We start from the raw sequence: 140,267 nt of genomic DNA on the forward strand, positions 1-140,267 counted from the left end.
GCAACGGGTAATTCTTTTATTTCACAAATTACGGTCCTGGCGTCCTAAATACAGAGTGGAGAATTTTAAAATGTTAAGAGCAGCTAATAATTATCCCGGAGTGGTTTTTAAAAAATCATATTCGCTCTGTTACCCAGTCATGCTTAACATAGCAAAGGGAGGCACCCTCCTGTATCCAGGCTTTGTTCGAGTTTTATTAAGGGTGGATGTTCTCTACTCAGGAGAACAGCTCTTGGAATCAAAAGGTTCATTCCTACGCAAGTAAGTGTTTCTCCACGTGATACATAAACAGCCCGCAAGCTGTCAGCCATCAAGCCTGGATCATTAAGATCGTGGATTTTAGTTTTTCTTTTGATGCATGCTTAAAACCCTCTCCAAATCTCTGGGCGTAAACAAGCCCCAGGGTATGTAGCTCCTGCATTTTACGCTGCCATCACAACAAAAGTATCTGACATGCACTAGCTCTGTGCAATAGCCTCCCTCTCTCTGTTCGCTTGAGCTGGCTGCCATTCCCAGCAGGATCCTTAATTATAACCAATTTGTTGCTAGAATCTAGTGAGAAAAGCAGAAACCAATTTGAGTGTTTGGGAGGGCATTTAATAGGGAGTCCATTGCGTAAGTGATGGGAGAGTGTAGAACCAGAGATCAGCAACACCGGCAGCTCTTGAGTCTGGAAGGCAAAGGGAGCGCGGGGCAGCGCAGCCCAGGGCGTGGCATCGCCTGGCAGACGCCCGTACCAGAGGAGTGGTGTCGTTCGTTCCCGGAGACATAGTCCAAGGCAGAGAGAGAGGGAGAAAAGGACCAGGGCGTCTCCCTTTCTCACTCCAATCTTCCAGTCACTTCCTTTGGGCCTTCAAGCCAGAGGGCCAGGAATGGGACAAGTGAGGGTCCCTGGAGTAGCAGGCAGCAGCGGGCGACAGGCAGGGAATGGGTCTGACAGCAGAAGGGAGCGCAATCCACGCCCCAGAGCCCCTGGGCCCCAAGATGCAGCTCGGCCACTGCAGGTGCCGGCACGTCTCCCCCAGGGCTAGTCGCAGATCCCACGGTGGGTCCATCCATAACAAGCCCTCTCTTCTCCGTGGGGGCTGGTGATTGGGAGGAAACACCAACCTAATTAATTTCTCCTTTGTTTTTCTAATTGTGTTTTAAAATAATTTTCAAAGGGAGAAATACGTACCCATGTATTATGATCATGTCCAGTATTTACATTTCAAGTGGTTGTCAAGAGGTTCTCTCCAATTAATAAATGTCTTTTTTATCAACATTTAATATTCAAATACCTGCTCATAAAAATGTAACTCAGTCCTATTTTTGTCACTTTTATTCCCTAGGGGTTTTTTTTCAGTTTCCTTCTATGCTTAGCAGAACTTTTAAGCAGCATGTTGGGAGCTTTAGGCAAATTTAAATAATCTCTTTTAATTAGAAGGAAACTCAGTGTGTTGTAGGATTCCTGCTAGGCAGAGCCCCAGTCACCTGAAAGTCATTGGACCAAAACATTTAGCATGTACTCCTGGGAAATCTGAACCATGTAGTGCAATAGGAATCTGCTTAAAAAACACCTACAATAAGGAAAAGCAACATTAAAAAACCATGTTTCTATTCACAATTAAACAGTCCTATTAAAACAGCATATTAACTTTTGGAAACTATAATCTTTAGAAACTCTTATTTATGTTAAAACCACAATATACAACCCTTTTACTATTTTACATCACATTTTTATTATAAAAGTAACAAATGTTTATTATAGAATATTTGGAAAGCAATGGAAAGCATGATAATTAAAATTTTTGATAAAATGTAACTACAACATTCAAAGTATCCCCTGTTAATATTTCGCTTGTGTGTGTGTGTGTGTGTGTGTGTGTGTGTGTGTGTGTGTGAAACAACCTTGTGGACATACCACACAGTTTTATACCCTGATTTTTATCATTTACTATTTTATTCCAAGGGTTTCCCTACACTGTAATTTTACCCATTAAAAAATTATTTTAATTGACTCAACCTGTTGTGTGACTGCGTTGTAATTCATTAAATTATTTGTTAGATATTTAGGAACCACATTGCTATTGACAAGCCAATATGCAAAGACTGGTTTTCAGTCTATAAAAAGGATGCAACCTCTCCTGGAAGAAGCTGGCATCTCCTCTCCAGCCTCTAGTTACTTCTCAGCCTCGCTGGTTTCACATGAACTGCAGTTGAAGGTGTCTCCTTTTGTTATACTGAAGCGTAGGAGTGAGAAAAGAGGCCAAGATTCCTAGACAAACTTGACCAAAGACGTGACAATGGATAATTGTTAAAGTGATGACTTGGAAGAAGGTAAGCCTGTTCTTATTCTTTATAAATTGTGAGTCACTGCTGACATAGTTTTTAAGAGTGCATACATTATTATTTTTAGAAAAATTTTGAGTACTTTTACAAATTAATTTTATTGGGGTAACATTGATTAATAACATTATGTAGGTTTCAGGTGTACAATCCTGTAATACATCATCTGATTATTGCATTGTGTGTTTATCACCCAAAATCAGCTCTTCTTCCATCACATCACCATATATTTGACCCCCTTTATTCTTTATTATTCCCCTGACCCCCTTCCCTCTGGTAACTATTATACTATTGTCTGTGTCTGTGGGTTTTTGTTTGTATTTTTAGATGCTTAGAAATCCCTGTTAGTGAGAGATGAATTTTGAATGCCAGAGAAGGGTATAGTTAAGTGCCTGATTTGAATTACTTCTTGGTTCTTCTTGTTCCTTTTTGTATTTTTCTAGTAGGCATCAATGATTTGGAGTGACATTGGCCCAGAGCAGTCTTTATAGCTCTAAAAGCTGTCTTATGGTGGCCAGAGAGGAGGGGGTTTGGGGTACTAGGTGAAAAATGTCAAGGGATTATGAAGTACAGACTATTACCAAATAGTCACAGGTGTAAAGTACAGCATAGTGAATGTAATCAGTAATATTGTAGTAACTATGTATACTGCCAGGTGGATGCTGGAAGTATTGGGGGAACACTTTGTAAGGCATATGATTATCTAACCACTGTGGTGTACACTTGAAACTAATACAAAATAATATTAAATGTAAACTGTATTGAAAAATAAAATTACTAAATAAATAATAAAAGGTGTCTTATTAAATACTTTTAAATATTGCTATATTTATACTATGCCACATACACAATAAGGAAATAATGATTAGAGGACTAAATGAGATTATGCATTTGTAGAAAATACAGGATTGTTGGGGGGAGGGGTAGGAAAGGAAATAAACAATAGCCCCATCCCTAGACCATGTCTCGACTGAGGACTTCAGCCCTAATGACCTTCCTGGCTGGCCTGTGCTCAGACTCGGCCTTCTTGTCTCGCTCGACCTTGAATCTTCCCGGGCTCTTGACTGTGTGGTGCACCTGCCTCTGACTCACTGCTGCTCCGGTCTTAGATGTGCAGACACTGAGGCCTCGAATCTCTTCTGGCCAAATGCCCCTAGCGCCTCTGCCTGGGATAAGGAGGTGCCACTGGCCACCCCTGGACAAACAGCCAGACAGATTCCCAAGAAAGGAGATAGCATGGCTATTCTACATGGAGAGGGAACCACATTCACAGTCTTCAAGTAATCAAATCAAAGGGAAAATTTGTCCACAAATGTTCTCTTTTTCTCTGTATGTTTGGACTGATTCTTTTTTACTTATTCATTTTTTTATTTTCTAAAAATTGGTGCCAAATGGAGAAATTCACTTAAATGTGTCATAAACAATAGACTGTAATGCTTTTGAATACTCTTTACCAAAATGTTGGTAACTGAATCAGCTTAAAAGAAATTGATCCATCAGCTCTACCAAGAGTCAAAAAATCTACGGGTCATGATACAAACTGTGACCAAAATAAACCTGCTGTGTAATTTATGTGCATGTTGGGGCTGTGCTACTCACCATAGCCTGAAATAAATCATATGTTCTTTGTAAATGTGATTTATTAAAACTGTATATATATCTTTTATATGTTAATTAAGTAATGAAGGAAATTTCATTTTCTGCTAAAAATTAGAAACTCTACTTCCTAGAATTCCAAGTAAACAGAAAACAGGACGATAGTTGGCTCTGCAATAGAAATGCGCTGCGACACTGGCCGTGAACGCGGGGGTGGGGAGGGGCGGGGGGGGGGGTGGCAGCAGAGCTGCCTTGTCCTTGTTGACAGGTTCTGCAGGCACCGTGTTTGGGTTCTTGGGTTCGTGCTTATCTGAAATCATGTCGACACAGACATGAATGTTCTGAATTTTTAAAGGATGTGTGTGTCTGTTATTTCTGTGCTTGCTGATGCACATTTCTCTTCATTAAAAGCTTTTGAGAAGCTAAAAAAATTGGGCAACACATAGATGATTGATAAAAAAGCATATTTCCTCCAGAAAACTGGAGACTGGGAGCAGTTGATGCTGTTTGTATACAAGTTTTGTACCAAACCCTTGGGGCTGGGGAATACGGAGAGTTTCTACGAAGACAGTTTTCTAGGGTCTCAGGGAAGACCAGGGCGTGGACATGCACTGTAATGTGATTATAACTGAGTTTCTATAAAGCCAAAGCTTCAGTCTCACTCTACTTCACATCTTAATCGCTCCAAATTGCGAATACTGACATAATTAATGAACCGATTTCTTCCGAACACTCACCTAGAAAGAATGTTTCTTTTCCAGAGTCCAAATAAGACACAAAATGATGAATCTAGCAGTCTCTCCTACATCAAAGGTTCTTCAAGTACTCACTCAGATGTCTGTTGATTGATCATTATGCAAAAAGCAGATCAAAGACAAATATTAAAAATGAATTATGAAGTTCAGGCCAACCCTAAGCACATGGAGTTTCACTCATTGAAAGCAAGTGTGCTTCTGCTTAAAATTCTTTGGGTATGTTTAGAAAATATGTTGTCAACTTGTTTTTGGATAATGAACACACTTTGGTCCTAAGAAACAAATTATAAATATACTGTTAATTTTATTTACCACAAAATATGTGAATAGCTTTGAATACAATGTTCCAGTCACTGGTCTGTGACACAGCCGGGGATGGACCTGTCTCCTAGGTTGGCTGTGGGAAGTGGGTCAACAGGCTGAGCCAGATGCAGCCTCTCTGGGCCAGGCTGGGAAACATTCTCTAAGAGTGTTGTGTGCGGCCATCCAGCGGCACTGACACAGCCAGCAGGTCACTCTGCATCCCAGCATCAGAGTCTTCCCACTCCTGACAGAATCGAGCACAACATTGCAAGTATGCTCCCCAAAACAATGTCTGTTAACTCCTTTAGCTTAGAAAACAAAAGCCTCAAATAGACAGCTGGTTATATCACACAGGCTGTTTCAAGCATCTTCCTTCAGCAGCTTGTCCAGGAGTGAAATAAGAACAAAGACAGCCAGGAGTTTATGCTCACCCTGGTGTTATTTTTTTTCAGTGTTCCCGAATTCTCAGACCTCAGAACAGAACACCTGTAGCAGAGGAGTGCCAGTTTCACTCACAACCACTTCAGCAGCAAATGAGGGGTTTTCTCCACACCAACCAGTTCTCCAACTCCCCGACCTGGACGAGGTGCCCTGAAACTGGATTCCGTCCTGACACCCGCTCTGCAGACCTAGTGCAGATCTCGAAGGTTTATGGGCTCAGCCCCTCAAGATGCCCCCCCCCCCCGTTCAGATGCCAACGCAAGCCCCAGGGTGTCACTGGGACTTTGATCAACTGGCTATAAATTGGGGGTTATCACAACCCCTTCCTCAGATTTGATGACTCACTAGAGCAGGTCACAGAACTCAGGGAAACACCTTACTTATAATTCCAGCTTATTATAAAGGATTCCACTCCGGAAGAGCTTAATCGGAGAGATGCATGGGGCAGGGTATGGGGAGGGCACAGAGCTTCATTGCCCTCTCTGAGCAGCCCAGCACCATGAGGTGCTCACCAACCCAGCAGCTCTTCAAAAACCCTTTTTTTTAGGGTTTTTTATGGAGGTTTCATTACATAGGCAGGATTGAGTAAGTCATTGGCTATTGGCAATTGAGCTCAATCTCCAGCTCACCCTCCCAGGAGGTCCAACACTCCAATGTGGCTTGACCTTTCTGGACACCAATCCCATCCTGCAAGGGCCACCTCATCAGAGCAAAAGAGGCTTCCCTCACCCCAAATCCCAAGGGATTGAGGAGCTCTGTGTCAGGAACTGGTGACAAAGACCAAATACATATTTCTTCGTGTAATCACACCAGGTTTGTCACCTTTGTTGATTGAGTGTGGGGAGGGGCTCATAACTTGCGTTGTGCTGGGTTTGGTTTGGTTTCAGTGCCCTGATCCCACCTAAGAAGCTTGCTGCAGGTGGCAGCCTCACAGCCACTAGAGAGGATTCTGTTTTGAGAACATGGCTTTCCAGCAGCTCCTTCAGCTTCAGCTCCCGCGTGGCTCTCCTGAGCCATTGTCTGTCGACCTGCTTTCAGCCCTTCTCCCAGGAAGCACCCTGGGGTGTGTCTCAGGAGAATCACAGCACATGTGTCTGCACAACACCGGGGTGGGGGGCAGTCACACTGGTTTCACCCACAGGTCAAAGATGGGTACCAAAAATGAAGGCAGAGGTTCAGGCTCATCCACACCCCAAGCACACGGAGTTTCACTTGCAATCAAGGCTGCCTTCTCACTGAAGCTGGTTTTCCCATGGGTCACCAGCTCCCCAGGAGGTCAAGCCAGCAAACTGCTGGGCCTCTGGCCATGGAAATGCGGAGTTCTGCCTCTGATGGGCCCAGCAAAGTTGGGGGGACAGACCTAAGAAATAGGAGAAGATTCCCCTACCCTTACATTGTTTCCATACAAATTCTAAAGTCTCTGCCATTCCTGCTCTTCCCCTCTCCCACCCCTGCACTCCCCAAAATGCCTTATGGAGTCTAACCTAAAAGGGATTGTTTTTGACTTTTATGTAACGGTAACTTCTAGAGACCATGGTCATATACTTACACCTACATTTTTGGGATGCCTTTTTCTCAGCATCTTTGAAATACTTTCAACTGTCAGAGAAGTTGGTTCTTCTAAGTTCATAACACAGTCTGAGTTCCAAGCTTAGTCATTGGTTCCCACCTGAGGTGTCAGTAAGAGCTGGTGGGAGGAATCAGAAGCTAGGGCTCCGGTGCGAACGTGGGCTGTGAACCACAGCAGGGGCGGGAAACATCCCAGGAACAGATGTCCCAGTCCTTCCCCACAAGACCTCCAGAAAGCCACTGTGGGACATAAAGGAACTGTGCAGCCAGGGCCAGGCCTCCACAGCTCCAGGGGGCACCCTTGACCGAAAATGTGTGACTGCCCCCAGGTGTGTGCAGGTACAGGCCTCTGAGCACAAGAACGCTTCTTGGTGCTGTTGATTCTCTGGGGACACACCCCCCAGGGCGCTTCCTGGGAGAAGGGCTGTCACTGCCCTGGGCCCAAAAGCACATGCAACGCCAGGACTTGGAGAGGATGTGGCTGCCCCTGAATATGACTGAGCTCTTCATTGCCCACCAGAGCCTCCGGAGGCCTCCCCTGGCCTTTGGAATGAGAGAGTCTGAAGACTGGTTCTGCTGCTCGAGGGCTGGGTGGCTTTGGGTAGGTGATACACCCTCTCTCTGTCTTGGGTCTGACACCTGCAAAGTGAATGAACTGTATATGATACTCAGAGTTCTCCACCCAGCGGGACAACTCCTCCTCTCCTCACAGATTCTGGGCCTTCCTGTGGCGGGTAAGGGAGGGACCTGAGAAGGGCCAAGGTAGGCTGATTGACTTACACGGGAAGAACAAGGTGCTGCAGGAAGGAGGAAACATCCATTGAAAAAAATGAGAAAAGGATCAGAGAGAAGGCCAGAGTTGGCCAGGCTGGGGGACCTTGGGGTGTGGAGGAGAAAGACTCACGGGGCAGCAGGAGAGCATGGGAGCCATATTTAGAGAGAGTTGGGGACTTTGCACAGTTATTAAATTGCCCTTTAACATTTTTAGAGATAATTCAGTTAAATAAGCAAATAGTTTTATGAAAAAGGTCATTGGAAACCATTTCTTTCATCGGCTTCTCTAAGAGTGAAATAAGAACAGATACAAGGGAAGCCCATGAAGTAAATGTCCCTTCTGGTTCCGTATTCACCCCCAGTTCCAGCCTCTGGAGGGGCTCCAGACTCTAACGCACCTCCTAGTCCTGGCCCCTCCTGGGCGGAGCTGCAGGCACGGGAGGACAATCCGATGCATCACTGAATTCACTGTTTTCTGTGGCACTTCCAGGTTCCAGCCTGAAGAAGGCTGAGAGAGAATTATAACCTTTCTGACTTCATTCACGGTCATGGGCCCATGAGGTGGGATGGAGCTGACCACTCCCTGAGAACCTCTGAGATGAGTCATAAACTTTCTAGAAGCATCTATGTAGAGCTCATTTATGTTGTTCAAAGCTTCCTAAATCCAAAAGAAACCACTCACACATTTTAAGACATTGCCTAATCTTTTGATAATAGCAATAATGGAGTGGAAAAAATACCAGGGAGTCGAAAGAAATGTTTTCTTTAGACTATGGGCGGGCGGGATTCTACACTGTGGGCAGACAGGTTTTAATATTTGGTGCAAGCATCTGAACACGCAGTTTCACAATTTTCCCTTTTTTTCTGTCCTATAATATTCACTTTAGTGGTCCCCAAAGTGAAATGGGGTGGTTTTATGTAGGAATTATTTTTGGAAATAGAGTCTGAGGAATTCATGACAGCTGAACCACAGGTTTATGTTTTTTCATTTTAGAGACTATTCCTATCAGATGCCTCTGTGCATTCCCAGAAAATGGAGAGCTAAACGAAGGGAAGATAAGGTAACTGTGTTTCCCTCTTAGGACCCAACTTCTCACAGCCACCCCGTTGTAGCTTTGCTGCAGAATATTGTGGACCCCTAACCTCCACCCTCACGTGCCGTGCACAGGACCACTGTGCCCTCCTTTTATTTCTGGTTGGAGGAAATAAGACAAATCAAGCAGGGCATTTGCCCAGGAAACGGAAATGGTCCTGATGGGGTAGGAGTGGCATTTAGATGAACGGAGCCCTCCACTCCTAGACCTTCCTGTATGATGAGCACAGAAGGACAGGAGACCTAAGGTACATGCACCAGCTCCATGGAACGCAAGCACCTATTCCCACAGCCTGAAAGACTTACTGCAGGACGAGCTACAAGTACAAACAGTCACCAAGATTCCTCCCCCCGATTCTCAGGAGGGAGTGGGCTGTTGTAAACGTGTGCCGTGGCCTGGGATGTTTTCTGAGGAAACAGTCAGAACTGGCCTTCCCATCTATCTTTCAGGGGCAACTTCCACACTACTGAAAAGAAATAATGGTATTTTTTCCTGAATAGAAAAGAATGTAACTTAGTGTAGAAAGTTTGAAAATATAAAAAGAGATGAAAAACATAAAATCCAGAATCCTAAAATTTTTGGTGTAAATTTTTCTAGTCTTCTATGAACATTTATGTTTATGAAATATATATATATATATATATATATATATATATATATATATATATATATATAAAATGAAGAATTAAATTAGTCTACATTGCTGTGTAAACTAACTTTATAAAATATTAACTGCCCAGCCAGCATGGCTCAGTGGTTGAGCATTGACCTATAAACCAAGAGTTCACATTTCAATTCCCAGTTGGGGCACATGCTGGAGTTTTGGGCTCGATCTCACTAGGGTGCATGCAGGAGGCAGCCGATCAATGATTCTCTCCATCATTGATGTTTCTGTCTCTTTCTCCCTCTCCCTTCCTCTCTGAAATTAATAGAAATGTAAAAAAAATTAACTATATAACATAAATATGTTCCCACTTCATTAAATATTTCATATCAGCATTTGAAATAGGTATATCATTAAGAGTAGTGCTATGATTTACTTAACCAAGTCTCAATTACTGGACATTAACCCAATTGCTCATATAAAAACCTGTCCTGCCCCGACCCCACTCCCTACGGAGTTACAGCAGGAAGTGGCGGCCTACAGAAATGGGGATGCTACTGCTATTAAAGCCAGTATTTCATGGGGCATCCTTGTGTACAGATCCTGGCAAATCTCAGCAATAAATTCTTTGGCACAGATTGGGGATGTTGAAATGCTGGGTCACAGAGCATGCCCATGTTGAAGGCTTTGACATGCACCTTTAAACATCAATTTCGGTCTCCTTAGTCTCACCAGCATTGCATATTGTCTTAACAAAACTACTTTGTCAAATTTTTAAAATATATTTTTATTGATTTCTGAGAAGAAGGTAGAGGGAGAGATAGAAACATCAATGATGAGAATCATTGATCGGTTGCCTCCTGCATGCCCCCTACTGGGGATCGAGCCCCCAACTCGGGCCTGTGCCCTTGGCTGGAATCGAACCTGGGACCCCTCAGTCCACAGGCCAACGCTCTATCCACTGAGCAGAACCAGCCAGGGCTACTTTGCCAGTTTGATAAAAGAAAAATGTTCTTTCAGTGCGGTTTTACTAAGGATTTCTTTGATTGCTAATGAGGCTGAAGGGTTATTTGAATCTGCCCTGGACGGAGGCCTGGGCATTCAATATTCAGAGAGTCGGGGGAGGGCCGGTGGGCAGAGGAGCCTGGAGCAAGCGCCATTTCTGTAGGCCGCCACTTCCTGCTGTAACTCCGTAGGGAGTGGGGTCGGGGCAGGACAGGTTTTTACATGAGCATCGATTTCAAGCCTCCCCAAGTAGGCACTGCCCGGGTGCTCAACTGGGTACAGCTCCTTGGGCCCACACGATGACCGAATAGTCAGGACCCCTCAGTCCCGCAGGGAACACAGGGTGGGGTGGGGAAGGTGTGGGAACAGCCCCCCTCTGTGGGGCAGGGGTTGCCCCAGTCCAGTGGAATCCATGCTTTTAGAAACTATTTGTCCCTTCTTCAAGAGCTAGAGAATTTTCTAATTTACTCAACTAAACACACACACACACACACACACACACACACACACACACACACACACCAAGAAACAAAAAACTTAATATCCAAATAGTAGCATCTGGATTTAGGTTTAACTTGATTTCAGTTGCCTTACATCTTGGAGAATTTCCTAAACTAAGAGAGTCCAAAGGTGACTGTTTTCAGCTCCAGGAAACTAAATTGCCAGATGTCCCCTAAATGGCAAACCCCAGGCGATCATCCAAAAGACCCCACTACCTACAGTAGTTAATAAACACGCCTGAGTTGGAGCTGAAAGTTGTGTAGTTACACAGCTGTGGTTCTGACCCCCAGAGCTACCAAGGAGGCACATGTTGTTCCATTGCTGGTGTTTTTGCTCGTGAAAACGCATCACACCCTGCAATGCTTACGTAGCCATTTGGACCACTCTGTGGTTTTATGCATTTTGTACGTTGTATGCAAGGAGACCTGACCTGGAGCAGGCAGCAAGAGGTGTGTCATTAGAAACACTTCCCAAGGAAATGAGGTGGAATGAAGGCTTGAGGGTTTCCGCAGGAGCAGGAGCCGGAGCTGCAGAGTCAGTGCAGGTGCTTGGGACAGCTGCCCGCTGACAAGGCGTCTAATTGCTGTGCAGCCGGGGGCAGCATGCGGCAACCCAGAGCAGCAGTGTGTCTGTGCGATGCAACGCTCCACTTTTAACCTTTCATTGCACCTAAAAAGAAATTGCTGAGGTTTCTCCCCCCCTTTTCCTCCTACCAATTTCAGAGTTTGTGCCAGCTGGGAATTCCCTCCAGGTCTAACCGCTCCTGGTGGCTAGTGATCAGCTGGGCTCAGTGCCTTTGCCTTTTCCTCCAGTGCTAGCAACTCCAGCTGGTCATTAATTACTGCTCCAGGAAGCCGTTTCCAATCAAATCAGCGTTTAATCAAAACAAAGAAATGAACTCTTACTGCTGTCAGCAATGACCAACTCTCCCGGTGAGTCTAAGTGGGACGTGGAGGTTGTGCTCTTAAGGAGAAGTGTCCCTTGGGGGTCCACTGAGTAGGGCTTTCTCTGGAAACAGCAAAGTTGCTCAGAATGCCCTTGAGTTTTCCGGGTACCAGGGCCGGAAACAGTCCTCCCCAGGGACCCCAGGACTGTACGCTGTGGAGTGGGGAGGAGACTGCCCGGCAGGCAGGAGACCCAGGAAGTCACACATGCACCACCCTGGCCCAGTCCTTCTTCTCCGTCAGTGTCCTCCTAACCTGCCCGTGAAGCCCACATACTTCTATGGGAGAGTCTGGGAGGAAAGACGGTGCTGGTGAGCAGTGTCATGACCCCAGTGACCATGCCTCCTGAGTGCTGTGCCAGGGTTCACACACGTGGTCTCCATGAACCCCACACCTCCCCTTTGAGAAGAGTGCAATCATTGTCTCTGTTTCACAGAGGGGGAAACTGAGGCACAGAGGGGCTCATGTGGCCACGAGCAGAGCCTGCCGTGATCACTGGTCACTCTCTAATGGCAACACCAGCTCAAACCGGTCCTGTCCCTTTTCTAACAAGACCTGGAAGCCAAGTTTAACCATGGGCACTCCACTCGCATGTAACATGTTTGAATCTTTAATTGCTCCCTCCATAGAAGCAAGGACGGGAACATTTCAGAGGGCAGGTCCATTGTCCAGGAAGATCCGGTGCTGGGACCTCTGAAATCTTGCCCCCAACCCTGGATCTGGGAGAGAGACAGATTTGAGCCTCGCTTCCTGTCTCCTTGCTAGTTGGCATCACAATAAAAGCTTTTTTGCTTTTCTCAAAAGCTATCAGCCCTGGCTGGTGTGGGTCAGTTGGTTGAGCATGTCCCATGCACAAAGGGTCTCCAGTTCAATTCCCGGTCAGGGCACATGCCCAGGTTGCAGCCTCGATCCCCAGTAGGGGGTGTGCAGGAGGCAGCCAATCAGTGTTTCTCTCTCCCTTCCACACTCTCTAAAATCAGTAAAAAACATTTATTTTTTTAAAGCTGGTACTATTGGTACTATAGTATTGGCTTTTACAGGCACCAGGCAGCGAGCCCTTGCTTGGTAACAATTCCATCAGAGCCTTTGCTTTTTGTTTATTTTCTAAATTTTATTTGTGGTGGAATACAAATAACATAAAATTTACCTATGCCGTCATTTTAAAGTGTACAGTTCAGTGGCATTAAGTACACTTACGTTGCTGTGCAGCCGCCACCACCATCCATCTCTAGAACTCCTTTAATCTTGCAAGAATGAAAACTCCGTATCCATTAAACAACTCCCTGTTCCCTTCCCATCCCCTGTGCCAGCCAGCAGCCCCAGGCAACCACCGCTCCATTTTCCGTCTCTGAATCTGATGACTACTGCAGTTGGTGGGATCACACAGTATTTGTCTGTTTGTAACTGGCCTATTTCACTTAACATATCTTCAGCATGTCACAACTGTCCCTTCTAAGACTGACTAATATTCCATTATATATATATATACACACCACATTTTGTTTGTGCATTCACCTCTGGATGGACAGGCACTTGGGTTGCCTCCACCTTTTAGCTATCTATATATATAAAAGGCTAATATGCTAAGTGTCCAATTGTCTGACCAGTTGCTATGACACGCACTGATCACCAGGGGGGAGACGGTCAACACAGGAGCTGCCGTGACATGCACAGAGACATGGCACCGCGGACCTGGCACCCACAAAGCAACACTTGGCTTCCCCCAAGTGGGATGCAGGCCCTGTGACCACCCCAGAGCGACAGCCCACCAAATCGCAGCCAACACTGCCAAGATCCCATGGTGCAAAATGCAGCCCACAGCCCAGCCCAGCCTGGAAATGCTCATTGTGGGCGCTGGGTAATGATGTCACATAGCAACGCCCGGCTTCCCCTCCCTAGCGACGACTAGCTTCCTTGCAGTTTCTTCAGCCCAGGAACATGACTTGCTTTATAGCCAGGTGCAAACATTTGACACTTCAGCCAAATGTCTGTGAAGCGTTTTCCCATGCCTCATCTCATTTGATCCTCACAGAAGTCCCGGAATAGGTAGATAGGAGACTCAATGGAATCCTATTTTCTCTTCATTAGCCGTAAAACAGAGATTTAGAAAGCTTAGAAACTTGACCCGACTGAAAAGAAGTAAGAAATGGTGGACCTTGAAAATTACTTCAGGTTTTCTCAGCAGAATATAACACATCTGCAGTTAAATATTTTACCCTTTGTTCTCCCTGCGTGATCTACAATAATAATCTGCTCTGTGTTGATATTTACTGCTGTGTTGCTGACAATTACCTGAAAGAGAAGTTGGGGTGCTTCACTGGGCTGGAAAAAGTTTAGCTAAATCAGAAAGAAGGTCTAATTAAGAAAGTTTATTCTATATCTATAAAAGGCTAAGTTGACTCACGCATGCACGATAAAGCTCTCACTGACGCCAATCGCACGCGCATGTTTCTATCTGTCATAGTTGATCATGAATTTGGTTGACACTTCTATTATAAAGGGTGAGTAGTGATATTAAACTATTTCTTCTAATTAATTTCCTTTCAATGTGCATGAATCCGTGCACCAGGCCACTAGTTGTAAATAATGCTGCTATGTTTTCTCTTAACCATGAAGATACATTGAGTCTTAGAGGAGTGGTGCGAAGGAGGACACCCAGCCCACAGGTTGCGTGACACACCCCAGATGCCTGATCAGCGGAGTACCACGTGCCCATCAGCCCATTCAAGAAGGCTCCACCTTCCTGGCCGGGAAGACAGGTACTTGCAGCCAAAACCTCAGGTGGTCCAGTGGGAGTGCCACAGATCTGCTCTGGCACACCTGATGAGGAACAGGCTGTAATTCCAGTCTGTTTCCCTAAGGCTTGAGTTCCAGGGTAAACAAGGTCCTTCAAATCCAAACAGCTCCGTCTGGACTTGCCTGGGATTCCCCAGCTCGACCAGGGCCTGCCCTCGGGCTGGCTCCACGGGCTCAGCACCAGCCCCGGCAGCTTTCTCCAGCGGTGGTTCCGGGGCGGGGAGGAGTAGCATCCCCTCCTGCAGTCACCACCCCGGGGCTTTGTGGACATGTCAGGGGCATTTCTGTTCTCATAATGACCCGGTTGGGGGTGCTGCTCATGGTTAACATGTGGAGCCAGGACCCCTGCCTACGATGTGAGGCAGTTGCCCACAACAGAATCGTCAGGCATCCTGAATCACTTTCAAACATCTCATTAAACTGTATCTCGTAAGCAAAGAGTCTCATTGTCATTATCTGAGCCTAAGACCTAATTATGTTTTACAAACGTACACAAAGTAATTTTGTATGGTTTTGTATGCACCAGATTTTCCAGGAATGCAACTATGAAGTACATTGAGAGACTGCATTTCTAAATATTTGGAACTTTACTAGAGTTGTTCATCATTTTGTAAAATCACAGCAATGTCACTTCTAGTATTTGAGTTGCAAAAAAGTATATACAACTTTATCAGTTGCATTTGAATTGCCACATTCAGGAGAGTCTACCTTTTAGGGGCAAGTATCCAATTCATTTCTTAAGTCTTCCTGCCCCAGCATTTACATATTGAAATATACCTTATATTCTTATAAACAGCTATTCTTTCATATTTCATTATTTTACACTCAGGGCATTATAGTACTTTTATTTTTAAACATTATGTATGTTGGTCAATTATATTAGACCACAACTCATCATCCAAATATCATGGGGGCCAAATGTGTTTCAGAATTCAGAGTTTCCCAGATTTTATAAAAGTACATGGTACACTGTGGAGAGCAGCTACAGCATTTGGACAGGTCCAAGCCTCAGACTGATGAAAGGGCACGGTCCTCTTGTAGCAGAGCCAAGTACAAGTCCCAGCTTGGAGGGCAAAGCCCTCCCAGCACAATTATAGCCAAAGGCTATGGTTGTTAAGCTTGACCTTATAGTCTGACCCTGTAGTCCTAGGCAGCTGAGGGATGTGGGCTGCAGGTGGTGCAGCAAGTGCTGCCAAAACAAAGCTTTATAGAGTTCTCAGGTGCATGGAATTAAGTGTATTTGAAACTTGCAAGAACATTGTAAACAGCTTGACCACTCCCTTGTTTTGCCTCGTGGGATCTGACTATAAAATAAAGACTCAGCTTACAGGATGGGTCACTGTTTCCTCATCCAGGCGCAGTGATCCACCTGGCCCCAACTATATTCTCCTGTCTGTTTTCTTTAATCCTTCACCGCCCTCCTCAGGTTCACCACTGGCCATGCTGGACGCGGTTCAGTACACACAATACATTATATAACGCCTTAGTGGGGTCTAAACCAACATCCTATACACAAGCACATGAGTATTTCTTCAGCAAAACAGATGGACACACAGAGTGGGACAGACAGTCTTTGCAGTTTCAGGTCCACTCAGGGCAGGTTTTGCTGGCAAATGGGTGTTGCTCCTAAACTTAAAAAAAAAAAACACACAAAACATTTGGATTATCCAAACTGTTTGGATTCTGGATAGGGGTCTTGGCCCTCTGTTGCCTGTGGCTCTCACTGGACAATAATGAAGGGCCTGTGTAAGAAGGTGGCGATGGATTGATAGGCTGAGAGCACAGCTCCGCCCACCAGCTCCTAGTCCGTCTGTTTCCCCCCCCCCACACCGCCCCCCTCCCCCCCCCCCTCCGCCACACACACACACGGCGTCCCCAAGGTCTCCCTTCCCAAAGCCCATCTAGGTTCAGGTGGATGTGACCTGGTTATTTTCTTTCCTGCCTGCCGACGCATGGACCTTCACAAATTAACTTGTCAGGAGACCACGATCACGCCCGATGCCCCATGCAATTGCTGCTCCCAGCTGGGCAGGTATCTGCTGTGAGCTGGCACCGGGGCCTCCCAGGCACCTCCCTTCGTTCCCCTGCCCGCAAATCAGTGGTTTTCTCCCCTTGAAATGCCACTCGTCTCTTCCTTATCCTCTCCCCGAAGAGTTCCTCCTTCAAGCCCCAGGTTAAATGTCACCTACTACGGACTCTCCCAATGCTTCTGAGCAGCATTTGTTTCTCTCTCAGGTGAGATCCCGCAACTCTTGGTGTGTTCATTCCAGAAAAATACATAGATATTTTGTTGTTGTTGAGTTCCTGCTATGAGCCAGGCACTGGTCCAGGCTAAAGAACATGGATTTCATGGGATAATACCTCCAAAGCCCCATTTAGGGTGTAGGTCACTCATCAACCTTCTGATCTTCCCAGGAGCCGGGCCCCCCAGCTCCGCTCCCAGGAACAGTTGTTCCCAAAGAGACAGGAACTCATGTTTGTAGGGCAACTACTACATGTGCCAAACACTCCACGTTCTGTTCTCTTCCAAACGGGGATACTGGCTATGCCCAAAGACAAAGGCCCAGGATGAATGTGTTGCATCTTTCTAGAATGTTAATTTCAATCTAGAGTTGGGATGGAAAGTTAATTAGTGTAAGATAATTTAAAACATTATTTTTACATTAAATCAATATATTATGGAGCAGAATGCTAAATTAACACACATTTTTCTTAATTTAATTTATTATTTGAAGATGTAATACATATTACTGGGGGGAAAAAATCATTCTATATAATCAAACCCTAAAATGCTGTATCGGACCGTTCGCTATGATGTGCACTGACCACCAGTGGGCAGACACTCTGACCAGTAGGTTAGCTTGCTGCTGGGGTCCGGCCGATCGGGACTGGGCGAGATGGGCCAGACACTCCCTGGAGCCCTCCCACGGTCCCTCCCCGCTGGCCCCCATTGACCCTAATCAGCCCTAATGGGGACTGAGACAGGCCAGACATGCCCTGGAGCCCTCCTGTGGTCCCTCCTGGGCCCCGATCGTGGGCCGTTATATACAACTACCTGTTATATAATGTATTGTGTATACTGAACCACGTCCAGCACGGCCAGGAGACAACTCTCCCAGGTTCTTAGGGATCATCCCAGAGACCATCTATGTGCAGCACAATAAATAGCTATGCCTGTGAGTTGCTTTTTTTTTTTTTTTAAGTAAAAATGATAGCATAAAATACAACCGCTTTTCAGCTTGCTTTTTTCCAGATAAACACTACATCTTGGAGGTCTTTTCATAACACATTCATAGAATTATTTCATTCTTTTAACAACTGCACAATATTTCATGGTATGGATGTGCCAGAATTTGTTCACTGGCCCAATGACTGCTACTCCCAACATTTTCCTATTACAAACAACACTAAGTAACTATAACCCTAAATTTTCCTCATTGTACACGGGGTAGTGTACCTGTAGCAAAATTGCTCGAAGTGGGCCACAGGGTATACTGTAGGTCCAATCTCTTGATCACTATGTCAGAGTTTCTTGCCTCACCCCTTAGCCAACACACAGTCATGTGTTTCAAACTCTCCGACCTTGGCCAATCTGATGAGTGAAAACTTGTATCTCATTAGAGTTCTTATTTGCTTTTCTTAAATATGAAGGAGGTTGAGTATGTTTTTTTTTCAATGTTCAAGACCCATTTGTATTTCTTCTTCTAGGAACTGTTTCTTCATATCATTTTCCTATTTGATTGTGGGCTTTTTCCTAAACAGTTGGGATTTCTTTGGATGTTAAGGAAAAGTACCATTTTTATATGAATTGCACACATTGCCCTCTGGTATGTTTGTCTTTTGATTTAGTTCCTCCTCCTGGCCATATCGTCATTCGTAAATTCTTTTGGCGCCGAATTTACCTTGCTTTCACAGCTCCTGGGTTCTGTGCCACATTAGGAAGGATGCTCCCCTATCTGAAGTGATTAAAAACGTTCCTTTATGAATTCATTTCACTGGACATTTACTGTGCTCCAGCTCTGTGCCCGGCACTGAACAAAACCACCGTGAGTCCATGTTCTGAGTTCTCTTGCTCAGGTTTCTAGCACTTTCCTAAGTACTTTCATGGTTTCATTTTTTTTTTTTTTTACACTTAAATGACTTACACCTTAATTCCATCAGGAATTTAATCTGGTGTAAATGGTGAGGTATTTGCCTTTTTTCCCCCCAAAGTGACAACCCAGTTGTCTCAACATCATTGACTGAATATAACATCTCTTTTCCTTACTGACTTGATATGTCAATTTTATCATATGCTAAATTCCCATAGATCAAACAAAAAACATTTTTTAATCCTCACCTGAGGATGTTTTTTACTGATCTGAGAGAGAGAGAAACATCAATGTGAAAGAGAAACATCGATCGTTTGCTTCCCTTAGGGTCCGGGACCAGAGATCAAACCTGCAACCTAACCCGAAACCTTTTGGTGTATAGGATGACGTTCCTACAGACTGAGCCAGAGCCATAGATCATACATTTTTAAGCTAAAAAGAAACCTCAAAGGGATGTTTTGCTTGAAGCGCCATCAACAGCCCCCTCAGGCTGTGAGTCCACTCTCTCTGGTCTTTAGGAGCCCTTGGTGGGAAGACTGGGCATCAAATCTTTTAACCTGTTTTCATCTTCACAACAATAAATTCCAAGGCAGATCGTGTATCTCCATTTTCTTTTAAACTAGAGGCCCGGGGCACGGATTTGTGCACCGCTGGGGTCCCTTAGCCTGGCCTGCAGGGATTGGGCCAAAACTGGCTGACATCCTCCGAGGGGTCCTGGATTGCGAGAGAGTGCAGGCCAGGCCGAGGGACCCCACTGGTGCACAATCGGGACCAGGGAGGGACCGAAGGAGGGCTCCAGGGAGTATCCGGCCTGTCTCGCCCAGTCCCGATCAGGGCCGATAGGGGCCGGCTGGCCAGAGAGGGACCATGGAAGGTTGTCCAGCTGGGGAAGGACCGTGGGAGGGCTCCAGAGCGTGTCCGGACTATCTCACCCAATCCCGATTGGCCAGACCCCAGCAGCAATCTAACCTACCAATCAGAGCTTCTGCCCCCTGGTGGTCAGTGTGCATCATAGCAACTGGTCAAACGGTCGGACACTTAGCATATTAGGCTTTTATTATACAGGATATGTTCTTATTGATTTTAGAGAATGAGGAAGGTAGAAGGGGAGAAAGAGAGAAACAGCGATTGGCTGCCTCCCGCTGAGCCCTAACTGGAGATCGAGCCTGCAACCTGGGCACATGCCCCGACCAGAAATTGAACCAGTGACCTTTTGGTGCACGGGATGACGTTCAACCAATTGATCCACACCAGGTACGGCTCTCCATTTTCCAAGTAAGGACAATAGGCCTCGTTAAGAACTGCCCCACCAGGGTCAACCCTCTATTGTCTTATCTGCCCAGCACTTCCTTTCTTCTGGGAATTGCCCATTCCACACACCCCACCCACCTGCTTCCAGACGTGAACGTGTTAGCTGAGACCCCTCCAAACTGACTGGTCCAGGACCTGCTCCGCACAAGCTTTGCCAATCATGGTCTTTGCTAATTTGAAATAGAAACCTAGAGGGGCCAGTCTCTGTCTGAGGCACATTTCTTGCCTCATGTACCAGAGAAGCAGAGGAACCTACCCTCAGAGGGAGACGATGGAGCATGGCCTGGGCACCGGAGAAGGTTAGCGGACAAGAAAGGGGGTCCCCAAGGTTCACGGCCACCGTTCTCTGTGAGCTGCTGGGCGTCGGCTGCATTCCTGAAGCTGTGTTGGTTGAGACCCTCCTGTATCCTCAGAGTACATTCTCCTTGCGCTGCTTTGATTGGATGTCTACTTGCCATCAAAGAGGTCCTCGAAAGGTTGGGATAAGCCTGGCCCCGGCATGGTTTGCTTCCGAAGCCTTCTCTCGTGACTTCACGACAGGGGGCCAGGATGCTCTTTCCCTCTGAATTGTGTCTCAGAGGGCAAATGGACTGTGTGTGTGGCCAGCTCAGGGTGCTCCCGAGTCCCTGTCCTCGGCCACTGCAGCTGTGCGCCCTGTGTGGTGACCACAATGGAGGGTTGTGCCATGGCAGACTCGGAGCCTTCTTCTCTTCTAGGCACAAGGATGAGGGAGGTTGTGGTTTAGAAAAATGAGATCTTAGCCTTTGCACTGGGCCACTGCCTGGTGGTACAGGAACTCATGCCAAAATCCAGCCAGCATTTTACCCTTCCTCTGTGCTCCCTGCCCTAGGGTACGGTTGGTTCTTTCAGAAGTTACAGCTGCCCCCCTACCCCCCGCCCAGGTTGGAAATCTGGAAACCAGTTTCTCCTCAATGTCTCTCGCACTTGACCCTTCTTTTCCATTTTCACTGCCAATTCCAAGTTTCATTGCCTCAGGCCTGAACTATTGTAATCGAGTCCTAATGCTGTTGCCTGGGCTGAGATGCCCGATCTCACATGTGAACTTGAGTCCAAATTCAAATATCACCTTCTCTGAGGGGGCCTCTCAGACCCTGGGAGTAGGCCTTTCCCTGCTGGCCCAGACCTCCACCCTCAGGTGCCACAGAAAGAACGACCTAGGGGTAGCACGGGACCAGGGCATGTCACTATGCTTACATTAAGCCTCTGTCTCTTTACCTGTCAGATAGGATAAACAGCAAGACTGTGGTGAGAATTCAAAGGATGTAGGTAGAAAAGCCATTGCAGGGCTCCCAATAAAAAGGAAACCCATTATTTCCATGCATTTAAAACTATTCTTTAAATTGCTGATTTTAAGCAATTTCTAAAATGCTTAAATTTAAGCAATTTCCAAAATGACCACACACTTATCTCTACTTAGATAAGCAAAAAGAAGTAGAAATCACCATAATCCTTCTGATCTAGTTTCTGTTCTATATGGTTAGCATTGTTCCAAAAACCATTTTTCATGTCCTTAAGAAAGGTTGGTAAAGATAATTTTTTAAAAATAGAAGCTCATTATCCAACTGACTAAGCCATGATTTACTTATTTTTCCATTGTTCCACATTTAGGATTTCTTTTTTTCAAATTTTATTTTAAACAATGAATATTTTTGTGCATCAGTCTTTGGCCATGTTTCTCAATAGCCCTTTAGGATCATTACAGCAACTACATTCTTGAATGCTTTCAAGCACTTACTGCACTGAATCCTCCTAACAATGCTATAAGGTAGGTATTTTCACTCCCATTTCACAGATGACAAAACTGAAGCACAAATAAGTAACATGCTCACCAACACACCCAAAGCCATGATGGTGGGGCCAAAATGTCACCTGGCCAGCCTGACTCCCAAGCTCATACTCTCAGTCATGAACTTTTTAGGGTTCCTGGTATTTTGCCAAATGACTTCCCATAAAGGTTGTTTCAGCCTCCACTCCACCAGCAGCTTAAGAGTGTCCCTCACTCTTATTTCTCCTCCCTTCAAGCAATTGCCAGGCACAAGCATTTCCCTTCCTGTGAGCTGTCTCTGCTATGGACCACCAGTTAGTCCAGCTGAACTTCCCAGTGGTGGGCAAAATGGTGATGTGCCCCAAAATGTGGCCACATCCACCCCATTCTGATGTGAGAATGGCCTGAACAAACACAAACCCTATAAAACAATGCTTTTTATACTGAAGACCCAGCCCTCTAGGCCAGCCTGTTTCTGAAGCCCATGCATGCAGCGGGGGCCAACATGGGGCCCCCAGAGCTCACACCACAGTGTCGTTTTCCACTGACAGATGGCTTCTGTTAGGAGTGACAGCCACTGTCACACCTCAACTAATGTCAGTCTTCACAGTCCGCTAGGGTTAAGAGTCAGCCATTACTTGCAGGTTCTTTTTCTTTCTTTCTTTTTGAAATTAACCCTTGTATATGTCCATCAAAACAGCTCATGCATGCAAAAAAAGTCTTCAGAATGGGTGCTTGATAAGGGTCAATATGAAAGTAATTGGAAATAAAAACCTTGGCTGATCAAAAGGAATTACATTTTAAGGTCTAGTCTCCTAGGCCTGCAATCCAGGAGGAATTTGTAGAATTTCCTCTCCCAGAAGTGGGCCCTCCTTCCCTTTTTTATTGCCCAGGTCAGCTCTTCCCCTCAGGCCTTACCTCCAAGAAAGAGCTCCTTTTTTCACATTTTGATAACATTTATAGTCCCACTTAGATTGCTCACTTAATCTGAGTCAGCCTTGCATTTTTATTTAAATGTGACGAGCTTCTGTTTTCCACCATTTTCACTGTCCAGGGCACCAGGGCTAAAGGCCGCTCTTTTTATCCCTTTTGTGGCAAGGTGGCGCTGTGCCATGGAAGTTGCCCAGAGTTGATCAGTAACTAGGTGAAAAATAAGTAAATTTGGAATAATTCATAAAGTAAGTAGATTAGGATGGTTTAAATAACAAAAGACATTTTTAAAAAAGTACTTTAAGGCTTTTAAATGCTTCTCATTCAGTCTCATTTGTACCTCAGAATAACCCACAGAGGAAACTGGTGTGGAGAGGTTAAGAGATTTTTTTGACACCCAAATCCTCTTGCTCTAATGCTTCTATTATTTCCATTATAGTTGATGCTGAAATCTATATATATAAAAGGCTAGGCTAATACGCTAAGTGTCAGTCGGGTAATGACATCACATAGCAATGCTCGGCTTCCTCTCCCTAGTGACGACTAGCCTCCTTGGAGTTTCTTCAGCCCAGGAACACGGCTTGCTTTATAGCCAGGTAGAAACATTTCACACTGTAACCAAATGTCTGCGAAGCATTTTCCCGTGCCTCATCTCATTTGATCCTCACAGAAGTCCTGGAGTAGGTAGATAGGAGACTTGGTGGAATACTATTTTATTTTCATTAGCTGGAAAACGGAGATTTAGAAAGCTTAGAAACTTGACCTGACTGAAAAGAAGAAAGAAATGATGGACCTTGAAAATGACTTCAGGTTTTCTCACTGCACAGAATATAGTCAGACATTGCTGCAGTTAAATGTTTTACCCTTTGTTCTCCCTGCGTGATCTATAATAATAATCCATTTCATGTTGATATTTACTGCTGTGTTACTGACAATTACCTGAAAGAGAAGTTGGGGAGCTTCACTGGGCTGGAAAAAGTTTAGCTACATCAGAAAGCAGGTCTAGTTAAGCAAGTTTATTCTATATATAAAAGGCTAAGTTGACTCGCACATGCACGATAAAGCTCGCACTGACGCCAATCGCACGTGCATGTTTCTATCTGTCATTGTTGATCGTGAATTTGGTTGACACTTCTATTATAGAGAAAGGGCGAATAGCGATATTAAAATATTTCTTCTAATTTCCTTTCAATGTGCACAAATTCATGAACTGGGCCACTACTACAAATATAAGATTAAATCTGAGTTGGCTCCCTCCCATAAAACATCCTCACCAGCAGAGAGTGCTAGAACATGTTTGGGTCTTGCTGGCCCAACCACTTTAGAACTAGGTTACCTTGGGGAAATTATTTAATTTTTCTGAGCCTCATCTGCAAAATACTGATGTAAATGCACCCCATCTACAGGGTGGTCATGGGATTAGAAATATTCTATGGCTGGCACGCAGTAGGTGGACAGTAAATCATACCTGCCATATCCCTATAAGAGGCTCACATGAGCAGTGTGGAGGTAAAGTAGATATTGATTCTTGTTTGATGGTTTAATAAATATTTTAAATTAGTTTGCACATTTGGCATTTAAAATAGGCAGAGTTATATCAAATGAGCAAAGAAATGGATATTTCTGAAAAAAATTTTAATGCCCAATGCTGGCAAGAGGGTGGGAAATCAGATTGGAACTTTTCTAGGTGGAAAGCCTTCAACATGATGTGCGGCTTGCCCCAGAACCTATGTAACCTAAGAAACCAATACTGAGTGGCAGCAAGATTTAGAAAAACAAAGGACGTCATCAGCACCCTATATCAGCAAAAGTGGAAACAACCTGAATGTTCAATGTTAGCACAGGTTTAGTGATTTACTCTCTCTGTCCAATTGACCATCATGCAATCATTCGAATTATGCTGTAGAAGAATATTCTACGTGGAAAGATGATCACAACACAGCAAGCTAAAAATCACAAGACACAAACAGCCTGCTTTTGCTTCTGTTTAAAAAACAACACAGGACATGGGGTAGGGGTGGAGGTGGGCTAGAAGTGGCTAATGGGGAAAAGGGGGACATCTGTAATACTTTCAACAATAAAGATAAATTTTAAAAACCCCACACAAGACAAAAATCAAAAGTTTAACAGTTATTTTCATAGGAAATGAGATTGTTACTGATGCTTTTTTTCTACTTTGCTTATCTTATTCTCTAAATGTTCTGCAATGAACATATATCACTATTGTAATTTAAAAAATAGGTTTGCTTTTACATGTGCCCAGTTGGTGCCATTCATGAGCATTGCCTGCCAACCAGGCCAGTGGTCATGGAAAGTAAGTTAACTAATAAAGCAGCTTGGAAGTTTCTAGGTAGTTAGTTAAACAAAGTAATTAAAATCCTAATGAAATTTCATACAGCTGGTCCTTAAGCTTTGGCTTAGCTGCTGTAAGGCTACTATAAATAGACACCAGGCTTCCCTGTCCAAAAGGCCTAAAAATGGCCTAAAATATGAGCAATTGTTCATGTAAATGGCCATGTTTGTGCTGAGCAAATGTCACCTGAAACTCCCCCATATCTCTCCTCAGGTTGGCGGCACATCTCTGGACAGGGTGTATTTACTCTCCTTTACTCAGCTTACTCCCCTGAACTTGACATGGAGTGGAATTTCCATGTAGTTACCCATTAGCCCCGGGGCTAAACTTAAACCTTTAGTTAAATTAATCCGTTGAACTCAAATACATTGCTTCTCCCTCAGAAACGTGTAGAGAGGTTTCTTCGATGTCGCAGAGCTTAACTGAGTGTGACTTAGGGAGACCTGTTCCCCGCACACAGCTCTGCCCCCCTCCCCCTTGCCCGCCCCCCCCCCGCGTCCTCCCCGACCCCCGCCCCCGCGTTCTCACCCCCACCCCCCGCAGGGCTGGGGTACTGCGTTCAAGGGTTCTTCCCTGACCCAGAGCTGCAACTCTGGGCAGGAACCCATACCTAACAGAAGACAGGGTAGGTGCAAAACGGGTGTTATCAAATGAATGACAGAAAATACACACTGCTCCCAGTTTATATAAGAAGAGAGATCATAATCCTCAAAAGGGGGAAGGGGTGCGAGGCCATCCTCGTCCACCTCTGACTTCATAGAAAACGAAGCGCATTTCAGGACCAAAGTAAAAATTCATGTTGGCCTTTGCCAAGAGATGAAAAGTGACAGCCCCATCAAGCGGGGACGTGTCACCAGTCTGGCCGCAGGGAAGATGTCCACGCGCCGGGACTCAGCGCCTCAGGCGTGTGCTTGTCTCAGGGGCTGCATCCCCCCCGGAGAGTGAATGAGGCGCAACCTCAATGGTTTTCAGCTCCAGTTTCAAGGTGGGACCGTCCGCCTTGCAGTGTAAGGGGCTGCGGACCTACCCCTGTAACTAGTAATTGCGACTGATTTCTCCGGGTCCAAGGGCAGCGCAGGGTCTAGGTAAAAAGTTCAAGGGCCAAATCTAGAAGTTGCTCCCGAGAACTGTCCTGCAGACCCCCAACTCCCGGGACCACCTGCTCACGCCGAGACTGAGGGGTTCTGCTCGCACCCCTACTCCCCGGAATGCGCGCGCCCAGGAAGTGTCCTCGCCTCCTTCCCTGGTTCCCGCGAGTCCCGGGAACCACCAACTCTCCCCGGGAAGCGCGAACGTCCCAGACCTCCCGGCGGATCCCCCGCCCGCCACTCGCTCCACTTTCTCTTCCTTCTCCTCCTCCTCCCGCGGTCTCGCCGCCCGCCGCCAGGCTCTGCGGCCGCCGCCCGCGGCTTTGTTTTCCTCCAGGTTCCGTGCCCACACGTGACACTGTTATTGCAAAGAGCGCTCGGAGCGCGAGCGTGGGGCGCGCGCCCCTATAAATACGGACACCGGGCCCGCGGCCGGAGAGCGCCGGGGCAGGGAGCGGTGAGACCGACCGGCCGACCGGGCCCGCGGGCCGGCAGCCGGCAGCCAGGGAGACGAGTAGCCGCGCGTGGGCCGGGGCGGCGGCGTCCCCGCTCGGACGCCGAGGGGCTAGCATGGCCCGCCCGCGGGGGGGCCGGGCCGCCGCGCACGCCGCCCGCGCCCCGCGCCCTGCCCAGCCCGGGCCGCCGGCGCTCGCGCCCGCCGCTTAGCACTGGGCGCCGCGGAAATATCGCCGCATTTGGACACCATGGCGGCGGCCGCCACCCCCGGCCCCGCCGCCTGCAGCACCGACGCCTCGGGCACCAGCGGAGCGCAGCCGCCGCAGCCCCCGCCCCCGCCCGCAGCCGCCGCGCCGGCCCAGCTGCCGGAGCCCAGAAAGCCGCGCGTGGACCCGCGGCGCCGCCGGGCTGCCCTCTCCTTCCTCACCAGCATCTCGCTGGACGGGCGGCCGCCGCTGCAGGACGAGGAGGGCGGCGGCGGCGAGGACCGCGGCGCGAGGATCCGGCTCAGCCCGCTCGCCGCGGCGGGCACGGCGTTGCCGGAGGCCGGATCGGGGCCCTGCTTCCCCCAGCCTTCCCCACCGCCGCCCCCGGCCCCCGGCGGCCACGCCACGCTGCCGGGACTCGCCGCCTGCGCGCCGCCGCCCGACGGGCCGGAGGAACTGGAGGAGGACGACGCCTTCGCCGGCGCGCAGGGGCCCGTGGCTGCCTTTCTGGGCCCCGCGACCCCAGGGGGCGGCAGCGGCAGCCGGGGCCGCCTCAGCTCGTTCACTCCGGGGATCCTGCCCGTCGCCTTCGCCAGGCAGACCTCGCAGACCCTCTGCGCCCTGGAGGGCCCAGTCTGCGGCGCCGGCGCCCTGGAGCAGTTGCAGAAGTCCCGGTGAGTGTTCGGGGAGCGCGCACGCTCCCCGTGCCCCTCCCGCCGGCTCTGCGCTGCGGAACACGGTCCTTCCCCGCTTCCCGAGCCCGGCCGGTCCCTGGGCTTCTAGCCCTAATCCCAAACCACGGGGCACGCGAAGGTGGGAGAGTCCCCAGGCGTGAGTTCACACGAGTGTGGGCAGCCGCAGAGCAGAAGCCCCATGGCCACGCAGTGGGTGCAGAGTTAGGAGTTGCGGGAGCCCATTAAAAAGCGGCGCCAAACCCTCCCATCGCCAGGAGCAGACCTCCAACCTCCGGACCGGAGATGCGCTCCCTCCAGCCGGGGAGACTTGGCGGGGCACACAGTGGCGCAATGGGTCCGCTGGCAGCTCAGGGGCGCATGTGAGCCCCAACTTGTCGCAGACACGTGGTGAATCCCTCCTGAGAAATTCCTGCCTGCGCTCAAGTGTTCCCGTGTCTCAGGAAGACTTGGCGTTTTCCTTTTACTTTTCTCAAAAAAATGTGAAGTCCTTCTTACATTCCCTTGATCCAGGCCAGGGGTGAAGTAGGGCTTGGGTTTCTTTTTTCCATGCCAAGATGAATTTGCTAGAGTTAGTTAAAAGCATGTTTTACTTGCTAACTTGTTATCTGCAGGTATGGAGCACATGAAATGTTGAGCATTGGCTTATTGTTCAGGAAATAGCTGGAGTTGTCACCACGTGTTCAGGGGACAGTGGGGAGTTAGACTGTCAGGCAGTGGAGGAGGTTGGAAGAGGACCAAGGGGCTGGGAATGCTGGCCTGTTCCCGGGAGTGTCCAGCCTCCCTGGCCGCTAGTTACAGCACGGACTCCACCTTGGCTCGGTTAGTGTGACCTCCTGCGGCCTCCGGTTGCTCTCTGGGATGGGACCTAACCGTACATGGTGGCCTGAGGTGAAGGAGAACCGTTCTGTAATGCTGGGCTGGAAGCTCAGGCATATTCCGGCCCAGTAAGAAGGTGCCTGCGGGAGAACTCCACTTCCTCCCCCCCCCGGGAAAAATGGGGAAGAGCAAGCTGTCCTCCTCCAGAAGTTTGCTGAGTCTCCTTCTTCCCAGTGGGTGAGGTCCTGCCCACTCAGGGGAGCACAGCAGTGTGAGTGCCCAGGGCTGCAGGCAGGGGCCAGGAGCAGGGAAGCAGCCTGGGACTGTGCGGGTGAATTACCGAGTCTGGGCACAGGGGACGGGCTGGCCCTGGCATTTCTTGTCAGCACTCACCTCTCCCATTAGCGGGTGTGTGCGGGGAGGGAAATCCCTCCCGTTCTGGGCAGTGGTGCGCACTCAGCAGTTTCTCTCTGGGCAGCTGGATGTTACCGCCTGACATCACTCACTGGCTCATAATGTCTATAGTTTGAGCATAACCCCAGCTAGTCCAGAAGGTCAAGACAGGAATTGTAATAAACATCCATGGTATTCCAAGCCAGTGTGCAGGGCAGGCCCGTGTCTCCTGGTAGACAGATGTGTTCTTGTGTGAATAGCAGCCGGAGATCAGATTACCTCACACTTGGTCTTCGGGGGTGTCCTGTGAGGGCCTGTGGAGGCTCTTGTGTGTTGGTACTTCTGATCCAAAGAAGAGCTAGGATTTAATCTCTGATCCTTTCACTTCGAAGCCCTTGTCTGTGTGACCCCCCCCCCCACGCCCACACACACACACACACACACACACACACACACACACACACACACACACACACACACACACACACACACACTAAGATGGGTTAGTCAATATAAGGTCCCTCCTTTCCCAACAATCACATCCATCTTTCTACTTCGGGATTTTCTATAACTGACACCTTGGTGAGCATTCAAATAAATTACAGTTGTCCACAGAAACAGCATCAAATGTAAAGTACAGAGAGGAGGTAAATGGGCAAACCTTGACTTAGAAAGGCTGAGAGCTACCTGACCACAGCTGCTGGAGTGCAAATACCGTGTGGGAGGCCTGGTTCCCTGTGCTGTGCTGCTTCCAAGGATTCTTGCCAGAAGCAGGTTGCTTTTAGGATCCCTAAAGCGCCCTTGAACCTGCCCAGACACAATGATGTAGGTTGCAAATGCACTTGAAGAAAGAATGCCCTTTGCTTTCCTGCGTGCCTCCCTTTAAGAAACCCCGCGAGGCTGGCTGGTTCCTCGGGCGCCTTCATGGAGGGTCCCTGGCACCTCCATGGATTTTAAAATCTAATTATGCTCTCCTTGCATTTGTTCCTCGCTACGTAAACCTTGCTGCTCAAAAGTGTGGGCTCTTTGACCTTCACGGGAGCTCTTAGAAATGAGAACTCTCCGATCCCACTGCGATTACTTGAGACCAACTCTATGTTTTAACAAGATCCCCAGCTGGTTCTGTACAAAAGGAAATGGGGAGCTCATTGCCACAGTGTATCTGAAATCTGTCTCTCTATGAACCTGAGATTTCATGTACCGGGTTTGTTGTGGTATATAAGCTTCCAGAATTATCCCCTCTGAAATCTTGAAAGCCTTGCTTTTCTGGTACTTCCACCTGGACACGTGTAAAACCGATCCCAGTTATTGCTTGGGCTTCCAAACTTCGAAAGACAACACAGGAAATCTCCTGTGCCCAGGCCTGGCACTGATGTGTCAGTGGGACGATGACAGTCGCTTCGCCCTGGGCTGGAGGTGTGACATTGATCACATTTAATCCTCAGCCACCGTGTGTCTGTTCTTCCACAGGCCCCATGTGGCCTCTTCGTTCGGGCCCCCCTAGCTTCTCTGCTACTTGCCATTCTGCCTTGTAATTTCTAGGGGATCCAGAACCATGGCACCATGGCCAGACTCCAGCCTGGAAGCCTGCACAGGGAGGGGCTGGCTCTTAGGCCAGGTGGCGGAGGTGGAAGTCAAAAAGATGCCTCTTCCTTGATACTCTGTCGTGTTTCTCCGCTTGGGTTCCCCATGGGGGAGGTGTTAATGGGTGAAAGGGAGTGCAAGTTTATGAGGTGTGTTTTAAGGCTTCCTTTCTAAGGCAGCAGCTGGCAGCAGACAGCCACCCAGAAGCCCACAGTCTGAGCCCTTGACAGGAGAGGTGCATGGTGACGAGCGTATTCTTTCAAAATAACACGAGGATGTTGCTTCTTAGAACATCTGAGTGAGCGTGGTGCCTTGTGGGGAGTTAGGACTCCATTAGGACAGGGCCCTGGGGTACAGAAGAGCCCCAGGTCTGGGGTTGAATCCTGATGCCACTGTGTGACCTGGAGCAAGTTAATCAGTTTTTCTGGGTGTTTCCTCATAAGAGCCTTGGCCTGTGTCTTGGGCTCTTTTAAGTGCTAATTGCTCTTTAACATCCATGCTGAGAGCTGGCCAGTGGGATGTAATGACTGCACACACCTGAGCTTCTCAGGAGTAAATGTGTTTAGAGTCACAGGGGACCTCCCTGAAGGCAGGTTCAGGCCTGCAGGTCTGCACAGGACCAACATCCCTGTTTCTAACGAGTTGCCTGGGATGCAGCTGTGCTGCACGTTGAGAACAGGCTCCCTGTGCTGTGCTCCTGTCATGGGGCCGAGGGAGCCTGGGCTCAGAGATGCTGTCACTGCCCACGGACACTCAGCACTGGGACCGAGCCCAGGCTCCCTGCACACCTGCCGCTTTGCTTTGCAGACTCGAGCTCCGGACTCACTCCCTCTGGACTCCCTCCCTCTGGACTCCCTCCCTCTGCACTGCCCTGCTCGGGGCGAAACCTGGCCTCAGCTGTGACTGTCGCCTCACTGTGAGCTGACTAGGGGACCGACCCCCAGAGGAAGAGAGGGGATTGGACATGTTTCCCTGACTCTCCCACCTGGCTTTGTGACTTCAGGCAGCGTTACCACTCTGCTCAGCTGTAAGCCACTGACCCTCCGGGGCTCAGAGGTTGAGTTCAGAGGTCCGTGAAAGACTTTGAGCTCCTCTGCAGGAAGCCGACCCATGTTACTGTTGAGTCATTTTTTCAGCAACATGAACTGGAAGCAAAGCTGCCATCCCAGCCGGGCCCTGGTCAGGAGCTCACCCAAGGCTCGGGGAGGCCGTGCCCCGCAGGACCCAGGCAAGTGGCCCGGGTTCACCTGCCGCCCTCCTGGCACTCACCAAGTTCGAAATGCTGTGGGTGAGCTTGGAAGGGGAACTAAATCAGAAGCCTGCCTACTGCCGGCCAGTGCCCAGAGAGGGCAGCAGGCCCAAGGGTGACCTCTGCCCTCCAGGAAGGGCAGGGATAGCTGCAGCCTGGCTCGTGCTGTGCCCAAGCTGCCCAGGAAGCTCTGCCTGGCGGACTTCTTCCCGTAGGAAGGAGAGTTGTCAGGCAGGGAGAGGGCCAAGGGCAGGTGGCTTTAGTGCGCACTGGGGAGGAAGGCGGGTGAGGCCAGGGGGCTGGATGGGATCAGAGTGCCAGACCAGACGTGGCAGCCCTGGATTCTGGGCCTGGGCTGTTGGGGCTGGTAACCCTGGGCTGTCGCCTCACACACTACCCGTCCTCCCTCTCCCTGTGGGATTAGAGGGTTGGGATAGAGGGACACTGAGGCTCTCCGGGTCTCGGGCTTGAGCGCCGTAGTCCTGCGTCCTGCTACGGAGTCTTGTGTGTTTAGCTTGGGGGCGTTCGGATAACCTGACCTTAGAATCAGATGCAGACATGGTGTTAAGTTTGTTCCATGTGGCTCTGGTCACAGGACATGCACAAATGAGTGATGAATGGGTTTCTCTCGGTGTGAGGGAGGCCTTTAAAAACCACCTTTGGCAGAGCTCCACCTGGCAGCGAAGGTGTCACAACTGGACCGGCAACTTTAGGAGCCATCCAGGCTGGACGCACGGCCCTGGGAGGGGTCAGTCCTCGCCACCCCCTCATTCCCCCCACCTCTCCACCCCCCGCATCCCAGAGTGATCTGTAGGCGTCGCCTCTGTTGCAGGTTGTAGACATAGGTTTCAGGCCCTAACGACACAGAGGCTCAGGAATCAAGGTCACAGGGGCAGAGAGTGACTTGGGGCTCTGTTGCCCGTCAGGGATGCTGTGGAGGAAATCCTGGTATTGGAACTTAATGTCTTGTGTCATCCACTCAACACACACTGAACACAGTGACCTGGTCCTACGGACGGGCCACACAGTGACCTGGTCCTACGGACGAGCAGCATGGCCCATCTGTTGGGCGATGTAGGTAAATAGGCCGTTCGTTCCCGGGAGGGCTTGGCTGGAGCCCCCACCAGGCCTGGGACACTCCCCCTCCGGGGCGGGGCGGGGGGGGGGGGGGCGGCTGGCTCAGTGCCTTGACAGTATCTTTATCTAACACAGCATCTAATGGGGATTAAGTGAATTCCTATATGTAACAGCCCTCAGGTAGCACACCTTCATCGCCCCTACCTAGATAGGGCACAGAGAGGTTAAGTGACTTGCCCAGAGTCCCTCAGCCCACACATGGCATCTGGGCTCAGCCCCAGGCTCTGGCACCGGAGTCTGTGCCCTTCCTTCCCCAGCACACTCCCTGGGCTGTGGTTTGTGAGTCGGGCTCAGGAATGCTTGTCCAACTGGCTTTGGCTGACCGTTGGCATAAAAGGCCCTCCTCGCCCTGGGTTCCCTGAGTGTGGTTTCTGCCTTTCAGTCGTTCAGGAAGGACCCCTGTGTGTGAGGGCCCAGAGAGCAGTCCAGGGTGGACGGAGGCCTCAGTGACCAGGAACTCTGCCCAGCACCTGCCTGCTCCCCTCCCCCCACACCTACTCCCTGAGGCCTGGCCGCTGCTTAAGCATCTGGGCTTCTGGCTGTGTTCTTCCTGGTGGAGTAGGGTCAGGGCCCGGCACAGCAGGAGCTGTTTGTGGCTCTGGCTGTCCCGTACTTCATGACTGTTCCCATCTATGAAATGGGAATAACAATACCTCCTTCCTGTGAGTTTCCTTGGTTTGAACCCTCCGTGTCTTCTCAGCTTCACCCTTTCCCCTACAGCCCAGGGGTCTGCAGACTGCGCCTGCCATGGGCCCAGTGCGGCCACGGGCCGTGTAGAAATAAAATCTGCTGTGAACGGTCGGCTTGTTCATTCCTGTATTGTCTTTGGCTGCCCTTGTGCTCCAAGGACAGCACTGAGTAGTTGCGGCTGAGACCACGTGGGTGAAAAGTTTAACACTGTTCATTCTCTGGCTCCTTACAGGAAAAGTGTGTGACCCCTGTCCTAGTCCAGTGCTCTCTGCCCCGGAGGTGAGTGCTGGACCCTTCCAGCCACCCTCCCTGTCCTGGCCTTCTGGATGCTTCCGGCTTCTGTTTGGACCCACCAACACCTTCTCCCCCAGCTGAAACCCACATCTGCTCCGTTTTAAGTTCCTTGTATTTCGTGGGAGGCAGCATGGCCACCACCGCAGCCCCCTGCCCCCTTGGGGAGTATACCCATTTTAGAGCTATGGAGACTGAGGCTTGTTGCCAAACTTGCCCAAGACCTCGTAGCTCTGGAATCGAGAGCTAGAATTTGAAGCTGGCTTCTCCGGCTTCTAAGGGGGTTTTGTCTAGACCTTGTGGTGTGCTCTCTCTGGCTCCTGTGGATTGAGGAATCTGTGAGCTGGCTGGTGACCGGAGTGCATATTTACACACAAGAATGGGCCAGCTCTACCCGTCCGTCCGGGCTTTTTCTTTCCTCCCATTCTCCCCTTGTGGGGCTGGCATCATCAGACAGGGGGTGACGACCAGGCGCTTTTAGGAGGACCTGTTACTTCACAGAGTTTTGCGAATTCCCCTTTACCCATGTTCCACCTAAAAAATACCTGACCCACTCAAGTTTCATCTGACATGCAATTTTAAAACCTAACTTTTCGCAGACACTGTGGCGTTCAAAGAGACTGCATGTAGGAATCATAAAATCATCAGCCTTTACTCTTCCATAAAACTGTGTAACATACTTTTATTTTTGTTTGTATGTTCTTGGAGGCTTTCAAAACCAATCAGTCAGGGTTTCCTGTCCCCCTCCCCCCTTCTTCTTTGTTTGTGTTAGCATTTTGGATAGCTGCACACTAGTTTATATTTAACAGGGTTATCATTAATGTGGTCTGGGGTTTATTGCTGCATCTAGTCAGAAAGACAAAAGCTTCTAAAGCAGAACATGCAAGTGCTAGGAGTTTAGGACTTGGAATGTTATAATAACGTGTGTGTATGAAGGGCCCGGTCTTGTCCCAGCTTCTGAGGCCGGGAGCACTTAACTCTAAGGTAAATGTCATGATAAATAGATGACAGACGGTTCAAGGAGAGAAGAATCAAATCTCAAGATTCCTATGTGCCTTGCACATCAAGTCTTATTTTAAAGCATTTTATTCACTGACACACTGATACCTAAAGCACTGCCTGCTTTGATCCTCTCAGGAGGAGGGGGAATGGGAGGGGCTGGAGGAGAGGTGAGGTCTGCAGTGTTTTGCATAACAAGTGACAACAAAGCTTGGCCTGCTAGGGGATGAATGGATGATCCGGTGGTGAACGGTAGTCCTTGTGAAGCGTTACATTTTATTGATTTGAATAAAGTTTGCTTTGGGAGCGAGAACAGTGAAGAAGGAAGATGACATTACAAATGTCCAAGGTGATTGTGTGGGTAACTGAGGCTCCGGGTCATGCGTCACAAAACAAACGTCGGATCATGTACGGTCTATGTACTTGTTCGGGGCGTCATAAAAACTTGCACAGCACTGGCATGTATATTGTTTTATCAAGTCCTTTCAAAAAAGCAACGTGGCAGCTGTTTTACAGATTAGAGCGTGGAGACGTGAAGAACGGAGTGACTCATGGTGGTTAAGTCTCCACATGTGGCCCAGCTGGGATTTCGAAACCTACATTTTCTAACTCTAAGTGGAGAGGTTGTTTGTCTCTTTAAATTAAAATTGTATTGAGATAACATCAGTTAATAACATTATATAAATGTCAGGTGTACAATGTTCCAGTTTGATACCTGTACGCTCTGTTGCATGTTCACCCCCCCAAAGTCTGGTTTCCATCCATTACTGTGTATTTGACTCCCTTTACCTATTTCACCCTCCCCGTTCCCCCTTACCCTGTGGTCACCACTGTTCTATTGTCGTATCTATGAGTTTTTTGTTTTGTTTTTTTTAGTTCATTTGCCACTTTAAGTTGAGAGTTTGAAAACAAACAAAAACTCGACCACAGCAGTATCACTTAAGAGAAACAAAGAACTCTATTAGGTGCTGTAAAATTTTTTTCTCCATCTGGTCCAAATCTTCCACTTGTATGTTAACCTCAAGAGAACAACAGTGCTGGGCCCGCATCCATTTCAGACTATGGGCTAAGTCAATCAAGGTCAGTATGTTAAAATACAAAGAAATAGTGTCCTATAGTTTTGGCTAGCCAGCCTTCTCATCAAGCCGGATGCTGATTTCCGCATGATGACCCTGGGCCAGCCAGCAGAACCCTGGGCGAGATGTGGAAAATTTCCCCAGTAATGGCCTTTCTCCACATAATAGTTTTGGTGTCAAGTCCTCCTTCCTGCACCCTGCGGCTTGGCCTCCTCCTCAGGAAGTTGAGTGAACAGATTGAAGAGGAGAATGACCAGCGTTGGAGTCAGCTTCTGCCCCTGAGTGGTACCTTTGGAGAACTCGTGCAGTCCTCCGAGCCTCAGCATCCTCCTCTGTAAAATGGAAATGAGAATCCTGCCTTCGGGGCTATTGCATGCAGTGCCAGCAGAGGTTTGGGCCCTGCCTTACACTGTCTGTCTGTCAAGAAGCAGTTGAGCCCTGGCCAGATGGCTCGGCAGGAGTGTGGTTCCAAACACCACAGTTACGGGTTCAATCGATTCCTGTGCGGGGCACGTACCTGGGCTGCAGGTTCAAGCCCTAGTCGGGGCACATAGGAGAGGCACCCGATGAATGTTGTTTCTCTCTTTCTCCCTTCCTCTTTCTATTTCTTAAAAAAAAAAAAAGTATATACTGTTTTTTAAAAAAAGCAGTTGAGAAACTTGACTCAGGGGTCATGGGAGGGAGCTGTGCTGCGGTGGAGCAGGTAATTGGCGGCATTGTGTTAATTTTCAGTGAAGTACAATAAAATCAGAGAATAAAGCAAAACAATACCCCCTCCATTAGGCAGTGCATTTGGCCCTAGTAACAGGTCTTAACAATTTCTGTTGCCAAAATAAAGGCCTTGGGGACAGGGAGGGAGGACAAGGTGAATTCATAGGTTCAGGAGCCATGTGGCCGAGTTGGTCTGGTGACTAGGCCTCACATTTCCCATTGCTTCCCCTCCCTGTTCACAGGTCTCTCTGCACCTGACCCCACCCCCTCTGAGCCCTGGAGAGACTGAGTTGGACTGCCCAGGACCCCAGTGGAGCCAGCCTGCCTGGCCTCGGTCAGCCACACCCCCTGTGTGCCAGCGTCACACACCTCTGTACAGCAGCATGTGGTTGGGTTGTTCCGACATCTTGGGGGCCCCCACCCGACTCCCAGAAGAGAAGGAGAATTACAGCCCAGGCAGCTGGGCCCGGGCTGCGGGGGCAGTCAGGATCCTGTGCCTACCGTGGGAGCGGGCGGCCACCCGGATCCGGTCCTGAGCTGGGCCTGCGGGATGAACAAGGTCTGGGAGGACTGGCCAGACTGCAGAGTGGCCTGGGCCAACTTCCAGTGGGAAAGAGAGGGAGCCCTGGAGGGAGCAGACGGAGGGCCGTGTGCCTGCAGCTCGGAGAGGGAGGAGGGGAGAAGGGAAATAGGGCCACCTGAGGATTTTGATCAGCATCCTGACCATGGGGGGGCCCCAAGGGAGTCAGCCGGGCGGAGTCAGAATGAGGCTTGTTTTTAAAGTTGTGTGCCACTGCAGTGGGAGAACAGGTGCACAATGAAGCCAGAGCCCACTGCCACGGTCCCGGCAGGAGGCGGCCGCCCTCGGGAGAGGGTAGTGATGGGCGGGGCGGGGGGGGGGGCGGGCAGATCAAGAGGTCCAGGAGGCAGTGGAGGGACTTGGAGATGGACTGGCTGTGCAGGATGGGAGACGCGGTCAAGGGAGACGCCGTCATTGTGTGGCCTGGTTGGACGGCGGTGTCATCTCTGTGGTCGGAGGAGAGTGGGGCGCAGTCCGATGCTGTGCGTTTAAAAACCCCGCCTCGGGGAAAGTTGTAGAACCGAGGGTGGCCCTGTTTTCTTTCATTTCTTTATTTTTATTTTCCCCAACGTGTGCCTTGACTCTCCAGAGCTCCAGGTGGCGGAGCTGCGGGTTATAAATGACATGGTGGGTGGGGACGTTTTCCTCTTTCCAACGTGGGGTGCCGTTCATACTTAACAAGATCATCTCAAGTTTTATGCTCATTTCCAACTTTTTTGGCCTAAAAATTCTAATAATACCTGTTAAGGTAAATGTTGAGCGTATCCATTTCAAATAAATAACCCAAACCAATTTTATTCATTTAACTTCAGTTAAAGATATATCATTTATTTTTATTAAAGAAAAAAATGCCCTTCAGTGAGATCACAAGGTTTTTCAAACAGTCCCCAGTTCAGCGTGCACATGTCTGCAGCTGATTACCAGGTGCCGAAGCCTGAGAGACTTTGAATGTGGAGAGTAAAGGTTTGGTCTCGAAGAGAGAAGACAAAAGCCTTTGCCAAATGCGTTATGCTCTGCTGTGGGGACCCAGGTCCGCGTGGGTCCCAACTTCAGCATAAGGCCGGTGCAGCCTTTATAGTCCAGCAGCCATTGCATCTCTTCCTAGTTTTATCGGTGGTTTTTGTAATGCTCCCCCCTCTATCCTTGGGGATAACGATGCCCAGCACCTCCGGGTGCCTGGAGCCGGGAAGAGGACTGAGTTCTGTCTTCACTGTGTTTTCCTACATGGGGACACCTCAGATACAGTTTAATTTATAAGGTGAGCGCAGTAAGAGATGAACAGCAATAACTAGGAAGAGGTTCTGAGAAGCGGTCCCTCGTCTCAGGGCATCCTTGCCGAGGTGTGCTTGGAGGCCGTGCTTTCTGGCGCAGCACGCCGCCGTCGTTACAACCCGTGCTTTTCCTGTTCCTGTCCTCCAGGCACGGGTGTGAGGCCTTTCCCGTCTTAACTCAGCACTAACCATCAGGAAGCACTGATGGCTTCTGTTGGAGGTTGGGGTTGCCAGCATCACGCCTCCGGCACTTTGGGGCCTTTATGAAGTACCTAAGGGGTCGTCTAAGCCCAGTGTGGGATCCTGTGGCGCCGCCCGATCACCCAGATGGCACTGCTGAGTGACTAACGGGCGGGAAGAGTCTGTATGGCGGAGACGCAGGACAAAGGGGTGACTCCTGTCCTGGTGGGACAGAGTGAGACGGCAGTTTTAACGCTGCTCAACACGGCATGCCATTTAGGAATTGTTTATTTCTGAAACTTTCTAATTGATATGTCAGGACCCCTGCTGACCATGGGTAACCAAAACCCGGGTGAGGGGCTGCCACATGGTCTGCTGACTGAGCACTGACCTTAGGAGCTGTGGGGCCACGTGGGAATCGCTCCTCACGCATCCTGACCCCAGGCAGATGCTGGAACCTTCGTGAGCCTCAGTTCTCATCTGCAAGGGTTGGGGCGGGGGGGGGGGGGGGGGGGGGAGGGGGGGGCGGGGCGGCGCGGGAATTGCATAATCAGATGCCTCCTGGTGTGCCTGCCAGGCGTGGACCTCTGGTTTCTGGGCAGCACGGAGCACAGTGCCAGGCACATGGTTCTCAGTAAATACTCGAGGTGAGGATGGGGTCCCGGCTGCTCTGCAGGTTCTCCGCATGTTGTGTGGGGCTGACACCACACGGAAATGGGGGGCTTGACCCTCCGGGGTTAGCGCCCGTCCAGCCCTGGAGACCACGCTCCTGCCACTGTGCTTTCTTGCCTTTGACTCATAACATTGTATCCAAAACACATTCTGTGACCTTCCTGAGAAAACGGGTGTGGGTTAGGGCCCAGGAGGTGCTTCTTGACTCTCGCTCTGCTGGACACTTCACCGTCTAAGGCCATCAGATGCCCGTGTTGGTGCCCTGGACCCACCCAGCCCACGTGTGGCTGCAGATGCCATGGGAGCCGCTATGTGCACAGAGTGACTGAAGCAGCGTTTTTATTTGATCTTGTCTGCTCCAAGTGCAAGTGAAGAACGGAGGCCATGCAGTTTGGGAGAGGCGGGAACTCAGTGCACTCAGCCGATCTGTAGTTCACAGCGCTTGCGGAGTTTATTAGGAGGTACAGCGTTTATGTGTAACTCAGTTCTTTGAGAGCCAGGAAAGTAAGAGTCAAGACTGGAATATAAGGTATGTGCAGGCTGGTGACATCCTGATTTTTTAAAGACTAGAGGCCCGATGCACAAAATTCATACAAGGGGCTCGGCCCTCGCAGCCCCTCGCAGCCTCGGCCGGCCCTCACAGCCCTGGCTTCGTCTGGAAAGTCATCCGGACGGTCATCCGGAAGGTTGTCCGGTCGTTCTGCTGTTCAGTCTAATTAGCAAATTAGCTCTTTATTACAGAGGATATTTACACGGGAGTTCCACTTTGACTTTATATTGTCACAAGTTCATCCCAGATGCCTGCTGTTTCAGACTTCGGGCTGATCTGAGAGTGTGAGTTGGAAAACAAATCCCTTGGCCGTTTGGAATGCTGATGGACATTCTTTCTGTTTTCATGAGGGTCAGTGCTGCGTATTGCAGGCCTTGCAAGCAGGACCTTTATAAATGGCAATTAACAGAAGGTGCCGAGGGAGGAAGGCTCCAGCTTCTTTTTATGGCCCTGGCAAAGGGATTGGGGTGACACTTTATCAGCCTTGGGTCTCCTGTGAGCAAGGGAGTAGTTCGGCCTGTGCAGCCATGTCCCGAGCTGGTCGCTCGTCCCCAATGTCCTTCGCCTCAGGAAGGAGGAGAAACACGAGCTGCTCTGTCTGGGGCGTGACCTCATGGGCCTCCAGGTGCAGGACCCCAGGCTTGGGGGTGAGGGGGGTGCTCATTTCCCACTTTGGCTTAAAAAAGTGGCTTTTGATTGTGAGTCTGAGGTTTGGTCTCAACAGTGTTCCCTTATCCCACGGCCACCTTTCTCCCGGCACCTGGATGACTCGTACGGTGAGTTGGAATCGCCCGGCACTCCCTGTGCTCCTGCGTGCCTTCCAGCGGGCGCTGCAGTGGAGGAACACGCCGGCCGAGTCTCCCCTTGAGCAGCTGGGCGTCACCCAGGTAGCCGCGGCCCTGTCTGAGGTCTGGCTCTGCGCCCTGGAACGCTCACGGACTTGAGAAGGACACTCACTGCCAGACGTGGTGAGCGCCACCTGAGGGAGAAGAGGAGGAGCTGGTAGAGGGAGTGGAGCAGGTGAGGCTGCTCCTGGACTCCAGACCTGTCCTGTGTTTCCCACGGCGGCCAGGCCATCGGCGTTCGGCTGCTCCAGAAGGGCTCTCAGAGGCCCACAGAGGGGGCTGCCGTGCACAGCCCCGGGCGTGGAGGGTGAAGGACGGGAGCCCTCGCTCGACACACAGGGACCTCGCCACAGGCCATCAGCGCTGGACGGAGACGCGGAGAGAGCCCAGGCGGTGTGTCCAGGGCTTCTCCGTTTGCCCCCTAGAGCTTGGTGGCTGCACTTCACCCCCTGCAGCTGCTGTTGCCGCAGGGAGTGATTTGTGTTACCAAGTGTCCAGCTTGCGTAGCGTACTCAGGCACAGACTTATGTTCTGTACGTTGGGGTGGACCCGCCTTAGCTGCTGACACCGAATACGGAACCGTGGCTCCGAGTGGAAATTCGGGGTTCAGCTTGTGAGCCTCCGGTCACATTTTGGTCGTTCCATCGATTGACCTGTTCTCTGTGTGTTTCTGTTTAAAGGCACCTGACTTAACACGTGTGGTTGGCTCACTGGCATTGCGCTCACGGCGGCAGTAACGCAGGCCTGCAGGGGCCCCTCTCACGCCCGTGTGCTCCTTGGCCACGTTGCCCTTCACACTCAGCAGCACTGGACAGCACCTCAGTGCTTCGCCCGCGCCATTTTAGCAGCCCCTTAGGTGTTTCTCTGCTCTGCAGTGCACATGTCCACGGGTGACCCACAAGCATCCTAAATCCTGGTTTTGGAGTTGCAAATACATTTAAACAGGCAGGAGGATCCGCAGCCACGAAATCTTCAACTAGCGAGAACCCAGTGTGCAGCGGTCCCCCCTCCTCGTGGTTTTGCCTTCTTCAGTCTCAGTTACCCACAGTCCACTGCGGTCCCAAAGTATGAAATGGAAAATGCCAGAAATAAACAACTCACACATATAAAATTGCACACCGAGCTGAGTAGCACGCTGAAACCTCGCACCGTCCCGCGAGGGATAGGAATCGTCCCTTTGTCCAGCGCATCCACGCTGGAGACATTCCCAGCCCCCATCCCGGTCATCGGGTCGACGCGCTGTATCCCAGGGCCTGTGTTCAAGGCCCCTGTTTCCCCTAAGGACGTCCCACAGCACAAACTGTGATGCTCGCTGGTTCAGGTGTAACCAGGAGGGCTGTTGACTGAGGGGATGAGGGGTGTGCAGGGAAACCTTAGTGTGTGTAGGGTGTGGTACTACCCTCGGGCTCTGGCATCCACTGGGGGTCTTGGACCGAGTCCCCGCGAACGAGGGGGACGGCTGTGCTTCTCGCAGGTGTTCCTTAAGCCTGTGCGTGCGCTGGAGCTTCCCAGGACGGGGCTGTCTCGGAAGGAGCCAGTTTTCTGTTTGACAGAGGGGCCCATTGGTTCCCATTGTGTCCCGGAGAGCACCTTCGGGCAGGGCTGGCTTCTTGACGAGGAAACGAGAACAGAGCCGGTGTCGCTCGGGTCCCAGCGGGAAGTGACCTTCAGGCACCGAATGCGTGTTCCTCCCACCGAGCTGGGCCGGCAGACAGCAGACTGGTGCTTCAGACAGAAGGCCGACCTCATATGCTCGCTGTATTCAGAAGTGACCGTGGCTTCCTTCATTTGTGATTCACGTACACGAGGGCAGCATGGCCTTGTGCCTGAGCCACCCTCTGCCTGTGGGGCTGGGGCAGCTTAGAAATGACAGAAAACCTTCCTGACTCCTGGCTTACTTCTTTGTAAATAGAGACAGTATGAACACCCGGTGTGTGGGGTTGGTGAGAACCAGGTGAGTTGATTCGTGTTTAGTGCTGAGGTCTGCGCCTGGCACAGGGTGTGTGTGAGCCATGGTGCCCCTCCACGGATGGCTACTCAGGAAGCACGTGCCCCATCAGTCAGTGCTGGCTCTGGAAATTAGGGCAACGGTGAGGGACGGTTGCAATTGACAGCTCGGAGCCGAGAGGAGAGTTTGCAGCTTTCCAGTCCTTTGGGTCCGTTTGGGTCACAGAGTTGAGACCTGGAAAACCTGGTCAGAGCTTTATTTGTCCCGCTTGGCGGTCAGCAGTCAGCACATGAAACAGATGTCGTCAAGCCTGTCATTTCGGGTGAGCGGACAGCTAATCAATGAGCAAATATTAGTGGTCACCTGCTGGGTGCCGGGCCACCCGCCGAGCTTACTAGTTCCGTCTGTGAATATTCAAGTGATGGAAGAGCAGAATGCCAGAGGCGGACGCTGCAAAGCAGGGTGTCATTAAGGCATAAAAAGAGCAAATTTGTATGTCACCCCAAAACCTCAGTCTCTACAGCTGCTAAAGAGTATTTAAAGCTGCCAGGCTGTCCTTCCCTTCCTTCTGCTCAGCATCGGGGGGACATGTTAGCAGAAAGTGGCTGCGTGCCCCCCAAGGGTGGGAGAGCACCTCGTGTGGAGGGTCCCCAGCCTGAAGTCACCCCAGACCTCAGCCCTGTGCCCTCTGACCGGACCTCAGCAGCCCGTCCGTCTGCCTGGCACTGCCCTTTGTGTCACCAGCAGGAGGAGCTGCACAGGAGGCGGACGTGTTGCCATGTCTGTTCAGCTACAAGGCGGCTCATTTGGAAAACCAGTTCTTTATCTTCTCTCTGGAAGCCGCACTCTGGGCAATTCGGTTACTTTCTCCGTTTCTTCGTTCCACAGACCCAGGCTCACAGCTGAGTGGCACAAAATTAAACTTTTTGTGGGTTTAGTTGGGAGCAAGAACATAAGGCAGCACTGAGAGCAATGTAGGACATTCTCTGTGCTTTCTAGAAACGGAGTCTGGAACATTCCAGCCCTCGGGTGTGTGTGTGTGTGTGTGTGTGTGTGTGTGTGTTCACTGTTATTTGCTTGCAAAAAAACAGCAGACCTAAATTCACATTTGTTCTGTTATCTAATACTAGAGGCCCGATGCATGAAGATTCGTGTAAAAATAGACCTTCCTTCCCCTTCGTTCAGGCCCGGAGCCACCTTTCCGCCTCTCGCCTTGTGGTGTCAATTTGCATATTCCCTCCTTATTGGCTGTGGGTGCCACCATATTTGTCACAGAGTTACAGTCCATTTGCATATTCTGTCTTTATTAGATAGGATTAAGCTTTGCTTTGCCTGCCCTGGTTGTGTTCATAAACATAAGCTGGATGGAGCTTCTTGTTAGGAAACCTCTGTTTCCTTTAAGGGGAGAGGGCGCCTTTCCTATAAGCAAGTGTTTGGTGATGCGTGTTAAATAGACACGTTATCCTAGATGTCTTCTTCGGTGCACACTTTTATCAGTGAACACGTGACTCCTCTGTGTCTGTGTTTACGGAGCCCGAGGCAACCGTGGGAGACTCGCTGTTAAATAGATTCCAGTCAGGTGACCCTGGCTGCGTGCGCTCAGGAGAGACCTGCTGAGTTTAAGAAGATGATTGGGCACGTGCAGGGACAGAGGCGCGCCCGCCTGGTTGGAATTAGTCTGCCTCACACAGGCTCTCCATGCTCCTCTCAAAAGAATTCACAATTTTCAACATTTCGTCTAAAGATAAAACCTAGGTAGTTAAAAGACAGAGGCTTGAGTTATCTTTCACTCATAGTCCAGTTCTACAGTTACCACACCCGCCCCTGGCGCTGGGACCTCCACGTCTCTGGAGAATTGCAAGGTCGTTCTTGTCTGTGGCGGCTCGGAAATTGCCCAAATAAGGTCAAGTGAGGACTTTCGAAAAGATGTTGATTTTCAGGTAACTGTGTTGATGGCGGATGGACTACCAGAGCTGTAGTGGGAGACGGGGAGGACGTAAGCACGTCATCCTCCAGCTCCCACGTCATTCTCCAGCTTGCTGCTGTGAGCCCCCTGCCCAGTGCATGCCCCCTGCGCCCTGTGGCCCTGTGCTGCCTGCTGGCCTCCAGCCGGCCCTCCTGGGGGGACCAGGCACCGCTGTCGTCTGCAGTCATTACAGCAGAAGGCCCCGTGGGGGCGGAGTCCTGGGCATGCCTCCCAGAGGCTCCCAGAGGCACTTCGTTGGGCCGTGCACCCTGGCCTGTGAAGGCCCCGTCTAAATACAAACTGACCTGGGACTGGGATAACATCTTGCTTTGAAAAACGCACACCATTCCTTTATCTGTCATGTCTCACCTTCAGCCTTTCTCCTGAAATACTGTAGTCTTTTGTGTGGGCTGTGCATTCAAGGGGAGGTTGTTTTCTGTTGTATATTTTCTGAAACTGTTTTAATGTATTGATTTGAGAGAGAGAGGAAGGAAGAGAGAAACAGCGATTTGTTGTTCCACTTTTGCATTCATGGGTTGATTCTTACCTGTGTCCTGACGGGGGACTGGCCCGCACCTTGGTGTCTTGGGACGATGCTGCGCCCACCAGCTGAGCTGCCTGGCCAGGCCCTGTTGTGGTTTTGAGGCATGCACACCCATCACCTGTCGGTGGGCATTTGGGTGGTTCCGCCTCTGGCTGCCGAGGGTGGGTGTGCCTGGTACCAGCGTCTCCTCTCCCTCCCGTCGGGAAGCGGCTTCGTGTGGGCGGCTTTCAAGGGAAAGGGAAGGTTGTTTGAATGCACCGATTCCTCATCAGAATTGATGCCTGAAAATTCACATTTCAGGGAAATGAGTGATTTCCTGTCTTTTGGAAAGAAGCAATTCTAGGAATATTTTCAAATGTGTACAAGCAGCTAAGAAAGTACTTACTCATAAGGGGCTGTCTTATCAACCTTGTATTGTTGTGGGTTTTTTTGCCTTCCTCCCTATTTTCTTCAATTAATGGTGCCAGTTGAGTTTCAGATTCTACCTAGAATGCCCTCTCTACCTACAGGGTGGGCAAAGGTAGGCTCACAGGTGTAAGTGTGAGAGACAGCTTACTCTTCTAATATTTATTTATTATTACTATTTATCATGAGCAATTGTAACCCTAACTGTCCACCTATGTATGTACACATACGTATCTATGTCTCTGCATATAATACAAACTCGTCATTTAACAGAATTCCTGTCACGCCTCCCCTCACCCAGGGGCAGGCACGCGGCGGGGGGGTGGGGCGGTTGTGTCAGGTGTTTGTGTGCATATTATTTCGTCTCAATACGAGAGACCAGGCTGCATGTGTCCTTCTGGAAGATTCCCTCTTTCATTAGGCCGTGCATCCTGGCACTGCACATGTCCCTGGGACCGTCGGGGGCTGGTCGTGCGGCGACCGCATTGCCCTGGGAGGAGGAGCAGGGTGGCTCCTCCCTCATCAGGAGGAGAAGCAGCTCCCAGCTCCGCAGGCACCCTGCACGGCCTGACCGGATGGCTGCACAGGGACCAGGTCCCTCCCTGCCTGGTGCTCCTTCTCGCGGCAAAACTGCTCTCAAGATCACTATCAGCGGAAATCATTTTCCCTGACCTCCTGGGAGTGTGCTTTCATCATTTCATGTTTGCTTAATGGTTATTGCAATTCCATGTGTTTTTTTTTCTCTCAAAAAAAAATAGAGAAAAACTGCTCAGGCTTCTTTGGACGACTTCCTGAGTCTCCCCTCGCCCAGAGCTGGAAACGTTTGGGGCCACAAAGCTCTCAGAGCCCTGGACCCACCCTCAGAGAGTCCGGCTTTCCGGGGCCCCGTGCAGCCAGTTGTTTCAAAGGCTGGTTAGAAGCACAGGGTCTGTTTTATTTACCAGACTAGAGGCCCGATGCACGAAATTCGTGCAGGGTGGGGGTCCCCTCAGCCCAGCCTGCACCCTCCCCAATCCAGGACCCCTTAGAGGATGTCCAACTGCCCGTTTAGGCCTGATCCTGCCTAAACCAGCAGTCGGACATCCCTCTCACAATCCTGGACCGCTGGCTCCTAATCGCTCACCTGCCTGCCTGCCTGGTCACCCCTAACTGTCCCCCGCTGCCAGCCTGATCGCCCCTCACTGCCTCTGTGTGCTGGCCTGATCACCCCTAACTGCCCCCGCCCTGCCAGCCAGGTTGACCCCAACTGCCCCATCCCTGCCAGCCTGACCCCTTACTGCCCCCGCTGCTGGCCTGGTCACCCCCAACTGCCCCTCCACTGCCTAGTCGCCCCTCACTGCCCCTCCTGCCAGTCTAATCGCTCCCAACTGCCCCCCCCGCCAGCCTGGTCCCCCCCAACTGCACCCCCCTCCACCAGCCTGGTTGCCCCTAACTTCCCCCTGCTGCTGGCCTGGTCCCCCCCAACTGCCCCTCCCCTCCCCTCCCCCCCCCCCCCCCCCCCCGCTGGCCTGGTCGCCTCCCCCTGCCGGCCTGGTTGCCCCACGCAGCCTGCTGTTCAGTCATTTGGTCGTCCCTCACTAACCCCCCTGCTGACCTGGTTGTAGGCAGCCATCTTTGTGAGGGTGTGAGGGTCAATTTGCATATTACCTCTTTATTATATAGGATGCCTCCTTTTTTGCAGTTTTATTACCTCATTCAAAATACGCTGTAAAGTTGCACAGGTGTCACCCTGTGGAATCATTGCTTACATCTGTCCGCTATAGTCGGTGTACTGTTCATTGTTTGGAGGGTTTGGGGTGCTGATTATTTTGGTTTGTTCAGTCATTCCACAGGTATTCATTGTGCACCCAACAGGAGGTATAGCTCTGGATGGAGGGAGCCCTGAGCACGGAGGGGAGCCAGACGAGAACACGCAGGACAGTGCAGGGCTGTGGTGGCAGAGCTCTGCTCAGGATGCCGTGGGAGCAAGGAGGGACCCAGCGTGCGGAGAGGGGTGTGAGGGAGGATGGGCGGGGCCACCCCCAGCAGGGCCCTGCTGCTCAAGATGTGCTCGGGGGGAGCTCAGCAGGTCGCTTTGCTTCATTGGAGGGAAGGGGGTGTGGGGCATGGAAGGAGACTGGGTGTTCAAGGGCTTGTGCCCTTTCTCCGTTCCCACACTTAAGAGCAACGGGCAGGTTCCGTGAGCACTGAGAGCTGAGCTGGCAGGTCCTGGGGTGATACCCGGCTAAGGGGCAGGATGGAGCCAGGCAGTTCCTGGGGCCACCTCCCACCCTGAGGCCCCTCCGGGCAGCCCTGGGGCATCTGGTGAACGGATGTCAGGTTCCCCCAGAGTGTAAACGGCAGGTGTGGCACATCAGCAGCCCTTTGCCCCTGTGCTCATGGCAGCCGAAAGGTGGAAGCAGCCGTGTCGTCAGCGGAGGAATGTCTGCACACGGTGTGGCATCGACTACAGTTCAGCCTGAACAAGGAAAGGGGGCTCTTGCCCCCTCCCCACGTGGGGGTCTGTACTCAGTAAATGTCCACTTTGCTCTGTAATAAAAAAGGCAAGAAATTCTGACATGTGCGTAGAAGGGATGAACCTTGAGGACGTCATGCTCAGTGAAGTGAGCCAGTCACAAAAGGGAAATGAGACTCTGCTTGTAAGAGTCACCTGCGCCGTCATGTTTATAGAACTTCATGGACAGGACAGCGGTGGTTGCCAAGGGGGCGTGGGGGGCGCAGTTTCAGTCCGGGACGACGAAGAATTTCACAGGTGGATGGCAGTGCTCACCGCACAACAATGTAAATGTGCTAATGCCACTGAATCGTACACGTAAACATGGTTGGAATGGTAATGCCAGGTTATGTGTTTATTTTACCACCATCAAAACATTATTTTTAATGGAAAAAAAGAAAAAATGGGGCACAGAGCAAAGCTGTGCCCAGCCTAGGGCTGACTGTTGAGCCATCAGGAGATGCCCCCCTCCACCTCCCTCTGCCGAGGCCTCCCCCATCCTGAGGAGAAAGAGGGGTCCGTGCACCTGCCCATCACCCCAGAGGGCCGCCCACAGGCTCCAGTCGCCTGAAGACCCAATCCGACGATGGAACATGTGACACTTGTGCGGTCAGATATTTCACCGAGCAGCTCCTGGCCTGCCAGGAAAGCAGTCATTTCTCATGTCGGTGGGCCGGCGAGTTCCAAGCGCGGCCCCATCCAAGGTTCCAAAGTCAACGTTATTTTTAGACCCGTCATCGCTCCCTGCTTGGGTAAAACTTACTTATTTCTTTGGCAAAATAACTCTCATTTGAAAATAAACTTTGAAGTGGTTTGAAGCTAAAACAGCTTCCCTTCCAACACGGCAGGAACAGAAAGCGCCTCAGTTCCTTTGAAACAGACTTCAGGAGACAAGGACTGGAGCAGTGTCCTGTGGCTCAGAGAAGTGCCTGAGGGGTTGGAGTGGCTGTGACCTGCAGGGGCTCTCCTGGGGTGCCTTTGAAATCCCCTTGGCTTCTCCCCTAATTGGAGCCAGCCACCACGTGGCCCTGGGCAGCCTGGGGCAGCGGGCTGTGCCTGGGCTTGGTGGTGGCGTGGGGCTGCCAGCACTGTGGGAGGAGCGGTCACTGAGCCATCTCCCTCCCTAGGAGACACAGGTTAGCGGCTACCCAGGTGCACGTGTGGGAGGAGAAGTCATTTTTATTCGACCTATCGAAGCTCTTCAGCTGGTTTACTGCTCACATTTACATTAACAGGAGAAAATGACTAAATGTATCCTATGTACATACAGGGGTTTCACAAGATTACGAGACCAAGGGTGAAGGCTTATCTGCCCCCTTGAACTCGGGAGGAGAGGAGCGGTTGTGGTTTGGGGCTGCAAAGGGCAGGAAGGCAGTTCACACGGAGATGGGAAGGCTGATGCTTGGTGGGTAGGTGGTTGCAGGGCCACCTGTAACAATGAGACCAAGGAGGTCCCCCTGTCTGTCTCACACGTTACTTCATGTTACACTGGACCAGCAGGTCCTCGACCCAGATTCTCGTAGACAGTCAGGGAGAAGGGGAGTCAAAGGTTTTTCCTGAGTCTTTCATTTCTTAAAAATAACCACCTTAAGCCCTAGCCAGTTTGGCTCAGTGGACAGAGCGTTGGCCTGCGAACTGAAGGGTCCTGGGTTTGATTCCGGTCAAGGGCACGGACTTGGTTTCAGGTTCACCGGCCCTGGTCAGGGCTCGTGCAGGAGGCAACCAATAGATGTGTCTCTCTCACATCGATGGTTCTCTCTCCCTCCCTCTTCCTTCCACTCTCTCTAAAAATCAATGGAAAAATGTCCTTGGGTGAGGATTAACAAAAAAATAAAATGAAAGATAACCAGCTTAAAATGGTCACTATCTTTTTTAAAAGACACATTTTGGGGTAGCAAACTCTGCTTCACCTCATAAAAAGGCATCTCTGTCCGAGTGCCACCTCAGACTGCTGAGTATAGAAGCTGCCCTGTTCCTTATCTACACTGCCCCTGGCTCTGTGGCCTTGGGCAAGTTACATTCCATGTTGGTACCTCAGTTTCTCCATCTGTAAAATGGGAGTCACAATAGTACCAGCCTTACAGGAGTAAGAATTAAATGCACAGATGTCTGTAAAAACCTTAGCAAAGTGCATGGTATATGTACTGTTTGCAAAATGAACTAAAAACTTGTGGCTGAGCCTTCCTGACTTTGCTGTTTGAAGGAGTGTGAGGCATGCGTAGGGTGAAGGCCCCTTTCTTTTGCATCTTCGCTCTGACCTCTGGAGGGCTGGGCGGCAGGGCGGCTGCCGAGCTGTCCGCTGGGTTGCCTGGTCCCAAGACCATACCCACGGCTTCTCGCAGCATGTTGACAGCCGTGGGTCTGTGTCTGCCCCATATGCTTTTTATTCGCTTAAAATCAGGAGCCAGACGCTGGGTTAACTAGACCCGGGGAAAAGGGCTCGTGCTGGTTGTGAGGATGGAGCTGTGGAGCGATGGAGTAGGCAAGTCCAGCCTCGGAGTGAGCCTGGCGCATCCTGACGCTTGACTAGCGTCCGTTTCAGAGGACACATCTGAGCATGCAGGAACGGAAATCGCGTGGACGGAGCAGGGAACGAGGACCAACGTGAGGGCCTTTTCCCATCTGCGTGGGTTGCAGAGAGGGTGAGGTCTGCTTTGCCCCTGGAGATGAGTGGGTGAGTGTTGGGGCCGGTGGCCTTCGCTGACACGTGACTGCACAGCTGGATCAGTGTTCTCACCAGGATTCGTGGTCTCCCAGGTCCAGCCCAGCACTGACCCCAGGGAGCCTTCCTGGTTTGCTCCTCCTTGGCCCTGCCCTGAGGCCTGGGGTCCCCCTTCTTGCTCCCTCAACACCTCAGACACATCTGTCATTGCTCTCTCCACTTTCATAATTCTCTCTTTTTTATGTCTATTGATTTTAGAGAGAGAGGAAGGGAGAGGGAGAGAGAGACATAGAAACATCAATGATGAGAATCATTGATCAGCTGCCTTCTGCACGCAACCCGGGCATGTGCCCTGACAGGAATTGAACTGGGGGCCTCTTGGTTCCTGGGTCAGTGCTCAACCCCTGAGCCACACCCACCGGCCAAATTCTCTCTTAAGGTGTCTCCCCACCAGGTTGTCCTTGAGGGCAGGGACTGTGCTCTGTTCGTCCTTGATGCCCCAGCACCGTGTCGTGGGTGCTTAGCAGGTAGCGGATGGACAATGGCACGCACACAGGAGGGACAGTTTGTCATCCCGGTGAGCTCGGTGCCGGGTGGAGGGAACGCTCACGTGTGTTGAGCCGTCCCCTGGTGGAATACTCTCTTCTCATCGGCCCTACGTGTCTTTTTCCATGCCTCCATTCTTGGCGAAATTGTACAGTCTTTCTGTTTTGCTATTCTTTATTTTCCCTTTGACAGATCAAAGTGTGACTGTTTCTCCTAAGGAACCTACCCAATTTCAGGGCGGGCCCCCACTTCCACTCCGCTATGGCTTACACTCCCCTCAGCTTTTTCCAACATCCCTGCCACCCACTGACCCCTAGTGGCCTGGCACCCACGGACCACTTCCTCACTGGGCACTCCCCCTCCCCACGTACACCCTCATGGAACTCTGGGTCCCACACCCCATCGGCCTTGCATCCCTGCTGAACAGGGCAGGGCTCCGAGCTTGATTGCATCCCAAGCTCTGGTCTGTATTTAACCAAAATCTTAAAAGATTTTAGAGCTGTGTCTGCCATCTCCATCCTAGGTGGTGAGCCACCCAGAGCAGGGGCCAGGTCTTACCTTCCTTTATGCTTCTTTATATCGTAACTCCTAGAAGGGGTGGGAACATCTGGCCTGTGGACCATATAAGACCCGAGAAATCATCTGGTCCAGCCCTGCCATGGCATGAGGGCGAGTTAATTAACTGTTGGAACAGATACCGCAGGCTAGTTTTTAAGCTGATAATTCTGTATGGGCTCGAACAACATTGTAAACACCCAAGTGGTCCTTGGCAGGAAGAAGGGTCCCTCCCCCGCCCTGGGAGAACCTTGAACGCTTGTATATGTGGTGACGACTGTGACAATGACAGCTTGCTCCAAGTCACATGGCAGAGACAGAACTGGGTCTGGACCCGGCCCTGCCACCCCCGCTGCCCTCTAAGCACCACCTCTTGCCCGAGAGCAGTGGCTTCTGGTCTTTTCTTGGGCTCAGAGGGACTTCAGAAAAGAGGGGAAGGTGGACACAGGTGCACACAGGCCTGTTCTGCACCTGGTGTTAGAAGATGCCCAGACCCTCGGAGGGCCAGGGCCACAGCTCACAGGTCCCTCACTGAGGAATGGCACCATTGAGCCCTGGCCGGTGGCTCGGTTGGGTGGTTGTCAATGCACCAAAGGTTGTGGGTTCAGTTCCCGGTGGGGGCACAACCTCAATCGGGGTGAGTATGGGAGGCAACCGATCGATGTTTCTGTCTTTCTCTTCCTCTCTCTCTCAAAAGTAAAAAAAAAAAAAAAAAAAAAAAATCTAAAAAAATCTAAAAAAATAAAAAACAACCACATATCCTCGGTGAGGGTTAAAGGAAAGAGAGAACGACACCATTGAACATCCTTAGGAAAATGAATGGCAGCTGATTGCATTCGTTTCAGTCCATTGCTTTCTGCAAACGTCGGTTGAAAACGGTGTATCGCCAACTCGCAAGGAGTTCAGAATTGTTCTTTTCCATCATGACCGTGTGGTGCCGTCCCCGAGCCCTGGCACAAAGGGGCCATTCAACCCCTTGGGTGGGCTTTTGCCAGAGAAGCAGTTAGTGGACTGCACATGACATCTGAGTGAAGATCGCGTGGTTTCAGGCTCGGCTCTCGGCCGCAGCCTCTGTTGGGAACCTTCCCTGCGCAGCCTGCACCGGGCGGCCAGTGTCTGCGGGGAGGCAGCCGCACTGACCATACATTTCCACCGAGCTCCGCACAAGCTGCTCAGAGATGACGCTGCCCACTCCCCCTCCCTCCCCGGACGGACCCTGACAGGCCCAGGACAGGCACTGCCTTCCTCCTCCTCCTCCTCCTCCCGGGTGCCGCCTGCGGCTCTCCTGGAACACATGCTGCCTCTCCAAGAAGAGCGTCTGCACGTGTGTCCCAGCCTCCAAACAAACCCCCTCTGGGGTGTGCAGTGGGGCTTCCTCTGTGCCCTGTGGGGAGGCAGGGAGAAGGGTGGACGGGGGCTGTCAGCAGGTTTGATGATGCAGCTTCAGGCTCCCCAGGGGAACGTGATGAGTTGCCTTCCATGCTCACCTGTGCCTGCGGCTGAAAGTCCCTCCCCCACATTAGAAAGGAAAGGGGGGGCTCTGCGATGAGAGGGTCTGGGCAGGTCCTCACTCCCACCATCTAGCTCTGGCCTGGGCGGGTCCATCCAGCTCAGCCTCTGGGGTGCTAATCAAAGGAAACGGAACCAATCCGTTGTTTTCAGAATTTTATAATCTAGAGCCCCAGGGTCTCAGCAAGGGCGTTAGGCGGTCCACAAATGGCTGATTCATGTCACCGTGTATTTTTTCCAAAGTATGTCTACTTACATATACACATTTTATAATACACTAGAGGCCCAGTGTATGAAAATTCATGCACTGGAGGGGGGGTCCCTCAGCCCGGCCTGCCCCCTCTCACAGTCCGGGAGCCCTCAGGGGCAGGAGGCAACCTGGCAATCGGGAAGGCGATGCCCCATCACACCTCTGCTGCTGCCACTGCCGGCAGCGCAAGCCTCGGCCGACCCTGGTTACCTGAGCCTCGGGTGGCCCTGCGTGGCTGGGCAGCCGACATCCGAGGCTTACCTGCGCCTCGGGCCGGCCCTGGGCAGCTGGGGGGCTGAGGGAACTGGGGGACTCTGGAGGCAGGCACGTGGAGCGGCTGGGCCGTGTGCCCGCTGCCCCGGTGGGGCTGAGGGGACTGGGCCTGCCATCTTGTGGCTGTGGGCACCGCCATCTTTGAGGGCGTGGCAGTCAATTAGCATATTCCCTCCTTATTGACTGTGGTGCCGCCATCTTTGTGAAGGTATGGCGGTCAATTAGCATATTCCCTCTTTATTAGGCAGGATAAGTTTTGTAACTGTGTATGTAAGTTTGACATGTGTAAATTTCATACAACTGTTTTAACGGTTTGTAATTCATACGCCATTCATTTAAAGCGTACTATTCAGTGGTTTCTAGAATATTCATAGAGTTGTGTGACAGTTGCCAGTATCTAATTTTAGACTCCTTTCATCACCCAGAAGAGAAACCCCATGGCCATTAGCGGTCACGCCCCATTCCTCCCACTCCCCACGCCCAGGCCTGCACAGCCACGAATCTCCTTCGGTCTGTGGCTTGGCCTCTACTGGGTGGATCCTGCCCGTGGCATCTTACGCTCTGTGGCCGCTTGTGGCTGCTGCTTTCGTTTAGGCAGTGTTTCCAAGTTCATCCATTCCGTGTCAGATGTCAGGACTTCTGTCCTTCCTGTGGCTGAATAATAGTGCATTTTATTCGTCCCCTCATCCGCTGATGGGCATTGGGTTGTTTTCGCGTCTTGGCTGTTGTAAATGCTGCTGCTGTGGACATTCGTGTCCACACTTTCGTGTGGGTGTGCTTTCATTGTCCTGGGGTTACGTCTGGTAATGGAGTTGCAGGACACATGGGGTAATTCTCCGTTTAACATTTTGAGGTTTGACGTTTATGTGTGCACATTATATACTTACAGACATATCTAGTGACACAAAGGTTTTTAAAGCTGCAGTAAAATCTAAACTCGGCGTGTTCTACAGCAAGCCCTGTCGCACTGGTGACCACCTGTCCATTCGTTACACGTCAGTTAGCTTGTGCTGCCAGAGTCATGTGATTTTGTGCAGCTAAACTTCACCTCCACACTGAATTGGATTGGACCCTGAGATGTTTGAAAATGGTCGGCACCTACTCATCTGTGTCCGTTGGGATTATCTCCATATGTACAACTGAGACCAGAAGATAAGTAGGTGCTGAGATTGACCAAGGACCAGAAGTGCCAGTCACAACTCCTGGTTTAAGATTTACTGTTTATCAAACTCACTTTGTTGCTCTAAGAGTGATTGAGTTACAAGTAAAGTGTCCATTCAGATGTATACGGTAAATAATTATTCTCATATGTTCTCAACATTGGTCATTGTTCTAGGTTATGTGTAGGGTTGGCCTAAGGCTTACTTTGAAAGTCAAACCAACCATGTTCTGATGCTCAAAAACAAGTGAGGCCCGCGGGCTGATGCTCTCTGGGCCCCGCGTTGTTGGGGCCTCTTCCTCGCAGAGGCGGGGTGTGCGTCTTGCTGAGGCTCTCGGGGCGGGAGAGTCTCTCAGAAACGTGCTCCTCCGACTTGCGGGAGAGAGAAGAGCCGCCCCTGCCCCTGGCGGGGGGCCGTGGGCACTGTCCATGCTGCACTTAGGGTGTGCTGGGCACCAAGGGAACATTCTGCTCGTGGAAGGGGATTCGGAGAAGGACGACAGCAGTCTGTCCTCCAGGTGCGTGCGGTCAGCGTGCAGATCCGGGTGTGGGACCAGAGAAAAGGCGGTCACTCTGCAAGTGTTCAGATAGGAATATTTCCAAATGCGGTGAAGACACCACATACAGGAATCAGGAAATGTCAGGCCGGCTTTGCAGAGCAGGTGCAGGTGGAGGGCTCGGTGCAGGTGGATGGAGCAGATTCTGAGTTTCCTCTGAAGTGAGGTTTGGTCACCCTCAGGCATCCCTCACCCCGTAACTCCCCGTGCAGTCGGGTTCCGCTGTGCCCATTCCGTGTACAGCAATGGGAATAGACTTCAGTGGTCAGGGAGAAACGAGGCATTTTTTTTAAAGGTTTTCAGGAAGGGATGAGCTCATTTCCTGGAAGGAAAAGGGATGTGTTGGCTGAAGCTGGGTGGATAAGGAAGCATCAATCTTCATTTCCATGAGCTGCTATTGAACACTGGTCACCGTGAATCTGAAAAACTGCAAAATAACGATGGACGAAATCCCATCCATCGTGAATCTGCTAGAAATTATCGAATGCTGTTTCCGAGCTGTCAAAATCCATTTCCATGGAAGGCCCTCGGAACAGGGCGGGGTCATGCTGGAAACCAAGGGAGAGACTGGTGGGGTGGGGGGGGGGGATTGTGGGGAGGCAGCTCCTGAAGGTCCCGGTAAATAAATGCCCTCAGCAGCGACCGCTGCCCCAGGCCCTGCTGGTCTGGTTACTGACAGCTCAGCTCGTCCGGACGGGGCCAGGGGCAGGCGTGTGGCCTCCTCCTTGTGCCACACGCCTGCAAACCCCACGTTTCGTTTCTGATGGAAAATGAATGTGGGTCTGTCTGGCCTAGAAAGTGTCCGGCATGCAGCCGCCTTCGTGGAAAGCACCCCGAAGCCCCTGATTGAGAACTGCAGGCGAGGCCACCACTTGCCAAGGTGGGTGTTGCAGAGACGGCCCATCCTGAGTGCAGAGACGAGAGTCCTGGATGAAACCGGCTCCTGAAGGCTGGGCTGCGCGGAGGCCGGGCCGGGACTGAACCTTCAGGGGGCTGGGAGGCTGCCGCCAGCCTCCTCTGAGGAAGCAACTCAGCCTTCTGCTTGCACCTACTCCTCCCCAACCCCCCCATCAGTCCTGCGGGCACCTCCTTGTTCTGGTCTCAGAAGAAACACTACATGAGCAACACACACGTGCACATATGTGCACACACATGTGCAGCACTCGAGCTGGTGCCAGCCCCACCCCACTCATCGGTGGGTGTTCACTTGGCCCGTGGGGTCTCTGCAGCTCCCTCTAGAACTGGCCCTGGTCTGCTGGGAGCCCAGCTGCCTCCTGGCTCCTGCTGGCTCCTGCCCTGACTCTGCTCGGGGAGTCCTCCGGGCCTTACACACACTGGCTGCTCCATCGGGGTCGGCCCCTCCTGGGAGCGTGTGTGTGAGAAGTCCTTCCTGGGTTACCTGTCAGCCGTCCATATGGGTCTGGGCAGTCCTTCTCAGGGGTACTCGCCCGTCTTCCCGTTAAACTGGCCCCTGTGAGCTCACTGTGCCTGCCTCTGCTTCCCACGCGCCACACCTGTCTGTCCTGACCGTGACCTCTGCGTCCACATGCAGGACGCCCAGCCACCCTCCCCACCTGGCGCAGGGAGCCCTGCACAGGGAACGCTGGATCCGCTTCCTGGAACGCTGATGCCCACCAGGAACGCACACGAGCTGACCCAAACTCCTGGGACTGGTTATGCTGCCTCAATGGGCTCTTGTTCCTCCACGATGGAGCTGGCCCTTCATTCTGAGTGGTTTTCCGTTGCTGCGTATCCCTCACACCGCACCCTGTCCTGGCTTGGCCCCCCCCCCTCGTGTCCACCCCCCACAGTGGGCATCCAGCATGTGATGTAGCAAGGACAAGGCCGTTTGCTCATCAGCCTCACAGACCCCAGGCTTTCCTGATTCCGTCCGCGCCCCCCCCTCCCCCCCCCCCCTCCTCGCCCTCCCCAGTACAACTGCTTCTGGTTTCTCCTTCCTGCACGCTTGTTCAGCTTGCTCCCTCAGCTGCAGGGCAAGGCTCCGCCCGAGGGGTGGGGCTGAGCAGGAGAGTCAGCTGTCACTCAACCCGTGGCCCCCCCTTTCTCTCCTGAAACCCAAGGCGTCTGGGAGCCTGGGCAGGTGCCTTTTGGCGGCCTTGAACTTGTGCCAGAGGGAATGAAGTGCGTCTCCAGGTGGGAAGTGGCAGGACGGACAGGGTGCGTGGGCAGGGGCCCTGGGAGATCTGCGGCGTGAGTCCCGCCAGGTTTTAAATTCTCTCAAAGCCCTGAGCGCCGCGATGACCTCACACCTTGGTTTTCCAGAATTTGACGAGTCTGATGAGACCGTAGAACAAAAGCAAACGGGCAGCGAGTGCCTTTGTGTCCGTCCTCTGTGAACAGTCGGGCCTGTTTCCATGACCCGCATGTGAAAACGTGGAAGCAGTCGAACAAGGACGGGCAGTTTTGTGTGGAGTTATACTTGACTTGTGCCTGGTTCGTCAGCTGGAGACGTTAAAACAGCCAGACTCCAAGTCCGTTTCCTGCGTTTCCTCCGTTCCTGGATCACGCATCTCTCCTTTTCTTAAAGGTGACCCTATTTTTCGTCCTTTACAAGGAAGACGCCTGTGACTGTGGGGAGTTGAAATGCTTCTGTGGTTGTCCTGGGTATGGGAGTCCTGGGTGTGGGTGTCCTGGGTGTGGGTGTCCTGGGTGTGGGTCCGGCTTTGGGCACAGAAGTGCCGTGGGGCCAGGCGGCTTTTCCCTCACAAGCCGCCAGCTGGGTGCCCATTGCAGGGTGGACGGGCCCACAGGGTGCTCTGTGGGTGGCTGCAGCCTGGTCACCTGCCCAGCCGTGTGCAGGGCAGTGTCAGAGCCCGCGCTGTCCTTGGGATTTCCTCTCAGCCCATCCAGCAGCCGCTGCCAGGTGAGCCGGCAAGGCCACACTCAGGTTCATCAGCGGCTTGGCTACGAGACAAAGCGTAGGTCCACGGAGTGAGCCAAGTCGTGTCTGAAGAAGGCGTCGCCAGGCCGAAGCCAAGGCGCTTCTGCTCCGAGACAGTGGTGTCTGCTCAGAGGCGACAGCTGCCTTTTCTGTCTTCATCTGTGAACACATATGTGTTGCTGCAAACAGTTTGCTCCTTCAGTGAACACAATCTGACTTGACTTCTGCTCCATGAGCATCTGGAGTCCCGGCTGTGGAGTTGGCAGATCTCGAGCCAAGTTGTCATCCTTTAGCAGCGGAGTCCGGAGAGCGAGCGTGGTGCTGCGGCCTCGACAGCTCAGCTGCTAGAGAAACGCCGGCTAGAACCGTGGCATTTAGAGGGGCGTTTGGCCTTAGAGAGCCTGGTGTTTGGGGAAAGTGTAATTCCTGGGGGTGGACCTTCTTCTCTGCAGGGACCTGGTCCACAAGGTGCAGTCCAGCCCTGCCCTTCCGCAGCCCTTGTGCCGAGCAGTTTCCAGGACGAACGTGTCTGAGGAGAAGTGGGACGATCTTAGGACCTGCTACGGGGTCACCATCTGCTAAAGGGCAGCTCTGCTTTCCAGGCTGGTGGCCCCAGCCCTTTCCTGCTGGGCCCTGGTGGGGCCCTTGATGAAAACTTCCTGACTCCAGTCAGAGAAGGAGGCTCCGAGGAGGCATGTAGGCTGGCCGCCGGCCCCGCCCCCTCACCGTCCTGCATCCCCTCCCCCACCAGGCCCCGCCTCCTCGCTGTCCTGCCTCCTCACCATCCACCACCACCACCACTACCACCACCAGGCCCCGCCTCCTCACAGTCCTGCCCCCTCACCATCCACCACCACCACCAGGCCCCGCCTCCTCGCTGTCCTGCCCCTTCACCATCCACCACCACCACCACAGCCCCCCCCCCCCCCCCAACCTCCTCGCTGGGCCCTGCAGCACCTGCCCCACCTGGGCAGTGGGCTAGTCCTGGTAGCTCTCCCGCCCCTAGAGTGGTCTCAGGCCTCTGCTCCCACACCTGCAGCTCCACGTGGGGAAGGCTGTTGGGCACTCGGGGATCACCAGACCTTGGGGATGAGGTTGGAGCCCTAATCCTACTGCTGGTCCTTCACCCCCCTCCCCACAAGCTGGTGTGAGCCACCAACCAGGGCCCTTTATGTGACTGCTCTTCTTGCAGCCTCACCTATAGCCAGAGCTGGACAGAGTGGGGTGCCCACCCCGGGGACGCCTCCCGCCTGGGGAGGAGCCTCATTCCCTCCCGGCTGCTGTCTCCCGAGACCCCACGCTCCTACCCACCCCCACGCTCCTACCGGCCCCCACGCTCCTACCCACCCCCACGCTCCTACCGGCCCCCACGCTCCTACCCGCCCCCACGCTCCTACCGGCCCCCACGCTCCTGTCGAGCCAGGTTCCAGCTTTGTGCCAGGGCGGCGTTCTTCCTCACTGCCTTTGTGTTTAGAAAGACAGCCCTTCCTTTCCCTTTCACGGTTCTGATGACTGACAGGCACACCAAACTCTGGGCCCTGGGGTTAGCAGCTCACCCTCAGTTTCTACTTGATGCATTTCCTGGTGTGATTTTTTTAAATGTCAATTTTAATATATTGATTTCAGAGAGGAAGGGAAGGGGAGAGGGAGATAGAAACATCAATGAAGAGAAAGAATCATGGATCGGCTGCCTCCTGCACGCCCCACACTGGGGATTGAACCACAACCTGGGCATGTGACTGGGGAATCGAACCCTGACGTCCTGGTTCATAGGTCAGTGCTCAACCATTGAGCCACACCAGCCGGGCCTGGTTTGATTTTTTTTTAAGTGAGACGTATAAAATTCCACTTGGAAAAATGAGCATTTAATGATCTTAAACAGAAGAAATGCATTTTAAACAGATCCCACCTCACCCCTGCGCACTGCACAGCTGTGCCTGGGAGTGGGGGGCTGTCCCTCCCCCACCCGCCCCTCCTGCACGGTGTCTGCCTCCCTGTCCTGCTTGTAGTGAGGGGTCGGGGGCTTTCTGAGGACGACTTCGGGTGACAGACAGGGAGCCTGTATGTGGACGAGGAGGCCCCTGGTCACCGTGGGCAGAGAGCCATCGCATGGAGGTCGGGAGGTCTCTGGGGAAGTCCACAGACCCCTGCCCCCCCCCCCCCTCCAGACGAGGGAGTCCCCAGTGTACTCAGCCTTGGCTGAGCGCCTGCCCTTTGCTGAGAGGCTCCTCCCTGGGGCCAGACAGGTGAGGTGTCCCTCCGGGAGCAGCTGACAGTCGGGTGTGGTCAGTCCGTCTAGGGCGGGAGGAGGTCAGCGGGAGACAGACACAGTGACAAAGCAAGTAAATTACGAGTGTGGGGTGTCATGTGACTGTGAATAAGTTACTTTTATGGTTGGGTTTTTTGTCATCATAACTGTCTGGACGCACCGAGGTGATCATGACCCGGCTCACCGTCATGTGTGACTGAGGTGCCCGTGAAGCCTGTGCTTCCTCCCACGTGTGGCCTCTCACAGCCGGAGGGGCCCCTGCGGGGTGGGGCGGGGTGGGGTGGGGGGGTTAGAGCCACGTGGCACGTGGGCAAGGGCCCTTCTGTGAGGAGAGGTGGTAGCGATGCTTCGCCCACATGGCTGGGTGTTTGCCCTCGGAATTGGTTTTGCCTCCGGAGATTTTTACGCTCCCTGGGGTCCGGCGTGCACCAGGTGAAGCGCGTAGATCCAGTCTAACCTCCTCCCTGGACACGGAGGCCACGGGCCACCCTCCTCATCGTATGGTCCTCCCTCTCAGACTGGAGCTGGCCCCTGTGGTGCCCACAAACTCACACTGGTCTTTGGGCTAAGCTGCTGCCCAGGTTACCCCACAAGGGGATCAGCCATGAGGAGCTGGCACTGCTGGTCCCCGGTCACCCTGTCCTGGCCTCACCGGTCAGCAGGGACAGCAGCGAGCCCGGAGTCCTGCCCACGCTAGCCCTCTCTCCCAGGGGCTCTGCCCACCCGGCCAAGAAGAGACACCCTCTTTCCCGATGCTGATGGAGGCGCCCTGGGCCCCGCTCCCACCTCCCCTCACTCTCCTGGGTCCCGGGTGCTGTTCATCGGGACGACGACCGAGCTTAGACCAGGCTGGGGGCTGTTTGCTCCCAGTCATCAGTGAGGGTGGGTGGTCAGTGTGGGGGGTGGGTGGTCAGCGTGGGTGGGTGGTCAGTGTGGGTGGGTGGTCAGCGTGGGGGGGTGGTCAGCATGGGTGGTGGGTGGTCAGCGTGGGTGGGTGGTCAGCGTGAGTGGGTGGTCAGTGTGGGGGGTCAGTGTGGGTGGTGGGTGGTCAGTGTGGGGGGTCAGTGTGGGTGGGTGGGTGGTCAGTGTGGGTGGATGGTCAGCGTGGGTGGGTGGTCAGTGTGGGTGGTGGATGGTCAGTGTGGGTGGGTGGTCAGCGTGGGTGGGTGGTCAGTGTGGGTGGGTGGTCAGTGGGGGTGGTGGTCAGTGTCAGCGTGGGTGGGTGGTCAGCGTGGGTGGGTGGTCAGTGTGGGTGGTGGGTGGTCAGTGTGGGTGGTGGGTCACATTCCTGCCCTAAAGATGGAGCCAGTGACGGTTTTGTGCTAAGAGGCTCTTGAGAGCACTGGCCGTGGTCCTGCCTCGCCTCGTCCTGTCACACGCATTCCTGTTGGGTTCCTTCTCCTCCCAGTGACCTTCCTTAAGCCTCCACGAGTGGGTTTATTCTGCCTCCACTGTGAGCAGCCGGGCCAGGGACAGGGACTTGCACTCACAGATGGACCATTAGCCCCGATGATGCGCGGACTCATGGGGTGCAAGTGTGTCCACCAGGTGCACAGCCTTGTCCCGGCGGCCGAGTGGAGCAAGAACCAGGTGGCGTTCCAGGAGGAGTCCGGGGCTTCGGGGAGGTGGCCTTACCTGTGGGCGCTGCATGGGGCCCACACTGGCCTCCATGTGCTTAAGGCGGGAGGAGGGGCCAGAGTGTCCTTGTCAGACCAGACGGAACCTGAGGACTCGCTCTGAGGACCGGACGCAGCCGTTCCCTTTGATGGCGTGGCCCAGGGCTGCTGTTTGAGTCTGCCGGCCTCTTGCTGGCTGTCTGTGGTTCATCAGGGCAGGATCTTGTAGTCCAAGACGAGGTATTGTCCATCATGACAACGTGCAGACCTCGCTTGTTGGCTGTACCTGGTGGTGAGGAGTCTGCCTGGCAGTGGGCTCAGCGGTGGGTCAGACGTGGCTGGTGTGGTTGGCACCTGCCCTGAGCCTTCTTTCCTTCCATTGCGGGCTTTCCGAGGACGGAGCAAGGAGAGAGGGTGCCACATGGCTTGGGAGGACCTGGCAGGGGGCAGAGGGCAGAGGGCAGAGGTGAGCACCCTGTGTTCCCACCACGGGGCAGGCCCTCGGGGCAGCCAACAAGTCCCTGTTTGTGCAGGAAGGGCAGCCCCGCATCTGTTTCCATGGTGCTCAGTGACGGTCTCTGTATAACGTGCTGGTCCTTTCCAAGCTGTGCATCTCGGAGACAACGCTGCTAGTTGCTCTCATGAGAAAGGGAAGCGTGTCGGCCCAATTTAAAGGAACAGTCCCGGGGAGGGGAGGGGCTGATTTTATAGGTGGCCAATGAGTGAGTTATGCTCTGTGGGTACCTGTATAGAAGGAGCAGGGTCCCAGGTAAGCTCAGGCACAAGGCCTTTTGGGGTGACCCTGCCCTGCCTGGGATCGGGGTTGGCAGAGCTAGGAAGCCCCTGATCCTGGTCATTGGAGGAGAAGGCAAGTCAGGGTGCATCGCCAGTGGAGGCAACGAGTGTCCATCAAAAGCCCAGTAGCTGCATGTCAGTGACCGCCCTGCACCAAGGACTCCTGCGTCTCTGCTTCTTCCTCGCACTTTCCCATCTCATAGGCGAGGAGACTGAGGCTCCAGGAGGAAGCATTTTCTAAGCTCCCAGCCTCCAACCCCAGGACGGACGTCCAAGGCTGATGGGCACGCACGCTCCTTGTGGAACTGCCCTGCCTTTGGATGAGGCGGTGCGGGCCTGCCGCGAGGGGTGTGACCTGCTGGCGTCGGCCTGTCCCGCTGGGACTTCAGACCAGCCTGGCCGAGGACTGGGAGCGGCCACGCCTCAGCTGTGGCCTGGACACTTCCGAGTCACAGTGGCGAGCTGTTGTCCTAGGGTCCCGTGAGCCGAGCCCCGAGTCGCAGGGGTGCCTATAAAGTTAGCTCCCCATCCCTCAGGCCCCCTGCACCTTGCAGGCAAGACCAGCGTCTCCCGTAGCCGTGGCCTCCGGTCTGGTTGACCGTTGGGAATCGGGCAGCATTGCAGTTTCGTCGGGAAGTTTCTTGTGAGTCATTGCAGAGCTGAAGGTCAGGCCGTGCAGAAGGCCCTGGGTCATGAGGACACTCTTGGTGCTCACACACCCACAAATTCGTCAGCTCGCCGATGGAGGAGGGCGTGTGGAATGAGCGATTTAGGAAGCACTGGAATAGCAAAGATTAGAAAAGGCTCTTAGAAAGTTGATGGCGCCCTTAAATAGTTTGTGGAAATGAGCTTTCAGAGTGTCTCACTTTATATTTTTTTGTTCTTTAGAACAAAGTGGAACGTAGTTATAACTGCATGTTCTTACCTAAGTTTTGTCAACTGTAATACAAAAATAGAATTATCCCTCTAATTTTAGTCCCATTTTTTTTTCAAGGTAAAGAGAGACCCATTCAGACTCTTTGCACCCCCTCAGCTACACCACTTACAGGAAATGAGGTCCTTATTCAGGTGGCTTCGCTGTGAAGTTCAGCCGCCCCGCCCCGCCCCGCCCCGCCCCGCCCCGCCCCGTCCCATACCAGGGAGTCTCAGTTAACTGGGCCTGTTCTCCAGAGAAACGAGGTTGAGGAGGCTTTGGCAGGCGGTTTGCAGCTCTTCAGCAACGGGAAGGAGCAAATGCATTGTCTAAACGTGCCGTAGCCCTGACTGGTGTGGCTCAGTGGATAGAGCATCAGCCTGCAGACTGAAGGGTCCCGGGTTTGATTCCGGTCAAGGGCATGTACTTTGGTTGCGGGCACATCCCCAGTAGGGGGTGTGCAGGAGGCAGCTGATTGATGTTTCTCTCTCATCGATGTTATCGATGTTTCTAACTCTCTATCCCTCCCCCTTCCTCTCTGTAAAAAATCAATTAAATACATTTTTAAAAAAAGATAAACGTGTCCATATGTGCCTCACTGGTCTCTGAGACACTCTCACGAGGGAATAGGTCGTCCTTTTTTCTAATGGCTTTTGAAATCATGGCCATCAGAGACCGTCACTTTTTTATTGCATCCTAATGGTGTTACTGCACCCTGATTGCGATTTTATTTAACACGGCTTTAAAATGCAATACTTACCAGGTAGCCTTGTACAGACTACTAACTATTCGGACACTTCGCAGCGCTGTCTGACGCTCGGCGCCCGAGTGCGCACTGTAAGAGCCACCTTGTCTTTTTTGGTCTCGGGAAAATGGCAGCATAAACGGGAGCAGTCGCTTCCCTAGTCGCCACAACGCGGCCCTGGAACTGGACGGCACGCTGGGCCTGGCCTGTACCGTGCAGGCTGGGAGCACGGCGGCCTCGTGGAGAGAGCTTTCATCCGACTTCATTGGACTTGATTTCTTAGACGTGCAGAAGCGCCTGGTCCCTTTCACAAGGCGGGTTTAACGCCCAGGTTCCTCCCTTCTCTCTGCAGACGCCGGCTCATCTCCCAGAGGTCCTCCCTGGAGACGCTGGAAGACATTGAGGAGAACGCCCCCCTGCGGAGGTGAGTGTCCGTCCGGCCTGCGTTTCTGTGTGTAAATGGCTCGCTGGACAAGGTCACAGCCAAAGTTGAAATTCCTGATCTGCAGACTTAAGTGTTTAAAATGACCTTCTGAGCCCCAGGTCATTGTTTTGACACCCCTGCCCTGAGGCCATGAGAACTGGAAAAGGATTGAATCGCCCCCTGGGCATGTGGGGGCCCTTCTCCCTTCCCTGGGAAAGCTGCTTGCGACAAAGCCAGCCCAGCGTGGGCCGCATCCAGGTGCCGAGTGACGAGTGACGCAGCCGTCACAGCCCCGGGCTTGCTTGACGGTGCCCGCGGGGCCCTGGGCAGCCAGGTGCTGGGCAACGTGTGAGGGGAGCTGTGCGTGCTCCGGGGCTGTTCCGTTTCTCCCTGGAGATGAGAGGTGCCGGCAGGCCCCTTTTTGGGTGACTGCAGTGCTGAGCTGTGCCGCCGCCTCTAACCCCCTCTGCCACCCGCCCCCTGGAGGAGGCAGCACTCACCCGCCCAGCCGGTGGCCGGTGGGGGCTCCCCTGCAGAAGGAGCTGAGCGAGCTGGGCGCTGGCCTACGGACACGCGTGGCAGCGGTCGGGGGCCTGCGGAGGATGTGCCCTCAGCTCACACCAGCTCCTCCAGGAACCCACGCCTGCACCGTGTGTCGGGCTGTGGGTCAGGATTGGGGAGTCTCGGGCCCTTCCCTTTGGGCCTGGGAGGTGCTGATGTGGAGGGAAGCAGCTCACCCTGGGGCCGGCTCCTTCCTGGCCCAGAGCCTCACCCCAGGTCCTGGGTCTTGTGCACAGGCCACCCGGGCGGAGGGTGGAGCAGGGACAGGCCTGGGTCGGGTCAAACGTGTCAGATGCCCCTGAGTCTCATCATTGACTTTATTCCAAAGAGACAGCGGGGCTGACGGTTCACTTTCCACTTGGATGTCTTTTTGAAAACAGTTGTGACCTCTGGGCCCGTCCCAGGTGAATGGCGTGTAGCTGCGTGACAGACGCGGCGTGTGCGAGCATCCTTCGTCGTCACGGTTGTAAAAGTTGGGAGAGGGGCTGCTTCCCGGAGGGAGAGCTGCAAAAGCTGCACTGAGGTCCGTGCGGGCTGGCGCTGGTCCAGGTGGTCAGTAAGGGGGGCGGGGGCGGTGCTCAGGAGGCACCGGGCGGCTCTGGTGTCGGAGCAGGTGCCACACACGGGACACGGGTGCACGGAGCTGAAAGCCCTGGTGTCCCAGGGCCGGAGCAGCTCGTCCTCAGGGCGCCTGTGGCCGTGCGCCAAGGGGGCCCGGTGGGAAGACGTCGCTCCCCTTTAGGGGCTCCAGGTGGTGAAGGGGCCCAGGAGGAGGCGCTGGGCACGGCGCTCCTGTCACACGCCCGTCACCCTGCACCTCTCAGAATCGGCCCAGGCTGAGCCCCTGGTGGCACACACAGGCAGTGTGAGGCCGGCTTCTCTCCCTCAGCTCTTCCAGAAACTGCTGAGCTCCCAGCACATCTTGTCCAAACCCAACAGTCAGAAGTCAATGGAATCAAGGCAGTTTAAGAAGTCTTCACTTTCCCATGGACTTCTTTCTTAATTAAAAATTGTTTCTTAGAAATTTCCTTGTTCCTAGGAAATAAAATGAGCATGGCAGGAGGGGACCTTAGGTTAGGAGTCAGGGGGCTTGAGGGCTTGGCTGGATTCTTCTACAAACCGGTCACATGGCCTTGGATGTTCACTTAGCTTCGCTGGGGCCTCAGTCTTCCCATCTGTAAAACGGGAGGGGCACGGGGCTGCTGGCTGCGGTCCTCCCAGCCCCCGGGTTCTGTGAAATGAACCTGTCGTTAATGGCACTGGTTTTGGGGGAACGGGGGTGGAATGCTAATGCCCAACTTGCTTTTAAACTCAGCACATTGAACGAGTGGCTCCAAGGCACCTATTAAAAGCCTTTTGCGTAACCGAGTGTGTCCTGTAATCAGTGCTAACAAGAAAGAGCTAATTTTTCATTAAATGAGCTTTTAATTTAATCCCACCCCAACTTAATTTTGCATCACTTCATGTGTGTGTTTTACAATGGATGTTTACATGCTAATTCAGGCCGTTTCTAAATTAATTCGTTCTTGCTCACCCTGCCACAACACGCGCTCAGTCTTCGGTTTCCTTGGCAATGGTTGCTAACACCATGGTTCTCTGGGGCGCCTTAGGCTCCCTGGGGGGGGAGCTGAATGCTGAAAAAACGCAAGACAGCACACGGCTCCTTGAGAGGGAGCCCAGGCAGCTCGATTGGCGCTGAGAGCCACAGAAAGCACCTTCGTTAAGTTCTCCTTTCCAAAGTCTTGTTTCTCTGGTGCATCAGAGTTTGTTAGTGAGTGTCTGAGCACTGAGCATTGACGAGGAGGGGGTTTCTTCTGGCTGGTGGTTCCCTAGTGTCCTAGAAATAAGGGCCCCGGACTCCCTAGGTGTCCAGAAAACCTCCTCTACCTGCGCACACATGGCAGCCGCCGCCGCCCCCGTTTCCAGCCTGTCTGGGTCCATGGGGACTGCCTGGTGCCCCTCCTCCTTCCCCTGCTGGTGCCAACAGCCACCGATGACTCCCAGTTTCTGCAGAGGCCTGGGGGGCTGTGTCCCCCGACCTGCAGCCCTTTCTGCAGGCCCAGAGGCAGGGAGCAGCTGGTGTTCCTCCTTGGGTCTGGGAAGGTGCTCAGGATGGGAAGGTGCTCACAGTCCTGCTCAGCTTGCTGTGGCCACTGTCCTGGACTGGCCGGCCCAGGAAGCTCTCCTGTGGAGAAGGCGCGGGAGGGTGTGAGGCACAACTGACGCCCCGCCCTGTGCAGAATCCACTGGGAGCTTCCTCACACTCTCAGAGGCCCCTCGCCAGTGACTGTGCTTCGAGGATCTTCTGCCGTGTGGGAGACAGACAGTTGGGGACCTTGAGTGACTGCAGGCTCCAGCATGGATTTCTGGGATAGAAGTGAGGCCATTGGGGTCCTGGGTCTGCTCCACAGAGCTGCCCGAGAAGGCAGGAGGAGCCCCAAGGAGACTGAACCTGGGTTAGAGCCTGAGGGGGAGTGGGGTTTGGGGGTGCTTCCCCCCAAGTCGACAGGAAGCTCAGCTCAATGCCCTCCGGCAGGCCGTGCAGGTCTTTGAAAGAACCTATTTAAAACCAAGAACTCAGGACCCTTGACGAGGACTGCACTTTCAGCATAGGGGGCGGGTGGTGACAAGCTGTGCACCCTTTGAGGCTGATGGTCTTAATAACGACAGCACCTGAAACGTGTGCATATGTGCATCCATGTGCAAATGCACGGATGTGCATATTTCCATTTGACCGCACCATGCGCCACCGACAGCTGGCGAAGCTCTGGTATACGCCCCCGCGGGAACCCTCACAGCAGCGCCAGGGAAGGGACGAGTTTGCGGGTGGGGCCTGCGGACCCTGCTCGGATGCAGCGACCTGACTAGACCCAAGGCCAGGGAACCCCCTTTTCCTGCAGGGTCACCACATACCTGACATCACGCCTTTGCTTCTGTCGCACTCATGGCTCCACTGTGATTGTTTGCAAGTAAAGTCACATTTGAAGGGGCTGCTTCTTAGAAAGTAAATCAATGTCAGTGCCCTTTGGTGAAAGGCTTCTAGAAAGTCTGGCCCTTCCTAGAGTTGGGCAAGGGGGCTCGGGGGATGGACACCCCAAGGTCTGCACCTAATTTCCCGAGCTTGGCCCTTGGGGGATTTGAGAGGTTGGGTGGCTGTGGGTCTGTGACCCCGCCCATTGGGTCCTCAGCCTGCCTGCCCACACCCACCTGCTTGTTGGTTGCCTTGTTACTCTAGTCCAGCCGTGGGCAAACTACGGCCCGCGGGCCGGATCCGGCCCGTTCGGCTGTTCTATCCGGCCCGCGGAGCCGAAAGAGCGGAGGGTTCTCTTGCTCTCCCCTCCGCTCCTTTACTTTGAATTTATATTAGTTCACACAAACACTCCATCCATGCTTTTGTTCCGGCCCTCCGGTCCAGTTTAAGAACCCATTGTGGCCCTCGAGTCAAAAACTTTGCCCACCCCTGCTCTAGTCCCTGAAGCCTCAAAGTTCAGACCTGACTGAAGGTGGGGACCCGGCCCGGACCTCGCTGTGGCTTCGGCAGTGGGCACAGCTCCCCGCAACTTCCTCTCTGAGGCTAAGTTCTGGGGTCCCCACTCCCAATGGCAGAATCAGCCCTGAGGGCCTGTGGTCGGAAAGCTCTAAGTCAGTGGTTCTCAACCTTCCTAACACCACGACTCTTTAACACAGTTCCTCATGTTGTGGGGACCCCCAACCATAAAATGATTTTCGTTGCTACTTCATAACTGTAATTGTGCTACTGTTAATGAATCGTAACGTAAATATCTGTGTTTTCCGATGGTCTTAGGTGACCCTGCTAGCGGTTCTCAACCTGTGGGTGGCGACCATCGGAAAACACAGATATTTACATTACGATTCATAACGGTAGCAAAATTACAGTTATGAAGTAGCAACGAAAATAATTTTATGGTTGGGGGTCCCCACAACATGAGGAACTGTATTAAAGGGTCGCGGCATTAGGAAGGTTGAGAACCACTGGTCTAAGTGAACAACGGTATTTGGTAGCAAAAACCCAAAGAGAAAAGTCACGGCTCCCTTCTCCAAGGAGAGACTGAACGTCAGACTCGGTGTGCTGGGTGTTCTGCTCTCCTTCGTGCTGCTGCAGCTGTGGAGCTTGGAATGCGCCCGGTGACGGTGAAAACACACACAAAAAAGACCTTTCAGCCCGTGGGCCGTGCTGTCAGCCCGCCGTGCAAGCCCATGTCGTATATTCCAGGAAAAAATAACTTCAGTCTAAGTCGTTCCGTCCAACCAATATTTATTTAAAATCTATCTTAAAAGGGAAAGAAGCCGCCCCCTCATTCGAGTGAGGCTCCAGGTGGAACCAAGTTGGAACCGAAGCAGCTCAGGCCAGAGGCTGCTGACAGGAAAGATGGTTCCGGGTTGTTTTACTCGGACTTTCCACCGCTTTGCACCCGTGCCGCTTCCCCTCCGAACCCTGAAGTTTACAGTTTTCCATGTCCGTTCCCTGCGTTGATGCAGGAGGGTTTGGGGGATGGCAAGAAAGACTGATGCCTTTGGAACCGGCAGGCTGTGTGACTGTGACTGAGAACAGTGGTTTTCATGAGCTGGCTTTTGGGGACTCGTATAAGTTACTATCAGCATCATCAAGGAAGTTGTCTGTCTTCGGTGTTTTTTTTAAGCTTCCTTGCTCCCAGCCATATTGTCCTCATTATCCTGGGGTGACTCACCCCATTTGTCTGGTCTTTCCTTCCTGTCTTTGTGTGGAGATGGCTCAGCTGTCCAGCAGGCCACTGACTGTGTTTTTTAAATGACCTTGTTTTTCAGATGTCGAACTCTCTCCGGTTCGCCCAGACCGAAGAGCTTTAAGAAGATCCATTTCATCAAGAACATGCGGCAACACGACACGAGGAACGGCAGGTACTTCCCTCGGATGCCGCCCTCAGTCTCCCGGCTGTGGGAGGGGTGGGTCCGGGGGGAAGGGCGAGGGACGCCTGATGCCGGGACGGCCAAGTGAGGCGCAGGCTCTCCCGTGACCTTTCACCCCCCTCCCGCCAGAATCGTCCCAAGAAGTCTGTAGAAGGCAGTGCTTCCTCACACTGCCCAGAGGCTCGGTGAGATTTAGATTAACCACACAGTGTCTTTTACTTTTTCTAATATATTTTTATTGATTTCAGAGAGGAAGGGAGAGGGAGAGAGAGACAGAAACGTCAATGATGAGAGAGAATCATGGATTGGCTGCCTCCTGCACGTCCCCCACTGGGGATTGAGCCCACAACCCGGGCCTGTGCCCTGACGGGAATCGACCAGGGACCCTTCAGTCTGCAGGCTGACGGGCTCTATCCACTGAGCCGCACCGGCCAGGGCTGCACTGTGTCTTGAATACAACACAAATATATATGCATGGAAACGTTTGAAGAGAAAAAGAGTTGAATTTTCGTGTTTTGTCTTTTCCCTTTTTCTGCTTTGTTGGGCTGTTTTCTGTTCTCACCTGGGCCGTGAGCCTTGGTCAGTTGATGCCCCCCAGGCCTGTGTGGGGCGCGTCGGGGTGCGGCTGTGGAGCGGCAGGAGGGGGAGCCATGGCCTTGCCCGTAGGTGCCCTGGGCACTGGCTGCACTGCCTGGCTGGTGGCACCGGGCACCTGTTTCTCCAGCTCCGCTTCACGTGGCCTTTCGGAAAGCGCTGGTCGTGAAAGCTTACACGACCCTGATAGGAACATTGTCCCGGGACACGCAGATCGGAGTCATCACTGCTGGCGCATCGGTGGGGGGGTGGCTGCGTGCATTCGTGGCAGCGAGGGCAGCGTTGGACCAGAGCCCAAGGTGGCTTGGGGTCCCTGGTGCTGCACCCTGAGGGGCAGCTCCCCTCTGCTGACCTGTGACCTGGGTAAGTGGGTCCCCCGAACGGGGGCGTTAGGGACACCGTGCCAGGGCCGACCACTCTGCTGATCTGCTGGTTGAAAAGGCCCCTAATGTCTGGTCCACGCAGACGAAAAGGCTGTTAGACTTCTGGAAGGGTTAGGGCCCAGCATGACTGATTAAACACGTTGCACAACATGAACAGTCATGATTACAGCTTACAGACTTGTTTTCCTGAAGTTTATACCTACTTTTTAAGCCTTAGGTGAACAGAGAACATAATTAAGGGCTATTCAGTAATTTTAGAATAGCGACATGGAGCTCTTTTTTGTCCAGTAATATTTGCAGTCAACGTATTTTCTTATTTTAAGTACGAGGTTTTTAGCTAAAACGTACCCAACTGGGTTTGTTAAATGACTGTTCCGCCTCGCTCTCTCCCTTACAATCACGTGCCTCGCTCACGTAACCACTGCGTTTGTCTTCGGTGGCTCCCAGTCCCTGAACCCAGCCGTCCTGACGCCGTGTTTAGTGGGACCGCTCGCCCTTTAGCCACGTTTCTGTTTCTGTTTCTGTCCGTCCTCTCTTCACCGCGAAAGGGGCAGGGAAGCCTTCAGTTCTAGTAAAGTCAGGGGCAGAGCCACAGGAGCGGCTGGGTGACGCGCACCCCCACCCCCGGGTGCGTCGAGGGCACAGGCCAGGTGACGGCTGGGCCGGCGGGCAGTGAGGGTGCGGCTCATGCAGGGTGGGCGCCAGCGGCATCGCCGGTGTCGTTACGGACCCGCCTTGCCTTCCTCGGCAAACCCTCGCCCAGGAGCCACAGGCACAGCGAGAGCACGCTGCTGCCGGCAGTCCTGGAGGAAGTTGCTGAGGGGCAGGAGAGGCCGTGTGCTTATCTGACGATCAGAGGACTGGGATTTGGGACGAAGCAAGCGCTGGCCGCTGTGAGGGGAGCAGCAGGCTGTGGCCGTGGCCTGGCCAGTGGGGACTAACGGCCCAGGTGACCACTGCTCTCCTGCGCCAAAGGGGCAGGAAGACGGAGGTTTAGGAGCAACGAGGGATGTGCTTAGATGGAAGTCGGCCTGGAGGACACCAGGGGGACAGTACGAGTCCTGAGGTGACGGAGGGAACTGGGGTTGGGAGCTGACGAGGAGGAGGATGAGGCCCAGCTTTTTGAGAGAGAGGAAAGGAGTGCCCCTGGCTGCCATGCCATTGTCCTGGGGGAGGGGGGAGGGGGGCGACTGTCCTGGGGGAGGAGGGAGGGGGGAGGGGGCTGACTGTCCTGAGGGAGGGGGGCGACTGTCCTAAGGGAGGGGGGAGGGGGGCTGACTGTCCTGAGAGAGGAGGGAGGGGGGCGACTGTCCTAAGGGAGGGGGGAGGGAGACCGACTGTCCTGAGGGAGGGGGGAGGGGGACTGACTGTCCTGAGGGAGGAGGGAGGGGGGCCGACTGTCCTGAGGGAGGGGGGAGGGGGGCCGACTGTCCTGAGGGAGGAGGGAGGGGTCGGACTGTCCTGAGGGAGGAGGGAGGGGTCGGACTGTCCTGAGGGAGGAGAGAGGGGCCAGGGACAGCGGATAGCTGGGGTCCGTGGTGGGTAGGAGGGTCCTGCTAGCAGACGGCTGGGGTCCGTGGTGGGTAGGAGGGTCCTGCTAGCAGATGGCTGGGGTCCGTGGTGGGTAGGAGGGTCCTGCTAAGCTTGCAGAAGCCCTGGGGTGGGGAGTGGATGGGGGTGGCCTCCCATGCCCCCTCAGGGGCACTCCGGACGCCCACAGCGCGTGTCGGGGCCCCTCACACAGGGTTCCTGCCCACGCTGGGGGACGAGGCTTCACGCAGGAGGCGCGTGTTCATGCAGACGGCGAAGGGAGAACAGAAGGGCCTCAGTGCCGCTGTGCCCGCCTCGTCCTGCCCCCGGGGAAGGGAGCCGCTCACCCGACCTCTGACCCCTCAGGGCCCCTCCCGCCTCCTGTGACTCAGGCTGCAGGCGGACGGACAGGGCGCTTGCTGTTCCGGTGGGTGCCAAGGCTCCTCGGTCCCCAGACCTGCTGCCGTGGCAGAGGCTCCAGCTCCGCCAGGACCAGAGGGCGGCTGGCGGGAGGGAGGGCCTGTCCTCGGCCGCGACCCACAGGGCCTGCCCTGACCCTGAGCCTTCAGCACAGTTTAAGGTGGAAAGGGGAAAGGTCAGAAACCGGAAGCCAGACGTGAGAAAAGACAATCCTGTGTTACCGGAAAGCAACACAAAACTCCTGCCGGCCTCATGGTCAGTAACGTCAGGGTAGCTGCGTGGAGATACAGCCGGGGCCTCGGCGTCTCCACGTTCACCCCGTTCTCTCCGCGTTCCCCCAGCTCTCTCTGCATCCCCCTTCCCCACCCCCTGCTCTCCATGACATCAGACCCCAGGCAAGTGGAGGGGAAGTGAGCCTCAGCGGGAGGCGTGGTCCGATGGCGGGTGGGTCTGCTTCAAGTCAGAACCACCTCCCCGTGTCCTGAATCAGTGAGCACCATGAAGCTGGATTGGGGGACCTGCTGGAGTGAGCGGGTCAGGGAGCGGGTGCCAGGACCGCGGCCGCCACCAGCGGCCGGAAGGGGCAGTGTTCGGAGGGTTGTGGCCCTGCAGGCGCTTGGGTTTCTGATATCTGGCTCCAGCCCGGGGAGGGCACAGTGTGCTGTGGAAGGCGCCCCATTGCGTTGGAGGGCAGCCCCAGGGAACGGGCTGCCGGCCGCACTCACTTCTCCCAGCGTGCTCAGTCCACACCTCAGCCGCTCAGCTGCTCCGGGCCCTGCCACATTGGCGGGTGTATGGGACAGCACTGTTCCAGTTCAGGGGCGGAGGAGGGAAGGTGCCCTGAGAAGAGGGACCTAGAAGACTGGCCTTGGAGTGGGCTGGGCCCGGGACAGGTCCTGGAGCAGGAACAGGGGCCAAGAGGGGAGCACGGGAAAGGGGGAGCCGGGATGAAGGGAAGCATGGCCAGCGCAGCGGTGAGTGAGGAGGCGCAGGGCATCGGAGCGCGGGGGTGGGGGCGCGGAGCTGGCACAGGTCAGGTGGGAAAATGCCTTGCAGGCCTACGCCATACATGCTGGCAGCGCTATCATCACGGAGCTGCTGGTCTTCTTTCCACGAGTGCCCACCACCATCTCCACGGCCACTCCCGTGATTTCAGAGAGAGGAAGGGAGAGGGAGAGAGAAACATCAGTGAGAGAATCATCAATCTGCTGCCTCCTGTATGCCCCCGACTGGGATCCAGCCGGCAACCCGGGCATCCACTTCGTAGTCTGAACTTTCTGAAATCTTTATTCTCCCCAAACCCAGCCAAGCATTGCTTTCTTTTCCAACTGTCAAGTCCAACATGACTTCCCCATCGCCAACCCGTCTCCGAAGGCAGAAAAAGAACTGGGTGTGTATGAGAGGCAACCAATCGATGTTTCTCTCTCTCTCTCCCTCCCTTCTTCCCTCTCTCTCTCTGAAAAAAAAAAAAAAAAAGAGTTCATCACACCATCTTCAGCCACACGGTCTGCGCCAGGGCACCAAAACTCGGCCTGCTCTCCGCACGGGGCCAGGCACTTGCCCAGGCTCAGGGCCCTTTCCTCCGTGGGTGCCTCCCGCCTCCACCTCCCATCGCGTGGCCGTCTTCCCTCAGTGTCTGGGTTCTCCAAACCCCGCTCCTGTTGAACCCAGTCCCTGGATCTAGGGCGCACCCCGTCCAGCATGGCCTCGTCCTAGGCTGGTTGCCTCGGCAAGGCCCCTGGCTCCAGGTAAGGCCGCACTCACGGGCCAGGACTCCATACGGCCTTTGAGGAACCGGCTCGACACGTTCTCAGCGTGTTCCTTCCTGCTCCCTGGCCACATGAGGGTGAACTGCAGCGTCTGAGAGCATGTTTCTGCCTGTGTGCCCGGCACCTCGCGTGGACACCTGGCCCGCGGACACCTGGGCCGTGTTCCTGCATCCCTGACTCGGCCACCACGTGGTGCGTGCCGTTCTCTTCGCTCCAACTTCTGAAGTCGGCTGCCTGCTCTCTGTCCGGAGGAGAACATTCCTGCCCAACTGGAACATTCCACCTGGAGACCTCGGGCCTCCTCGGGCCAAGAGAGACGCCTCGAGGTCTAGGAACAGAGCAGATGCTGGTTTGGGGCGTCAGAGGCAACACTACAAGCTCTGGAGGACCCTGGACCATCTGCTCAGACACCGGGCTGCGGGGTTGAAGGCAGACGCAGTGCACGTGGGCCACGGGCTCTCTCAGCTGTGAGGGGCCGAGTGCATTTCCCGGCTGTCCCGAGCCCTCCGACATCTCACCAGGGGCGCAGGCTTTGTGGCCTGGTCTGGTTCCCTCAGACCAGAAACACGTTCCTAAGCACAGAAAGGGGCTGCGTGAAGAAGAAAGTTAGAGGGAGCCTCCTGGGAGGGTTTGGAAAACCCTGGACCCAAGGGAGCCCAGCCAGGGGGCTGCCGTGCTGACGGATCCTGTGTCGGGGACTGTGATCTCTAACGCTCAGAGGCCCAGTTAGTGCCTCTTTTGAAGCCCTCCCCTTCCGTGTGCTGCTTCCTGCTCATCCGACGGGAAACTGGGCTTTGCAGGACACTCAGCAGGAGAGAGGGCGCCTGTGGCCGGAGGGAGACGTGGAGGCGCCGGTTTCCGAAGCGGCCATCGGAACGGAGAGGGGCTGTCGTGTCGTCCTGTGCTGCGTCTGATCTGCTTCTGCAAACGCGCACACGCGTGCAGGGGCCGCGAGTCTGACGTCCGTGTGCGTGTGCAGGACGGACACTGCCTGGCGCTCACAAAGGGCGATTCGGCACGTTCACAGGAACCCCAGCTCGGGACCCCGCGGGGCTCCAGAGTCACTGCGTGGAGCTGCTGGCGTAAGAAGCAGAGGCACGAGCTCGCCGCGCGTTGGTGTTTGCTGCTCAGGCCGAGGCCTGCCGCCCCCGGATCCCAGAGCGACTTCGGGACACACGTGGGATGTGTTCTCGGCGGCCGCATTGACTGTTTCCAGCTCCGTGGGGCGGGTACCGCTGCAGACTGTGGGACTTCTGCTCTGTCCCTGAGAAAGCGGGCGGGTGCCGGTGGGGGCCGAAAAAGGAAGGGACGTGCCCAGAGGCGGGCGGTCCTCCCTCGCCTCCCCCAGCCCAGCTGCTGGACCAGAGAGGCACCTGCTCGCTGCTGAGCCTGCCCTGTGCTGGCGGAACAAGCTTTTCCGAATGAGATGCGAGCTGTCGGCCGCTCCCAGGCTTCCTGGCCAGTGCGAGCTCTCGTGTAGCCGAACAAAGCAGCTCATTTACTGAGGGGCACACGGCAGCCGAAGCCGTGGAAAGAATGCCCGCATTTCACAGGCATGTGCATGCGCTCATGTTCTCGTTCTAGTGGACGTGTCCCAACAAGTCTGTGTGTGGGAAGGAGGGCACTTCAGTCCTGAGTGACGAGATGCCGTCTGCTAAGCCAGACAAGTCTGCCCGATGCCTGCCTTCCTTGCGTGGCGCGGGGAGAGGGAGGTTCCAGGCTTTTCTCCCGGGTGGAAAGCGGGGGGTGGGGTGGGGGGGGAGGGGGGGCGGTGCAGAACTGCTCTCCTCCCATCTGGACAGAGGCCCAGGCTGTGCCGAGCGGGGTCACAGAGCCCTGATGTCACGGCTCTTGTGGGGATCGGTCACCTCTGTCCCCACCCCACGCTCCGCCTGGTGACCGGCAGGCCAGGCTGAGAGTCCCCCTCAGCCCAGACGGAGGCAGGTCACTGGGTGTCCGAGGAGCCCTGGGTGCCCAGCCCACAGGAGGAGCCTCTTCTGGTCTCGGGGAGGAGCGCGGCCTCGGGCCCACGGGGTGATGGGCCCACGGTCAGTCACCACACATGTGCGTCACCTCCCGTGCCCCTTCGTTAAAATATGTAGGATCTGGCGTCCGATAGACGCTTGTGGGCAGTTGCTATTACATCTACTTGAGCAAATCAGCACGGTGCCGCATGGCAGCTGGGTCTCCAGGAGCGGACCCGGGAGCGGCGGGCATGTGGCCTGCAGGCCTCGGGGCTGTGGCAGCCGATGAGAATCCCCCTTGAGGGAGAAGAGGACCTCTGTGTGTGTGTACGTTCACAGACAGGCCACGCGTGTGGTCCTCGTCTATCTGTGGAGCACAGACCGCAGGGTTCTCCGTCCGAGACCCGCTGGTGAAACTCACCCCACACACCCCCCCCCCCCGCCCCAGGAACGGGCTCTGACTGGCTCCCTGTGCTCCATGCGCTGTTGCGACGTTCCAACAAGGCAGTTACAATTCCTCTCCTTTCCATGTGAGACACGGGGCTCAGAGGAAAGCCCCCCAGTATGTGAAGCTGGGTCCTGTGGGCCACTGTGGACAGGAGTCACTGTGCAGTGAGTGGCCGCAGTCCTGTCCCCGGTGACGGGGACTCGGTGCTCCCAGGGCGTTGGGGGGGGAGGGAGGGGGCTGCCAGGTGCCACACTTGCACCCACCACGGGAAGAGGGGAGCAGCCCCTGGTTAGCTGCTCGGGGTCGGTGCCCCCCTGAAGTGGGAGTCGGGAGCGGAAGCAGCGCCGAGGAGAGTGAGTAACTCGGGGGAGGGGACCGCGGAGCCAGTGTTGAGGGACAAATGGGAGTTCACCGAGCGTGCCGTGTGGGCACAACAGGCAGAAGGAATAGCTAAGGACAGAGGCGGGCAAGGCGGGATTTGACGGTGGGTGTGCAAGTCCTTCGGCGTGGTGAGTGAGGGGCGCGGGGGGTGCCGTGCGTGAGGACCAGAGAGGCAGGAAGGGCAAGGAGACAGGCCGTCGCCCTGCTGGGAAGCCCGACTTGCGAGCGTGAGAGCCACGGCAGGTCACGGGAGACAAGGTCAGGGTCCCCCAACCTGATGCGTGCAGTGCTGTCTTGTCCGCCGGCTCCAGGGTGACAGTCACGAAAGGAAAGAGAACAGAAGCCAACAAGCTTCGCCCTGATGTGTTGCCATGGCACCCAAGAATGTGGTTTTTTAATTTCCACTCGTTTCTCCATTGTTTCCACCCGACGTTCTCTTTCGCACACGTTATTCTCGATGCCAGGATCAGTGCTGTTGGGAGCTCGCTGATGCCTGTCTGCGTGCCCGCCGATTGTGTGAGAGCGTCGGGAGCCGTTTCCGGGAGCGTGTCGCAGGACGGAGGCTGAGGCTGCTGGTCCTGGTCCCTCGTTGGCCCCCAGAGCTCACGCGCTGGAGCCGAGAGACACCTGACGATCACCTGCGTGTCTCCTGCTCGGGTCCTGGCCCGTCGCTCGGGCTCCGCGGCTGCCGGGTGGGAGCCAGGGGTTCATGTGGCTGCGGGCACAGCACGGGCACCCAGCTCAGCCCTGCGCGTCAGGCCTGGGCAGCCCACAGCCAGCAGGTCGCACGGAGGAGGACTCGCCGAGCGGGGGGCTTACGTTGGGATCAGAGGCAGCGCCAGTGGGGGTGGTGGGAGGGGCAGACACCGCTGCGAATCCCATGCGCGCTTCATCGCTAGGGATTTTTTAAATTTAAAAGTCTTTGCATTTAGTTTGTTCTTTTTCTCTTTTCATTTTGTAGAATCGTCCTCCTCAGTGGCAGGCGGTCCTTCTGCAGCGTCTTCTCCGTGCTGCCGTATCGGGACAGCGCCCAGGCCGGGTATGTACGCATCTCGCTGTGGCTCTCTCGGCGAGAGGCTGAGGGACCACGTGTGGGAGGTGCTGCCCTTTCCCTCCAGCAGCTGGCCTCTCTCTGACACTGAAAACTGAGTGTGTAAACGTCACAGGAAAAAGTTCTACCTTCTTTCAGCCAGAAAGCATCCTTGCAGGTGTGTGTGTGTGTGTGTGTGTGTGTGTGTATCCCCCGTGTGTATCCCTGTGTATGTGTATCCCCATGTGTATCAGTGTGTGTATCCCCGTGTGTGTATCCCCGTGTGTATCTGTGTGTGTGTATCCCTGTGTGTGTATCCCCGTGTGTATCTATGTGTATATCCCCGTGTGTATCTGTGTGTGTGTATCCCCGTGTGTATCTGTGTGTGTATCCCCGTGTGTATCTGTGTGTGTGTATCCCCGTGTGTATCTGTGTGTGTATCGCCGTGTGTATCTGTGTGTGTGTATCTCTGTGTGTATCTGTGTGTGTGTATCTGTGTGTGTGTATCCCCGTGTGTATCTGAGTGTGTGCGCGCACACGTGTGTGTGCTCGCCATGCTGCCTGCTGCTTCTGATGTGCACGCTGGCATCTCCCGATCCTGTGAAGCAAGGACAATGCAGGGCCCCCATGCCCCGGGCCTTGCCAGCTCTGGAGACAGGTCGGTCAGGAGAGGAGTGCACAGCTGTGTGCCCGCTCTGCCTCCTGGGCCTGGGCTTGGGGCTGGGACCCGACCAGCCCGCGGAGCCAGTAACTGAGCAAAGCGGACCAGAAGTGGAGGAGGAACACCTCAAGGTCAGCAAGCTCCCCTTTGGTCTGAAAAAAACCTAGGTAGTGAGGCTCTGACCTTGCAAAGCGCTGCCTCCTTCCCAGCCCGACTCTGTGCCTCTCCCCTGAGTCCTGCCTCGCGCTGCGCCTGTTCCCTGCATCTGTGTCGGGAGCCGCAGGTGCTCAGGGCAGGGCAGGGCCGTGGGAGCCGGGAGCGCCGTGGGAGCGGCATGCAGGGTCTGCCTTCTGGGTGTTGTGGTGGTCACAGGCTGTCCACACAGGACCTGCCCCGAGGGAGGCCGCGTGGTCCCGGTGCCGATTCACCCTTGACGGTGCCCCTGGTCCCCGGGAGATGCGTTTTCAGACACCGTGGAGGCCTAAACTGCGGGTGGTACCGACCCTGTACACACCACGTTTCCTCCTAGACGCACACACCTGTGATGAAGGCCAATGTGCAGATCAGGCACAGTTAGAGATTGACGACGGTAACGAGGAGTGAAATAGCCGTGGGATCAGTGCCGCGGTGACAGCTGGGAGAACATGGCACGTTACGTAAACGAGGGTCACTAGAGCACAGACCTGCGGACCAGACGGGGTCTGATAACGGAGGCAGCTGCGGAGTGACCAGCAGGCAGGGCGTCTGGCATGACACGCTGACCAGGGGGGTTCCCGTCGGGCGGGACGGAGTGGACACTGAGGCTTCATCCTGGCCTGAGGATGGCACGGAATTTAAACTTATGAATTATTTGTTTCTGGAATTTTCCATTTAATATTCTCGGGCCACCGTGGACCAGGGGTCACTGAAACGGCAGAAGGCGAAGCCGTGGGTGAGGGAGGGCGGCGGCGTTTAGGGGAGTCGCCTGTGGGTTATGAGGAGCCTCGTCCTGCACTTGTCCCAGATGCAGACGTGGACTGTGCAGGGCTCACGGGACATAACCTCACATCTTGGATGCGAACAGTCCAACTCGCCACTCCCTCCGCTTTTATAGGTGAGAAACCAAGATGCAGAAAAGGAAATTTCTGGAACAAAGCCGCGGGCGGGTCCCCGTGCTCCCAGCAGAGAGAGAACACGACCACTGGCAGCACATGCTGAGGTCCTCAGAAGAAACGGAGCGCGTCAGCGTGAGCAGCAGGACTAGGAAGTGTTCTGCTTTTCATTGTTTTAAATGTGTTTTTATTGATCACAGAGCGGAGGGGACAGGGAGGGAGAGAGAGAACCATCAGTGATGAGAGAGACTCATGCATCGACTGCCTCCTGCACGCCCCACACTGGGGATGTGCCCTGACGGGGAATCGAACCATGACCTCTTGTTTCATAGGTCAGTGCTCAACCACTGAGCCACGCTGGCCGGGCTGTCCTGCTTTTTAAATGTTTTCATGAGCAGATATCCTACTTATAGTAACTGCCACTTATACAATTTTTAAACTGATTATTGGGAAACAATTGTGCTCAAATAAGTATTTATGCTGGTAAATTTATACTATACGTGTTTTTTAAACTACTGCAGTTCACGTACGTATTAGCTAGCGTGTTTTCACTGTGGACAGTTGCTTTCCTTTTACGCTAAAGCCCTCTCCCTGACCAGGATGTAAGTCCTGGAAGATCCAGGTGGGAGGGACGTTAGGGATGAGGTGGTGGTCTTCCCTGCCTTGCAGCTCGAGCCCGTGGGCACAGGGGGTGACGCTCCTTGCCCCCCACCCCCAGCTGAGCCAGCCACCCGACTCCGGCCACCAGGCTGCCCACCCGCGGTGTCTGGCTGCCGTGGTTCCGTTGTACTTAGGCACGTGGACCAGGCCACGTGTGCCCGATGGTTCTGACAGGCGCAGACCACCCGGACGGGTGCATGTGCAGTCCCAACCTCATCCCAAGCAAGTTTTAAAAACAGGAAACTCAAAGGTCCCTTCGCTGTGCACTTGAACCCCTGACATGGAGAGCATCCTTCGGGGTGGCCTTAACTCTTCCGGGTCTGTCTTCTGGCCTCTGCGGCTGCCGGAGCGTGCCAACCCCTCTGACCGCCCCCCCACCCCCACTCCCACCCCCAGCTTGGTCCTTGGGTTTACGCTGAACTGGACTGACTTTGGCTCCTGACCTGCGAGCAAAGCAGGCCGGCCTGGGGGGCTTCACATGTGTTCCTGACTTAGTCGTCCCGCTAGGCCCCTTCCCGACACCGGAGTCGAGTGGAGTCGAGTCGAGTCCCAGCCCCCACCCAGTCTTCTCATGCAAATGGATCCATAGAGAGACCTCGACTGCGCTGGGTCAAGCCCATGTGTTAAGCAGCCCTGCACCGCTGGCTTACGCCGCGCAGACGGGTGCTCAGCTGATCCGAAGAGCAGGTTGGGCCGAGGCCTCCTAGGCCCTCCTGCCTGTAGGTGTCCAAGTTCCGTGCTGTCTCGGGGCAGATTAACTCTCAGGCCCAGTTTACTTGGTGTGGCCTTCCCAGAATTCCTGTGAAGCACCTGCCACTTTGCCTTGCCCAGCCCCAGGCTGCGCTGCTCTGCTGGGGAGTGAAGGGGCCTTTGCCCTCCCCCTCCCTTCTGCGCTCGCCCCTTAGGGAGGTTTCTCGCCGTTTGCTCTCCAGCCCTCGGCTGGGGGCACCAGGGCTTGCTAGTGACAGGCTGGCTGCCCACTGCCCACACTGTTTGGCCTTGGTGTTTTGTTTTCTGTCGCTTTGTTTTGGTTAATCCTCACCCTGGGAAGTGTTTTCAATGGTTTTTAGGGAGAGTGGAAGGGAGGGAGGAGGGGAGAGGCAGAGAGAAACATCGATGTGAGACACACGGATTGATTCCTCCTGCTCGAGCCGTAACCCGGGCGGGCGGTCAAACCTGCAACCCTGGTACGTGCCCTTGACCGGGAGTTGAACACGAGACCCTTTGGTCCGCGGGCAGGTGCGCTGTCCACTGAGCCACACGGCCAGGGCTGTTGGGCCTTGCTCACACTTTCCTGCCTCAGTTTCCCTACCCACTTGCCCTGGAATTTCCTGGCTGTTTGGTAGGAGGTGCTCCAATGACTGTCTTCCTTTCCCATTGGGAGTTCAGTCTTTCCCAGGGCACGATCGGCCTGGATCAGGGTGCAGGGTGGGGTGCGTTCAGACAACACCCAGCTCCCCGTCCCCGTCCACACCCCTCGGGTCTCTGGCTGTCAGCAGTTTTCTTGCCTCGCCCTCCGTCAGCTCCGTGTCACCTCCCGAAAGAGCATCCTGTGGTCGGTGTGAAATGTAAAGAGCATGCAGCCCGTGTGAGCCGATGAGCACACGGCCTTCCTTTCACGTGTGCTGGGCTTGCTTGAAGCAAGGGACGTTCTTGGCTTGACTGTGGCGTCGAGTTGGAAGGGGGTGGTCTCCCCAGGTCAGTTCTGGGTGGGAGTCGGGGAGGGGACTTGTCTTCTCCCTGGAGCCCCTCTCAGTGTAGGGGCGCCCCTGCCTTGGTGTGTGTGTGTGTGTGTGTGTGTGTGTGTCTCTCGCTCGCTCTCTCTGTCTCTCTCTCTCTCTCTCACACACACACACACACATACACACACACTCTCTGGTCCTCACTCCCAGCCTTGCCGCGGCCTCGCTGGCCATTCCTCATCGGGTGCAGGTGTTGGTTAGGAAGATATGGGATCTGCTGGCAGCTCAGACGGAGGCTGTTCAGGTTGCCTGCCCTTTCAGAGAGCACAGCCCTGGCCTGGAGCCCCTCCCCAGTGGGTGCTGGGAACAGTGGGTGCTGCTGGGAGCAGTGGGTCCTGCTGGGAGCAGTGGGTGCTGGGAGCAGTGGGTGCTGCTGGGAGCAGTGGGTCGCAGGAGAGAGCGGACAGCCAGGCAGGACCCACAGCCTTGCTCGTCTGTGGAACTGGCTGTGCTGTCACGGGCTCAGCACTGGGGCACACCAGGAACGAAGGCTCTCGCACCTGCCCCTGCGGCGGGCGCTCACAGAGCGTCGCTTTGGGCCCCTTCCTGCTCCCGGATCTGCCCCAGCACAGCCATCGGCGGCTCCCCTGGCCTCGCCCGCCGTGCGTCCCGACCAGCGAGGCTCACCGTCAGCTCCGCGTTCACTTCTCTTCACCTGTTTCCTCAGCTGCCTGGGGTGAGGACACCCCGAAGGGGCGTAGGTGTGAAGGGAGAGGGAACTCCCCGAGCTTCAGTGAGCAGCCTCCACTCCCATTTTGGTCTGTTTCCTTCCAGTCTCTTCTCATTTCTCTTCCCTGGTGCGTGTCCTCGTGTGGATGGTGAAGAGGGTATTCTTTGGTTTTGATCTTTCTTGCTGGCGGGAGGAAGCTCTGCCAGATCCCACCTTTTCCAACGAGCGATTTGCAGCCAGTTACACAGAAGGCAGGCAGGTGTGGCCCATCTCTGCTGCTATCGCTGCGACATCAAGCCTTCCCGTCCTGTAAACATGCCTCGGATTAAGCTCGTAAATCACACCGTGTTCTGGGCCGAGTCCCAGCCTGAAACCAGCTCCTCTCCTCGCCGCGATTGCCAAGGCCCCGGTGCCTTTTGTCCGCGTGAGTCCCTGCTTCTCCCCTCGGGTGTGGGTTTGTGTTTGGCCGGTGACCCTCCGCGGACAAAGTTCTTGCCGTTTCCTGAGTGGGCAGCCCCCACGCCGGGTCCACCCCTCCAGCTAAGACCCCCCCCCCCCCATCTCCTCCATCCTCTGGGCCGCCTGGGAGCTGTGTGGGAATCTGTGGGTGCAGAGACGGGAGAAATCACGAAAAGCCGGAGCGGCTAAGGAGAAGGATCCTGACGAGAAAGAAAGGCTTGGAGAGGGAGGTGGGAATAATGCAAGCGTGACCTCTGAAGTGTTGCCGAAAGTCAGCCCGGGACCAGAGCTTCCTCCTGCTTCTCCGCCCTCTCCCACCCTCTGGCCTGTTCCTCCTGGGACCGGACCTCCTGCTTGGACCCTCAGGCCAGAGCCGCTGCGTGGCAGGCTGAAAGGGCGTCCTACGCTCATCCAGGGCATCCTGTCGGCGGGAACGGGCACGCCCCGTCCCTGACAGCCAGCTCCACAGCTTTGGGAGCGGGTCCCTCCTGTGAGCGGGAGACTGCAGGCCTGGAGTCGGAGCAGCCCCAGCGTGCCCCCTGTACACGGGCTGCGTGAGAGCCGGATGGGCTTCCACCCCTGAAGGTGGGGCACCCGCAGGCCTGTTGCACATACCGGGTGGGGCAGAGGGGGCCGCCGTTTCCATGGGAAGGAATACAATATTAATAAACACAAGAATAAGCTCTGTTCCTCGTACAACGGAGAGCCTACCTTTATTTTAAACGGATTCTAGAGAGAATGGAAGGGGAGGGAGAAGCATCCACTGGCTGCCCCTGCACGCGCCCTCTTGGGGACTGAGCCTGCAACCCAGGCGTGCGCCCTGACTGGAGTTGGACCAGCAACCTTTGGGGCGATGCCCACCCACTGAGCCACACGGGCCAGGGCTGTGAGCCTGCTTTTGCCGTAGATGGATTGGCAGGAAGTCGGGGGATCCCGGGAGCTTGGGGTTGAGGGTTCTATAAACAACCACACTTGTGATCCCAACGGAATGGCGCCTGTGCCGTGTGTGTGTTGGGGACAGAGCCACTGAGAAGCAATCCTGGTGGACGGACAGTCACGGGTGAGCCGACTGCGGGGCCCGAGCCCCGGTGTCTGTGGACGTGACGTTTTAGACAGCAGCTTCTGTGTGGCGCTCGAGTCCTTGGCCTTTGCTGCTGGGCATTTCAGGTGAGGGTGTCCCCTGGGCCCACTTCCTGGGCATCGCTCACTCGGTGCCACAGAGAACGGCCCTTCCATGGAGAGGCCTCCCGCCTCCACGCCCCTCGTCTGGCCTGGCCCCTCCTTCCCCCTCCCCCCACGGTCCCCCAAGACACCTCTCTTTGTGGTGAAAATCATACACAATTGTGCTGCTTCCTCACACCATGCGTGTTCCCCCAGAGACGGGCTCTGGGATGACCTCATGGGCAAATTGTGCCATGACCGGCTGTTTATAGGAGCTGCCTGCAGAGGGCCCTCTTTGCTGCCGGTGCCCGTGGGGTGGCATGTGGATGGCATGCTCAGTGGGAGCCTGAAGGCTGGCAGGACTGAACGCTGCTCTCATTGTCCGCGGCCTGGCGGCCTGGTGGCCTGGCCCGTCCGCTGGTTCTGAACTGGGGGTAGCGTCTGCTCTGGACCTGCAGGCAGACTTGCCCGATGGCGGCTGTGCCGCGGGGGTGATGGCGAGGGTTCTGGAACCGTGTGAGCCTCGTGTCGCTGAGCCTGGTGGTGCAGCCCCCAGTGGTGCAGGGCTAGAGGCGGCCTTGCTGCCCAGCGCAGCCTCCACTCGGCTCTCTATGACGCGAATCTCTGGCCTGTTATTTGTTAAGCATCTGGAAATCCTGTTAATATTTCATTAGCTTTTAAGTTACTTACACATCAACGTGTTCAACACATTGTCCTTTAAAGAGCGATGCCCAGAGGGGCTCCTGGCTGGCAACCCCCCGGCCTCGAGACGCAGCCCCGTCACAGAAGTAAATCCCAGCGGCCGTCCCGGAGGCGGAGGCCCCAAAACGAGTTCACTGGCCACACACACACTTGGATCACGCACTTCCCAGTGCTAATCCTTTAAGTCATGTGTACGGATGGTCACTTCCTTTATTGAGAGGAACGCTGGTTCCTTAGCCGTAAGCTCCCTAAGAGAAGGGCTTTGTCCAAGGGGGATGCTGTTGGGACAGTTCCATGCATTGCCACTCAGTGAGCTTCTGGAAAGGACACGGAGGTCCGTGCCCGCTCACAGGGGAGTCAGGCGCTGGCCGTGGTGTGGCCTCGAGCACTCGAGGGGACGCCCTCTGGGCACCGGGATAGCTAGACCGGCCTCTGCTCTGACCAGACAACCCACCACTGTGAAATCATGTCCTTCTGCTCTGTGTCGTGGGACAAAACTGAGACAGGCTGGGGGTTCCCGCCATGAGGTCACAGGGTTCCCGCCATGAGGTGACAGGCTTCCCAGGAGACCCCTGGGGTGAGCTGCAGTGCCGTCTGCGAGGCTGGCTCAGCCCCGGAGAGCCCACCTCCGCGTCTGCTTCTTGCTTGAAGGGATCACTGTGGTGGGGCTGTCTCCCCAAGTGCGTTTTCATCCCCTCCCCCATCTCCTGTGGCCCCTTCCCTGTCCTCCTCACACTACCTCCCATCCCTCCCACCCCCATTGGCCAACCTTGGTAAAAAAAAAAAAAAAAGTGTGTGTGTGCACGTGCGTCCTGGGTATTCAAAGTGTGTTTGTTGCTCACAGCCTCTGCAAAGGTTAAGAAACTTAAACAGGCCCGGCTGGCGTGGCTCCGTGGTTGAGTGTCAGCCAGGAACCAGGAGGCCACAGTTCAATTCCCGTCCGGTCACATGCCCGGGTTGCGGGCTCCGTCCCCAGTGTGGGGTGTGCCAGAGGCAGCCGATCCATGATTCTCTCTCATCATGGAGGTTTCTGTCTCTCCTCCCTTCCGCTCTGAAATCAGTAAAAATATTTTTTAAAAAGAAACTTGAACAGCATGAGACGTGAGGGCTTGTAGGTGAACCAGTTGAGCAGCCCGCCCTGGGGCTGTGGGCACGAGGGGAATCGGAGCAGTGGTCCTGTCAGGGCATCTGCGCCCACGAGACCCTGTCCTGAACCTGACCGACCGAGCTCACCTGCATGTCCAAGCGACACGTAAACCGTTCCGCGCGTGGTTTTGGACAAGACCCACGTGTGGCCGTTGAACTTGCCTCCGTTCCGTGCTTAGGAGGAGGTGGAACATAAATAAACTCATATGTGAACTCAACTTGCATCTGGGAAAAACGATCCCTGAGGCTTTTCAAACCAGTTGCAAAGCCCACCTTCCTTTGCTTTTAACACTTTGAGCTGCAGTTCCCCGGGGTCCGCCTCCGGGTGCTGCAGGGTCCGCGCAGGCACCGCGCGAGGTCCGTGTTCATGCACCGTGTTGATGAGAGTTGTGATCTGAGAGACGTGAAGACTTGGTCACTGGTCAGTCCTGTACCTTCAGCTGCTTCTTCACTGGGTGTTTTCGACTCTCCCTTTGGGAGAACCAGCGCACCCTTCCGGGCCTTTCTGCAGGGCCTGCCCACCCTCTCGGGTCTGAAAGAGGGGGCATCAAGGCCACGGTCTCTTGCTTCTCCTCGCTCCCTTGAGGCCTATTCCAGCTCGGGGTCTCCCCCGGGGGCCTTGCTCCCGACCCACCGGCTGTGTCAGCCTCAGTGCCTGGACCTTGCTCTGCAGGCGTTTCCCTTTGCTTGTGCTCTCTGCTGGAGGGAGTCTGAGCCTGCCCTGGAGGCTCCTGGAGGGGGCGGGGCGGGGCGGGTGGTCCCCCTCTGTGGCCCTGAGGTGCGGGGCGGGGAGTGGTCCTGAGCATTGCTCCAGCCCGCTGGGTCTTCCAGCTGCATGTTGGGGGCCAACACCGGGGATGTGAGCTTCCTGTGGGCAGGCACCTCCATAAAGCAGGGAACCCTGCGCCTCGTAGCCCTCAGGGAGCGTGGTCCCGGCGGGGCTGCCCCTCCCCGGGGGAGCTCGGACTCCTCCCGAGAGCACTTCCGTGGCTCAGGACGCCTTGGAGCTCTTGATGGACAAGCTGCACCGTTGAGTGACAGTGACGTTGTGGTTCTCTGCGGGGCTGTGCTGCGCCCACTGTCCTTGGAGGAGCTGATGGCGTTGCCTGAAGTGGCGTAGTCGCATCCGGTCAGTGGGGGCCACTGACTGGAGTTCGTGTGTGAAGTTTGGAGACCTCAGTGTCAGTCCACAGGGGCCGGAGACGCTCTGCGCTGGCAGAACCGGCCTCGGCGCGGCTGCGGAAGGCAGTCCTGGGAGCAGACCGAGGCGAGTTTTGGAAGCTGTTGCTGACCTCACTCTGCATCACAGGATGAGGCAGCCAGTCCGTCACGGGCTGCCCACAGGCGAGGAGGACTGTTCAGCCATCAGAGGGTCCTGGGTTCCTCCAAGGGGGCGGGCACTCGTCTCTCCTCCCCCCACTCACCTGGCTCCAGGGACCTTGCTTTCCCATCCACCCCTTTACCGTTTTAAACGAGTTCGTTCTTGCTGAGACAGCCCCGTGCTTACAGGACAGCCCTGAGCACGGTGTCTCTCCGGCACACAGCGGCGCCGTGACCAAAGGGGCCTTTGCCCGCATCCCAGAGGAGTAGCGGAAGGCGGTCCTTCCTGGACAGGGCTGCATTTGTCCCTTGGAGCGTTCAGAACTCCTGCCACCCAGGTTGCACCCATGACAGCGGAATTGGCGTGGCTGGGGTGGGAGCCGGACAGCCGGAGTTTGTCACAATCCCCGGTGATTCCAACACGCAGCTTAGTGAGAACTACTGTAAGGAGAGGGGACCTGGCAAGCCATCTACCTACGCTGGGCCTCGTTTCTCTCGTCTGTGAAATGGGATAGTAATAGCACAAACAGTCTGATGAGGGCATCATCGAGAACGAAAGTGCCCTGCTGGCATGGCTCAGTGGGTGAGCATTGACACATGGACCAGGAGGTCATGGTTCGATTCCTTGTCAGCGCTCAGGCCTAGTGCAGGCTCCATCCCCAGGAGGGGGCGTGCAGAGGCAGCCGATCCTGATCCTCTCTCTCATTGATGCTTCTGTCTCGCCCTCTCCCTCCTCTCGGACATCAGTAAGGTGGTTTTTTAAAAGAAGGAAAGGGATGGTGTGTGAAAGCCTTGTCAGGCGTGACGTGTCCTGTAACTGCGTGCCGTTAGTGTGGGCGTCGTTTACAGAAAGACACTCGTTTCTGGGTGGCCTGGCAAGGTGGCGGGGGGGGGGGGTGACTCCTGTGGCACCAGTTCTTTCATGGCCAGCAGTAAGCCTGAGAGCTGTTCAGGATGGGAAATGCTTTCTCCTGTCTAATGAAGGGGGAGTCGAGAGGGGGTCTCCCCCAGATTTAAGAAGAAGCCAGCAGCGAGAGCCCAGGAGAATGTAGTCCCTGGTCATGACCGTCTCAGAGAGGAGGGACTTGCTGAGCGGAGGGAGCCGGGGATCCCTCACTCTGCACCCCTTCTCTCCCTCAGGTGCTGGTTCAGGAGGGAGCCGGGGATCCCTCACTCTGCACCCCCTCTCTCCCTCAGGCGCTGGTTCAGGAGGGAGCCGGGGATCCCTCACTCTGCACCCCCTCTCTCCCTCAGGCGCTGGTTCAGGAGGGAGCCGGGGATCCCTCACTCTGCACCCCCTCTCTCCCTCAGGCGCTGGTTCAGGAGGGAGCCGGGGATCCCTCACTCTGCACCCCCTCTCTCCCTCAGGCGCCTGTTCAGCTGCACGTCTTTAAGGGGGGCGGGGGGCGGCTGCCCTTGAGCTGCTGAGCCGGCCCAGCAGAGGAGCGAGGGGAGGCCTGGCAGCGGCCTGCTCGGTCCCTTTCGTCAGCATGATGGTGCCTCGGGTAGTGAGCATCACGGCGTCTCTTTTGGGTGTAAACAGCAGTGTTTCCTCTCTGGCTTGTCCTCCAGGGACTTGAAGTCGGACGGAGGGAGACATTCGGCGGGTGCCGTGAGCCTGAAAGAGGTTGTTGGCCTGGAAGGCGTGGAGCTGGGCGCTGATGGGAAGGTAAGGCGGCCCGGCTCCCAACGGCGAGCCTGTGCCCAAGCCACAGGGTCGGGAAGCAGAAGCGGGGGGTGGGGGGCACCTTCCTGGGCTCGTGACGCCAGCCTTCCGCTCCCAGCGGGCAGGCAGAGTCCATTGAGGCCGCGATTACATAGCAGCACATGGTTTCCCTACCTGCGCGCACACACACGTGTCCACATGCATCTGGGTGCAGGGATGTGGGTCGTGTGAACAGCAGTAACGGGTGCTGCCCGCAAGCCGCCTCCCCACGACCAGACAGGGGTGTCGGCCTCCTGGGCCCTGAGGCTGAGAGCCCCTCAGCCTCCGACGGAGACCCCAGGCACCAGGGCTGCCACGCCTCTTCCACACGCAGCTCACCAGGCTGCGGGCTGATGTGAGGGTGTGAAGGGTGAACCCAGTCTTTCGTGAGCCCCCCAAAGCCTGTTGGGGAGACCATGCAGGGTGTCCGTGGGGAGACCGTCCCAGCAGTGTGCATGCAGGGAGCACGTGGTCCCCAGGCAGGTGGTGAGGAGGCTGAGTGTTCACCCAGGAATGGGGGGTGGGGGGAGGGACAGCAGAGGTGAGCCCCTTGGAAGGATCTGCCACAGGGCACGGGGTCACGGACCTCGTCAGGGACTCCAGCCGTCGGGGCCTGGAACGCTGCAGGTGCTGGTTTATGGGAAGCAGTGCCAGTCTGTGCCTCACACAGCACAGCCCATCCCCACAGCGTCGAGGACAGCAACGCGTTGTCATCAAACACACATCTGCCGCGTCACCTGAGCGTTCTCACGGGGGCGGGGTCAGGGACAGCCACAGGCAGCGGCTCTGGCAGATCTGGCCAGAATAGAGGTCATCTTCCAGGCCGCTGACGCAGAGTCACTGGGGAGACGTGGATAGCGTCGCTGGGTCGGCGCGGCCTCGCTGCTGGGGATGCCCATCACCTGCCCTTTGCCTTCCTTCTAGACGGTGTCCTACACCCAGTTCCTGTGGCCCACAAACGCTTTGGGAGCCCGGAGGGGCACCATCGACTCCACCTCCTCCTTCTCCCACTTCCGCACCCTGAGCCACCGCAGCCTCTCCATAGGGCGGGCCAGCAGCACCCAGGGGAGCCTCGACACAGGTGCGGGGCCGCTGGGTCTGGGGGCTGAGGCAGGAGGCGTCTTGGGGTACAGTGTGGGGTGGGCCTCTCTGTGCACAGACTGGAGGGCCGGGGTCCCTGAGTGTGAGCTCATGCAGCAGGCGACGTGATTGGGCAAGAGGATTTCAGGCCACGCAGCCTCACAGCCAGCCACAGGGTGGCCTCTCCAGTGAGCTGCCTCTGCCCCAGCCCCTGAGTGCCCCCGGGGAAACCCCACGGCCTGGTGCAGAGGGGGCTGGGCGGGATCTGGCTTCTCGCCACCTCCCTGCGCCTCAGAGTCACCTCCCTGTCACCTGCGCCTTGCCTGCACTTTTCATGCTCAAGTTCACTTTTCTTCAAACAGCGGGGCCAGAAGCCCAGGATCCGCATGAGCACGTGCCTGTGGTTCTCTGCGAGCGGAAGGAGGCTGGGTGCTCCCGCTCGGCCTGAGCGACCCTGTGGGGTCGCCGGGAGCTCGTGGGGAGCCGTGTCACTGCTCGGAGACCCCAGGCCATCGGAGGGCTCAGCCTGTCGGGTGCTGAGTCGGAAACACTGTCCGTGCTCCCGCCACGCTGGGCCTCGCGTGCATGGGCCTGCTTTGATCTGTGTTTATGTGGGCACAGTGGTCTGCCCAGGAGGGTTCACCCCACAACGTGCTTCCCGTGGGGCTCAGCTACTAGTGACCTGCAGGGTTAGGAACAAGCCTCTCGGCGCCACGTGCTCTGATCCGAGTGTCCCTGCTCCGTGGGGTTCTGTGTTCTCGGGGTCAGGGAGGTGTACACGTCACTTTTTAAAGTGGGAAAGATCGTCGTCACGTTAAGAATCTGGTGTCCCTGTCGCAGAGGACACGCCTCCTTGGCTGCAGAGACCGTGACTACACGTCAGGCAGGAAGGCGTCCGAGCTAGTGCCCTCGCCCGCCCTCAGGCCCCTCCGCACGGACTCTCACCTCTGCACTGCCCGGAGGCCTGGCCCTAACTGTGCCTCTGCCTGTGGCCCTTAGGCAGCGACCTGGGAGACTTTGTGGACTACGACCCGAACCTCCTGGACGACCCCCAGTGGCCTTGTGGGAAGCACAAACGGGTCCTCATCTTCCCTTCGTACATGGTGAGTAGCGTGGAGGCGGCAGGCAGGCCTTCCCTCGGCTGCACTGCCTGGAACGGGGCCCTTCAGACCCTGCTCAGCCTGGAGACCCTTCCGGTGCCTTGCTGACGGGGAGACCAGAGCACGGCCGGTCCAGGGTCCTGCTGGTCACTGGCCTGCACGCATCACGTTAGCTACTGGCTCACTCGCCAGAGTGTGGCATCTGCAGACCCCCTAGGAGAGGGTGGGCCCGCGGCCGCGCTGAGGTCACGCTGGCTCGGTGGAGTCCTCGTGAGGCTGGGTCTGCAGTGCCTGCTGAGCAGACACGTGGCCCGGCTCAGGGCGACCGAGCCCTCTCCCAGGAGAGGGGAAGCAGGACGGAGCGGTTGTTACACGCCGGCCTTCCTCGCAGCTGCTGTTTCTCGGGCTTTTCCTGTTTTCCTTGGTGTGAGTGTGGTTTCGGCTCCCGGCTGACCACCTCCCACTGCTCTGCTCCAGGCGGCTGTGCCCCGAGATCAGAGGGCCTGGCAGGGCCCAGGTACTTCCTTGGGGAGATGCGCCAACTCGGAGGCAGGCCGAGCCCGGGATGCCGTGGGGTAGAGGCGCAAGGGCTTTCCGGAAACCCGCTGCCCCTGGGCTGCACACAGGAATCATGGGAGAGCGCAACCGGAATGCCCCGTCGCCTCCCTCCTGGCCGGGGGGCGCAACTGAGCACACTGCCCGGCTCCTCGCTGTCCCCGCCCATGTGTCTCTCAGCCAGCCCGGCAGTGGGCCCAGCCTACGTATGAAAGGGCTCCTGGCACCCACTCAGAGCTGAGCGGCCTCCATACAGGGCCCCGCCCTCTGGCCTCTCCTCACGGAACATTTGGCAACGAGCCGACGTCAGAGAAACCCAGGGCCTGGCCGGCTACTCCCGCGTCTCCTCCTGTAACTGGGCAGGTAGCCAGAGACATTCCAACGTGCCACAGAGCCGGGATGAATTACCAAAGGCATTTAGTGTACTTACTCATTTTAAAATACATTTTTATTGATTACAGAGAAGGAGAGAGGGAGAGAAGCATCAGTGATGCTAGAGAATCAGGGACTGGCTGCCTCCTGCACGCCCCACACCCCAGCCTGCAACCCGGGCATGTTCCCTGACCGGAAATTGAACCGTGACCTCCTCATAGGATGATGCTCAACCTCTGAGCCACGCAGGCCGGGCCAAAGGCATTTAGTTTAAAACTGCCCCTGCTCCTTGTTCTCCCTCCTTGTTCCCCAGCTGCTGACACAGAAAGCGAACCAGACCTGTGGGTAGTTCTTTTCCACTCTGACCTGTGAGGTCAATTGCTTCTTTAAAAACAACCACTGGAGCTCATCCGTCTGAGCCAGCGCACAGTAGGGAGCTCATTTGCCTGAGCCAGTGCACAGTAGGGAGCTCATCCGTCTGAGCCAGCACACAGTAGGGAGCTCATTTGTCTGAGCCAGCACACAATAAGGAGCTCATCCGTCTGAGCCAGCGCACAGTAGGGAGCTCATTTGCCTGAGCCAGTGCACAGTAGGGAGCTCATCCATCTGAGCCAGCATACAGTAGGGTGCTCATTTGCCTGAGCCAGCGCACAGTAAGCGCTTAGTAAACAGCCAGACGCGTTTCCCTGATGTCCAGGGAGAGCAGAGAGGTCATGACTGTGTAGGAATAAGGGCCCTGTATGGCCCTTGCTTTACTTATCAGTCACTTCATTTGTTAAGTGACTGGGCAGGAAGCTGCTCCGGAGCCACCGGCTGTCACGGTGACAGACAGGAAGTGGGCGTGGGGCTGGAGCTCCTGGCGCAGAGCCTGGCTCCCTTCGCCGCTGAACCCTACAGCCCTCGGCGCCCAGCGGCCGCACCGCCGACTTGGGGAGGAGCAGAGGACTCTCTGGGTCAGCAGTTTAACGAACTCCAGGCCCCCAGAGAATCAGCGGCACCGTTCTCATGGACATTGAGGTTCGGTGGGAGCTCGTCCACAGACACGTCACGTCCGGGGATGACACGGGCCCCTCCTGCCGTAGGCCTGGGGTCCGGCTGCTGCCAGGTCGGGGTTTTTTCTCTTTAAGTCATTTCATCGGGAGCTTCACGGGCTGGGCTGCCGTCCCCGTGGGCGCTGTGCACTCAGGTGGTTCTCCCTCCGTGCGCAGTGGCTGGGTGACTTGGCAGGGCTGCACACGTGTCCCACTCCGTGTTTTATGTTCCCAAGCCGCTCATTTTTCATTCACTGCATGGAACCTGCGTGCTTCGTCGTGGTTCACTTTCCAAAGAAAGGAACGCTCCTTCGCTGTAGATATGGGCACTTGGGTAACACGCGAGGCGCCCACGTTTCAGCACGCTCGTCTCAGTCACGGATGTGCGTGTCACGTGAGCCTCACTCTTGCGCCCAGGGGATCCCTCTCCAGAAGTAGGCCCGGCGCACGGGCCGCCTCACGTGCATCTCACATGGAGCGTGCAGGAGTGTGTGTGTTGGGGGGGGTTGCTTGCTCACTTTATTTGTGTGTTGGGCAACAGGCATGGGATTTGCCCACTCAGCCCCTATTGACGGGCCTACTGTGTGCCAGGCCAGGTGCTTCCTGCTCAGAGGAGGTTAAACCCACCACAGTCCACATGCTCCTTGACCTCGTGGTGAATGGAGAAGTCGTGAGGAAAGTGGTAGATGTCAGGGAGGGTCGGAGGTCGGAGGTCACAGGTGAGAGGCTCCCTGAGGAAGGATACTGAGAATGGGTGCTGGGAAGGGGGCCATGCCAGGCCTCGGCAGGGAGCCCACGTGGGAGACCCTGCGGTGTGAGAGAAGCTGACTTTGTGTAAAATCAGTATTTTCAACAGTAGAGTCAGCCCGACTGGTGTGGCTCAGTGGTTGAGCATCGACCTATGAACCAGGAGGTCATGGTTTGATTCCCAGCCAAGGCACATGCCTGGGTTGCGGGCTCGATCCCCCCCCAGTGTGCGGTGTGCAGAAGGCCCATGATTCTCTCTCCTCATTGATGTTTCTGTCTCCCCCTCCCTTCTTCTCTGAAATCAATGGAAAGAAAAAACAGTAAGAGTCGCTGTCCTACTCTTTCCATACACACACACACACATGCACACGCAGGCACACACATGCAGGCACGCACACGAAGTCGAGCCTGCAGGATGACGCTCCTGACACACTGGCCCCCTCTCCCCCGGGTGCGGAGCCTCGCGTGCAACAGGCACTGAGGACCGAGGAGACGGAGGATGCGGCTGCTCAGCCCAGGTTGTCGAGGCCCCTCTGAGGTCTGCGGTCTCAGCCCTTGGCAGGTGGGCACTGCCCAGACAGGCCTGGCTGGTGCACGCCCGCTGCGGGGTGACCCTCATGTCGGGAGGGCGCCCCTGCAGCGGACGGCAGGCCTGTGCGAGCCTGTGCGCCCCCACTCTGCCCCCCTCGGCCCTGCGGAGGCCTTGGCGTGGCGCATGGGAGGGGTGGCCTGCTGGTCGCAGAGGTCTGCGCGGCACCCCCTCCCTCGTGGTCGCCAGGGCCTCTGGCCTGCTGCTCATGCCTGTCCCCTTAGGCCAGTGGTCGGCAAACTCATTGTCCACAGAGCAAAATACCAACAGCACAACGATTGAAATTTCTTTTGAGAGCCAAATTTTTTAAACTTAAACTTCTTTTAACGCCACTTCTTCAAAATAGACTCGCCCAGGCCGTGGTATTTTGTGGAAGAGCCACACTCAAGGGGCCAAAGAGCCGCATGTGGCTCGCGAGCCGCAGTTTGCCGACCACGGCCGTAGGCCCCAGGACAGCTGAGTTAGCGCCCCCCCCCCCCCCCGTGGGGGCCTCGAGCCTGGAGACCTGGGCTGTGCCCGGTGTTTGGGGTGTCCTGACCTGTGGGATTCCAGGTCTGAGCTGTTCCTGTGGCCTCTGCAGAGAGAAGCAGCGCTGACCGTGATGAGCTGGTCCTTGGACCCCCGTGACCTGCTGCACCATTCCTTTTCTTGTCATGGGACGCACGACCAGATTTGCCCGTTCTAAGTGCCGGGTCCGTGGCTTCTGCAGTCTCTCTGACCAAGACACAGGACATTCTGTCTCCTCGGGAGATGCCCTCCTGCCCGACCTCTGCCTTCACCCCGCACAGGCCCCCGCGGTTCCAAGTCCTGTCCCATGGACCGGTTCTGCTTACACTCACACGTCACACGGAGGGGGTCACGTCCTGTGCACTCTTTTATCTTCTCGTCCATCTTCCACTCAGTATCTGTGAGGTTCACTTAGGCACCGCGCATCAGCAAGCTTTTTAAAAATGGCTGAGTAGGATTTCTTGGTATGAATTCACCAGAGTTCATTCATCCATCGTCCTGTGAGGGACATCTGGGCTGTTTCCAGTTTAGGGATGTGATGAGACTCCTGTGCACGCCTTTCTGCGGACGTGTTTTCATTTCTTAGGCCAACACCTAGGGGCAGGCTTCCTGCCTCACAGGGCAGCTGACGTCAGCAGCCAGGATGTAGCTGGGTCACCTGTTCACGCACGTTGGTTCCAGGTTCACAAGGCCACTGGTCCTCAGGGTCGGGACACGGCGTAAAGCGGGGGGTTCCGGAGGCGGACAACCCTGAGGTTTACGTGGGTTCAGCGGCTCCCTGTGCAGTCGGCTTCGCCGTCACGTTCCCGTCATGGTTTTCACTCTGATCCGTGCAGGTCTCTCCCGTTAGAGGTCAGAGGTCGTGATGAACACAGACATTCCCAGGGCAGGTGTGGAGGCCGGACAGGCGCAGCCCCTGTGTTTCGGCCGAGCTCCTAGAAGGAGACCAGGGGCGTGGAGGATGTGAGCCCCCGGCTGCCTGCAGGCTCTCGCCGGCCTTCACTAAGGACCGTGTTTCTCGGGGCCGCGCCGGGTGCTTCCTGCTCCGCGTGCCGCCTGCCCGTCAGGAAGTTGCGCGAGGGAGACTGTTTACTGTTAGAGCAGCTGAGGCCACAGTGCCCCCCCGCCCCCCGCCCCCCATGAGCGTGGAGAGCAATTAGGAAGAGAAAGTGAGCGAAAGAGCTGACCGAGGTAACACCAACAGGATTAACCTGACCTGCATGGGTTTCTGGACCCCTTTCCTTTCTCAGGAAAAATAAACCCTCCAACTGTTTGGACACAGAACCCTTTGTGATACCTCCCCGGGGTCAGCTCTGGGCCAGAGCCCCCGACCACGCGCCTGCTCCCGATCACTTACTATGACAACCTAAGTGCCCACAGACGCCCCCTCCCGCCGTCTCCTGAGGGTGGTGGGAATGTGGCTCAGAGCGTGATTTCGGGCACGGTGTGCGATGCTGAGCGTGGCAGAGGCAGACAGGTCCCTCCGTGGGCTCTGCCCACCCCCCATGCACGCTGCCTTGTCGGTGAAAGCTCTCGGGGGCGCACACCTGCGCCTGCCTGCGCACGGCTCACGGAGAAGCTGGAGCAGCGGGAGCCGCGGCCTCCCTTGCAATCCCTTCCAGGCCCTTAGGTTCGAGGTGCACGGAGCTTCCTCAGTCCAGCAGACCCCGTTGAAGGAAAGTCTCGCCAAACACCGTGGGTGCCCCACCTCCCGGGACGTGAAGGGACTCCCCGTTCCTGGGAGAACCTGCTCCACGTGCGCAGGGTGAGAGCAGGCCTGTGGGGCGGCGGCTTCGGTGCGGGCGTTAAACATAAAGTGCTGACCGCGTTGTTGGTTTCTTCTGCTCTCTTTCGGGATCGGAGGCTGTAACAGCCTTATTGGATACTAGAGGCCCAGTGCGCGAATTCATGCACCAGTGGGGTCCCTAGGCCTGGCCTGTGGGATCGGGCCGAAACCGGCTCTCCGACCGAAACCGGCTCTCCGACGTCCCCCGAGGAGTCCCGGATTGCAAGAGGGTGCAGGCCAAGCCAAGGGACCCCACCAGTGCACAATGGGGGCCAGAGAGAGATGGAGAGGTTGGCCAGCCAGGGAGGGACTGCGGAAGGGCTCCAGGGTGTGTCCGGCCCATCTGGCCCAGTCACCAGCAGCAAGCTAACCTGCTGGTCGGAGCGTCTGCCCCCTGGTGGTCAGTGCACATCATAGCGACTGGTTGATCGGTCGACTTTCTGCCCCCGGGTTGTCAGTGCACGTCATAGTGATTGATTGAGCGGCCTTAACATATCAGTAGCATATTACGCTTTGATTGGTTGAATGGCTGACCGGTTGACAGGACACTTAGCATATCAGGCTTTTATTACATCGGATAATTCACACATCACACAGTTCACCTTTTCAACGCGTGCAGGGCAGCGGGTTTTAGCATGTTCACAAAGGCGTGCAGTCATCACCACAGTTGAGTTGAGGACATGTTTCTCCCCACAAGAAGCCCCGTAGTCCCCACCCTGTGGGCCCCAGGCAGCACTAACCTGCTTCTGTCTGTAGACCTGGCTGTTCCGGGCATTTCATAAAAATGGAGTCGTTCGCCATGTGGCCTTTTGCACCTGGTCACGGCATAACGTTCACCCATGTCAGAGCAGCGTGGGTATTGGGGTGGCTTTCTAAAAGCTCTTCCTTGTAAAAATAGTACAAAGTGAAATGTTAGCTTTTCACTTTACCCAGCATGTGGCAGCAGCTACTCCTGGTCTGTGCATTTGTCTCAGACTTTTGATAATCCAGCCCCGTGGCCTCCACACCCAGCTCACCGGCTCGTGTCTGAGCCCACCGTGCATTTGAAAGTACGTCCACGTCCTGTTGGGTGAGCGTGAACTCGGGCCTCATACACTCGGGGTCCCCCGGGCGGAGAGGATGTTCTGGGAGCTTCGACGACGCCCGGTGAATATGTGACAAACATCTGACGCTGTGGACTGCCCTTGCAGCATCTCTTAAATCCACGCCATCGTGGAAACACCAGAAGCGGAGGCTATTTTTCCTGCATTTCTTCCTCAACTTTATTTCCGCGAAGGAACCAGCGGAAGGAGGGGGAGGGGGAGGAGACCCAGGATTCTGAGTTTGGAACCGACGGGTAGAAATAGCAGCAGATGCGCCGCCCGCCCGCCCGTCCCCATCGCTCCCTGTGATTTACCGTCCTCTCGTCCTCTCGGGGAAGAATTACTGCCCAGAGCAGCCCGGATGCCCAGCTGTTGGTGGTGAGAGAGGTTTAGTTGAGGGTCGCTGTCTGCTTAGTTCGCTGAGCGAGCGGGAGCATCTGTTTTCCCAGCTGAGCTCGGCGATGGTGTCGGCAGGTGCGATAGGAGCAGGTGAGCCTGGCTGGGCAGGGCTCGGTGCGGGGGCCGCAGCGCTCACCCCTCTCCCTCCTTCCTCCAGGAGTGAGGGCCAAGGAACTGGGCTTCCGGAGGTGCCTGCCTGCCCAGCACCCGGGGGCTCCTGGGCTGGAACCAGCCTCCCTGGGCATCCTGTCCGGGCCCCTCCGGCCCAGAGGGGAGCAGTAGGGAGTGCACAGCCAGCTCACCCCGTTCAGGCTGCCCACGCGGATTCCGGGGCGATGTGAAGGGCAGGGGAGGGGGAGGAAGAGGAGAGACCAAGAGGCTCCAAGAGGCTTTTACGTTGTTTCTGTTCCCACCAGCAGCCTCTCAGCTGTGAGCCCCACCGTCTCCACCCCCCCACACACACACCTGCTGCCCCCCTTCTCTCCGCTCTGCCCCCGGCCCCTCCCGCTGCAGCCCACCCAGCCCGAGAAGCCTTCGCTTTGGGCATCGGGACGTTGCCATGGGCCGGGACGGGCCCTAGTTCAGCTTTGTGGAGGCCCTCCCTGCTCTCCTGACAACTCAGTCCCGTATTTGTTTCTCAGCAAAGGCCGTCTCCGGTCTCCGCAGTAGGTGTGGGGACAGCGTGGTCTTACGCTCCCTCCCTGTGACCCCCACGCCGGCCCCTCCTTTCCTAACTGCCTCCAGCGGGCAGCGGGCGACTCCTCTCTGAGCTGCGTCTCTCGGACCTTCCGTGGTTGGGGGCCTCCTCTCAGCAGCTGTGCACACGCCGCTCCCTGCTGCCAGGCAGCTGTGAGGAAATCAGTTTATGGGATCCCCCCTCAGACCCCCGCAACCACAGAACGGCTCCCTCTGCAGACATGCAGGTAGCCTGGAGCCACCACCGTCCGCCATGTCACGCAGCCGGCCCAGGTGTCAGCCGCTGCGGGCTGCACAACGCCCTGCATGACCAGGAAGGGACCGCACAGCCTGTGTGTTAGCACCTTGACTCATCTGTGCTAATAATCTATACCAATGAAGGGTAATATGCTGGTTAGACCGGGTGACCGGGCATCTCCCGGACATCCTACTTCCTTCCGGACAGTTGGAGGGAGACCAGGCCGGCAGGCGGGCAGTTAGGAGCCAGTGGCCCCAGATTGCGAGAGGGATGTCCAACTGCCTCCAGTCAAACATCCCCCGAGGGGTCCCTTTTTGGAGAGGGTGCAGGCCAGGCTGAGGGACCCCCCCCCCCCGCCCCCCGCACGAATTTCGTGCACCGGGCCTCTAGCAGTAACTAAAACCACAGGGGGTTGGGCATGTCACTGTGAACTGCAGTTAGACTGAGAGGAGAGCTAGGAAGAAGCCTTGGTCTCGCTTTTCATTCTCTCTCAGTCCGGGAAGAGGGTGGCAGGGGCCATGGGGACCCCGTGGCCGGCTCTCAGGATGGTGGGGAGTTGGTCTTTCCTCCGAGGGTGGCATAGGCCGTCCCAGGCACATGAGCCACACAGAGGAGTCGTGGCTGCTGGACCCCAGAAAGCGTGCCTTAGAGAGACTAGGGCTGAGGAGGGCAGGGCTGTCACCCCCCCGGAACCTGGGCTCAGGAGGACCTGACTTCCCTGGAACTCCCTGGGCAGCGTCACCTGCCGAGCGGGTCCACCTCAGACGCCGACTCTGGGCCGGAGCCGAGCAGTGCTGCCGCTCCCCTGCGCTGCTCTCGACGAGGTCCCGTGGCCTCGGTAGGCTCTGCTCTGTGTGTCGTCGCGGTAAGCCCCTGGAGCAGCCGCCAGGCGTTCTCACCTGTGCAGAGGAGACGCGGTGAGGCTCCGGCAGGTTAGCTACTTTCTCAGAGCGACAGTGGGCTGGCAGGGAGCCCGGACCCCACGCAGACCCACTCCTGCTGCTGTTCCATCGGATTAAGGACAGAAAAGCAGGGGTGGGATGGGGGGCCTGGGGCCACACTGGCCCTGCCCACGCTGCTGAGTCTTACGAAGGAAGGAGATGCTGACACATGCCACGGCGTGTGCGGACACGTGCCACGGCGTGTGCTGACATGTGCCACATCCCCCGAGGAGTCCCTTATTGGAGAGATGCTGATATGTGCCACGGCGTGTGCTGACACGTGCCACGGCGTGTGCTGACACGTGCCACGGCGTGGATGGACCCTGAGGATGTTGTGCTCAGTGAGACAGCCAGTCACCGAGGGACAGACACCACATGGTCCCACTCATCTGAGGACTCGGGGTCGTCAGCGTAGCAGGGACAGAAGGTGGAGAGGTGGCCAGGAGGAGCCGAGGGAGGAAGGGGGTTAACGGGGACGAGTCTCCGCTCCGCACGTTTTCCCACAACGGGAAAAGCACTCACGTCTGTTGAGTGCGCGCTGGATGCCCAGCACGGCAGACACCTCCCGTGGTTCTCGCAGCAGCCCTCCGGGGAGGCACGTGCCGCCTCACTTTCTGGAGGTGCCGCCCGAGGTTTGGTCACCAGTGGTCTCCGGGGGTGGCCGGAGTGGGTGACATCCGTGCGCGTCCGCCGTGTGCGAGTGGGGCTCCCTCCCTGCCAGGCGCTGACCCTGGAGGTCCAGAGGCCGTGTGCTGCGCTCTCCCCGGTCCTGCTGAGAGCAGGGGTGGTCTCCCTCTGTCTCCGGGGGCGGGGCCTCCTCAGGCCCGGGGCTCCCCTGGGCTCCCCGTTGCGTGGGGCGTGGGAATCACGTGGACTCGGGGTCGTCAGCGTAGCAGGGACAGAAGGAGCCGAGCAGTGACGGCCGGGGCCTCAGGCAGGCGTGACCTTGCTGCCTTCCTTGCAGACCACAGTGATCGCCTACGTGAAGCCCTCGGACCTCAAGAAGGACATGAACGAGACCTTCAGGGAGAAGTTCCCGCACATCAAGTTAACGCTCAGCAAAATAAGGAGGTACGTGGCCGTCCGCTCGCGCTCCCTCCGCCCCTCCCAGCGCCCACACACTTGTGCTCTGGACGGCGGTTCAAGCGCAACGTGGGCGGGTCAGCAAAGAGGCTCCTGAGGCCTGGCGGTGGCTCGGTGGCTAGAGCGTCCCCGGGGGCAGGGGGGGGGGGGGTCGCAGGTTTGCTTTTCAGTCACGGGCACGGACTTGGCTGCAGGTTGGATCGCGGCCTCGGTGGGGGCATGTGTAGGTGGCAACCGATCGATGTGTCTGTCACACCCATGCTTCTCTCCCTCTCTTCCACGCTCTGAAAATCAGTGGAAAAATGTCCCTGGGTGAGAACTAACAGAAAAGGCCCACGAGGGGCTGGCTGCTGGGAGGCCCTCTGTGAGCGCCAGGGCAGAGGGCAGAGGGCAGAGGGCGGGTCTCGTGGCAGGAGCTGGCCAGGACCAGGGGAGGCGCCTGTTAGGGAAGAATCATTCCCGCTGCCATTTCTGCAGCCCGCCGTTCAGTCCGATCTATGTTACGGGAAACGGCATGGGAGACACGGGTCCCCTGCGTTCTCAGACGCAGGCAAAGCAGGAGAGCGGAGCTGGGCTCCTGGGGCCTGAAATGGCTCCCTGCCCACAGCCACTCCCAGGAGGGGCGGCCGAGCCCTGTCTTGCAGCAAAGCAGCCGAAGCAAAACCAGGCGGTTTCCTCGTGGCCGATGGGTGGTCCGTGAGGGTGGCGGCCGTGGGGGGGGCGCATGTCCGTGAGGGTGGCAGCCGTGGGGGGCTGCGCCGGAGGGAAACCGGCGTGTGGTGCCTGTGTACCAGGATAGCGTGTGTGCATGTGTGTGTACGTGCGTGTGTGTGCGTGTGTGTGCATGGTAATGGGGCTGGACTGCGTGTAACACGCCATGTGGCAGTAAGTGCACATTTTTGTCCGCATGGATCTAGCGCGGACCTGGTGCTGGCGTGTTCGGTTTGACCAAAGGCAAGCAGAGCTCGGGCTTCACTCTGCCCTCTCGCTGGGCAGCCGCCCTGAGCCCGCGGGCGTGCTCTGAGCCTGACCTTCTGACGTCAGTAACGAACGTGACGGTCACTTCACAGCGCTGACTCCAGACGCCCGCCTCACGTCTGTCTCCGTCTCTGGCAGGACCTAGTCCCTCCTTGGGGTCCCTCTTCCATCTGGGCAGCTCCCGAGTGTCCAGGGACCCCGCCCGCCCTGGGGTCCTGTGTGCGCCCGTGCCGCGGGGTCTAGACCACGGCCGCCACCCTCTCGGACCTCATGACCACCAGTTGGCGACGGCTGGTCTAGACGAGTCTCTTCCCCACAAGACGCAGTGTCTCACTCACGTTTAATGCCCGTCCCCTTGGGAGCGGGAAGGGAAGAGCTTTCGGGGTGAAGTCTTGTCCTGGGGGCCCTGGTGCTCAGGCTCCAGCAGGCCCCTCCCCGCCTCTGCAGCCTGAAGCGTGAGATGCGGAAGCTGGCGCAGGAGGACTGCGGCCTCGAGGAGCCCACGGTGGCCACGGCCTTTGTCTACTTCGAGAAGCTCGCCCTCAAGGGGAAGCTGAACAAGCAGAACCGGAAGCTCTGCGCGGGGGCCTGCGTGCTGCTGGCGGCCAAGATCAGCAGCGACCTCAGGAAGCACGAGGTCAAGCACCTGATTGATGTGAGTGGCCCGTGGCCGTGGCCCGTGGCCGGCTGCACCGCCCCTCCCTGTGTTACTCTCTCAGCCACGGTAATGCCACGTGGTGTCATGGGCGGTCACCCCAGGGTGTCCATCACACACGGTCACTGACCTCGGCCTCCTGTGGCCTCGGTGGCTTCCTCTTCGGGGGAGGGTGCAGGTTCCTCCTCTCTCTTAAAGGAGACCCCCTTGGCGTAAGGAAACGCTCGTCTCCTTAGGGAGTACACGAAGGCCTGCTTCACGGCCCTGAGTTCACGGAGAACGTGGGGGGAGCCCGCAGGGAGGGGCCAGCTGCCACCAAAGAGAGTGTCACCGTTCCCCAGAGGAGGAGCGTCCACACGCCACAGCCAGTGCCCCACGCCCCACAGCCAGCGCCCCACACCCCACAGCCAGCGCCCCACATCCCACAGCCAGCGCCCCACATGCCACGGCCAGCGCCCCACACGCCACGGTTAGCGCCCACATCCCACGGCCAGCGCCCACATCCCACGGCCAGCGCCCACATCCCACGGCCAGTGCCCCACACGCCACGGCCAGTGCCCCACACGCCACGGCCAGCGCCCACATCCCACGGCCAGTGCCCACATCCCACGGCCAGTGCCCCACACGCCACGGCCAGTGCCCCACACGCCACGGCCAGCGCCCACATCCCACGGCCAGTGCCCCACACGCCACGGCCAGTGCCCCACACGCCACGGCCAGCGCCCACATCCCATGGCCAGTGCCCCACACGCCACGGCCAGTGCCCCACACGCCACAGCCAGCGCCCACATCCCACGGCCAGCGCCCACACGCCACGGCCAGCGCCCACATCCCACGGCCAGCGCCCACATCCCACGGCCAGCGCCCACATCCCACGGCCAGCGCCCACATCCCACAGCACTAGTCCCGTCGCGAGGCCTCCCTCTGCTCCCGAGCTCTGACGCCTCACGCCCTCCACGGCCGTGCCCACCACCCGTTTCTCTGTAACCCTCCCTGGCGGTGGTAGAGGCGTCGCGGGAGAAAGCCTGGGATTCGGTCTTTCACGCTCACGTGCTTTTGTTGTCTCTCTTCCTGTTGCAGAAATTGGAGGAGAAGTTCCGGCTGAACAGACGCGAGCTGATCGCCTTCGAGTTCCCCGTGTTGGTGGCCTTGGAATTTGCCCTTCACCTGCCGGAACACGAGGTCATGCCCCATTACAGACGCCTGGTCCAGAGCTCCTAGCACAGGCCCGGGCCGGCGCTTCCTGGTGCCCGCGGAGCTCCTGGCACAGGCCCGGGGGCCAGATGCTTCCCCGCGCCAGAGAGCCGGTGCTACTGGAGACTCATTCCCAAGCAGAGCTCAGCACACGGGACTCTCCTCCCAACACGCCTGTGCAGAGGCTGTGCCGGGGACCTTTCCGGAGTCTGGTCTGCTGGCCGAGAGCCCCTGGGAGCTGTGACTACCCACCGGGGGAGGGGAGGCCTGGGCGGAAGACACGGTGGCCCTCCGGCTCTCCACCAGCAAGAGTTCTTACCCCCCGCCCCCAAGTCCTCCTCCTCCCGGGCACACACAGACCTGTGGCTGGTCCAGAACTCTCCAGACCCACGCCAAGTCGGAGCATCACGCTAGAGCAGAGCAGGGAAGACAGCGTGGACACGTTGGAGGGAAGCTTTGCAAAGGCCCTCACGGTGTTAGAAGAGGGTGCCAGTACGTCTCTACCAGTTGTTGGGGGGCACTGTCCCCGGGGGCGTGTGCCCCCGTGAGTGTCAGTGTGTCTGAGAGATGCTGCCTCAGCCCTGAGCCCCATCCAGCTCTGCCCCCTTAGCACAGACCTCGCCCGGGGACTCCTCCCTTAGGGACACCTCCCCTGGGGACTCCTCACCCGGGGATTCCTCCCCTGGGGACACCTCCCCTGGGGACACCTGGCCCGGAGACTCCTCCCCTGGGGACCCCTCCCCTGGGGACTCCTCGCCCGGGGACTCCTCCCCTGGGGTCATCTCCCTTGGGGACTCCTTCCCTGGGGTCATCTCCCTTGGGGACTCCTCCCCCGGGGACTGCTCGCCCGGGGCCATGAGCCAGGCTGGCCTTCACAGTGGGTTCTGAGAACCTCTGAGTAGCCATCGCTCTCGGTACCAGATAGTCTGACACCTGTGCCCCCAGATAGTGACCTGGCTTCTGTCACTTGCACCCCCCACGGGGCAAAAGCCAGTTCTCGTGTTGGGGGTCCCGCGGGAAGGGTGCAGGCGGCTCCACACCTTCCTGCTCCTCCCTTACGCACGTGTTTCACCCCGCCCTTGCCCGTGGGGACGGCGGGCAGCGCTCCGTGGGGGGCTCGGTGCTCTATGTTAGAGTGCACGCTAGGCACTTGGTTATGCTGTATGTACACACACAACCGTGTTGTATAAAATCCAGGACAAGGGTAAGACTCACGGTTCGTATTTGAGGCTTTTAGCCAGCTGGGACCAGCTGCCCCGGACCGAGGCTGTGCCAGTTGGAGAGGCAGCGAGCTCACCCCTGCGTGCGGGCTGTGCTGCGTGCAGGGACCTGTGCTGACGGCTGGGACTACCTGTACGTGACCCACCTGCGTGTCACCACCTGTAGTCACCACGCCTTCGCCTTAAAAGCCCAAGAGAAGTGCCCACCGAGGTTCGCCCAGCGGGAAGGCCTGTGGCCATGTAAAGAGAATTAAAAGTATTTTATTGTTTCTATATCCGTGTATGTGTGTATGTATGTGTGTGTGTGTGTGTGTGTTTACACACGTGTCTCAGTGGTCACCCCCTGCCCTGCATCACTGATTCACCTGCCGCCGTTCCCACTGCAGACCTCACATGGGAAGCAGACCCTCTCCCATCTCCCCGGGGCAGGGGCGAGGGGGGGTTGGGCACAGCCTTCCTAGCGGCCTGGACCGAACTCACTGGCCACAGGTCAGAGGTTCCAGCGCCGCTGGGGAGAGTGAGCGGGAGGCTCCCGATTGGCTGTGCTTGGTGCTAAGCATTTGCTGACACGGTTCCTTCGCTGGATTGCGTGTCAGAGGGATTTTGTGGAGAGTCGGGCTGGACCCGCTAAGATTCAGGGCCCTGCCGTGGGTGAGGCAGAGCTGGGAAGGGGCCCAGCGCTCCATGCATCTCCATCCCGAGGCCCCACGTGTCTGCCCCCAGCTCCCAGGTGGCCCTGGCTCTCACCCGGCCCCCCACCACCTCCGCGTCCTCCAGCCTCGGGCTGCGCCTGGGACGTCTGCTGGGGGCCAGGCCTGGTCCAGCTGAGGGGAGAAAGCAGGTGCTCCTGGATGTGGGGCTTGCTTGGTTTCGTCTTTTCCTTCTAGACGGACGTTGGTCCATTGGTTCAGGTCTCACTGTGGTGGCCTGTGGGTTGTGAGTGAGAGCCTGTTTGAAGTTAGTGGGGGGGGGGTGGTGGTGAGGATGATCGATGTGTGTCCAGAGGTTTGTCCATAGCATGAGACCATCTGTGTGCTACCCGAGGAGAAAGACAGCTAAGAAGGGGCTGGGGGTTGGGGGAGGGGGCGCTCGCTGCCAGAGCCGCTCCAGGGTGGGTACGTCTAAGACACAGCCTCAGCCCTGGGCTCGGAAGGGGTCAGGACGAGGCCACTCTGCACCTTCTAGACCAGTGGCTCCCAACGGGGCACATGCCCCCAGGGGGTGGTTTGGCTTTTAAGGGGGGCGATTCGAGAATGAGTAACGGTGAGCTGTTTGCATTTCTTACGGTTCTAGGGGCCTCGTCTACAGCATATAAATATAGATGGTGACATATTTGTACATTTCAGTTCTGTAATATGTTTTGAAACTTTATTTGCTATTTCTCATATCCCTTCATATTATTTTTTAACAATTTCTAGTGATTTCTTCCTCAGGACGTCCACTGTCCTTTCGTTCTTTTGTTTTTCTCTTTCGTGGACGCCGTGTTCCTTGGAAGCTTGTTTAGACCAAGTTCATGGCCTTTTAGGTTTCCTCCACATGAGGAAACGGAACTCACTTTCTGACTAAGAAGAATTCTATGTCACAGGGGGTGGGAGGGCCTCAGGATGTAGAGATGCTGGGGGGGGTGTGGCCGAAAGAAGGTTGGGGACCACTGGTCTAGCCCCTGAGGCCCTGCCCTGCTGCCTCCCGGGCTCCCTGCAGCGCCCACCCCATGCTCCGGGGCAGCACTCCTCGCTCGGCCTGACTTGGTTTCCCCAGACTGTCCTGGGTCCCAGGGCTCCTCGCTGCTTTGTCAGGTGGGAGGAGGCGGGGGCCTGCTCTGTGCCCCCAGGCCTGGCTGGGCAGCCCCGTGCCTCGTGTAGCCGCCACACTCCCCTTTCCTGGTCACACCTGGAGCAGGACCCCCCCAAAGCCACGCGTGTTCCTGATGCGGGGGGGGGGGGGGGGGGCGGGGGGGGACGAGCGATGACCCTGCCATGGCTCCCTCCTCATCCCGCAGGCCCCTCTGGGGTGAGCCCTTAAGCTACACCAACCTCTCCCCCTGACACCACAGACCCTGCCTTGCTGATGTGGAAATGGGGTGTTGGGGGTCCATCCCCCCATCCCCCCAACAGCCAATAAAACTGCCTGCTGCCCTGCTGCTGCTGAATCCTCTCTCCCGCAGACATTTCCGGGTCAGTGCCTACAGCCAGGCCTCCCCCTCCGCGCCCCGCCCTGGCCTCCCCCAACCATCAGGGCCTGCAGCCTTCAGGCTCCCCCTCCACCCCACAATCTGCGACCTGGTGATGGTGGTGTCTGTCCAGCTACAGAAGTCCTTCAAGTAAAGGGGTTTGGGGGGCGGGAGGACGCCCCGCCCCAGGGTCTCCCCTCTCCCAGAGGGGCCTGAGCTCCGCCCCAAGGGCTCTGGGCCATTTGGTGAGGACAGCTGGCCAGGCCACAGCAGGGTGGTTGGGAGAGTGCTGAGGGCGGAACAGGAGGACAGACTGAACCGGGACTCACAGGACGGAAGGACTCAGGAGGAGGCTTCCCGCGGGGCGGCTGCGGCGGGGCGGGGGGGTGTGCCTGGGGGCCCCCCCGCAGGCGTGGGAGGCAGACACAGTGAGGTAAAAAGCTGTAGGAGGAGGAAACGGTGGGTGATGGAAATGGTAGCAGCTCCTCTTGCCGCTCGCTGCTCCGAGCCCCCCCCCCCCCACACACACACACCCCGTTAAGGACCATTCAGACACAGACTTTCCGGAAAGTGCAGACGGGCTGATTGAGCTGAGCCGCGGAGGGTGGCCTTTGCCCACAGACCCCTCACAAGAGCACAGGCGCTGATGGGAGCCCGGGGGTGTGCTCCGCAGAAGGGTCGCAGGTTCGGTTCCCGGTCGCGGGCATGTGCCTGGGTTGCGGGTTCGATCCCCAGTCCCAGTCAGGGTCCGTGTGGGAGCAACCAATGGAGGTGTGTTTCTCACATCGGTGTTTCTCTCTCCGCCTCCCTCTCTCCCACTTTCTCTAAAGAACTCAATGGAAGAAATACCCTCAGGTGAGGATTAGCAAGAAAGAATCGATGGGAAAAGTCAAGGGGGTCACCGCCCCTTTAGGAAAAGGCGGTCTGGCGGCCACGAGCCTGACCCCGAGCAGCCGCCCTCCCGCCACGTGGCTGCTCCCTCCCTCGGCCTCGGAGCCCCTTTGTGAGCGACTCCTGAGCCAGAGCCGGGCACCCGGGCGACCACAAAGGACGGAGCCCGGGAGGGGATCCCCGGTGAGACCTGCAGGCTTTTATGGGATCTAAGTCAGAGGTCACTGTTTCCTGAGGCAGCTTTCCTGTGCTCATGAACCAACTTTCATTTTTATTGGCAAAATACAAGCCAGACCCAAATGGGACGGCTGCTCTCCTCGCTCCTTCCCTGTGTGCGGAGACGGCAGGACAGCATTCGAGGAAAGAGCAGGAGGCCCCGGAGCGGAGGGATGACCTTGCCCAGGGCCCTGCGGGGCCGGTAGAGGGAGGCTGACCCCGAGGTGCAGAGGGGAAGGCGTGACCCCGGCAGGCCAGCGCAGGATGGTGCCTGCTGCCAAGGGCGTGTCGGGCGTCCGGAGGACATGTGAGCTGCTGCTGACACCTGAAGGCGCTCCGTCAGGGGGAACAATGTTGTTACCGCCCTCGGATCTCAGCTGAGTTGGCAAAACTATATAAACAAACCCCTGCTTCGTAGGGACACTCTTGGATCATAGACGGGGAAGATAAACAGCTCATCTGAATTCCCTGGGCCCGGGTGCCCTCGGGTCACGGGGGTGCAGCCATACAGCCTGCCCGGCTGGGTGCCCCGTGGGGGGGCAGGAGGCAGGCTGGACGCAGCCCCTGAAAGCCCGTGTGTGGCACGGCCCAGAGGAGGGGACGCCTTTGACTGTTCTGCTCAGGACAGCATGGTGCCAGGCAGCTGGAGAGAACAATGGCCTCTCCGGAGCCTTCTGAGGGCGGGGGAGAGGGCGTACCTGGTCCCCTTGGGAGCCAGAGAGACGAGCCTCCCCCTCCCCAGGCCCATGGGGCAGCTGGCTGCTGGGGCCTTGGGGTGCAGCAGGGAACATGGGCCCCTCAGAGGACTGTGACCAGGAATGGAGAGAGCGTGAGGGTCCCTCAGACATCCCGAGGTCGAGCAGGAGCATCAGGAGCTGCAGCAGGAACCCAGCTGCCCGGCCCCTTTGCCGAGAGGAGAGGGTGCGGGGAGGAGAGGGGGCGTGAGGACCAGGGACCCAGCTCTAACCTCCCCACAGGTGGGGCCAGGCGGGGTTCAGGGTCAGGCCTGGAGAGGCTCGTCCTTAGCCCCTGGGAGGCTTTGCATCGATTTCCCAGCCCCTCCCAGCTCCTGTCCCTGGTGCCTCACGTTCCTCTCCAGCAAACGGACGAGGTCACGAGGGGCCGACCCAGCCCTCCAGCTGCTGCGCTTCGCACGGGAGCGGGCGGCACACTGGGCCGAGGCACCTGTGTCCCCTGCCGGCCTTCCCATCGCCTCGCCTGTCCATGTCCACGGGAAGGGCCCCTGGTCCCTGCCCCCTCAGTGCAGCGGGGATTTCACTGGCCTCTGAGCCACTCGCAGGAGGGTTCCAGGCCCCACCCAGCAGCCTGGCACCAGCTGTGTGGACCCCACCCCGGGCTGCAGAGCGTGGGTGGGAGGCTGGGAGGGATGCGGTTCACCCGAGGATATTTTCCACTGATTTTTAGAGAGTGGAGGGGAGGAGGAAAGATGAGAGAGAGACGTCGATGTGAGACACACATCAACGTGGTTGTCTCCTGCACGCACCCTGACCAGAGCGGGGAACCTGCAACCGAGGTCCGTGCCCTTGACCGGAATCGAACCCGTGACCCTTCAGTCCGCAGGCCGATGCTCAGCCACCATTGAGCCACACGGCCAGGCACGATGAGAGGCTCCTGGATACAATGTGTGTCAGTCAGAGACTTGGACTCAGGAAAAAGCAGTCTGCTTGTCAGAAGGAAGCGGAGCCTCACGCCGAGACGGGAACAAGGGTTTGCTGGAAAATGCCTTCGTGGCGCCATTGCCGGGTGTCGCACCGTACGAGGAGGCCGTGTGCAAACGCTGGCACGTCACTGTGTCGGCTTCAAAAAGGCCCATCTTCACCGCGGAGCTGGCAGGAGAGGGTTTAGACCCGAGTCTAACACAAGGCCACCTGGGCATGAGCCCGTTCCTGTGGAGTCCCCGGACGGGTCTGTGGCGTGGACAGCGCACTGCCTGGTCAGCGGGAGGGATGGGGGGGACCGTGGGGAGGGGGGATGAAATGCGCTGAAGGCGGATGGTGGTGATGGCTGCAGAACGCTGTGAATGCACTGAAAACCGCTGGTGGTCTGCTTGAACTGGGTGCACGTCCAGGCACATGCGTTACAGCGCAGTAATGCGGGCGATTGGTGTGTTTAGTTTTCCATCCCTGGGTCTCCTCACAGGCCTGGGCCTCCCTGGGAGCAGGAGGGGCGTTGCTTTAGGTCTGCGATCGCATGAACGTCAGCGCCTCCCGCTGGGCAGTCGGCCTGCAGGTCACTGACCTGCGGACCGGCCACTCGACTCCGGCAGGATGGCGGCCGCTCTGCTGGCGACAACGGGGAAGCCGTGGACAGGCAGTGAGTGGCTGCCGGAGGCAGGATGGCGGCCAGTGAAGGCGTGATCGACACCACTGGCCAGAGTGAGGGACAGCCTGGGACAGACCCTGGGGCCCCAGCTCTGACTTGGCGCCCTGTTACTAAGCAGACCCTCCCGCCCCCTCCCCCCACCTCCTACTTGTCTTGTGACTCCGCTGGCCCAGGAACGGCGTCTGGACTAAGTCCCCGTTTCCAGGGCCTGTGCTCTCCCCGAGGTGCAGGCCGTGCGGGGTGAAGACGGTGGCCCTGTGGGCCTCTCACGCAGCCAGAGGGCGCTAAGTGCCGTGTGCTCCTCTGGGGTCCACCCTCGCTGCCAGGGGAGCGGGGGGGCTGGGGCTGGGCAGGGGGCAGCTCCTTCCACCCTCTCTCCCCTCTGTCTGAGAACCCATGGAAAGAGCTTCCTCGGGTGAGGATTAGAAAGAGGGAGGACTCCCTCCCAGGGCGACTCCCCTGCTGGGGCTGCAGAGACGAGAGGCCGATCACCCACAAACACAGACAAATGCCAGGGTTCTGTCTCCTCACGGCCACAGTGGTCAGCAACACGCCTCTCAACACAAAGCAAATTCCTTGTACACACAAACCCTCTGACTCGCAGCCACCGAGGCCTCGGGTCACCAGGATCCAGAGAGGACGTGAGCACATGGGTCCTTCGGGGGAAGGGGGCCTGGGTGCCTGGAGGGGGCCCATCGGGGTGCATGGACGGGGCCCGTCCAGGGCCTGGGGCCGGGGCAGCTGCAGTGACGGGCCAGCCCCTGGTTTACAGACCCCGGGTCTGCCCTGCAGGCCACCTCTGACTGATGTCAAAGAAATCAGATCTTTAAAAACAACAGGACTCTGGAACACGATATTAAAGATCAAACAACAGAAACCCTTGTAGAGATCCTTTTATAAAAAGGTCCACAGCTTTGCAGCTCAAGTGCTTGGGGTCTGTCCATGGCGACCTGGATGGGGGCTCCCACGGCGACCTGGATGGGGGCTCCCACAGTGACCTGGGTGGCCTGGGTGGGTGACCTGGGTGGGTGACCTGGGTGGGAGCTCTCATGGTGACCTGGGTGGGGCTCCCATGATGACCTGGGTGGGGGCTCCCACGGTGACCTGTGTGGCCTGGGTGGGTGACCTGGGTGGGAGCTCTCATGGTGGCCTGGGTGGGGGCTCCCATGGCGACCTGGGTGGGGGCTCTCATGGTGGCCTGGGTGGGGCTCCCATGATGACCTGGATGGGGGCTCCCATGGCGACCTGGGTGGGGTCCTGCCCTCCTGCATCTCCAGGTGCCCCAGGCTGACACCACAGAGCCGTGTGGATTCGGCACTATTTTCCTAAACCTTCACTGTGGGCTCAGAATCAAACAACCGTTTCATGCAAATTCATTTCTTCTGAGTCCCACTGAGGCACAGTTTAGAGTTTTAATCCAACCTTTAATTGGCCTGAAAAATACACTTGTGTTCAGTGACTGAAACCTCCTCCGATACGGGGAAGGAAATGGCCTCAGAGCTTAAGGAACGTGAACATAGAAGGTGTGTGCGTCCACGTGAGACGTGTTTCTTCCTCCCTGGCCCGGAGAACACCCTCAGGTTATCGGAACGGTGAGCGGGAATGAACCCACAGAAGGAACACACGACCACTTTGAGGCTTCAGATGGTGCCCCGCTCGCCCCATGGACGCCCTCGGGAGGGATCCCCGTGAGTGGGTGGGTGAGGCTCGGACCAGCCCGCACAAGCGCGAGGAAGGGATGTCCCAGAAGGCTCCGAAGATGTACACACACAGCACAAACCCCAAAATGCCACGAGATGCCAGGGCAGCCCCACGATCTGTGCAGGCCCCAGCAGGCCGCATGCCAGGCAGGTGAGCGGCGCCTCCACGGGGCGTCCCAGGCGTCCGCACACCCGGGGGCGCGGCGCAGGCGAGCCTCTGGAGGAAGAGGCACCCGGTCGGTCCATTCTCTGTGGCCGGAGACCCGCGAGCTCCTGGCGCAGGGGAAGCAGCCCCCGCGTGCTCTGCTCCGTGCTCTGCGTCCTCCTCACCCCCTCGCTGGAGCTCCGCAGCCGGGTGTCTGCTCCCTTTCCGATGTCACCTCGTCATCTCGGGGTGCCCCTCCTCTCTGCGAAAACCAGCAAGGCCTCTCCCAGTCCACCGAGCAGGAGGCTGCAACGGAGTCAAGAGGTCAGGAGGCTGCCGGCGCCACGTACGCGGGTGAGGGACGCCCCTGGTTCTGCCGTGGGGGCTCCCCGCACCCCACTTCCAGGTCAGCCCCAGGAACCGCCCATCATGCAAAGTCCCCTTGTGCTGGGGGAGGGGGAGAGTGCAAGGTGGACGAGGGGCTGTGTCCACTCGCCTGACGGGTGTGTGTGTGTGTGTGTGTGTGTGTGTGTGTGACTGTGCCTGGGTCACGCTCTGGAGGAAATACCGCAGGAGGGCCGTCTGCTAAAGGGGCTGGTGCCATGGAGTCTCGAGGTGTCCCTATCGCAGAATTGCTAGGGTGACGACCTCTGAACCCGTTTCCTCTAGATCACTGCACATCACAGCGACCCGGCTTCTCTGTTCCCCCAGGAAGGGCTGTGCTCCCTTCGCCTCCGTCAGGGCTGCGCCCGCCACCCACTGGGCGGGGCAGGGCCACCGTGCCTGAGGGAAGGCTGCCGGGCTCTGGGCTGGGGTTCTCCTCCTGTGATGTCTCCAGGCCCCACCCCCCGTTTTCTCGTTTCCACGGACCCTCCTCAGTCACAGTGACTAACACGCGGGCGGCAGAGCACCGGCCAGAAGCCCACCCCCGCCGCTCTCCCACGCCTTTCAGCGTCTCCCGTCCGTCCTTCCCTTCTCTCCCATCGGGACCAGCCCATCGCGACGTTCACGTCTTTTATTGTGGTTATTCAGTGAATCCCACAGAACCGCTGGGCGGAGGACAGCCACCACCCTTTCCCGCTGCGGCCCCGCACGCACGTCGCACCCAGGAAACATTTCCTCGGTGGGCGATGTGAGCGAAAGGGCTCCGTCATGAACCTGACACGCTCGGGGGCGCACGCGGGCCGCACACGCTCAGTGACCATCAGCAACCTCATGGCATGGTCTGATCACAAACTCCGACCGGCAGGCCGTGCAGGGCAGCCCAGGGCCCTCGGCAAGGCCGTGCTGACCCTCAGCGAGCCCGCCCGTCCTCACGCATCCGGGACAGCACGCCGTTGGGAATCAGAGTAATTTTCTTGTCGCGGCCCCTCAACGGCACCGCCGCAGGCACCGAGCAGACACCACAGACCTCACGGTCACCTTGTGCCCCAGCACCACCTCCAGGTGCGGGAGCTGCTACTCAACAATTCTGCCCCCACACGGAAGGAAGCTGCTTCTCCTGCTGCTGCTCACCACCCTGGAGCGCTCCCGCCTCGCTTCTCCCCCCCCCTCCTCCCCCATTGGGTTCAGGACCTTCCCTATGTCCCCCCTGGACTCTGATGCACAGGAGGGCACGGAAACGGCTGTTCTCCGGCATTTTCTGTCTGTCGCGACCTTGCTTCTGGGCGCGTCCTCAACATTTGGCTCAAATAAACCTTGTGAAGCCTTCTCTAGTCTTGGGCCATCTTTTGTCAACAGATGGAACGCTCCCCTTTTCCCTCTGTATTTCACACTATTTTGTTCTTTTCTCGTTTCCTCACCAATGCGTGTGCCTGGCTAAGGCACCCTCCTCGGGGGACCCGCGAGGGACAGTGTGCATCCCACAGGCCAGGCTGTGCTGGAGACAGCAGGCCCCTGAGCGCTTTAGAGAGGAGGGTCCCGTGTGTACCCCAGCGGGAGGCGGTGAGCCCGGGGCTGCGATCCTGGATGCAGTGTGCAGTGCGGGGGAGCCCCCCCACCCTGAATCCATTCCCCCGCAAGCGACGCGCAGTCGCCATGCTGGCCCTGAACTGAAGGCGTACGACATCTTCACTCAAAGACGAGATGCGGTCACTCGTGAGGACGCTGGTGCCAGGAGCCCGGTGCCAGGACCAAGTTCGTGCGATGCCCACGCCGGGCACCCTGGTCCTCGGCGGTCAGGGAGGGCGGGCAAGGCGAGGGCTGAGCACGGAGCCCTCAGAGCAGATGGTGGTGTGTCTGGTCACTCCCTCCCTCCTCACCCCGCACCGCCCCAAAGACAAGAGGGACTCTCCCGGCCTGAAAAGAGGCCCACAACCAATTCCACTCGACAGGGTATGGATTAGACCCTTGGCTGAATTCTGGAAGACGGATTCCTATCAATACCGACCCGAAAACTGTTACTTAAGAAATGAATACTTAGCCCTTGTCGGCGTGGCCCACACACCGAAGCGTCACGGGGTTGATTCCGGGTCACGTGCACGTACCTGGGTGGCAGGTTCGATGCCAGCCCCGGTCGGGGTGCACATGGGAGGCAACCAATCAATGTTTCTCTCTCTCTCCCCGCCTCCTTCCCTTCCTCCCTCTCACTCTCTGTAAAAATATCAATAGAAAAAAATCCTCAATTGAGGATTAACAAAAAAGAATAAATATTAACTTGGATATGTCAGTTACTGGGCTTGCCAGATTGTTTTTATAAAATTACAAACAGAGCATTAGCTGACTTTGACCGACATTGGCCCCTGGAATTACAATTTCTCAGCGTGAGTATGTGAAAGGCTGGCCATGCGTTTACTCGGCGCCACTGGGAGCGGCACGGTGACTAGGGCCTGGCTCCTGCCCTGCAGGCGCTCCCGGCACGTCCAGCTGGAGCTGTGGGGCCACGCTGACGGCCGAGCCCACGCCCACGGAGGGGCAGCCTCTGCCCACTCCCGCAGCGGCTGCCGTGGACGTGCAGGCCACGTTCTCAAAAGAACTCAGAGAGCTGACTCCAGGGGAAATCCCCGACCTCTGACTGTCGACTGAAATCAGAAAGACATGAGACAGAAGCAAGAACCCCCGGGCCTGCCCTCCGGGACGTGTGACGGCCCAAGCCCCATGGGCAGAGACCAGCCCGGCCCGCTGGGGCTGCCAGCCGGCACCAGTCTCGGCTTGAAGACAACGGCATGTGGAGACTGCAGACAGCTCCGTGAAGGGGCAACGTGGAGACCCAGCCTGACGCTCCTCCTCTGCGGTTCACCCTGCGGCTGGGAAACTCTGGCGGCTGAAAACACACCAAGAGTTCTCAAAACCCAGGACCTTCCCAAGTCCGGTTCCGTTTGCAATAACCGCCCAGGCTGCTTCCGTGACTCGGGCACACTGCCTTTCTCCCCTCCCCGACGGCCAGGCCTCTCGCCACCTGCCTCCTGAGACCTCAATGCTCAGGTGGAACGGGCACCCAGCCTTCACAAATCCTGCACCCCAACTTGCAGCACTGTGCTCCCGACTCCCCACCTCAGCGAGAGGCACCGCGTGCTCTCCACTGCTCGGGCCAGAGCGTGCACGTCATCCCGCCGCCTCCCTTCCTCTCCCACCCCACGGCCTTCTCCGCACACGCAGGGGTCCGACCAGCCCCCCACTTCGCTGCCTGCGAGATCACTGCCGGGGCCTCGGCTGGTCTTCGCGCCGCCTGCTCGACAGTGACCCTCAGACAGGCACAGGGCGTGCGGCTCCCAGTCCCGGTCGCCCCCCCTCCCCTCCCCTCCACTCAGGTCGAGCCATGCCCACCACGGCCTTCAAGGCCCATGTGGTCAGCGGCCTCTCCAGCCTCTCTCCTGCCGCTCTCCCTCGCCACACGGCTCTGGTCACCCGGCCCCACAGGCCCTCTGCACGCGCTGTCCCCCCGCGAACCCCACGACTCGCTCCTCGGGTCTCTGCTTGAGGTCACAGGCAGTGCTGTCTCCCAGCCAGGCCGGTCCTTCTAAACAAGACGCTGGAGCTTGTCCGAGAGCCAACGAACTGGAGGCTGGAAGAGGCCACACAGCCTCACATGCAGACCTGGCTGCCCGCCGTGCGCTCCTGTGCGGACGAGGGCGCAAGGGGCTGCGTGTTCTGTCAGACTCACCATCCCACAGCCTCCCTGGTCAGGACCCCCTCGAACAGCAGCACCGAGGAGCCAGCCGTGGCCACCTGCAGAGAGAAGCCCAACAAAGGCGTCAGCGTGGACTCCAGAACCTTCTCCAGCCCTTCACAAGCTGAGCGCATGCTAGGCCAGGTCCCCGACATTGCCCTCCCCTCCCCTCCCCTCCCTCCTGCCCACGCCCGGTGCCTGTGGTCAGCGTTGCTCTGAGGGAAGCTCTGGTGGGAAAACGCTAAACTCTGTGTGGGAGGTGGGCGTCTGCAAAGGCATTTCATCCCCAAACTGGTCAACGGAGGCGGCGGGCAGCCCCCCTCAGGCGCCCCCTCCCCCTCAGGCGCCCCCTCCTCACCCCCTCCCCCCTCCCCGGTGGGCAGAGCAGACCCTTGTCTCCATCTCGTCCACGTGAACCCTGCGGCCCGGCCTCCCTGCCTAGTGGCCTCTGTCTCTCGGCCCACGTTCCCGGGAGACAGCAATTAGAGCATTAATTATCTGCAAATACAGAAGCCGGGAGGGAGGTCCCTCCCACATCGGAGCTGGAAATTAGAAGAGTCTCTGAGGACTGCCGGTAGCAGGACCCTGCAGGGCCTGTATGTGAACCAGAGACCCTATTTTGTCAACACTTGAACGTCCGCTCAGGAAAAGATGTCCCCCCAGAACGCTGCCCAACAGCTTCCAGGGGAGGTCACCCCAGGACTGGCTTTCTTGCAAGAACAAGGAAGAGGCAGGCTGCATGCCCGGGCGCTGGCTCAGTGGTCGAACGTCCACCTAGGAACCAGGAGGTCACGGTTCGATTCCCGGTCAGGGCACAGGCCCGGGTTTCACCGAGTGAGTCCCTGTCGCCCGTGTGCCATCTCAACAGGAAGTCTGAGAATAAGCCAGGAGCGGGCACCGCCCTCGCGCCTGCAGAGCCACAGCCGGGACTCGCCTGTTTCCGTGAGTTCCTTTTGCTTTGGAAAATCCTCGCCTGCTCCGAGGTGGCCGGCTGGCCGGCTTGTACCGATTAACTGCATCTTTTGCCAAGAAAAACACCTCTCAGTGGTCACACCAGCCCTCACGTGAACGTAAGGCTGGCTCAGGAGCCACGGGGCCTCTGCCTCCCTGCCCCGGGGTGCGTCATGGCCTCCTCCTCCTCCCGGCCACTCTTTCCGACGTCTCCACACCTATCTCACGGAGCACGCTCCGCAGCCGACTCACGGGCACTTCGCAGGCAGGCTTGTCTTCTTTCTGCAGCGAGCGCAGGGCGAATGCGCCTGCACTGGGGAGTCCATGGCTGCTGTCCGGTCTGTTCAGTAGGCGCCGCGGCTTCTCAGGCTCCTCCACTTCATCTCCAGCCCAGCCCCAGCCCAGCCCCAGCAGCAGCTCCCGATGGCGGCCCTCTCTCTCCCCTCCCTCTCTCTTCCCCGCCAACCCCGTCTCTCCCTCTCTGTCTGTCCCCCCTCCCTCTCTCTCTCTCTTCTCTTTCCCTTCCCCCCTTCTCTCCCTCTCCCCTCCCCACACACACACTCACCGAAGTTCTCACACTTCACAAAAGCCACCACATAAGGATGGGAGCAGCCAGCACCTCGCGGAGGGCAGCTGGTCAGCCGGCAGGTTCCTGTGTGCCTGGCTGTCGGGGCGCTCAGGGCACACAGAGGTGAGAATGACAGATGTGCTCGAGCCAGGGGCCCGCCCACCTCCAATTGCACCGAAGAACAGGAGCCGGGCTGCCTTCTCTCAGCCAGAAACTCAGCAAGGGCCTACGAGCGCCCCAGGTTTTTTGTGGGTTTTTTGTGGGGAGGGGGCACAAGGGGAAGAATCACTGAAAGCAGGGACGCAAACAGGCACCTGCACCCCCATGTTCATCGCAGCAACTCGCAGCCACCGCTGGGAAGCGCCCCACCTACCCACGGAGGACCAGCAGACAGCGACACGTGACGACGTGTATCACTGACACGTGACACGGAGTACCACTCGGCCCTAAGAAAGGAGGCTCTGCAACAGGCGACAGCGGGAGTGAGGCCGGGGACCCTGTGCTCTGACACCGTGTGGCCCCACGCGTGAGGTACCGGGCGTCACTCCCAGACGGGCAGGGAGGTGGCGGCCCGAGGACGGGTCGTTTCTAACGGGCAGAGTTTCGGTTTGGACGATGAGACGCTCTGGAGATGGATGTCCGTGAAAGCAGGGGCTTGTCTTGAGCTTTAAAGCGGCCAGGATCTGTTCGTGAAGACTTCACGTTGCTCCTGGAACTGGACCCTGAAGACACACGAAGCAGCAGCCACTGCGCCCTCGTTCTCGCTCACCAAGGGCATCTGAAGGACACATCTGTCTGCAAAGAAAGCTTGTGGCCTGAGGAACGTCTCCCTCGCACACGCGGAGCCGAATAGCAAACAGCAGGACCCCACGCGGAGGGACGCCAACCGCAGGAACTCGGCGCCCTGCGTCTGCGCCGGCTTTGAACTTCCTGGCTTCGTGGAAGGATGTCACAGCCTCGTGTTATTCAAACAGGGGTGGTGTTCCAGGCAGGTCGGGTTTGTTTTTGAAACACTCATTCCAATCCAAAGATAAATTTTTGTGTGTGTGTGTTTTTTTTAAGAAAATAAAGTGCTGTGAGTGGAAGCTGCCAGATAGTCACGTATTTGGGGGAGAATCAGACTGGTTGTTAGGATTTGCTATGATCTGTGGTGAATTTCTAACAAGCGCTGACTGAGTGTGCCCTCCACGGGAACTGCCGGTATAGCCCACGCCCCCACTTAACTGGCTCCGGTTACAAACTCGACTTCATCCCAGCATCTCACCTGCGCTCCAAGTCCTCTCTGACTGGAGACTTCACCCCCCACATTCCTACTCGCCCTTTGGAATCCACGTCCAGAAGACCTTCCCTGTGCCAGGCCTGCCCGCACAGCGAGCGGACGAGGCCCCTCGGGGCTCCCACACCTACTTGCCCGGCACAGGCCAACCACTGCCGTGTCTCCCGGCAGGGACTGCGCGCGGCGTCGCTGTATGCCTGGGGCCCCCAGCGGAGACCAGCACCAGGCCAGCGCCTGGCACACTTTATGGGGCTGCTCGGACCATCAGTGCTGGGCACAGCCCGAAGGCCCGTTTGCTGTTTGTTTAACGTTCCTTTTCGTACATCAGGGATGCCTGGGGCCGAGACCTGAGAACCGGGCGGTGGTGGCGTCTGTGACCAGCCACCCCGTGGTGGAAAGAGCTGCGCAGCGAGCACGGGACGGCCAGGCTTCCGTTCGCACAGGAGGCACGCGCCCTCATCTGCACCCCGAGAAGGAGGAGAGCGGGCCGCAGTGCGAGGGCCGACACTCAGCGCGTGAACACAGCTGCGTCCTGAAAACGCCCGAGTCTTTCTCACCCTCGGACACTGGTCCCGGCTGCACCTTCAGAAACCTGTGGGCGCTGGAGCCTTCTGCTCCCTGGACGTGCAACGCTCCTGGCACAGCCGTGCAGAGGGGCGCGCTCCTCCCTTGCTGGGAGTCAGACGTGTCTCTGTTCCCCAGAGGCCGTGGTGATGTCCGCTTGGGGAGCGGTGCGCCCGGGACCTCTGGGAGGCGAGTCCTTTCCCCGCTCTCGGGGTGCACCGTTCAGCTCAGCCCACAAGACCCGGCTCGGGAGGGTTTAGTCTGTCTCCTCACTGTGCTCTTTGAATGAAGAGGCTGCACATGCGACACGTCCTCTTCTCTGCCAAGTAGTATGAAGAGCCAATCAGTGCAGGCGTCCTTAAAGCATTCGCTTGTAGAAGACAAACGGGGAATTCGAGACCACCCTACTTCCCCTCAAACTCGTTCAGCGACGCCTGGCGTGGGGTCAGCGGCGTCTCCCTTCTAGTACTTGTCACTTGCTCAACTTCCTTGGTTTCCTTTTACCGTAAACGTGCTCACCGCCTGTCAGCTCGCAGAGCGACGGGGTCACCTTTGTCCTGGACTCCAGTTCCCACCTGAAGCAGCGCTCCCGGCCGGAGGGGCAGGCGGCTGAGGCATTTTCATTCCCAAAGTTGTTCTGATTCACTCAAAGGGCAGATCTCGTCTCTGCAGCTTATTTTAGGAACGAAATGAACTTAAGCTCAAAGGCGCTTTACGTAAAAGCACCACCATTACACTTGCTCCAAGGCCGGGAGGGTTCTTCACCTCCTTTGATACAAGTACTGTTGTGCCGAGCAATAGGGAGGTGACAGAATGCATCTGCCAAAAGACAGACGTGAAACACCTCCTGGGAAATGTTCCGACAGGAAATGTGGTGCCCGCTGGGTAAACACCTCCTGCCACCGCTGGCAGCCTCCCTCCTTCACCCAGCGACCCCTGCACTGGTGTCGGCTGGGAGAAGTAGCCCACGATGCCAGGCTGTGTCCTGGCTCCGGACCTGGTCACAGTCCAACCGGACCTGGTACTGTCCAACCGGACCAGAGAGTGAGAACCTCAGGGATGCACCTCGCTGGCCCAGGACGCGCCCACCCCTCGGGCTGCGTCAGGGACACACAGCCCTGAGGACTTGCTACACCTGGCACTCACTGCAGATGTCACCCGGCCGCCTGGATGGGCTGGATGTCCCCACCCCCTGCCAACCGGCCTCAGTGCGATGGGGCCTTGGGAAGTGAGCTGGTGTTGGGTGAGAGCATGAGGGGTCCTCATGATGGGGTGGCGTCTCCCTCTCCTCCTCCCTCCCCCTCCCCCTCCCCCTCCCCCTCCTTTTCCAGGTGAGAACACAGCCAGAGGGCAGCCATCTGCAAACCGAGTGGAGAGCCCTCACAGACACCTGCTCTGCCGGCATTTGGTCTTGGACTTCTGCCTCAAATGTCCGTATTGAAGCGGCCCAGCCTGTGGTATTTGGTTTCCGCAGCCTGAGCAAAGACGGTACCTCTTGCTCTTTTGGAGTTTAAAAAATGAAAGTTTTAAAAAAAGCAATGACTACCAGTCACAGAAGTGGAGCTGACTCAGAAGTGAAAAAGGAGAAGGGCCTGGCGCTGCTACTGCTGCTGCTGAGGCTGAGGCCACACTGTGCTCACTGAAGCCACACGAGGCACCTGAGAGGCAAGACTCAGAGGCAAGAGCCTTGGCCTCACGCAGCCTCGGCCCGGCCAGCCGGTTCCCGAGGTCGCTGACAGGTAACGGATGGGATGTGCGAAGGGCCAGATACGGTGCACGCGAGTGTCGTGGGAAGGAGCCCACACCCCTGGGCCCACCTAGAAGGACTAAGGCAGCTGCCGAGGAATGGCGGGAGGGAGCAGCAGTGACAAGCTCAGCCAGCTCTCACCCCGTGAGTACGACGGCGGCAGGTGGGGGGGTGCACTTCCTTCCGATTCTCCCCTGGGTGTAAAGCGAACACAGGTACAGACATGCACACACTCGTTGCAGAGGAAGCAGAGAGCAGGTGGCGTGGCCAGTCAGGCGCTGCCACGAGACCCAGGCAGGACCGAGGGAAGAGACGCGGTGCCCCGTCTCCATCCCACTTCTCGGCACCCCCTCATGAGGCTCAGGGCCTGCACCCGGGTCTCCGCCTGGCTTCTGTGGCGGGACCTAGGCCCAGGTGCGGGCGAGGGCCACCGCTGTGGGGCAGCCAGGAGCCCAGCAACCCCTTCCTCCATCAGTGCGACTCTTCCCTAAAGAAGCGGGGACCCTGGGGCCCAGGCCCAGGCCGGGATTCAGAAGGAGTCCGCACGCGTTCCACAATCCCCCGCAGGCCTCCAGGGAGCCGGTTACTCCCTGCACAGTGGGACCTGCCGACTGCCCTCCTGTGTCCAGGTGCCTGCAACACCTGGTGGCCCCGCCCTGCCCCGCCCCGTCTGGGCATCTCCTAGCACCTGCTCACGTGACAACGCTGCTCTCCAAGACAGACAAACATAAAACGTGCTCCTTGAGATGTTCAGAGACAGGACATGAATGCCCTGTGGACAGACCAGACGACCCTCAGCACTTCCCACAGCGCCACGCGGTACCAGCCCCTCCCCTATGGTCTCAGGTCAGCTCCCTTCAAACCCACCCCCTCGCCCCACGTGGGGAAATGTCCCCAACACTGTTCCATAGAAACCACTGGTGGAGAAGGACCCCGTCTCTGTGAGAATGGACAGCTGCCCCAGGTGTGTGTGCGGAGAGACGGCCACAGTGCTGGGATCACAGACGCTTTTTTCCCTCTTTCATTTAACTTCCCAAATTTTCTATCATAAGCCTTTGGACATTTTTTAAGTGAAGGGAGTTAAACTAAATGGTTCCTAAGGTTTTTTCCTGGGGGAATCAAGATTTAAGTCATGGATCAAAATTAAAGTTACAAATGAAAGAAGTTATTTGCTTCTTAGTGGAGAACACCCTGCAGTCAGACACCGACCAGAAAACCGAAGGCCCCACAACGGAGCCAGCGCCCACCTCCCCCGGCCCAGCCAGCACGGCGCTCTGGGGTGGCCCCCCAGCACAGCCCCCGTGGCCGCAGGTCAAGTCCCTTCACTTCCTCCATTTCCCATGAGCTCCCGGAGGGATTTCCACGTCGTGGGTTACCGGTTACGGAAACGGTAACTACTGGGGTACAGCCTTTCTCCCCGGAGACACTCCCCCGGCGCACGCACTCACCCAGTCTCGTGTCACCCGCGCAAGGACCTCCTCCCGGAGTCCCTCAAGAAAGGCGGGGAGGAGGGGGGGCCCTCCTGCAGGGGGGCCTGGGCTCGGGCCCCGCTCCTCTGCTCTAACAGAGGAGTCACGCACATCTGTGCTCCCTCTCGTCCCAAGGGGCCAGCGGAGCACACGGTCGGGCCACACGGTCGTGACGGGAATTAAATAAGAAACGTGTGCCCGAGTACCAACCACACGGCTGCTCACAGGAGCGCGATGCTGGCTGTGACCCGCCCGCACCTCCACTGTTCCAGGGACCGGGAGCGTCGGGTGGACCTGACCCTAAAGCCCGGCTGGTTGTTGAGCTGCTGTCTGTGGAGCAATGTTTCTCTCTCTCTCCAAATCAATAAAGACACCTTTAATAAGTAACCTTGGGTAATAACAGCATCCATAGAAGACCTTGCAGCCAGGAAATTTACAGAAATTCAAAGTATTTCCTCAATAAGCAAACTCATTCAGGTCAGAGTTGTGAAACCAGAATTGTTGTCATATTTCTGCAGCACAGAACATTGGGATGATCAATGGCTCTAAAAATAGCCCAGAAAAAAATTAAGAGTTCATCATTGGAAACAAGAAAAACAACTTCATCCAAAATAGCAAAATGTCCACGAACATGCCTCGCTTCCCCATGAATTATTTTGACAATAGGAAATGGAATTTTAATGTTTTTCTTTCATACAACACTATGCTCCCGCCCATCCCTCTGGGAAAACCGTGATCGAGAAGGAATTAATTCCCAGATAAGTCTGTGCGCCGCCATGCGGCTCCGGCTCCGGCTCCGCAGACGCCGGGAGCGACACGGACACGCGCTGTGGCCGCCCAGCGAGAGGCTGCGAAGGGAAATGCGCTGCCGCTAGGTTTTCATCTCCCACGAAAAATCACTCTCCTCGCCACAGCGGCTCAGACGTACGTGGAACAGCCATGAGGAGGTTTCCACAGGGAAGCCCCGCCCCGCGCACTGCGCCGAGTCAGCAGCCGGCTCTGCTCTCCTGGCCGGTCCAGGGCACAGGGGGGCGCGAGCGAATGCAGGACCGACCTGCTCCCTGGAGAGGGGAGACGCCGAGTGTGACAGGAAGAAGGGGCGCGGCCTCATGGTGCAGAGCGATGGGAAGACAGCCAACAGGAGGGGCCTCCTCCTCCGAGATTGCCTTCACCCCAGAAGGACAGCAAGTGTCTCCCCACCCCGCGACGGTGGCGGAGACGGTGAGACCGGCGGTGATGAAGACAACAGAGAGAAAGACGCGGCAGCACAGACACTGAAACTAGAACGACACGGAGGTTAGTGGCCGCGGAAGGCCGCTCCCACACCTGAGCCGCCCGTACCCTCCCGTGAGTGTGTTAAGGAGGGGGTGCTGGCTTACCTCCACATGATCACTTCACAGTGCACACACATCGCACACACATCGCACCATCATGTCACGCACTTGACACTTGGCGCTGACAGGGGCCGCTCAGCCACTCCGCTGCCTCAACTCAGAGCCCCTCTGCCCCCTATTCAAAGACACCTTCAATGTCCCCCGAACTGTACAAGCCCAGTAACCCTTAAAACCCCGCTGCACACACAGCTGTTCTGGAGGGCCTGGGCCGGGTGAGTGAGGCCCCGGCTGCAACACTGAAGGAGGCCCTTCACTCCCACAGGCCCTGAACCCCGTCACACGCAGACACCATGCCGCCCGCACGACCAGCGACCGACAGCCACCTCGTCCCGGCCTAAAAGATGAAACTCGAACAATAAAAACCTAAGTCAACAAGTCAGCAGACGCTTGCAGGCAAGGACAGCGAGTTGCTTCTGAGGGTCATAGGGGCAGAGGAAGCCGCTTCCTGGGCGGCCACTGCCTCTGGAGTGGAGGGTGGAGCGACAGTGCATCCGCCTGCGGAAGACTCTGCCCTCCTGGGAAGCAGCTCTGCGTGGGGAGCAAACACTGGGTCCTCGAGAGCCGGGGCCGGTGCTGCTGTGTGGGACTGTCTCCTCTCCTGGCTCAGCCTCAGCTGCCTCTTCCCCCGACGCGGAGAGCTGCCGTCGGTCGGAAGGATGAGACGAGACGCTACTCGACACGGGAAGAATTCTCAGGAGAACGCAGAGCTGCTGGAACAACCCACCAGCGAACACGTCTTCCTTATACGCCTACACGTCATCGCTTTTCTCTTAAACGCAACCACTTTTTCCCTGCATCAGTGCTTCTCAGCACAAGTGGGAAGGGACCCCCAGATTTTATGAGGCTGCGTTAGATTTCACATAGCTCGCTTTACCAAAACGAAGCAACGGAAAAAGGTGCTAAGTATTGTTATTTTCTGCTTCTTAGAATCCCCTCCTGCCCCCAGAGAACAGCAGTAACGGTGATGACACACAGTGACCGAGAAGGCACTTTTCCCTGCTGAGCACCGAGCCCAGGAAAGAGGCGGAGAAAGACGAGGAACAGAGAGCAGCACGAATGCCTCCTCTCCCAAGGCGGGCATGATGACGCGACGTGACCTCCTTGGAAGGGGCAGAGCATGGGTGCTTTTGGGACAAGGAAGAAGATGTCCCGGGCCCTTCCGAATGGCCTCTCGGCCTGTGTATCTATGAATGTTTCACAGAATCCCAATTCTCCTCCGGGGCCAACGGAGCGTCCTTCCTAGTCACTCTACGCACTGGCGCCTGGCTGTCCCAGTGACATCACGGGAAGGGCTGCGTACAACTTGCTGCACCTCAATGTCAGCACGTCTGGTCTGTAGGAAAATGTATGTCGGGATGGGTCAATATTATGCCATTGAGGGTCAGAGTTTATTTTTAAATAGAAAAGAAGAAGAAGAGAGGAGGGAAGATTGTTTAATATATTGAGGCCAGAAGAATCCTTAATGGCTCACTTTATTCAATCCTTCACATTTAGGAAGGATTAAAAATCCTTGACTTTTTAAAGAAATATGTTTTTATTTTTATTTTTATTTTTATTTTTTGAAAAAGAGGAAAGAAGAAGGAGAATTAGAAACATCAATGATAAACATCAGCTCTCAGCTGCCTCCTGCACGCCCCCTACTAGGGAGCGCGCAAGCAACCCAGGCATGTGCCCTGACCAGGAACCGAACCATGGCCCGTGGCCTCCTGGTTCCTCGGTCGACGTTCAACCACTGAGCCCCACCAGCTAGGTTCTTCACCTTCTTCCATCCACTCTCCCACTCCCTCTGACAGCTCAGTCTGTTCCACGCATCAATGCCCCGGTTCTATTTTGTTCATTAGATTTCACACGTAATCCAGACCACATGGTGTTTGTCTTCCTCCGACTGGCTTATTTCACTTAGCATAACCATCTCCGGGGCCCTCCATGCTGTCGCAAAGGGTAAGGCTTCCTTCTTTTTTCGACCGAGTAGTATTCCATTGTGTAAATGTGCCACGGCTTTTTTTATCCACGCATCTGCCGATGGGCACTTGGGCTGTTTCCAGATCTTGGCTAATGCTGCTATGAACATGGGGGTGTGTGTATTCTTTGATTGGTGTTCCAGGATTCTTATTCCCAGAAGTGGGATCGCCGGGTCAAAAGGCAGTTCCATTTTTAATTTTCTGAGGAAGCTCCACACTGTTTTCCAGTGGCTGCCCGGTCTGCGCTCCCACAGTACCGGAGCCCTCAGCTGTCACTGTTCCTCCTTCTGCTCCGTCTCTTGTTGCTTTGTATGCTTTGGGCTGCTGTTGTTAGGGGTGTTTATAACTGTTACATCTTCCCAATGTACTAACCTTCCCAATGTACTAACCTTCCCAATGTACTAACCTTCCCTATGTATTAACCTTCCCAATGAATTAACCTTCCCAATGCATTAACCTTCCCAATGCATTAACCTTCCCAATGCATTAACCTTCCCTATGTATTAACCTTCCCAATGAATTAACCTTCCCAATGAATTAACCTTCCCAATGAATTAACCTTCCCAATGAATTAACCTTCCCAATGTATTAACCTTCCCAATGTATTAACCTTCCCAATGTATTAACCTTCCCAATGTATTAACCTCTCTAGGCACAGTTCCTGGCATGAAGTCTAGTCTGATTTTAACAGTCACTCTGGCTAGCTGCATTATGGCTCCTGGGTGCATGGCTATGTTTTCCCATCCTTTCACTTTCAACCTTTCTGTGTCTCTGAATCTAAGACGTGTCTCTGATAGGCAGCATACAGTAGGGTCTTGCTTTTTTAGCCAGACTGACAATCTCTGACTTTTTGAGTGGGCTATTTAGTCTATTCCCATATAATGTAACTATTGATATGACTGCTAGCAACAAATCCCTGTCTTTAATTGGGAACGTCTTTCTTTCTCGTTCATATCTGAAGGGTAGTTTTGCTGTATACAGAATTCCTGATTGGAGATTTTCTCTCAGCACATGAAATGTGTTATCCTCCGTTGTTTTTCATGAGAAGTCATCCGTTTATACTATTTTTTTTTCTACCTCTCTTTCCTCTTCTTCTGGATTTCTTATATATACATTGCTGTGGTTGATGTCCCACAGATCTCTAAGCCTCTGTTTATATTTCTTCAGGGTTTTTTTAATCTTTGTTCTTTTTTTGTTTTGTTTTGTTTTTAATATATTTTATTGATTTTTTTACAGAGAGGAAGGGAGAGGGATAGAGAGTTAGAAACATCGATGAGAGAGAAACATCGATCGGCTGCATCCTGCACACTCCCCACTGGGGATGTGCCTGCAACCAAGGTACATGCCCTTGACCGGAATCGAACCTGGGACCCTTGAGTCCGCAGGCCGACGCTCTATCCACTGAGCCAAACCGGTTAGGGCAATCTTTGTTCTTTAGATCAAAGAATTCCCTTTGTTCTGCCTCCTGGGTCATCTCAAATCTATTATTGAATATCTTTGGAGAATCTGTCATTTCATGTCAGTTATACTTTCAACGCCAGATTTTCCATTTGACTTTTTCAAAATCATTTTGGCCTCTTTACTGAGGTTCTGTATTGTCTTTCCTTGAATTCTCTGAACCTGGTTTCCTTTCTGTGTCTGAACATATTTAAACAGCTGCACTGCCGTCTTTTCCTGCTAAGCTGTAAATCTGAGGACGCACAGACACGGTTCCTACTGACTGCTCTTTCCTGGCATAAATCACACCTTCCTGTTTCTCGGAAAGCGTCTAATTTTCTGCTGGACACCGGACACTTTATGTAATCCACGGCAGCAGCTCTGGGCCTGACCTCCTCTGGAGCGCCGTCGTCGGTGCTGTCCTGCTTGCTCAGTCACCTGCCTGGACGGAGTCTTTAAGATCCATCTCCCACGGAAGGTGCAGCTCTGAGGTCTTCACCGCGTTTCCCGTGTTTTCTTCAGCGGGCTTTCCTCGGGGTCACCCCCGTCTGCACCGCTTTTCCCGTGTTTTATCTTCAGCCGGCTTTCCTCGGGGTCACCCCCGTCTGCACCGCTTAGAGTTCTGGCAAAGACTAGTCAGAGGTCGCGCTCATGTACCTGGAGCCGGAAAGACTTCTCTCTGCTTCTGGCTCTGTGAGTGGCCGGGGACCACATCGAATCCCAGGGGGCTCGTGCGCCCAGCTTTCCCTTGCTGCTGGCTTGCTCCCATCCCGTCAGTGTGCTCGGGCTCTGCGGGCAGAGTGTGGGGGCTCCGGCACACGACACCTCTGCTTCTGGGGCACAAAGGGTCAGCCAGGGGCACATGCAGAGCTGTCCAGCCCGGATGGGCCTCTCACTCCCCAAAGCTGCCCATGTCCCCAGCTGGACCCCTGTCCACTGTTGTACCACAGAGGGCGGTGAGCTCAGGACAGTGGGGCCACTGGCTCTTCTTGCTCATTGACACTGACAGGGCCATTGAACTGAAATTCTGTGCGTGGAATATTCTGGAAGCACCAACAAGGCCACTGGTTTTCACAGCCGCCCCGCTCTGGTTCCACTATCACACGGACAGAGCTGGGGAGGCAGACGCGGGAGCAATCTCAGGCGAGAACCCCACCCGGAGTGGTTGCTCTCAGGGACGAGGCCACTCGTGCGCCCGGGCCTGTGGTCAGTGCCTTGGTCTGGCTTCCTAGTTGACGTGGGGAGAGAGTGGGTCCACGTGCTCCTCCGTCACGCGGGAAGTCAGATGGCAGCCACGCTTCCCGTCCGTGAGGTCAGAATTAGTCATGCTCTTACACAGGAGACCACGTGGGTGAAGATGCCACTGTGAAATCTCCTTTCAAAGACATGCCTGTCTTTGTTTTTGGGGGTGGGGGGGCAGCCAATCAACATAAAGATGACTAAGGGCACTTGTTTGGGTGATTGTTTCACTGACCAAGCTCATTAGTAACGGCCACTCCTGCAGGCAGCCCCTGCGGGCGACACGGCGGAACGAAATGCTCCGCCAGGACGGCCGCCAGGATCGCCCGAGGATCCTGGTCCCACAGCTGCTTCCTGCTCCTCCCGTCTGTCTCCTCTCTCCCAGCTCCCGGCTCACGCGGAGCCCGGCCAGTCAGGTACAGGTGGGCGGTCCTACCCTAAGTCACCCCTTTTCCGGCTTCATCCAGTGCCTGGTCATGGGCCCACTCCCTCGCTCTGCCACCTCTGAAGGTGAGACCTCCTGCCAGTTGGGTTCTGACTCTTCACGGCCCAGGAAGGGGTCAGAACTCCCCGTGCATCCAGAGGCCGGTCTCTTAGGACTGGAGCAGCTTTCGAGATGTTATTTGTTTATAAACCTCTCGTGTTCAGGGGGGCACATCAGGGCTCAGGAGAGCGAGGGGGCTCCCCGGCGCCCCAGCCGGGAGCACGAGGAGGCGGCGCAGACATGGACCTGAGTGGGATCAGGCGGAGGGCCGGCGCCTAGAACGGACTCCGTGGAGATAAGCCTGACAGTGCCAGCTCTGCGAGCACTGGGCCCAGCCCAAGCCCACTCCCCCCTCCTCTCTTACCTGAGCCAGGAGCAGCCAGGCCGCACACTGCCCGGGGGCCACCAGGCTCTTCAGCTGCACGGCGCTGAGCGTGAGGAGGAACCCCAGAAGTCCACTGGAAGGAGAGACCACCTGTGAGTGAGGCCTGTCTTCTGAGCCAACAGGGAACTGTTCCCTGTGACACTTCACCAGCCAATTTCTAAGTTACACACCCACTTCCTCTGCTTCCCCAGGATCTCTAGGTTTGAAAAAGACAAATTAGAAACCCAGTAAGTGCTACTTTCCTAGGAGCTGTGAAGAGAGCATTTGACTAGAGCTGGGGTGCGGGGTACGGAAATTTGGGAGGTCTCTGTAAAATCACGAGAGAAGGAAAGGGGGGACAGTACCTCCCGCCCCTCTGTCATGCTGGAGCTTGGTGCTTGCCAAGCAGCTTCCCTTTCTCCCAGCAGAACACAGGGCCAGGACAGATTCCCAAGGGAAAGCACCACCTGAGGGCAGAGGGTCTGGGTTCGAGGTACGACTCTGAAAGGGGAGGGCTGGCTCCCATGACACGTCCCCAAGCGAGGCCACCCACCCAGCAGCTGCGCTCTAGGAGCGAGCCTACGCCAGGGGTGACCTGCACGCGCCCCCACCCTGGGGGCCGGAGGTGGGCAGCATCTGGGGGCCGCACAGCACGACACAGCCGTGGTCGGGGAGCAGTGGCCTGCACTAGAACCGTCTTCAAGGTCACCATGTGGCCATGTGCAAAGCAAAGGGAACTCCAAGCAGGATGATCACGCCTCCTGACGTGGGGCAGGGGACTGGGGAAGGGAGTACGGCAGGGACGCCAGCACGGAGGCCGACTCAGCAGAGAAGCGCAGTGAGGGCGAGTGTGGCTCGAAAAGCAAGACACACGCCTGCAGTCATGCCCCAAACCACAGGCAGGCCTGTGAGCTGTGCCGCTTGCACCCCCAGGGCCTCAGTCCCACGCTGCCTCTGACCGTGGTGCAGGCGCTGGTGGGTGGCTCTGACCTGACCGTGAGCTCTGGGGGGGCGGGGCCTGGCCTTGGCTGCTCTGCATGTCCCCAGCCGGACTTCATGGAGCACTTGCTCAGGGCTGCGGGCATTGGACCCACAGGCGGCCTCAGCAGGTAACAACGGTGGCCGTCATTACGGGGCCAGGCACATGCAGGGCTTCAGACTCCCTCTTCAGTACACACAGCCCTGCCCTGCTAGTATTTCCCTCCGCCAGGCGAGGAAACGAGTGAGGGCGGGGAGAGGCAGGATAACGTGGCCGAGGCACGCCGTCAGGGAGCAGCGGGGCTGGACCTCACCCGCGTCAGCTTTCCCGCCACAGCCGAGGGCACGCGCTGAGCCTGTCCACAGAGACCTGCCCCCCAGAGCAGTGAAGTCAGGCCTGGGCGGGGCGGGGGGGGGGGGCGGGGCAGGGGAACAGGGAGACAGGACGGCACACGTGCCTAGTTCTATCCACTTGCTTGGTCCACATCCCTGAGTACTTCCCAAGGCCCCTGTTCACGATCACCTCGTCCAGCCAGCTCCTACTCAGCGGTTCCCACAATCTGTCTCATAATCTTGGGGTTCGGTGGAGGTTTTCTTTGTGGTTTTTATTTATTTATTTTTTTGGAGGCTGTCCTTCAGGAGCAAGAGGGAGACCAAGGTGGAAGTGGAGAGGGTAGGCCTGTGGACCCCAATCTTCCCTTGAACTCAACTAGCTCAGATTAAAGTTGAAAGAATTGCTTGTGGAGAGGAAAAAAAGTCGGGAAATCCCAGCTCTTGGGCAAGTTTGGAAACCACTGCTGGGGCGTAAACACTTCCGCAGGACGGGGTCCTCGAAGGCCCAGGCCAGCTCCGAGCACCCAGCCTGCCCCCGCCACCCCCCGGTCCCCCCGGCCACGCGATGGGTGACCGCCAGTGACCTCGGGCTTCGCCGGAGCGAAGACACAGCTGGGAGCACAGAAACAGGAAAGAACCGTGCAAGGGCGTCGTGAGGTCGGATTACCTGGCGCAGCAGCTGCCGTGGAATCTGTAGAAATACAACAAGGGGAAGTCCCGGGCGCGGAGGAGGTCACCTGCGGGCACAGCGAGGGTGAGACGGTGGCCCGCACGCCCGCGCCCGCGGTCCCAGCCATGCCCGGCCAGGGCCTCCGCCCAGCCCCCGAGCGAGGAGCTGCCGGCTGAGGTCACACCAGCCTCCCTCGGTTCCTGGTACTGGCCCTTTCTTCCAGTAACATAATAGTCCGACAGAAGGATGCCCCTGAGGGAGTCAGCCCTGGGCAGGACCCCTGCTCACGCCCTGCACATCACCTTTCTCAGGGCTGTGACGATGTCTCCCCCCTTGGCCTGGAGCCCAGAGAGGTTGAGAGATTTGCCCAAGACGGCACCACTGGAGCCGGGAGCCACAGCAGGAACCCCTCCCTCACAACCCTGGGTCCTCCCCTTCCCCAGCAGCACCCTGCCCGCAGCAGAGGGAGGGACAAAATTATCCTCTTTTCAAAAGACCGTCCTGTTCTCTTCTGCCTCAGACCTAACGCCAGGTGTGAGAGCCGAGCCCCTGACACCCTCCTCCCCAGAGGGAGGGACAAAATTATCCTCTTTTCAAAAGACCGTCCTGTTCTCTTCTGCCTCAGACCTAACGCCAGGCTGTGAGAGCCGAGCCCCTGACACCCTCCTCCCTTGCCGTGTTTCGTGACGGCACCGGCGCAGGGCCAGGCCGGCCGCACGCTCGCCTTAGGTGCCGGTCCAAAGGGCACGTGTATTCCGCGTGAAGTCACTTCATTCTTTGAGTCCCACTTGGTGGGAGAGGAAATAATCACACACACTGGCTGCTTCCCTCTCTGGAATTTGAACTTGGTCACAAACAACAAGTCAGGAGATTAGGAAAGCAGCAAGTCTTCCAAAACGTCCCGAGGAAAGGAACTGAGCGCTTCCACGGCAGATGGCTCATCCTTCCAAATCGGGAGTCTCAGAGGCACGGGAGGGGCAGGGCCTCAAGCCCCGCTCTGCCACCTCCTGTTTCTGCAGCCCTGGAGCCGGGGGGATGGGGGGGGGGGGCGGGGGTTCGAGTACTGGCAGCACAGGAGCTGTATGGGCCGCACGGCACTCGTTAATCAGGAACTTGAGGACACAAGACCAAGGCCCGCGGCCCTCCCTCAGACCCTGACGATCTCCAGTGATCACCGCCTCGTGTTGGAGGGGACGTTCTGAATTCCCTCTCTCGGGGGTTGGGTGCGTTTTTATCAAGACGATTGTTTTGGCCCATTTATCACGTGTGTGTTTAACTAAAGGAGGGGGATGAGAATGAGTGCGTGGGCGATGACTCCGGAAGGTTCCGGGGCCATTTCTAACCCTGGGTGTGACACCCTGGAAGGCAGCCACATTCCCTCCCCATGTCCTCAGAGACACGACCGGGTGGGTCGGGGCCTGCGCTGAACAGACAACGTGAGGCAAACACACAAAGAAGAGGAGCTTACCTGTGGGATGAGCGGCCGATGCCAGGAGCGCCACGCTGAGAAGGAAACAGCGAGTGAAGGAACTCCGCACCGAGGACACGCGCGTTTCCGACCTTTCTCCTCGGAAACGGTGAAACGGGCACGTGACCTTGCCGAGGGGCTCGCTCCGCCCGCGCCCAGCTCCTCGGGGAGAGTGGAGCCTCCTGAGACGCTCCCGGGGGCCCGGGGTGGAGCCTGCCCGGAGACAGCGGCCGTGCCCCACCACCGAGGGTCGGCCGTGCCCCACCACCGAGGGTCGGCCGTGCCCCGGCTGTCATCACACCCACCTCCTCCACAGTCGTCTCAGCCCCATCAAGCGGCCTCTGAACTACAGCAGGCTGCGCTCTACACTGTAGCTGTGGAACGTGAGCTAAGTCTATTTTTACCACGGAATTAACCGCATAGCAGGTAAGTTAAATGTCCTCGAAGCCAGCCCACAAAATGACCCACCCCATCCACCGCGTGCCTGAAAACTCCTTGGCCTGGTTTGCAGTCGATGCCAGAAAGAATGAGGAAGAGGAGGAGGCGTGTTCTGCTGTGGAGGCCGTATTCTTCCTGGCACCCCCCTACCTTCCTCTCCGGAAGCTTCTCCCGCCTCCCGGGCCCGTGGACAGTGCCTCCTGGGCCTGAGCCCACCTCTGTACTCTGTCCTTCTCCATTCCAGCCACTCAGGCAGCTAGTCCAGTCAGAGGTCAGGAGTAAGACTTCCCCAAGACCAATCAGGCCAGATACACAGCAGACCTTTTAAATCCATTCACTCAGCAATCGTTACTGAGTGCCTAGGCAGTGCCAGGTGCTGCTCTAATCTGGGGACACAGCAAGCAAAAGAGAAGACACTCCAGCCGAAACCGGTGTGGCTCAGTGGATAGAGCGTCGGCCTGCGGACTGAAAGGTCCCAGGTTCGATTCCGGTCAAGGGCATGTACCTTGGTTGCAGGCACATCCTCAGTGGGAGGTGTGCAGGAGGCAGCTGATCGATGTTTCTCTCTCATCAATGTTTCTAGCTCTCTATCCCTCTCCCTTCCTCTCTGTGAAATATCAATAAAATATATTTAAAAAAAAAAAAAAAAAGAGAAGACGCTCCTACACTCATGGGAATGAAATGGAGAAATACGGGAAAACCATCATCTCCACCAGCTGCACTCCAGTACATTGTTTCGGTTTCACAAGTCACACCCCAGAGAGAACAGCTGTGCACACCCCTTTCACACAGACACACGGACACACACAGAGACACACAACACACACATGTCCGCACACGCATACATGAACACGCACAGAGACACATGTGCACACATACACGCACAAACACACACACGCACACACACACACATACACAATTTCATCTGCAAAACAAGGAGGGGTATGAACAGAGATTATAGCCTCAAAACAAACTGTGGCCAGATTAAAAGTTAGAAACTCGGGGTCCCAGGAGCTCCCTGCCCCTGGCCCCTGGCGCCTGGCTCCTGGCTCCGTTGCCCCTTCCACCTTAGGCTGCGCCCTGCACCCCGAGGACCTCCCATGCTGCGTGTGGACACCTCAGCCTGCAAGTCCACCCCCTGCCTTCCACTGACAGCCTTCCCTCGGGCACCGCTGGGTCTGGGAATGAGTTGGGAAGACAGACCAGGGAGGCCCTGGGATCAAGGTCAGGACCACTCGAGGAGGGAAGTCCAGGGCCCAGGCTAGAGGGAGGCTGTGGGCTCTAGGAAAACTGTCCCCTTAGCCTTACAGACTCCACACCCCCAGGAGAGACTCAGCCTCTGAACTGTGGGCAGGACAGAGGCCCTCCCACCTGGTCTAGGGTCCTCCCACCTGGTCTAGGGCCCCTCCCACCTGGTCTAGGGCCCCTCCCAACTGGTCTAGGGCCCCTCCCACCTAGTCTAGGGCCCCTCCCACCTGGTCTAGGGCCCCTCCCAACTGGTCTAGGACCCCTCTCACCTAGTCTAGGGCCCCTCCCACCTGGTCTAGGGCCCCTCCCACCTGGTCTAGGGCCCTCCCACCTGTTCTAGGGCCCTCCCAACTGGTCTAGGGACCCTCCCACATGGTCAAGGGCCCCTCCACCTGGTCTAGGGCCCCTCCCACATGGTCTAGGGCCCCTCCCACATGGTCTAGGCAGGGCTGCTGGTTGGTGTCCTGATTGGTCCCTCACAGACACTTAGCTCGCCTCCCTGGGGTCATTTTGGCTCAGAACTCCCAAGTCATAATATTATTGGGAAATAAGCTCTAGAAATATATAGAAATATATAGAAAATAGCTCTAGAAATATATGAGTTACTCTTTGAAAATGTAAATTATATTTTACCTGAATATATAGTTTAAGTACTGCTGGTCGATGTCACTAAGGAATAAGAAAAAGACAAACATAAAATAATAGAAGTGTTTTACATATAGAAAGTAGTCGCTATCCTGTGTTAATAAATTATACCCACGCATAAGTTACTACATTTATAAACTATCAATAAATGGTCTGAAGAGTACTTCATACTCAAAACTAAATGCTGGCTCATTTAAAAAACATGTTTCCTAGTCTGTCACACACACACTTGTGGCTGATTATTTCTCACTAGAGGCCCGGTGCATGAAATTTGTGCATGGGTGGGGTCCCTAGGCCTGGCCGGCGATCAAGGCTGATCAGGTTCCCCACCTCCCCGCTTCCCCCCTCCTCCTTCCCTCACCACCCACCCCCAGTTCCCCATCCCAGCCCAGGGCCCCACCCTGAACGGGTGATTGGGGCCTGCCGGCCGGGGGCAGCCCGTGTTGAGTGTCTGCCCCCTGGTGGTCAGTGCGCATCATAGCGACTGATCGTTCTATCATAATGGTCGCTTAGGCTTTTATATATATTCTAGAGGCCCAGTGCACAAAATTCGTGCACGGGGGTCCCCTCAGCCCAGCCTGCACCCTCTCCAATCTGGGACCCCTCGGGGGATGTCCGACTTCCGGCAGTCAGACATCCCTCTCACAATCCTGGACCATTGGCTCCTAATCACTCACCTGCCTGCCTGCCTGGTCGCCCCTAACTGCACGCCACCCCCCCACCGGCCTGATCGCCCCTCACTGCCTCTGCGTGCCAACCTGATCACCCCTTACTTCCCCCCATCGCTGGCCTGGTCACTCCCAACTGCCCCCCTCTGCCGAACTGGTCGCCCCTAACTGACCTCCCCCCCCCCCCCGCCGGCCTGGTCGCCCCCAACTGCCCCTCTTGCCGGCCTAGTCACCCCTCACTGCCCCCTCTGCCAGCCTGGTTGCTCCCAACTGCACCCCTCCCGTTGGCCTGGTCGCCCCTAACTGCTCACCTGCCTGCCTCATTGCCCCTAACCACCTCCGCTTCAACCGGAATGACATCTGGAAGGTTGTTTGGCTGTCCGATCTAATTAGCATATATGCTTTTATTATAAATAGATAGATAGATAGATGATAGATAGATAGATAGATAGATATAGATGGGTTCATCAGCCCCTTTAAAGGGGTGTCAACTAGCTCAGACCAGGGCACCAGCTCCTAGGGTTACTATATTTGACCAATAAAAACATAGGACCCCAAAGAAACCAGAATTTCAAATAAAGAACAATGTTTCATTATAACTATGCTCTAATTATTATATGATACATACTTACACTAAAAAAGATTACTCACTGCTTATCTGAAATTCAAATTTAACTGAGTACCCTACATTTTATCTGGCAACTTCACTGGCTTTTTGCGGCAAAAAATACTTTATTAACAGCACAACGTGTGCTCTAGGCCCCAGAGTCACACGTTCTCAGGTGTAACCTGCTCCCCGGAGCCACTCCTCTGCACCTCTCCCCTCTCAGCCTCAGGAGGGCCTGGGACCCAGAGCCAGATGGCTGGTTGGGGTTCCAACCTCACAGCCCAGCCCAGCCCGGGTTCCCTTCCTTCACATTCGCCGAGGCTGGCCCACTGACTGCCCACAGCGAGGGCCTCCCTCTCCCCAGCACAGAGCCGCTGACGGGGACTCGGGGTCTGACCCGAGTCTAGCTGAGCAGGGCTGGGGATTAGGAAAGGAGCCCTGAGCCGAGGGAGTAACCCCTGAAAGAGGAGGACAGACTTTCCCTCTCCGCCCATCGCGGACGCTGGCCCGTGCCAGGCCCTGGGCACCTGCCTGGAGCGACTCAAAGACAAAAGAAGGGCTCGGGGCCGAGCCTGCTGCCCACTGCACCCGACTGGCAGAGTCTGCGGACCAGGAGCAGCCCAGGCGCCTGGGTCTCACCCTGCTCCTCAACCAAACCACAACGCACCACTCTAACGCCTACCTTAACGCACTGCGTTTCGGGGACTTCTGGAGGACCTTATAGGCCCCTGAAAAGGAAGCAACGTGTTACTGGCACAGGACACTCTGGGTCAGTGGCTGCCTGCACCTCCAGGGGAGCACCAAATCCACAGGGAGAAGGAGGCCCTCTCCCCTGTAGGGTCCCCCACGCCCACAGGGGCCGCCACACCGGGAGGGTTTGGGGTGGAAGTGGATAATCCGCGTGGTGATGCCTTCAGCACAGAGGTGCTGGGGGAGGCCGGTGTCACGGGGTGTGGTTAACAGGAAGCTATCGAGTGATGCGCAGGAGAAACTCCGGGATGTCTGACCGTGGGTACCTCGGGGCACGGTGCCCCCAGGGCCACAGACAAGAAGCACTGAACGTATGACTTGAATAGTCAGACGGCCCTTTTCCACCCAGTTCCTTTTTTTGTTTATTGGTGGAGTGTCTTTGGCGCCAACTTCTGGGTCTCGGCCTCCCACGGAGGACCTGAGCAAGCAGAGCCGTGCCGTGGCCAGTTTGCTTGTGTTTGTCCCTGAAGAGAGGAGGCTGTATGGGAAATACAGTTTGAGGAAACCTCCCGAACAGGACAATCGAACCAGAGAATGTCCATTTATTTTAACCTCAACACTATTTAATCTTCCTGTTGTCCAAAGTCACTAAACAGTAGATTCACAATAAGATCTAAACAATAAGCCGTAATCCTCATAGGAAGCATTCTTTGAAGACTTACCTACACAGAGTAA

At 56.3% G+C, this 140,267-nt stretch overlaps 2 protein-coding genes across 10 annotated transcripts in view; one reads left to right on the top strand and one right to left on the bottom strand.

The window, feature by feature from the left end:
* Positions 1-26,828: 26,828 nt before the first annotated feature.
* Positions 26,829-107,033, top strand: CABLES1 (Cdk5 and Abl enzyme substrate 1). Of its 3 annotated transcripts, none has more exons than XR_013961382.1 (10): positions 26,829-27,605; positions 65,131-65,202; positions 70,570-70,662; positions 79,122-79,199; positions 90,375-90,471; positions 91,432-91,588; positions 92,587-92,690; positions 102,595-102,701; positions 104,119-104,346; positions 105,427-107,033. XR_013961382.1 is itself a non-coding variant. In XM_080683407.1 (10 exons), the coding sequence occupies exons 1-10, from the start codon at positions 26,974-26,976 to the stop codon at positions 105,565-105,567; spliced, it is 1,689 nt and encodes a 562-aa protein (XP_080539533.1). In that variant the 5' UTR covers positions 26,829-26,973; the 3' UTR covers positions 105,568-107,033. The 3 variants fall into 3 exon arrangements, 2 of the variants coding, with proteins under 2 accessions (XP_080539533.1, XP_080539534.1); XM_080683407.1 differs by having other exon boundaries at positions 104,139-104,346; XM_080683408.1 differs by lacking the exon at positions 65,131-65,202 and having other exon boundaries at positions 104,139-104,346.
* A 6,745-nt stretch (positions 107,034-113,778) lies between these two features.
* TMEM241 (transmembrane protein 241) overlaps positions 113,779-140,267 on the bottom strand; it is a 50,293-nt gene continuing 23,804 nt past the window's right edge. For 3 of the 7 annotated variants that reach the window (XM_080686787.1, XM_080686790.1, XM_080686789.1), the window contains 8 exons: positions 140,255-140,267; positions 139,525-139,570; positions 137,556-137,591; positions 135,237-135,271; positions 133,766-133,835; positions 131,788-131,881; positions 118,328-118,392; positions 113,779-114,531 (listed from right to left, as the gene is read on the bottom strand). The exon at positions 140,255-140,267 is cut by the window's right edge and continues 36 nt beyond it. In XM_080686787.1, the coding sequence (XP_080542913.1) occupies positions 114,465-114,531; positions 118,328-118,392; positions 131,788-131,881; positions 133,766-133,835; positions 135,237-135,271; positions 137,556-137,591; positions 139,525-139,570; positions 140,255-140,267 (426 nt within the window). In that variant the 3' untranslated portion in view covers positions 113,779-114,464. Of the gene's footprint in view, positions 114,532-118,327; positions 118,393-131,787; positions 132,005-133,765; positions 133,836-135,236; positions 135,450-137,555; positions 137,592-139,524; positions 139,571-140,254 lie in introns of all 7 variants that reach the window. The other 4 variants (XR_013961557.1, XR_013961558.1, XR_013961556.1 and 1 more) reach the window with 4 other exon arrangements.

Source organism: Plecotus auritus, assembly GCF_963455305.1.
Source record: "Plecotus auritus genome assembly, chromosome: 8".
Classification (NCBI taxonomy): domain Eukaryota; kingdom Metazoa; phylum Chordata; class Mammalia; order Chiroptera; family Vespertilionidae; genus Plecotus; species Plecotus auritus.

Excerpts from the sequence above, each read along its gene's own strand:
- CABLES1 (XM_080683407.1), top strand. The coding sequence starts at position 26,974 with ATGGCGGCGGCCGCCACCCCCGGCCCCGCCGCCTGCAGCACCGACGCC. Across the intron at positions 65,203-70,569 it reads GAGAACGCCCCCCTGCGGAG|ATGTCGAACTCTCTCCGGTT; the intron begins GTGAGTGTCCGT and ends CTTGTTTTTCAG. Across the intron at positions 70,663-79,121 it reads CACGACACGAGGAACGGCAG|AATCGTCCTCCTCAGTGGCA; the intron begins GTACTTCCCTCG and ends TTCATTTTGTAG.